The sequence below is a fragment of the Myotis myotis genome, unplaced genomic scaffold, assembly GCF_014108235.1.
Source record: "Myotis myotis isolate mMyoMyo1 unplaced genomic scaffold, mMyoMyo1.p scaffold_m19_p_18, whole genome shotgun sequence".
Classification (NCBI taxonomy): domain Eukaryota; kingdom Metazoa; phylum Chordata; class Mammalia; order Chiroptera; family Vespertilionidae; genus Myotis; species Myotis myotis.
The window spans coordinates 24,662,903-24,792,948 of record NW_023416322.1 but is presented as its reverse complement, the minus strand read 5'-3'; the positions used below and the strand labels follow the sequence as shown (position 1 = coordinate 24,792,948).

Sequence of the window (130,046 nt, the reverse complement as noted above, 5' to 3'; positions counted from 1 at the left end):
ATCCTGGAGTCTCCAGAAGTGCCTCGGCCTCACCTAGATTCTCCACGGGGAGGCTCGGGAGTCCTTCCTTGTCGTGGAGGCCACATGCCTGGAGAGCAATGTCATATTCAAGAGCAAGGCTCAGAAGACGTAGAATTAGAGAGAGCAAACATGGCACCAGGCCTTGTCCCAAATTACGGCAGTGCTTAAAGGTAATGGACTTCTCACAACACACAGACGGGAGAGAACAGAGCAAACACAGGGCGCCTTCTCTCTATTCCTCCCCAAACGCCCGCCCGCGGCATCTACTGAAGACGGGAGTGAGGGGTACTGCCTGTCCTTTTGCTTAAGGCAACTGAATCGCTCAGACATAAAAAAGATCTCAAAATTTTAACATTTGAGAGACAAGTTTAAAATAGTGTTACCTCAAAACCACAGCTGCGATGGAATTGCTGAATTGCTTATTTCTTTTCCTTCACCTCTATAATAAAAACTAGCTTTCAGGGTGAGACAAAGAAGAGAAACTCAAAAGAAAAAACAAATAAATGTGGTTTTTAAAAAATATTTTCTTTCACCCTAACCGGTTTGGCTTTGTGGATAGAGCGTTGGCCTGCGGACTGAGGGGTCCCGGGTTCGATTCCGGTCAAGGGCATGTACCTTGGTTGAGGGCACATCCCCAGTGGGGGGTGTACAGGAGGCAGCTGATCGATGTTTCTCTCTCATTGATGTTTCTAACTCTCTATCCCTCTCCCTTCCTCTCTAAAAAAATCAATAAAATATATTTAAAAAATATTTTCTTTTGTAAAAGTTTTCCAGAAAGTCATGGAGTAGTAGATCAGGGGCTTTCGGATAAACTAGGGAAAAAAAATTTCCAAATATTCTAAATCACTAATATGAAACCTACTATGATATTTAAAATCTAGAAAATGTAAAACAAAACAGAAGGTAAATTGACGTGGAATCCAGGTATAATAGCTGCATTACCAATCCTACAGAATAGAAGACATCTAAATATAAAACTAAACAGATTTGTGCTTATTAATTCACAGACAGAACGGGGCTAAAGACAAATAAGAAGGTGTATTAAGAGACTATATTCCACCTTACAGGTAAATCTTAATTTGAACATAAAAAGTAACAGTTGCATGAGCTGAGGATCCTGATCCAAACTCCTCTTAATAGTTCCTTGCTCCAGGGAGACATCCCATAATTTCCTTTTGAGAGAGGGAGAAAAAAAATTGCCTCTGGAAATAGCCACTATGTCTTCTCTTAAAAGAATTCTTTAGCCGAGACAGGTTTGGCTCAGTGGATAGAGTGTCGGCCTGCGGACTGAAGGGTCCCGGGTTCAATTCCGGTCAGGGGCGTGTACCTTGGTTGCTAGCACATCCCCAGTGGGAGATGTGCGGGAGGCAGCTGATCGATGTTTCTCTCTCATCGATGTTTCTAACTCTCTATCTCTCTCCCTTCCTCTCTGTAAGAAATCAATAAAATATATTTAAAAAAAAAAAAAAAAAAAAGAATTCTTTAACTGAACGGAAACTTCCTGCCTCATTACACAGAAGGTTATCAGATTCTCTAACCAACTTTTAAAGCTTCCCTATGGTTTGTGTGAGTGACTCACAACCAAGTGCTCTCTGGAAGGAGCAGGTGGAGCTCGAAGGGGCTTGCACCCAGGGGAATAGTCAAGGTCAGAGTCCGGACGGGAGCACGCTGACGAGGGTAAAACAGAACAGGGGTGGTCCCATTTCATACTTAAACATTTTTATAAAACCCCACATCTATGTTCTCAGCCTCAGTTGTCATGAATAGGTGTCCCTTTACAAATGCTAGAAGAAAATGCGGCTTTTTATAACGTGTCTGTTCAGTAGAAGGCATGGTTTTGGCTTCTTTTCTTGAGCAAGGCTTAGGATACAGATTTGGCACTTCTCACTTGACCTGAAAGGAAGCAGATTTTTAAAGATCCGTTTAATCAGTTTGCAATATAAAACACAAACGAAGGCAGTTTTTAAGATTTCTATTAAATTCATTGGGGTGACACTCGTTAATAAAACTGTATAGGTTTCCCGTGTACAATTCTGTAACACATCATCTGTTGTATTTGTTGACCCACAGTCAAGTCTCCCTCTGTCACCATATTTCTGACATTCAACCCACTTTTTATCCCAAACTTACGTGGTGTGGCCATTTTTGTGAAGATAGGAGTCACAATATCTTCCAATTGTTGTTTCTGCTCAAAAATCTCATCGATCGAAGCTTCCAATTGGGTTTCCAACCACTCACTTCTTATACGGCATGCAGTGAGGATGTTATTCTAGAGACAGACCCAGAAAATTTACTTATTTATTGAAAAATAAAACACTGTATCCCTCTATACCAGCACTGCCTACCAGAACGTTCTGTGATGATCTGTGTCTGCATTGCCCAGTACAGCCACATGTGTAACATCTATGGCCACTGAGTACTGAAAAAGTGGTGGCTACTTCGTGACTCGAGCCTGTGAGCTTAATCTTGCCTGTGCTTTGTTGGTTTCATAAGAGATCTTGTAAAGTGCTTTATAAACCACAAGTGAAATGTGTGACTTAATCACGTTCCCAGACTTGGAGACCTCTATGCTTTAGCAATCTCTCATTCTTTTCATCAGAAAGTCACAAGAAAGTTCTCAGAACATCCTGCAGAGAAATGCAGGGAACAAAACCAAAACACATTCCTGACACCGTGAGTATATCTTGTGTGTGTGTGTGTGCATCCAAAGCAGTACACTAATCCACATGCAGCACTCAGTATGCAGCCAATATGGCACGCTATCTTTATAGCTATGCATCTTTTATACCATTATGTAAACTGTGACACATTAATAAACGTATGTAGTGGGTATGTTCATATACACTAAAATACATGATGCAGATCTGGTTTGAAGCAAAGTAATGAGTATCGGTGGACCTCTCCAAACAATAGAAGATGCAGACAGACACCTCCAGGACTATTAATCCTGCTTCTGTGCCCCTCCTAATCCACCCGCCCCCCACCCACATCCAAGAGGCTTATACCTTTACTTTCCTTTTAAAATAGTTTTACCCCATATGTTGGCATCCCTAACAATATAGCTTGATATTGCTTGCTTTTGAGCTTTGTAAAAATCTATGTAGTCTTTGGTACATTTTTTTTCACTCAGTTCTAAGATTCATTCATGTTGTTGGGTGAGATATTTACTTAGTACATCTCTATGTCACTCTTTAATATGATTTCATTACTTTTTTTTTTTTTTTTCTCAAAAGCTTTATTATTTCGTTTGGTCCAATGCATGGGAGAAGGCTTCAGGGTGGTTAAAAGAATGGCCAGTGGTTTCGGGGAGAGGCTCAGGTAAAAGCCAGACACCAGGGGAGGCAGAGGGGCCCCTCAAGGGCCTCCGGGCTCCACAGGCTCCTAGTCATGCTGGAGGGTGAGCCTTTCCTAGAGCCACTGGCCCCGCCCAGCCTGGGAGCCGCAGCCTGTGGAGGGAGCCAGGTGTGGCCCATTTTCTTGATGAGCTTCACCTCCTCACCCGGAAGTAGCTCTGCAGGAAGTCTCGGAGCTGAGGGCCTGCACGGGTAGAACCAAGCATGAGGGCCTGGTCAGGTTCCTCCCCAAGACCAGGGTGGTCTCCATGGCGCCCTGAGTTCTGTCCACTCATCTGGGGAGGCCTCAGCACGTCCTGGGAGAGAGTGCGGCCACGACGCTGGGTTTGCAACTTTAAGAGACACTCAGAGCCCTCGAGCTTCATCTCCACCATCTCGCCCAGAGAGAGGTAGATGTGGGCGGCCTGCAGAGGCAGGGGGGCCAGGCAGTTGACCTCAGCCTCCACCTCAGGGGAATAATTCTGACGGATCTGGGAGCTCATGGTTGTTCGGCGATAAGGGGTTAAGGTAGAAAAGAAGCTGGTGTGTTGGCTGGTCCCGGAGGTGGTTCTGAAGGTGGTGACTGGATAAGACGCAGGAGGGTGGCCGGAGGCTGCGAAAAGGGGCATCCCTGGGTCTGTTCTGTCCAAACACTTTTGAAGCAAGAGACAGATCCGGGACTGCCAAGGGCACTGCCTTTCATTACTTTGTATTAGTTCATCTCTTATCAGTCATTAAGAAAGAAAGGAAAGAAGGGGAGGAGGGAAGGAAAATGGAAGAAGAGAGTAGTAAGGACCGCCACCTACCTCTGGAACTTTAGCATAAAATTAAAGCTATAAGGCAAAAACCTCAGACTTCAGAACAAGCAATGATCACAATGTAGTACCTTGTCTTCTTTGAAGAGTCTCCCTGGTCCCTTTTCTGATTCTGTAAGAGTGGCAGAGACCTTTGCGATGTATCTTTTCAGAGCCAGCCTTGCAGCTGAAAGAATAGGCAGTAAGATGTACACAAATAAGACAAGGACCAAAAAATGTGCTCAACTGTTTGTAATGGACTGTTACATACCCAGAGCTTGAAAGGGACCGTGTGGAGGAGATTTTTTTGTGTTTGTTTTTATTGAATTTCAAGAAAGATAACTCAACCCGCATAGCATTTGGGGCCTTCCAAAATTCACAGCTATCCCACATGCAAATTACATTTTCCCCATCCCCGCATCCAAAAGTCTCAACCCATTACAGCATCAATTAATGTCCTAATGTTCATTGAAAATATTATCAGCTCACAAGTCTCAAATCTCATCGTCAAATCATCTAAACCAGCGGTTCTCAACCTGTGGGTCGCGACCCCTTTGGGAGTCGAACGACCCTTTCACAGGGGTCGCCTAAGACCATCGGAAAACACATATATAATCACATGTGTTTTTGTGATTAATCACTATGCTTTAATTATGTTCAATTTGTAACAGTGAAATTGGGGGTCACCACAACATTAGGAACTGTATTAAAGGGTCGCGGCATTAGGAAGGTTGAGAACCACTGATCTAGACCTGGGTGAGACTTCGGTATGACCCTTCCTCCCTGGGGTAGAATTCCTCTCCATCTGGAGACCCATGAAACTAGAAAACAAGTTCTGTACTCCCCAAATACAGGGATGGGACAGGCACCGAGTAACAGTTGTAGACACTGCCATTCGAAACGGGAGAAAATAGAAGAAAAAAAGGAGTCACTTGTCCCTAGTAATTTCAAAATCCCACATGGCAAACTCTTATGCATCAAGGCCTGGGAATAACCCTCTGCAGAGCAAGGCTCCCCCCTCGGCCTGCAGCTCCAGCAGAGCCATCCTTCCCATGACCCATAGCACACTTTTGCAGCTGAATAGTTTCATCGGTCAGTTCCAGCGTGTAGACTTTGGGGGGTCTGGCAGCCTTTTTCCATTTTGTTCTTTCTTCGTCCCTTTGTCCAAACTGGCAGTGTGTCTGCTGGTATAACATCCACAGAAACCTTGAGTCTACCTGTATGTCAGAGTCACTCCATTAGACTAGAGCAGGGGTCCTCAAACTTTTTAAACAGGGGCCAGTTCACTGTCCCTCAGACCGTTGGAGGGCCGGACTATAGTTTTAAAAAAAACTATGAACAAATTCCTGTGCACACTGCACATATCTTATTTTGAAGTAAAAAAACAAAACGGGAACAAATACAATATTTGTATTTGCATGTGGCCCGCGGGCCGTAGTTTAAGGACCCCTGGACTAGAGGCTCGGCCACGGGTCCTCTTGGACAATCTCCTTTCTGGCCTGACTTCTGCTGAGAGGGCTGAGGGGGCCCGTAAGCCTGAGCTCTAAGCACCAGCAAAACACGGGGTGGCCACACCCCTGGCTTTCCCTCCAGAGGACACCTTCCTGACAGTGAATCTCCTCGTGTTAGCAGTTTTGCGATCCCTCTAGGCTGAGAAGTTCCCAAAACATCAAGTCCTGTGTTCCTTTCCATAGCAGGTTCTTTCCTCAATTTATCTTACCCCTCTCACATTTTACTGGGAGCAACAGAAAGAAACCAGGTCCTGTCTTCAACACTTGGCTTCGAAATCCCTTCAGCTAAATGTCCACATTCACTTCTAATTCAGCTAAGCTCTCTGCCATGCCAAATTCCCCACCCCTCACCCACTACTTAGTGGGCATAGGTTAAAAGGTGTAGGTACTTTTTTTGCTTAATTTGAAAGGAAGGATATTTCCGAGCGAAAAACAGAAGCAATTGTAGGTTGTGTAAAATGGCATAGCTACAGATATTTTTAAAGCAGATATAAAACAGCTATACTTGAGAAGGGTTGGAAGGGATATAGGTAAATTGTTTCCATGAAACTCCATTAATATGATTATAGTTTTAATTAATTAGCTAGCAAGACATTAGTAAAGTCTTCATTTTTCATAAAATTGAAGTAGCTTAAATAATTCTAGTATAAAGCAAGAAAAAGGATCCCCAGGTGACTGGCTAAGTAACACCTTTTAGTTCCAATGTGGTTATGATGTCACTGACTCTGTCCATGAATCACTGACTGATGATGTCACAATGATCAGCAGTGTTTATTTTCCCAAGTAGAAAGACTACCTTCCGTGTTCTTATTAACTAGTACTCAGGGCATCCCTGCTCTGTCTCTGACCAGAGTTTTGGCCATAGATTTTTTTTTTATCCCAATTGAGAAAGATGTCCATTCAAGAACTACCCCTGATGTTTCTTCTGTTGTGTGCCTGCTTATTGAAGGAAAATTCCTGCATTTGTGATGGGACTACCTGGGCTAAGGTTGGATGGGAGATATTTCCTGAAGAAATGCTTTATCTAAAAGTTGAACCTTCTCCATCTCACTGTCTACCTTACCCTATGGACAAACTATGGTGCAATTTTATTAATATGGATGTAATTGCGAGTCTTGTATATCTCATATGTATTTTAGGACAAGCTATCTCTCTAATCCTGCTTGCTTTATCTGTGCATTACCTGTGGATGAAGTGGAAGAGACACAAGAAAGAGGTAAGGTAGTGATGCAAATAGTAGTAGTCATAGGATATCAGAGTTTAAAAGAGATTACCAGCTTCTTTGAAGGAAAGTACGACATATTTTTCCTCTTTGCAATCTCCCACAGTCCCTGCCATTCACCCCCAGCATCTAGCACAGTGTCTGGCATATAGTAGGTGCTCAACAAATCAGTATTAAATTAGAAGGTCCTTAAAATAACCTAGTACAATCCCTCCCTTTCAAGTTACAAAATGCATCAAGAAAGTAATGAGCTACAATGAGTAGAATGAACAGGAAATGAAGTTACCTGTCTGGGCCCAGAGGTAAGTCATTTGATCCTTCTCAGCTGCCTCACCAATACAATGAAGGGTGTGAAATAAGATATCTGTTAGATTCCTTCCAGATCTATCTAAGAAGGCTAAGTATGTAAAAGTTGGCATGTATTTTTTAAATGGACTGTAAACTAATGTCTAAAGTTTGGATAACTTTCTGGGAAATGGCACTCTTTAACTAATTCCCCACTTTGCCAATGACTCCAGATTTTGAGGCAATCGTAAAAGCTCATTGACTTTTACAATAAACATATTGCTATAAAATGACCCTGATGTTATAGCATTATACTTTGAAGCTGTTTAGTAAAGGGAAATATTTTGCTAATATTCAAATAGCTTCTCCCAGCAGAATGCTCTAACCATAGAAAGCACTTTTTAAATGTTTGTTGATGATGATAATGATTATTATCATCTTTCACAGGGACATACACAAAAGAGCATTTCTTCTGCCCTCGGACCTGTTTTCTGTAATGACCTTTCTTTCATATAAATCAGTAAGATGTTTCAGTACAGCTATCCAGAAAATTTAATTTGAACTACAGCAAGAAAACAACCTATAATTTCATTCGCTTTTCCCCCTGTTAGCTGAAAAAACAAGCCTCCATAGACACAGTCAGTAATGAACCGGAAAGCCAGTCCATCAATGACATAGACAAACTACTCTTCAAACTGTTGGCCACGACATCCATGATGAGTGAGTACCTGGACCGGAAGGCCCAGCGTCCTTCGTCTAAGAAATTCAAGCACGGAAAGCTCAAGTACAAGAACCGCGGAGGAACCAGAGAACACCAAAAACATGTGAATGTGGTTCTGTCCAAAATGGAGACGACGCAAAGCGCCTAGAAGAGAACGCTTATAAGGTTCAAAATGGTTCTCTGTGAGCCTTTCTCATTTTTTTGCCACATTCTTTACTGAAATTTTGCAAAGAAGTCCAAGTTAAAGATATTTCTATTCAGCTGAAAAGGCATCCGTACTTTCTGAAGTACCGGGGAAAAGACGGCCCACAGTCACTACTGCAGATTTAAGTATTTTGTTCTTTTTAATGCATCACATTACAAATCATTAATCGATCTTTAAATTAGAATCTTTAGTGTTTTAATAAATCTCCAATTTAAATAATATTTGTGACTTTTCTTGCTTTCCTGAGCAAATGTTATGGCCACAAGAAAACTTAATTTCTCATCTCAGATGCCCTTTGCTAGAATAGTACGCAAGTATCAAGTAACAGATTAATTTTTTTAATATTATTTTTTCCATTTCTAGTATAATAAATGATGAATTGAGTATCAACACTCCTTTTAAATTTCTGAGTTTTGTTGCTCGGCTATCTCAATTTTTTAACAATATGGTTACCATACCTTCCAACAAATACTGGGAGACTGATCTGAGACTAGGACAGAAAGTTTGATTAAAAACATGAAAAATCCCAGAAATATATGCAAGATCTAAGGCTGGGTAGAGGGGACTTAAGAAGGGAGAATAGGGGGGACATCTGTAATATTGTCTACAATAACATTTAAAAAAACAATCCTTGGCCCTAGCTGATTTGGCTCAGTGGATTGAGTGTCGGCCTGGGGACTGAAGGGTCCCGGGTTCAATTCCAGTCAAGGGCACACGCCCAGGTTACAGGCTCAATCCTTAGTAGGGGGCGTGCAGGAGGCAGCCAATCAATGATTCTCTCTCATCACTGATGTTTCTAGCTCTCTCACCCTCTCCCTTCCTCTCTGGAATCAATAAAATATATATTTAGAAAAAAATAATTCTTGAAATAGAAATAGTCTTTACAAAGTAATAGAAAGCAATAGTGTCCATCTTAGGTTATTGTGGATTAAAAGTTAATTTATAGCCCAGCGGCATGGCTCAGTAGTTGAGCCTCGACCTGTGAATCAGGAGGTCACTGTTCAATTCCCAGTCAGAGCACATGCCTAGGTTGCGGACTCGATCCCCAGTGTGGTGCATGCAAAAAGCATCTGATCAATGTCTCTCTCTCATCATTAATGTTTTTATCTCTTTCTCCCTCTCCCTTCCTCTCTGAAATCAATAAAAATATCTTTTAAAGTTTATTTATGGTTCTACTTTCCAGACTCTCCTCCTTCTTTCCATGCTTTCTTAGCACAACCCTACCCACATTTCCACAGATGTTTGTTCCATGCCTTTAGAGTTCTGAAATATCAACTAATTCCCACTCAGAGAAAGCTGATAAATATTTTTTTTTAATGGAGGACTCTTGAACACTTAAAAAGTGTCCAAACCTTGAAAACCCAAAGAAATTTCTAACAGTGGAATTTTAGCAGTATGGAGAGGACTCTTTGGGGTAGGGAGTCCTCAACCCCTTAAACCTCTCCAGATGCCTCCTACTCTAACGACTAGAACAGGGAATGGAAGTGGCTTATACACTTGGAAGTCTGAATTAAACAAACATGAAATGTTGAATAGTTTGTGTTTCTGACATTCCAGAGCTACGTGTACTTGAAGTCACAATCCTTACAATTCTATCACTGGTCTGGAAACAGAATAAGAGTTGATAGTATTAGCACCTTTTTTTATCTTCATCACTAGGAAATGTTAGGTATCATTCCCCTGAGAATGTAAGGACCCAAACAAAACAGATGGATATTAGGGACAGGAAAACAATAAAACTCCGTACCCATCAGAAAAGTAACAGCAAAATCTGTCCCTGGATTGTGTTTCTTAAGTACTATGGGTCATTCTTCAAAAATGGGTGGAGTGTTGTTGTGTTTGTTTTTTGGGGGGTGGAGAGTGGGGGGTGTACAAGGTCACATAGGTTTCAAGTGGAGATACCTCTATGTAAACTCAAGCAATCTGAGGCAAGAGCCCATGTACTTATGCTTTTATTACTCTGCAGCTTACCTGTGCAAACTAGGACTTGCGTTCCAGTAAAGCAATCTTGTTACTGTCCTTCAAACAGGCCACTTTCACTCCCAGCTCTTAGAGTTAGCTCATGCCCGTTTCCTTCTATTGTATTTTCTAATCCCACCCATTTTTCAAGGCCCAGCTCAACTCCAACGTGCTCTGACTTCATGACCTCTGTCCACTTCAAAGCAGGTATGATGATCTGCTCTGCTGATTTTAACCCTTCATCATAGTCCCGCTGATCTTATTACTGATATGTACCTACCATTTATCACCCCCGCCCCAACAAATGTCCAGAGGGCAGGAACAACCAATTGTACCTACAATAATGCTCAGTGAGCATTTATTAAATGCTTGCTAAAAGCATGAGTGCAAATTACTACATAAAATGAATGCCGTGAACTTGATATTTACTAATTTTTTAACCGATGTTTGTATGCATGCAAATCTCTAAGCTACATTCTACAGGGCTGTGGAAATGACATATACAAAATATTAGTATGGCTTTTTGACCTTTGATGGAAGCACAGCATACATACAAATGAACCAGTCAGCTTACTGATACCAGGTGGGTGTCCTTACCTGCCCAGTCCAGGAATTCAACGCACTCGGTCTGGGAATACCGAGCAGCAACGTCTCGAGCTAGCTCTTGCCGGAAGTTCAGAGCTTCTATATCAACATCCAGTTCCACCACAAGCACTTTCAATATTTCCAGATGACCCCAGGCGGCAGCACAGTGTAAGGGTGTATAACCTGACAAACAGCATGAAGACAGGCCAAATGGACTACACTCTTCAAGATCGTCATTGCAGTAATATTATTGAGCAATTACTGTTTACAACTTACTATGTACCAAGGACTGTGATATTTATAATTATCTTATTTGATTGTTACACCCTATGAGGAAAATACAATATTAGCCCCATTTTGCAGATGAAAAAAGAGACACACAAAATGATTGGGTAACTTGCCCAAGTCACACAGCAATAGTGAAGTCTGTGTTCTTAACTGCTGTGCTGTACGGTATCAGCACATATACACACACGTACATTCTTATCTATGTGTGTATACATTATATGTGCAGAATATAAAGCAGGCACATCCTATTTATCCACCTTTAGGGAGTCATAAGTAATACTGGTGAGAGAAAAGGGAAAATACCTCTGGCTGTGTTGTCATTCAGATCCGCGCCATATTTTGCCAAAACTCTAATCACTTCACTCTGCCCAGCCATGCAAGCTGCATACAACAAATTTCTTCCAACAATGTCTTTTTCCAAGAGGAGCTGTATAGCCTGGTCATAGAGAGGGTTCTCTGGATCCTCAAAAATCTTCTGCAAACCTTCTACATCCCCTGTGAGAACAGGTTGTAAGAGAGGATTAAGAAAGCCTGTCTTTTCTTCCTCCTCCTCTTCCTCCTCTTCCTCCTCTTCCTTTTCTTCCTCCTCCTCCTCCTCTTCTTCTTCTCCTTCTTCAACTTCTTCTTGCTGTGAGAAAGGTTCTGATTTTTCTGAACTCTCTGAGTCTTGGGGTTCTTCTAGATCCATTAACTCCAAAAATACCTGAGACAAAAAAAAAAAAGAGTAATAAAAATCTACTCAGACAAATTGGTATTTATTGATTGATTGATTCAGTCAGTCCACTGACAATATAGATGGGATGAAAATTCTTAACTGGCTTAAAAGTAATTATAAAATATTTCATCCATTCAACTAACAAAGTTTATTGTGCACCTACCAGAAGTCAATACAGTCGATGCACTGCCTGAATACATTCTACAATGCTGAATATGTGCTATACATAGTAAATTCAATAGGAACAGTAGAGAGCAATGCGGGCTGGATTCATTGGGGAAAGATTGAAAGAGGATGTTAGAGTAACCCACTTGCCTAACCATGGGTCATCCTGGGGAGAAGTGAAAAATAGTTGCATCATTGGAGTCAGATTATTAAGACCTTAAAAAATTAGGCACTGATGTTTAGACAGAATTCAGTCTCTCAGTAATGGTTACTGAAAGCTTACCAACATCCTAAGTGCTGTGTAGGTATTATGTAAATTATGAAGAAGAATCAACTTTATTTCCTGCCCTAAACAACTTAGTTTTTTTAAGGGAAAAAGGCGACCTGTGCAAAATAAGTGTAATAAAAGGTGATAGATGATAAGTATCACATGAGAGGAAGTGCTATGGAAATTTACAAGGGACAGGATTAATTCCAGATGGAAGTCGTCACAGTGCTCACTCTGGCATAATACATATTAAATTGGGAATGATACAAAGAAGGGGGGCATGGTCCCTACAGATGTGTGAGAATGTTTGTAGCATCACTGTTCATAGAGCAAAAAGCCTGGGTGGGGGGAAAACAGTGCCCATTAACAGGAGCATAAACTGTGACATAGTTGCACAAGATAGTATATAGTAGTTAGAGTGATTAAATTACAGTGATACTCCATGGGTAGGCAGCTCTGACATGACTCCCAAAGCCCCTCACCCCACACCCTGGTATTCACACCTTTGTGTAATTCTCTCCTTGTGAAGAAGGCAGGATATAGTGATTTTATTCTAATGTGATGGGATGTCACTTCCATAATTCACTTACAACAGACAAGGGCATGTACTTTGGTTTCGGGTACATCCCCAGCAGGGGGTGTGCAGGAGGCAGCTGATCGATGTTTCTCTCTCATCAATGTTTCTAACTCTCTATCCCTCTCCCTTCCTCTCTGTAAAAAATCAATAAAAAAAAATTTTTTTTTTTAAAGAAAGAGAGACATGGGCAATCTCTAGCCAAGAGCCAGTAAGGAACCGAGGCCCTCAGTCTAACAGCCCAGAGGAACTTAAACTCACCAACAACCACTGAGTGAAGGTGGAAGTGGATCTGCCGCTGTGGAACCTTGAGGTAACTGTGGCCTCAGGCAACAGGCCACTGTGAAATGAGAACAGCTCTGCTCTGCCTTGCTGACTGAGTGTGGAGAACAGCCCATGGCTTTTCCTTTGAACTCTCGAGTGTGAACTCTTTTGAGGCTGCTAAGGCACTAAGAATAGGAAACCCATAGGTCATGGTCCTTGCCCCATGGGCCTTTACCGTCCAGTGGGGAAGACTCGGTAAATCAGCAATGACCGAGATATGGGACAGAATGGAGATTAGCAAAGCGTGTTTGAGAGTAGAGAATGGACATCTAAAGTAGACTCAGAGTTGGCAGGTCCGGGAAAGGCTTTCCAGAAGAGGTGACCCTTCAGGATTGAAGAGTAGGCGTCTTAAAAGGAGGAGAAAAGGACAACCGGGTCACAGGAGGAGCATAAACAAACAGCGAGGGGGCAGTCAAGGCAGCCTGAGGTCGTAGTTGGAGGAATAGAGCTCAAGGGTCTTTTAAACCAACTGGATTTTTTACAATGTAGTCCCTTGTCCCGGCTCAGGAAGGTCCCCAGGGCTAAGCAAAGGGGAGGCCTGAGGAAGAGGATAGGGAGCGGCAGCCCTGCCAAGAGTGGCAGAGGGGGCACCAGAGTTCGCCTTTCGGCCTGAACCCCGCAGGCACCTCCCGGATCCCCGAGGCGGGACCCGCTCCGCAAAGTTCCCTCCCCGCCCACCCCACCCGCCCCAGCTGCCCGGCTGGGAGCTACCCATTCCCCACACGCCCACCTGGGCCCTCGGCGCCCGGACCCAGCACTCTCGGCTCCCGGGATCCCCGGCTTCCGCGGTTACCATGGCGACGACTCACCCCGACGCTAACGCTGTACACACGGGTCAAAATGCCAGGTGCGAGGATATGCGGGAAAGACGCAGCGGGACGATTAAAATCTTAATGATTAACACCGCTGTGTTCGGAAGGTGGTGTGCGGTGGGGTTTTCTTTATTTCGTAAGTTTTCTGTAATACGGTCTATATTTGTTTTACAAAAACAAAAAAATAAAATTTAAAAGTAAGGTGTGCCCATTGGTAGCTTATCTTTGGCCTTTAAATGGAAGAATTTTCCAGAAATATGAAGATGCCATCTAAAAACGACGAAAGACAGTAATTATAATGGGCAGCTTAATTTTCTAGTCTATGGGAGATCTTTCACCTACGGCTATGGTCATGGCCACCAAGTGGCATTTCCTGAGACCTCCCAAGTGCCAACTATGGCAGGAGTGGAAGGAACCTGGAAACTTCCTCTCTCTTGATTCAGTTATTTAAGATCCAAAACAGAGGATTTTTAAAATGGGGGTGGGGTGGACAATGGGATGGGGTATCAAAAGAATGTGCCCTCTGGTCCCTCGCATGGATTCTAACTGCCTTCTGGGTTTTCCAGGCTTGCATTGTATATCCACTCTAGCTTGCTCACTTTTTTTTTTTTTTTTAACGTTTTAATCCCTTGTTCCACTGCCTTGCATGGTAATCCTGGCATCGTGACCTCATCTAGTATGGGCCATCACTCTCCATGCTTAGGAAGCCATTCTAGCGGCATGTTTGTACTATCTCCTGAGATCTTTGCCATGGTGCTTAGATCCCCTATCCCAGGAGAGTGCTTTCCAGTTAAGTCTCCCCTGTTCAACTTTGTATTCTGTCCCCTTGTTCCAGCACCTTCAGAAGTCAGTCCTGTGTGTACTCCGCCAGATGTCTCCATCCCATTGTTAAGGTTCCACTCTTTCCCAACTAGTACCCTGTCCTGGGCATAGCAGACTTGCCAATATTGAGAGTTTAATCTTCTTTGAGGCTCTGCTACTCTCATGATTAAGTCCTGGACCTGGTCCTCAGCTTACAGAAGAGGAGAGCCCCTGTATTTGTTACCTAGGAAACCCTTTGGCTTTCCTGCTTAGTGTTTGTTTGTTTTTTAATATATCGTTTATTGATTTTTTACAGAGAGGAGAGGGATAGTTAGAAACATCGATGAGAGAGAAACATCGATCAGCTGACTCCTGCACACCCCCTACTGGGGATGTGCCTGCAACCAAGGTACATGCCCTTGACCAGAATCAAACTCCAGACCCTTCAGTCCACAGGCCCATGCTCTACCCACTGAGCCAAACTAGTCTGGGCTGCTTAGCATTTAATAGCCAATTTATCAATCTATTTAATTAAACAGCATCACATGAGCTTAGCAACAGGCCACCCCTATTTCTTCTATATATCTCTTTGCCTGATACATTGCACCCACTAGAACAGTGGTTCTCAACCTTGGCTGCACATTAGAATCACCTGGGAATCTTTTTAAAATCCTGATTTCTGGGCCTCATCCTCCAGAAATTCTGTTTCTTTGTTATGGGGTGAGGCCACAACATTAGTAACAAAGAAACAGAATTTCCAGAGGATGAGGCCCAGAAATCAGGATTTTAAAAAGATTCCCTTGGGAACTGGAAGGAGGGGAGTTATGGGGGGGGGGGGGGGGGGGAAGAGGAACAAATGTAATAATCTGAACAATAAAGATTTAATTTAAAAAAAAAAAAGATTCCCAGGTGATTCTAATGTGCAGCCAAGGTTGAGAACCACTGCACTAGAATGTCTCCTCCCATCAGAATATATAGTTTGCTGAGGGCAGAGCACCAAGAAATCGGACCAAAATCACAAAGCTAGTCAGTCACAGAACTAGGATTTAAACCTATGGGTCTCTAGACCTAAAGGCCATGCATTCTCCACTACAAGCTAACTAGCAAAAGTTATTCTTTCTCTTTCAGAAGCAAGTGGACAAACCTTTGAATATCCCGTGTGAAGAACTGTTAAAGGAAAATCTGGTTAATTTGTGCTTAACTGTATATTTATTAGGAAACCACCAAGTGTTTCACTGATATTACTGAAATTGTATCCCCCCCTACCCTACCACTTATTTTTTTTTTTCTAAATATATAGTAAAACTCATGTGGCTATGTGCTGTGGAAAAATCAGGCAAATAGCAAATTTGAAAGTTCCCCCCACCTCCAGAAGTGTTCTGCTAGTGTCTGGTGGTTAATTAAGTGAAAGGGCAAGTTGACACGTAGCCTTAAAATCCTGGATAAAACTCTGGTATTTTGAAAGTTAAAATGTGGAAAATCTCCACGGTGGAGTCCACTTCTGATTTGGCTGTGCGTCCTCAGCAGTTTGCACATAGTATGGGCCTAATAGATATATGTCGACCCCATGTGAGCATGCGTCCATCTATGTGCCTACAGGAGACTCACCTGCTACAAATAAATCAAAATTCCTAGCTTTGTCTGATTAGGCTCGTCTTCCTATTGCCTTCAGCTGGGAAAACAAGGGAGCGATGTGGCAGCTTCAGCCAAAGACCTTTATGCATTTATGCATAAGGACACAGACTATAGGGTGGTGAAGGCCTGGGGCGAAGGGGTGAGGGGGAATGGGGGCGGGCTGAAAGGGGACTATGGGGGGGAAAGGGAGCCATATGTAATACCTTCAACAATAAAGATTTTTATTTTTATTTTTCTAAAGGAGGCTTCAGTATTCAAATACTGCCAGTTCGGCGGTGAACTCGCAAAGTAGTCATCTTTGGGATAGAAAGAACTGGATGCAAGGAGAGCGGCTACTTCCGGAGCCGCGCCGGAACCCCTTGGCAGAATAAGTGAGTTCCAGGGGGGAACTATTTAAGATGAGGACCGCTTCCTGCTGCTGAACGGAGCGAGGGACGGGGAGGAAGCAGCCCGAGGAGTGGCATCCTGCCGGCGCTAGCGGCTGCAGAGGCGGAGGCGGAGAGGAGGCGGCGGGCGGACCAGGCGGGGAAGGCTGCGGCAAAGGGACAGGAAAGTGTCCGAGCCGGTGAGTGAGCCGCCTGAGAGCAGGGACAGCGGAGAGCGCCCCGGGCTCGCTTTGCACATCTGTGCTTCCAAGTTGCCGAGTCTCCGCGTCGGGTAAGGGCCGAGCTTCGCCCGCCGCCTGTCACTCGGCGCCGAGAAGGGGCTGTTGGGGCGCTGGGGCTGGGCCTCGTGGGGCACCAGCCTGCACTCCAGCCGGCTGTCCGCCCCACCCCGGAGCCCGGGAGGCGCGGGGCTGTCCTGTCCCGCCTGGGGGTTGGGGCTTGTCTGCACAGCTTCCCCAGACAAGGGCTGGGACTAGGGAGAAGCGCCCCATTTACCCCTGGGGACCTAGCGAGATCGTGCCGAGTGGGCGGTGGACATGGTTTCGGGGACAGGGAAGGGCTGGTGAAGGGAATGTGAACCCGGAGCGTTCGTGTCTCTGTACCGTTAAAGCTGCCCGGCTGTCGGAGGCGGCGTTTTTGTTTTTAAAGGCAAAATGCCTCCCCTGCCGCTGTCGCTTCCAGACAGGTTCATTGCTTTCAGGTCCGTGGTTGAACCGACCGCTCCCTATTCGTCTGAGTTAGAGCCGCCGTGGGCACCCGGTGGGCGCGCTGAGGGTGCGCCTGGCGGTGAGGTCAGACGGGACGCCTCCGAGCGCCGTTCGAAGGGAGACGGACCTGGCGGTGGAGCCTGTTGAGCGCGCGTCCCCTCGCCTTCACTTCCAACCGATTCAGGTGAAGGATAGTCATCTGCAGCGGTTCTCAACCTGTGGGTCGCGACCCCTTTGGGGGTCGAACGACCCTTTCACAGGGGTCGCCTAAGACCATCGGAAAACACACATATAATTACATATTGTTTTTGTGATTAATCACTATGCTTTAATTCAATTTGTAACAATGAAATTGGGGGTCACCACAACATGAGGAACTGTATTAAAGGGTCGCGGCATTAGGAAGGTTGAGAACCACTGTAAGGTCCTGGGTAAAGGCTGTGCTTGTGCATCTGCAAAAGGTCTGTAATATAACCGGACGTGAAATGGTGTATCGCTGAGAAATAGTTTTTATTAAGTTGCTGCTTTTCTGTTGTCTTAGGTTCGGCTGTAGAGCGTGGTGAAGGGTACTTTTCATGGTGCATGGAAGGAAAGCCAATGCGCAGGTAGGCATTTAGGAAGAAAACCTTCGGTTTCACTGAAATCCAGCGCATGATCATTCAGGGCTTCATTTAAAAAAATTTTTTTTTTAAGTTTACAAATCTTTTTTAAAGTTCACAACGTTTTTTTTTAAGTTTACTAAAGTTTTTTGTTCTAAAAGAAATCAATAATATCAGAAATTAATAGCTTTTAAATAGAGAAATATATAGAAAAGTTTCTAAGGAGTACTATGAATTTTGTGTCGTCGTTAATATTGAAATGTTCCTTTGTATGGTAATTTTTGGGGATAATCATTAAGTGCACTATGATATATGGATGTATTACAGTCTTTAATCCCCTGTAGAGGGTTCTGTTGCCATATACGTATAATGATGATTTATAATACACTGTACTGAATGTCTAATGATTGTTTTAGTTATTTCATTGATATTTGGTAATACAATTGTTCTGTTAATTAAAATAGCCACGTTGCACGGAAGATTGAGGAGTATAAAAGGTATTGGACAGCCCCACTGGTGTGGGTCAGTGGTTGAGCCTCTACCCAGGAACCAAGAGATCACTGGTTCTGCCCCGGTGAGGGCCCATGCCCAGATTTCGGGTTAACCCACAGGGGCGCTCAGGAGGCAGCTGATCATGATTCTCTCTCATCATGGATGTTTCTATCACTCTCTCCATTCCTCTCTCTCTAAAAATTAATATCTTTTAAAAAAAGATATTGGACATAATAACTCGGTCCATAGAAAAGCAAAACAGTTTGTGGGGAAATGTAGACAATTATAGGTCCTCCCAACCCTAAAACTCAGTAATACTTTTTCTCAATCTGTTCTAACAAGTAGAACAAGAGCCCTTATTGAAACAATCAGCCCAGTTCAAGTTCATTTTTTAAACTCATTTTACATTAATTGAACTATACTTAATTATTTGCTATTTAACATCAAAGATAAACAATGTGGCAGATCCTTTTAAGAAAAGAAACATTTCATGATGGGGATATGGCTTATAACTTAAAACTGGGAGCCAAAACCGGTTTGGCTCAGTGGATAGAGCGTCGGCCTGCGGACTGAAAGGTCCCAGGTTCGATTCCGGTCAAGGGCACGTACCTGGGTTGCGGGCACATCCCCAGTAGGAGGTGTGCAGGAGGCGGCTGATCGATGTTTCTCTCTCATCGATGTTTCTGACTCTCTCCCTCCCTTCCTCTCTGTAAAAAATCAATAAAATATATTTTAAAAAAATAAAATAAAATAAAAAATAAAAAATAAACTGGGAGCAAAAATCAGAATATATCTTTTTCCAGATCTGTTATTGATTTTTTTATTGACCTTGAGCTGTTCACCTCTCTGTGCCTCAATTTACCTCTCTAATGTATCTGATCAGGATATTGGGAATAATGAATGCTTGAAATGGTTTGAAATCTCCAGATGAAAAGATGTTATGTATGTAACAAATGCCATTATGTTATTTATATCTTACTCTATAGTAGCAATAATACTTGACAGAAAGCACATGAAATTAACAACACATGTACTTCATCACTTCAACATGGTTATAAAACCACAAATTGCTTCTCATCCTCAGCTGCCATAAATTTTATATCTTATGTAATTGCTAAAATAAGAGCTTATTATTCTTTAAAAAGAGGCACAGCGTGGGAATGTTTTTATCAGTAATTTCTATATAAAATATTCATTTAATTACACCCATTTTTTCTGCATTATTACATAATACTGCCAGTTACTTAAAATCATTTTGGAGAATTCTGGTGCCATTTAGTTACAGCTCTTTCTTTATCACCATCACTTGGCTCAAGCCAAGTAGAGATGCCAATTAAAATATGGGTCTGGAGCAGAAGAGCAGTTTGGGTTGGCGATTAAAAAAAAAAAAAATTGTGTGTCAGTGCGCAGAAGGTTCTAGAAGTTGTAGATGTGAATGAGGGTAAAACAGAAAAGAAGGATGCCAAAGACAGAACTCTAGGGAGTACCAGTGCAATTTAAGGTGTGATCTAAGACAAAAAGCCTGTAAGGATTCTAAAATGGGCAAGAAGTTTTAGGTTCTTTGGGTCTTGTTTTATTTAATTGTATTTAGAGTTTCATCAGTTTTCACTCACAGTGAAGATCAAACAAGTTTCTCCTTGAGTTCAACTTCAAATGCACACACACAAAAAAATCCCATTCAGATCTTTAGAATTTCCTATTCCAGTCAGTCGAAAATGTTTGCTTAAAAGTAGTAGTATAAGATGTATTGCTTGATCTGGGTGCTCCTTGCTCAACACCTCTCCTTCCTTTCCTCCCTTTACTGTAGACATAAGAAAATTAAATATTATGCTTGCTATCTTAATCCTTGCATTTTGGGATAGCTGTGTAACAGAGTTATCAGTGAGATGTCAGCAAAGTTGCTGGGGGAACCCAGGAAGGTTTTTGCTTTCCTTACCTAAAGGGAGATCAGCTGGTTTTCATTGCCGTTTGCCCTGCCTCCTTCACCTTGCCTTGACTGCCTGGCTGAAGCACCCAAGCTGACCCTTATTTTGTCCAAGAAGCAGTGGTAAGATGTCTTGAGCTGAATCATTCATGACCTGTTTTCAGATTAAGGGTTAACAGCTTGGCATTCTGGTGTGGAATTAGGTATGGGATGTAGTGCCTAGCAGGTGCCCTTCTAATAACCAGAACTGGCACTTACAATAACAGATGGGTTTTCTATCTTAAGGATTTCTGTACTCGAACCTCTAGTTCTCTCTATTCTTAGTGTGTTTGGGACTTTAAATGAGGGTCAAACCAGCTGAATCTTTTTTCTAAGGTCAGGCTGTTAATTTCCAAATTAAAACAAAATGTTTGAAATATAAAAGGAGAGATGTTCATTTACCCCTGGCCAGTGTGGCTCTGTTGGTTGAGTATCATCTGTACACTGAAAGGTTGCCGGTTCAATTCCCAGTCAGGGAACATACCCGGGTTGTGGGCTTCGTCCCTGGTAGGGCGTGTGTAGGAAGCTTCTGGTGTTTCCCTTTAACATTGATGCCTCTCTCTCTGTCTCCCTCTCACACTCGCTGTCTTGATTTTGAGAGAGAGAGAAAGGTTCTTAGCTTAGGAACATAATTCCAAGCTAAGGAGAAATTCTGTAGGTCTTTGGACAAAGAGGTAAAATTGATTATAAATATTTTAGAATCAGAGACTGTTTTCTAAACTTTTTATTGTGCTTGATTTCAACTTATCTTACCCACTTACAGAAAATGACTCTTTCCTCAATGAGGAATATTACTTTGGGATTACAAGGTCTGAGGAATGTGTGACATGATAGCTCTGAAATCTGAAGTTGACTCACAAATTTTGGGTGGATAGAAATTTTATTTATTTAGGGAGGTACCAGAGTTGTAACATTCCTTTGGTAAACATGAAGAATATTTAAGGTGTTTGGTTTGTTTTTTGGTTTATGCTTCCGGTATACACATGATTTGATTCTTCTCCTCACTATGATTTTAGGATATATTAATATTCATGGGAATGACACAGCCATTTACCTAGCCTGCACTTCCTTGGCTTCTTAAATTCTTGTGACTTTCACCTTCACTCACTTCCACAATGCGTTTCTACTGTCACTCAGAAAAACTCTCTGAAATCATAAATGCTAATGACTTGTTTTCTGACCATAATCTCTTGAATGTTCATTCCATCTGTTCTTTGTCAAAATTAACATGCCATTGCCCCTTCTCTCTTCACACAGTTTCAACCATTTTCTAGCCATCATTCAACTCGTTTTGTCTGTGGTATTTCAGGCATACCTATTAATTAGGCATTTCTATTATGCCTAATTATATGCAGGCATTTCTTTTCTCTGATTTGGGCTGTTGATTACCACTAGATAAAACAGGCACGGGGAATTCATGAGTCTTTAATATCATTTGGGCCAACAGTGTTATCCAACAATATTTCTGAGTCTTCACTGATTCCCCATAGCAGCTCTTCCACGTCATTACCCATTCTTCTCATAATCCTGTCACCATTCTGCTCACAGCCAGAAGATGACCTGCCACCCTCCCACTCCCAGCTTCACAGAAAAATAGAGGTCTTTATGAACTTCCCTAATTGCTGACACCTTCTTACCCCAAAATAAATGTATCTGTTTCCACATTATCTCCCTCCCACACCTTTTCTCTGATCTCTTACATCTAAGTTCCATTCCTCTGGTTTTGGTTCCCTGCGCTCCCACTCTTCAAGGATCTCATTCCGTCATTTATTCTCCCCCTCTTGCTTGTATTTTTAAACTTCTCCCACCTTTGGGTTCTTAGTGTCAGTATATAATTATTTTCCAGTCTTTGACTTCTTTAAGCAGACATAGCACTGTATCTCTTCACAGAAAAGCTTCTTTCTAAAAATGGTTCATACTCGCTGTCTTTCTTTATATATATACAAGAGGCCCGGTGCACGAAATTCATGCGGGGGGGGGGGGGGTCCCCTCAGACCAGCCTGCACCCTCTCCAATCCGGGACCACTCGGAGAATGTCAGACATCCCTCTCACAATCCTGGACTACTGGCTCCTAATTGCTTGCCTGCCTGCCTGGTCACCCCTAACTACCCCACCCCCCACTGGCCTGATCACCCCTCACTGCCTCTGCGTGCCGGCCTGATTGCCCCTCACTGCCTCTGAGTGCTGGCCTGGTCACCCCTAACTGCCCCCCCTGCCGGCCTGGTCACTCCCAACTGCAACCCCCCTGCCGACCTGGTTGCCTCTAACTGCCTCCCCCAGCCCCCCGCCACCCTGGTCGCCTCTTACTGCCCCCCTCTGCCGGCCTGGCTGCCCCTAACTGCCCCCCCCCTTTGCCCGCCTGGTTGCCCCCAACTGCCCCCCCCCTCGCTGGCCTGGTTGTCCCCAACTGTGCTCCCTGCTGGCCTGGTCGCCCTTCATGCCCCCCCCCCCCCCCCCAGCGGCCTGGTCACCCCATGCAGCCTGCTTGTTCAGTCATTTGGTCATCCCTCACTAACCCCTCTGCTGGCCTGGTTATAGGCAGCCATCTTGTGAGGGTGTGTGGGTTAATATGCATATTACCTCTTTATTATATAGGATATACTTTATAAAAAATATATATAAATATATATTTTTTTATTGATTTCAGAGAGGAAGGGGAAGGGAGAGAGAGAGATAGAAACATCAATGATGAAAGAGACTCATTGATCGGCTGCTTCCTGCACACCCTCCACTGAGGATCCAGCCTGCATGCAACTAGGCATGTGCTCTTGACTGGAATCAAACCTGGGACTCTTCAGTCTGCAGGCCAATGCTCTGTCCACTGAGCCAAACCGGCTAGGGCCTCACTGTCTCTTTCTTCGCCTCCATTAACTGCTGCCATTGAATACCTCAGGTTTTACTGAAAGGTTAGGGATAGCGGAGGGGGCCATAAAGTTTTTTGGACATCATCATTTTCTCACTGGCTGTCTCCTTAGATCATAACCCACCACCATTTTATTTATTTATTTTTAAATATATTTTTATTGATTTCAGAGAGAAGGGAGAGGGAGAGAGAGATAGAAACATCAGTGATGAGAGAGAATCATTGATTGGTTGCCTCCTACATGGCCCCCACAGGGGATCGAGCCCACAACCCAGGCATATGCCCTTGACCGGAAGCAAACCCATGACCCTTCAGTCCTCAGGCCGATGCTCTGTCCACCGATCCAAGCCAGCCAGGGCCCACCACCATTTTAAAAGTCTCTCTTTCCTTTCCCTTTTCTTTCCCTTCCCTTCCCTCCCTTCCTCTTCCTCTTCCCCTTCCCTTCATTTCCCTTTCTCTTAAAATTCTTCCTTTCTCATCCCCCCCCCCGCAAAAACTTTCTCCCTTTAAAATTACTGTTACTTTATTCTACCAAACAGTTTATTTTGTCACAATCCTTATACTAGTACCTCTATAGCAGAGGTTAAAAAACAAATTCATAGATCTTTAGGTAGTTTACACAATGTATGGCACAGCTTCATGTAAGACAGTATGATGGTGAGCTAAAAGTCCTCCTAATGATATTCTATTTCCATTTCAAAACAAAACAAACCCAAAAATACTGCCAACCAAACAATTCTAATGGTCTTTATCATTCAGGGGGCCCTCATCTTGTCTTTTATAATTAAAAGGTCTAAATAAATGTATAGAGAAGAGAATATAAATTAGCAAATGTGGAAGCAAGAAGACCACTTATGAGATTATGATACTTTTAAAAGGTAAGGGTAGCCTGACTTAGGGTGGGGCTAGTTAGATGTGTAGAGAAATAGTTGGATTTTAGGTATTATATGGAGGTAGAATGATAGGATTTGCTGATGGCTTGGGTTTCAGGGTGGAAAGGAAAGGTTCCAAGATTTCTAGCCTGAGCCAATGTAAGAATAAAATTGCCTTTTATTGATCTGGGGAAGACTAGAGGAGAGACACCAGTGGAGGAAGAGAATCAAGGAATCAGTTTTAGATATATCATTGAGATAGATGAGCTTGAGTTATTCAGATAGGAGATAAAACTCCTTTAGCCATTCACACATGGGTGATGGGAACCATTAGATGTGTATAGAGAGCAGAGAGGACAGACTTTGGAGAATGACCACATTCAAGAGAATTCCTTCCAAGTTTGTTAACCACATAGTCTATAATAATATAGAAATTACCCATTATTTAAAGTCAGAGTCTAATAATAGCAGCAGGGTTTTTTTTTTGTTATGGCATACTTCAAAAAAATAGATATGTAGAAATTAGCTTTCATATTTTACTTAGGTGAGATAAAAAATTGTTGATCTGATTTCAACAGTATCATATTTATGTGCATAATTAAGGTTACAACAAACATGCTTTAACTTCTACATGCACTATCAGTATTACAACAGGAATTTTTGAGTTGGTCTTGTCTTTAATGGTGGGGTTTTTTAAAGCCTGATTCTACCACTGTTGCCCGTGTGGTTTATTCTTTCAGCATCTACTACATACAAGGCACCAGTATGCACGTGGCTAAAAGCCTTCTTGATTGTTTATGTGGGTGGTGAAATTATCTAACTGCTCAGCTTTATATTTCAGTCTTTCACTTGTCAAGCATATACAGTACTATTTCCGCCAGACGTCAGGAATTGTGCACAGTTTATACTCTAGCATACACAGTCACCTGTGGGCTGAGGCCAAGCGTGGAAAGATTGAATGTATAAGTGCTTTGGAAAAACAGGTTGCTGGTGGAAGAACCATGCTCTTGATTTTTAAGTTTGTGCCTTTATAATGTAAATGCATAGTTATTTACTACATTTCCTCACTTGTAAGACACACAGTTGATTTAATAACAACTTTTTAGAATTGTGAATATTGAATTAAAGGTATACAAAGCTTTTCTTACTAGCTGCCAATATAGCAAGTATTTATCCATATAATTGATACCTCAATATTCTTTAATATCACAAAGTTTTATTCTAAGTTCTCCTCTCATTCAAAGACTGAAGAATCCCTTGACTTATGTCTGGCCCTAAGCAATTATCCAAAGCATCCCAAGGACATACTTGTGCTTGTGATTTTTTCCCAGTTTTTTTTGTTGTTGTTTTTCACTTTTTTAGAACATTGTGATTGACTGTATAAACTGTAAACTCTAGACATCTTCAGGTAAAGGAAATACAGTACTACATATAAAGTTAGGTTTTGGACCCTGGCCTATTTTCCTTCTGACCTTTTCATGCAACATTGGCTATATTGGCGCCGAACCTTAGGGCAATTTAAAATATCTTCCAATGATAATCAGAAATAAACATTTATGTGTTTTAGAAAAATGACAACTATCAAGATTTTGGGCCAAACTGGTTTGGCTCAGTGGATAGAGCGTCGGCCTGCAGACTGGAGGGTCCCAGGTTCGATTCCGGTCGGGGGCATGTGCCTTGGTTGCAGGCACATCCCCGGGGGGGGGGCGGGGGGGGGGATGTGCAGGAGGCAGCTGGTCGGTGTTTCTCTCTCGTCGATGTTTCTAGCTCTCTATCCCTCTCCGCCCCTCTCTGTCAAAAATCAATAAAATATACTTAAAAAAAAAAAAAGATTTTGGTTAAACCAGATTAAGGAATTAAAGCCCATAGATCATAATTTAAAAATGTTTTTCATAATGTGTTATTAATTTAGTATAGGCAGTTGCAAAAGATATGGTCTAAACCAGTGGTTGGCAAACTGCGGCTCGCGAGTCACATGCGGCTCTATGGCCCCTTGAGTGTGGCTCTTCCACAAAATACCACGTGCGGGCGTGCACGTACAGTGCGATTGAAACTTCGTGGCCCATGCGCAGAAGTCAGTATTTTGTGGAAGAGCCACATGTGGGCCAAAGAGCCGCAGTTTGCCGACCACTGGCCTAAACAGTCTAATCTGACTACTGAGATGAAAAAAGAATTGTCCTTTATTTTATGGCAGTTCACAGTGAAAGTGCTCTGACTTGGAATTAGTACTATTCATTCCTTGAGAGACTTTAAAGAAGTTTTGAGTTCTAGAGTTCTTAGAACGGGAACTCTTTGGGGACTTGGTTCTGTCTTTTGGTTACCTATAGGTTTCCCTGTCTCTCGACTTAGGAATACTTTTATGACAGGAGTGAGCTTCTAATAATACTGCCATCTTCTCTTCCCTCTCCCCCTGCCATTCCTGTAGGTGCACCAACATTCGACCAGGAGAGACTGGAATGGATGTAACAAGCCGCTGCACCCTTGGAGACCCCAACAAACTGCCAGAAGGGGTTCCCCAACCTGCCCGTATGCCCTATATCTCAGACAAGCACCCTCGACAAACCTTGGAAGTGATTAACCTCCTGAGAAAGCACCGGGAGCTCTGCGATGTGGTGCTAGTTGTGGGCGCTAAGAAGATATATGCCCACCGAGTCATTTTGTCAGCCTGCAGTCCCTACTTCCGCGCTATGTTTACAGGAGAATTGGCAGAGAGCCGGCAGACAGAAGTAGTGATCCGGGACATAGATGAGAGGGCTATGGAGCTGCTGATTGACTTTGCATATACCTCCCAGATAACTGTGGAAGAGGGCAATGTTCAGACCCTACTGCCAGCTGCTTGTCTCCTCCAGCTGGCAGAAATACAGGAAGCCTGCTGCGAATTCTTAAAGAGACAATTAGATCCCTCTAACTGCCTTGGTATTCGGGCTTTTGCTGACACACATTCATGTCGTGAGTTGCTAAGGATAGCAGACAAGTTCACTCAACATAACTTTCAAGAGGTGAGTTGTACTTAGTGGTTTGAATGTATTCATAATGTCTTTGTCAGGAGAGTATATAGGCCAGGGGTGGGCAAACTTTTTGACTCGAGGGCCATAATGGGTTCTTAAACTGGACCGGAGGGCCGGAACAAAAGCATGGATGGAGTGTTTGTGTGAACTAATATAAATTCAAAGTAAACATCATTACATAAAAGGGTACGGTCTTTTTTTTTTTTTTAGTTTTATTCATTTCAAGCGGGCCGTAGTTTGCCCACGGCTGGTATAGGCTCACACTCTGCTAACTGACACATAGCAGCTTGGCTATTTACTGCCAATAATATTAAATAAGTAAGTTGTTATAAATTCTAAACTTGGTTTTTATTTTAGAGTCCAAGTTTGTGTTTCTCAGTAATAGTTAAAGTTTAGGACTTGATTGTGCCTAGTCATGTCATATTCATAAAAGGCTAATTTAAAAGTCAGAATACAGTTTATTAATTCATAAGGAGATGTGTGTCTGCTAGGATACCTGGTATTAGTCATTTACCTGAAGCATGGCCTTCCTGATTATATGGATTATTCAGTAGAATAAATTATAGGTCAGAGGTTATTTGGTGAGTAAACAAAAAAATTGAAATTAGATATTATCAAAAGAATTTTTCATTAAGCCTGTTATTTTTCATTCATTCATTCAATATTTGTAAAGCTACTATGTTTAAGCCACTGGGCTTAGACACAAAGGCTGCAGTAGTAAATGAGACCCCTGGAGTCTGTTTTCGTGTGTTTATAATCCAGCAGGGCAGATAGCCAGTGAATGTACAATTACACAACTAATTACAGCAGTCGGTGCTACAAAGAAGAAACCCTGGATGTTTTAACAGTGTGTTACAGAGATTTAACTTTGGTTCTAGAACAGCTCATGCAAAATCCTGAGACATGAAGAAGCATAACTAGTTTGAAGAATGGAAAGAAATCTAGTGAGACCCAGAGAGTAAAAGAGAGGATGTTACATAATGATTTTACAGAAAGAACAGAGCCAAATTGCACTGGAGTTAATAGACCATGTTAAGAAATTGAAATTTAACCATTAAAGTGTTTTGAGCAAAGGAAAGACATGGTTCATTTTGCACTTCAATATTACTCTTCTGTTCACCAGGATAACCTCCAGTGACTCAAAGACTTAAAAATACAAATGAAACCATGAAAATATTAGATGGCACGGATCGATTCCTTTCTAATTTAGAAGCAAAGAAGGCTTAATTGACTAACCCAGAAGGCATAGAAAAAAATATTGATAGATTTGACTGTATAAAATGAAAAAATGTCTGCATGGTAAAACAAAATAAGTCAAAGACAAACTGGGGGCATAGTAGCTTTACAAACTGGGGGCAAATATGTGCAAATCATATCACAGGCAATAATCTTAATATATCAAAAGCTCCTATTGGTCACTAACCAAGACCAGTAAAATGAGCAATAAAATAATAAATTCAGATTGCCCTTAAACATGTGAAAATCTGCTCAAGCTTGTTCATAATAACTGAAACATGAATTAATACTATACAAAGTACTATTTTTTTATCTACCAGATTACAAATATTCAGAAGTTGGATTGCAAATTCTATTGATAAGGCCATGGGGGAAATAGCTACATTGCTAGTGTGAGTATAAATTGATACATCTCCTTTGAAAAGAAATTTGGCAGTATCTATCAAAATTACAGTCTTATTGCACACACTCAGCAATCCCATTTCTAGAAATTTGTACTACAAATGTACTGGAGAGGGGAAATGTTTGAGGAAGTAAGATCCGTAATGGATTCCGATTTAGGTATATTCTGTTTGAGACACTTGTGACATATCTAAATAGAGATATTGAGTAGGCCTCTGTTTATATGAGTCTGTATCTTAGAAAAGAGATTAGGCCCTAGCTGGTTTGGTTCAGTGGATAGAGCATCGGCCTGCGGACTGAAAGGTCCCAGGTTCAGTTTCAGTCAAGGGCACATGCCCAGGTTGTGGGCTTGATCCCCAGTGGGGGGCGTGCAGGAGGCAGCCAATCAGTGATTCTCTCTCATCATTGATGTTTCTATCTCTCCCTTCCTCTCTGAAATAAATAAAAAGATTAGGATGCGATTGAAATTTAGGAGTCATCAACATAGTAATTAAGTCACAGTAATTAAACTATGGTTTAATTCTTTTTAGGCCAGATATAATCCAGAAGCCATAAAAGAAAAAATTGATAAAGTTGATTACATTAAACTTTTAAATAACGAAAGCACTATAAGCCGGGTAAAAAAAATCAATGCAAATGAAGTCACCTAATTAGGGGAAAGAAGAAAAAAGCCCTAAGATTTTTCCCATACAAAAGGATGGGTTAGCTGAACAGCAGCTGGCGGAGGAAACTGAAAATAGAGAGAAGAGGAAAGTTAGGAGTGTGGGATTGTTTCATGAAGGAGATTATATATATATATATATATATATATATATATATATATATATATTTTTTTTTTTTTTTTTTTTTATAAAAACTGACTCAAGAAGAAACTGAAGACCAGAAAAAACCTATATCAATGAAAGAAGTTCCCATAATAGTGTGGGACTTAAAATGCAGATATCCTGTAAACTTTTATTTGAGAAAGCGGATATTTTAAGGTATTATATATATATTATTGATTTCAGAAAGAGGAAGGAAGAAGGAGAGAGAGATAGAATCATCAATGAGAAGGAACCATTGATTGGGTGCCTCCTGCACACCCCCTACTGGGGATCAAGCTCTCAACCCTGGCATGTGCCCTGACCAGGAATCAAACCGTGACGACCTGGCTCATAGGTTGATGCTCAGCCAATGAGCCACACAGGCCAGGCAAGGCATTATTTTCTTAAGCTGATTGTTTGTTTCCAGGATAGATGTCAGTGCTAGATTTGCCATAATGGTAGACAGTATCTTTTTCTTATTGGTGAAAAAGGAGAAGTGACATTTTAACCATACTTTGTTTATCAAAAGTATTATTCTTACTCTTTGTCCTTAGTGCCAAACAAATATTTTCTCACACAGATTTTCATGTCTTCTTGCCATCTGATGTTTCCAGTAAGTGATATCATTTTTAATATCATTATTTAATATCATGGTGGTTCACTTATAAACTTTAAACTTGGTGATCATTGACACATAACATTTGGTTTATAATACTAAGTTGGGAAAAATTTTTACACTCTGTCAAGATCGATCCACAAAGAATGTTAAGGCACTCCACAAAGATATATGATACCTTACTTGTACTTAAGTAAAGAAATCGGAGTGAAAAGAAAAGAGGAAAGTAGGATACAGCCGTGGCTTAAGTTTTGCACACTGTGAAGGCCAGCACATTTAATTTGAAGCGAAGCCCCAAATTTGGCCCTGGCCTTTCTAGCCTCCAACATAGGGTTGCCAGATAAAATACAGGGTGTCCAGTTAAATTTAAATTTCAGATAAATAAATAACTTTTAGTGTAAGTATGTCCTCTATTTTTATTTGCTATATCTAACAGTCCTGCCACAGAGAGTACAATGCAGTCATTCTAAGCTACCTGGTTAAGCAACCTAGCTAAAATGTAAATGTTACCTATTTAATTTCCTGAACCACAGAAGGTCTCCCACTCAGGTGATTTGAAACTTTTTGCCATACAAATGAAATGTTCATTAGTATTTTCTACTATAAGTATAGCTGACTTTATGGTCTGAAACTTTTATTTTGAGATGCACATTTTTTTCTAATGTACTTGGGAAAAACATTCTTAATCCAATATTCAAATAGCAGTTGCTTATCTCATATTCTGCGAAATATTCTGACTTTTTGATGAGCATGAAGATAACCTTGTCCCAAGAGAATAAATATATCACCTGCATCAGAGGTCACATGGTGGGAATTGACCTCTTCACTAGATCCTTCCTGCATACATGGGCATCACACGTAGCACGTGTACTGTTGAGAGAACAAACCACATGGAGTGTAGCGGTTACCATTCCCTCCTGCATTGTACCCTGCCCCTTGTACTCTGCATAGTCATGGCAAGATCTATAAGCTTCTGGGATTTATGGATGGCATGCATGACAAGGTGATATCCTTGTTGTCATTTCCTCTCCATTCTGACAGTTAGTTCCCTAGCCCTGGGTAAAGATAAGTTATTGGTGTGTGTGTGTAGCAATATATGTAATGTATGCACACACATATCAGTGAGATAGATGTACTGGTATAGATAAATATAAGCGTGCATTGGTCTTCAGAGGTTTTCCTGGGTCTGATTCTCCTCATTATATCCATTCTTGCTTATAAAATTGCTGACACCTTTATTCTTTTTTATACTGGCCCCTTGGTGTTTCTACCCCAGACACTGTTCTGTCAGTACTAATCTTCCTCTGGAAGCTATTCTTGAATTTTTTATGCCTCTTATATTTCTGGAGTTATAATTTGGTATAATTTAGTTTACTTTGAATGTAAACTTTTATTTTGATACTTCTTTTTAGGAAAAAAAGATGTCATTTGTCTTAAATTATTTGAATCATAAATTATTATTTTCCCCAAGCTTTGTGTCCCCTGTACTCTCCTTTGTTTCCTTTTTTAAATTAATAAACATTTTTTTAGAGTAGTGTTAGGTTCCAGCAAAATTGAGCAGAAAGTAGAGTTCTACACACACACACACACACACACACAATCACACACAACATCCCCCACTATCAACATCAGAAGGGTACACAACTGATGAACCTACATTGACATGTTATTATCACCCCAAGTCCATAGTTTACATTAGGGTTCACTCTTGATGTTGTACATTTTGTGCGTTTTGACCAATGTGTAATGTTGTATCCGCCATTGTAGTATTGTACATGATAGATTCATTGTCTTAAACATAGCTCTGCCCATCTGTTTCTTTTAAACTTTTCTGCTCCACTGTTTCGAACCTCAGCTCTATTGTGGAATAGAACTTTTCTTCATAACCCTTAAGAAAAATATTGAGACAATAAATTAAGTATGATCACAGGTTTTTTCCTTTTATTCTTACCTCACTTTGAACAGGTGATGGAAAGTGAAGAGTTCATGTTGCTTCCAGCCAATCAGCTCATTGATATAATATCTAGTGATGAGCTAAACGTTCGCAGTGAAGAACAGGTGTTCAATGCAGTGATGGCCTGGGTCAAATACAGCATCCAAGAAAGACGTCCTCAGTTACCCCAGGTATAACGGAAATGCTTCTCTAAGTAACTGCTTTCATAATATGTATTTGACTTGCAAAAAAAGGAGCAGGCATCACTCCTGTCCCTTATATTAGACTGTAAGAAAGACCATCTGTTTCCAAATAATCAAGGAGATATGTGTTTATCATAAACTTTTTGCTCTTTGCTTCCTCTCTATTTTGCATCAACTCTAGGTTTGGGCTATAAAGCTGGTCAGAACCTAAATCAGTGGTTCTCAACCTTCCTAATGCCACAACCCTTTAATCCAGTTCCTCATGTTGTGGTGACCCCCAACCATGAAATTATTTTCATTGCTACTTCATAACTGTAATTTTGCTACTGTTATGAATCATAATGTAAATATCTGATATGCAGGATGTATTTTCAGGGGTTGCGACCCACAGGTCCTAAATGGTACAAAATGAACAGAAGAGAGCAAGGAAGACGACTGTCCTGCTTCCTTTCCCTATGGCTTGGAAATCCCATGCCATTTTCAAGAATAAAGGGACAATATGAGGCATAAGTGGTCACTAAATGAAATGTTTGATGTTCTTATTATGACTGTAGGCTTTAGCAGTTTAATAGGATATTCTTCTAGATTTTTAATTAGAGTCCAGTTAAACAAGCTGATTGTAGAAGAGCTTATAAATATATTGCTGAAAGCTTCAAGTAACATCTAAAGCAGTGGTTCTCAACCTTCCTAATACCACGGCCCTTTAATATAGTTGCTCATGTTGTGGTGACCCCCAATTTCATTGTTACAAATTGAACATAATTAAAGCATAGTGATTAATCATAAAAACAATATGTAATTATATGTGTTTTCTGATGGTCTTAGGTAACCCCTGTGAAAGGGTCGTTTGACCCCCAAAGGGGTCGCGACCCACAGGTTGAGAACTGCTGATCTAAAGTGATATTACTGTGCTTTGTTTTCTGATTATTCTAATTACTGAGTTGGTGGTTAGAATAAACTGAATTTAGTTTTAGTATTTATGTCTTCCTCTTCATTATATGTTAATTAGATCAATTGGTAAGTTGATTCAATTAGATCCCCAAACAATTGAAATACAATAGGGGAGCACTATTCTCTTATAAACCTGGCAGATGGGCACTCGAGCCTATAAGCATGTTCCTTTTCTCATAGGTGCTCCAGCATGTCCGCCTGCCTTTGCTCAGTCCCAAGTTCCTGGTGGGCACCGTGGGCTCTGATCCCCTCATCAAGAGCGATGAGGAATGCAGGTACGAATGGCTGTCGGGAAAATCAGCCGCCAAGAGTTACTGTTTTCTCCTAATTTTCGTATTTCTATTGCTGCCTAACTAGCGTGTTTCCTAGTGCTGAAAGCAGAGTACCTAACAGATTTTTATTCTTGGTTCGGGTCAAGAGGAAGAGATGAAGAGAGGACTGAACTTCCAGTATTTCGTCCCATTAGTTTTGTAATGTATTGTGTTTTTTGGTGTAGAAGTGCCAATAAAGATGTAGATTTCTAAGATTTTAATGCAAGCTTGTGTTAGAAGAGGTAAGTCTCTGCTAATATATTTCTTTTTGAGATATATAATGCTATTGGTTTTGCCAAAAAGTGTGTCCGGAGCACATTTTCATTCCATCATATATGCCCAATTAGGAACTAGGACTGGCCTTGTTTTCTGAGACTGTGGACGAAGTTAAAGGTCTACCACACTTTTGAAGTAGCTTTATAAACGCTTTTACAAAGCAAACAAAACACCTCCTTTATTGGGCTGTCTCTATAATGTATATGAAATGTAATAAATTTTCCCAGTTTGACAGATTTTACGATTTAGGTTCAAATCTGAAGCCATGTGGTGTTTTTAATCATTTTCTCATTTTAATCATTTTCATAAAAGAGCAAGTTAGTACTCAGAACTCCTTAACTTACACTGAAGAAACATGTTCTAAAATCAAGAAGCCCCTGGCTGGGCCAGTGGTAGTGGGTTATCAGAACTTAACTAAAATCAGAAATCCCTATAACGGGAAGGACATGAAGATGCATTTGCATTTCTTCTGTAATCTAAAGTCTGTCCCTTTAACAGATATTAGAGAGGCTTTAGATTTTTGTCTTTTAAATTTAAAAAACAGACAAGTGGCAGTTTTTCCCCTAGATATTTACAGTACCTGCAGGAAAACCATAGGCATTATGGATGCTGAAATCTGAAGAAATAATACAAAGGTGCCCCTTGTGCATAAAACAGAAGTCAGATTGTACTGATTCTGATGCAGAAAGTAAAGGTGAAGTCACTTGTCAAAGAAGCCCCTTCCTGATATCTTGACCTCAGCATTTACCAGCTCTGTGACCTTAGGCAAGTCACTTTAACCTCTTTCTGCTACGGTTTCTTCATCTATAAAGTTAGGATAGTAATAGTACCAATTTCATAGACTGTGGTGGGGATTAGTGAGCTAGTGTGCTGTACAGCAGCACATGACTGTAAATGCTGTTATTAATTGTGGGTTGGCTTGCTGAGTATCAGCTGTATGGTACTCTTTCTAGGAACCCCTGAAAACCTAATTAAAAACCAGCTATATCGCCCTAGCCGGTTTGGCTCAGTGGATAGAGCATCAGCCTCCGGACTCAAGGGTCCCGGGTTTGACTCCGGTCAAGGGCATGTACCTTGGTTGCGGGCACATCCCCAGTGAGGAGTGTGCAGGAGGCAGCTGATCGATGTTTCTCTCTCATCGATGTTTCTGACTCTCTGTCCCTCTCCCTTCCTCTCTGTAAAAAAAAAAAAAAATCAATAAAATATATTTAAAAAAACAAAAAAACAAAAAACCCAGCTATTAGGAGATCACTGTCTCTGTTTTTAAGGCCGAGAAAGCTAGAAAAGGCTCTTCATCATCATCGGGAGATTTTTTTGGTTTTTGTTTGTTTTATTTTTAAGATAAATAAACTCAGAGGAACTTAGCAAAGCCATATATAGGAAGTGCATTATTGGGTCATACCTGACGACTAGTCCAGCAGGAAAAAATTACTCTGTAACATAAAATAACTAGAGAAATTAAAATATAGTATAATTTAGGAAACATTTTAGAGTTGAGAGAGGACAGAGTAACAGATGGATATGCACTAGTCAGGTACTGTGTCATGCAGAGGACTCAAGTGAAATAAGTACATACAGAAGTAGTGTGCATTAGGATATTTTTTAGGTACAATTACTAGGTTCTTCTCATAAAATAACTTAATAGACAGAAAAAAACATTTCTTTATCCTCAGTAGAGTTGTTGAGAGTAAACCATTCAGACAGTACCAGATAGCAAATCAATATTAAATGATGGCACCATGCTTCTTTTTAGCAACAGTCTAATTTTTGACCTAGTTTTATTACCTTAATTCAGCAAACATTTTGTGCTACGGCTGATGTGCTACTTTGCCAGTATCCTGCAGAATCTAATAAAATTTATGAGAAAGCAATAACTAGGCTGGTAATCTAGTTGTAAAAGACCAGTCCAACACTGGTATTTTCCGTAAGTTATTATTGGCCCCAAGCATGTTGAGGTACATTTGCACTGAGATATGAAGGCAAAATGGAAATACTAATCAATCCATGACTCCGAGTGTGACTGGCATCATTGCTCTCACGTTTGTGACCCTTGTTAATATGGGCTGGCGTTCAGGGTTTGGTTTGATTTATGCTTGATCTCTTTGCCAACCTACCTATTCCTAAACTATGCTGGGATTTGACTAACAGTGTTATTTAGACACTTGAAATAAAGGCAGAATTTTCTCCACAGAGACTTGGTAGATGAGGCTAAAAACTATCTTCTATTGCCCCAAGAACGACCACTAATGCAAGGACCAAGGACAAGACCACGGAAGCCTATCCGCTGTGGAGAAGTACTTTTTGCAGGTTTGGATCTTAATTATGGTGACTAAAGTGAACATTTTAGAGAAACTGTCAAATGAGTAGTCCTTTGGACAGTTGTGATATCCACTGTCATAAGAAACACATATGCTGTCATGTAACTTCAGTCTTACCTGCTGACCCAACACTGGTATTCTCTAAAACAGTGCTCTGTTTGTATAAACCTAAAACCTCATTGCACAGGCAAAACCTTAGAGCGGTGGTTCTCAACCTTGGCTGCACATTAGAATCACCTGGGAATCTCTTTAAAATCCTGATTTCTGGGCCTCATCCTCCAGAAATTCTGTTTCTTTGTTATGGGGTGAGGCCACAACATTAGTAACAAAGAAACAGACTATCCATCTGTTACTCTGTCCTCTCTCAACTCTAAAAGTGTTTCCTAAATTATACTATATTTTAATTTCTCTGGTTATTTTATGTTACAGAGTGATTTTTTCCTGCTGGACTAGTCCTAAGGTATGACCCATAAGGCACTTCCTATATGTGGCTTTGCTAAGTTCCTCTGAGTTTATTTATCTTAAAAATAAATTTTCCAGAGGATGAGGCCCAGAAATCAGGATTTTAAAGATTCCCAGGTGATTCTAATGTGCAGCCAAGGTTGAGAACCACTGCCTTAGAGAGTCTCAAGAATAGTCTAACTTGGTAACTAGTAATGTGTTTTTAAGGCTAGTTTCGTGGTAAGGCTGTGTTAGATTTTTAAAATAGTGGATTAATTCCTCTTTGTTGTGTTGCTTTCATTACTGAAAATAAATGGAACTTTGTATTTGAGTCCAAAAAGAATAAAATTCTGAGGGGTTTTTTTCAGTTTAAGAATATATAAAAGCAAATTGGGAAAATTACCTAAAATCTATTTATAAATAAATAAAGCCACATTGCAGTGGATGTTTTGTTCAAATGAGTCATGTGCATTAATTTATATACCAGTGTGCAAGTTGTCTCATAATTACATGAAACTGTCAAAAAAACATTATCTTATATCAGTTATTTATACGCCTTCCTAGCTTTACTGGCTAGATGCAGCCCAAGACAACCTTACGCTGTATCGTTTTGCTCCTATTGTCTGCCTCTGAATCTGTTGATCTGAGGAAGACTAGGGAGAAATTATCACCCACCCGTCATAATTAATGGAAAATCAGGTTTCATTTAAATCAGTATATTTAACTAATACTAAATGACACTGTTTTGTGTATCCTAATTTGAATACTGTTCTAGGATGTATGCCAGGAGTTTCAATATCAGAGAAAACATCTTAAATTCCAGAATAAAATCTGGCTCCTACTGTGAGGGTTGTGAGCATTTGAGACAAATAGCCTGCTCATTAAACCTCTGACACAATTTTATAATGGAAGTCATAAACAGCTTTTTATTAGATTACATGGCTCCAAATCAAATTAATATTACTTCATCAACTGTGTTCCTTGATACTAAAGAAAAACACAGGCCTTTAGAAAACCAGTGTACTAAGGAAAATATTGCTGGAAAGGGATGCATAGTATTAGTTTAATACCCTGATTTATATGAAACCATAATAAAATAAAATGTGTGCACATTGAGATTTGAAATAAAGAAATGAATTTTCAAATCCAGCTAGAAGGTTAGAAACATTCCTATTTTAGTCTAGCTCTGGAAGTTATTGAAACCCCTTAGAAAACAGTTTTCAAATGTTTTGAGGTAAAGGTATCCTTAGACTTCACTTTTTAAGCTCTAGAATATAGCTCTTATTTGGATTGAAATAGAGATGGTTTGAAAGAATAACAAATGTATCCCAAATAAGCATGCTTTCAGGGAGCACTCAGAGATGCTTTATGGAACTCAGTTTGAACTTGTTATGAGCTTATGAAAAATGTAACTTCTTTAAAACATTTTTTGATCTAAAATGTTATGTTAAGTGCTGGCTAGTGTGGCTCAGTTAGTTGAGCATCATCCCTTGGACTGAAAGGTCACCGGTTTGGTTCCCACCGGGGCACATACCCAGGTTGTGGGTTTGGTCCCTGTAGGGGTATGTGCCAGAGACAACTGATGTTTCTTTCTCTTTCTCTTTCCCTCTCTCTCTTTTTGTCTCTTCCTCTCTAAAATCAATTTTAAAAAATATTATGTTGAATAATACAGAATTCAGTACAGATTACAGATTAAAAAGCAAAATATTTTGTCAATAAATCATAAGAATTTTTGCATTATTTTTAGTTACAAGAGGACCTAGTAAGAAATCATGAGAAGAGCCAAAATCCCTCCCCTAACAGAGTAAAAACAAAAAGAACAGGCTTATGAATTATGGTTCTTCTTTTGGCTCTTAATTACATTTATGTAGTGTGTTGTGCTTTAAAAAGCAGTTTTATGTATTTTGTTTCACTTTAAAGTTTTTTTTGTGTGTGTTTTTTTTTTAAATATATTTTATTTTTTACAGAGAGGAAGGGAGAGGGATAGAGAGTTAGAAACATCGATGAGAGAGAAACATTGATCAACTGCCTCTTGCACACCTCCTACTAGGGATGTACCTGCAACCAAGGTACATGTTCTTGACCGGAATCGAATCTGGGACCTTTCAGTCCGCAGGCCGATGCTCTATCCACTGAACCAAACCGGTTACGGCAAGTTTTTATTTCTTATTTTACAACTAGGTAGTTTACAGGATTTTTCAAAGATCACAGAGCTCAGTAAAGGCAATAGTCAAGCTTTCTAGCTAAATTCAGTCTTCTGTTTTGTCACAGTACCTCCCAATCCCATTTGAATTGGTATCCTTGCCTGTCTCTGTAAAATGGACCCTATACTAACTTATTTAGAAATGAAAGATTTTAGCAATCCTAGTGGACGAAGTAAAAGTCCAACATGATAAGTCCAAGCACTGGTCACAGTTTACAGGTTGGCAGTAAGTGGTACAGCCTGTGCTTTGGGACAGGCATTCTGACCATTTGCGTTACTTCCCCAGTTGGTGGTTGGTGCAGTGGAGATGCCATTTCCAGTGTAGAACGATATGACCCCCAGACCAATGAGTGGCGGATGGTAGCTTCAATGAGCAAAAGGCGATGTGGTGTTGGGGTCAGTGTCCTTGATGACCTGTTATATGCAGTAGGCGGCCATGATGGATCCTCGTATCTCAATAGTGTTGAAAGGTAAGTAAGGTCAATGTGAAATTTTCTTCTGTACAATTCATATAGTTTCATTTGGGATGTTCATTAGGACACAGATAGGACTTGCTGCTTTAATGCTGCATCTGTGGCACCGGTTGGCAGCCTAGACCACTTAGCATGCAAGTCCTTTATGATCTTACCAACACCTATTTTTCCAAGTCTGTCTTCCCTGGCACACCAGTGTTCCCTAAACGTGCTGCTGCAGACCCACTAAATTATTCGCTGGTCCTTAGACATGCGATCCTCTTTCCTACCTCTTCCTCTATGGTTATGCATGCTTTTCTTTATTTGGAAACAGTGCCTACTGAATAGTATTATTTATGCAACAAAAACATGCTTGCATATAAAGAATATATATGTGGATAGATATATACCTTTTTTTTTAAAAAAAAAGAGAGATACGCCCACTCATAGAATAAGACATTTAAAAAATATACTTTTATTGATTTTTTTACAGAGAAGGGAGAAGAGTGATAGTTAGAACTATCGATGAGAAACATCGATCAGCTGCCTCCTGCACGCCCCCTACTGGGGATCAAGCCTACAACCAAGGTACATGCCCTTGACCGGAATTGAACCTGGGACCTTTCAGTCCTCAGCCTGACGCTCTATCTACTGAGCCAAACCGGTCAGGGCTATACCTGTTTTAAAGTATTTTACTGACAAGTGTTGTAGGATATACACCAAAATGGGAAGAGGCCAGAAACCAAATGTAATTCAAAGGGAACTATAGCTCTCTATATATAACATCCTGAAAAAAAAAATATATTCATATGTTACTTCTTTAAGTAAAAATGAAATTTTTTAAGTGAAAATGAATTTTAAAAAAAATAAAAAACATAGCCCTGGCTGGTGTAGCACAGTTGACTGAAGCATCGTCCAGTACATCAGAAGGTGGCAGGTTCAATTTCGCGTTAGCACAGATACCAGAGTTGAGGGTTCGATCCCTGGTAGGGGTGGGTACAGAAGGCAGCCAGTCGATGTTTCTCACATCCATGTTTCTCTCTTTCCCTTCCTCTCTCTCAAAATTAATATTAAAAAACAACATAAATTAGACTTTTATATGCTTTAGTTATTAGTCATATTTAGGGGAAAGAACATATATATTATTATTTGTCAGTGAATATGTGAACATAGCCATACTTTCTTTGTGTAAGACAAACTCTGCTCTTGATGTTCTCGGCAGGTATGACCCCAAAACAAACCAGTGGAGCAGTGATGTGGCTCCTACAAGCACCTGCAGGACAAGTGTTGGCGTGGCAGTGCTTGGAGGATTTCTTTATGCTGTCGGTGGCCAGGATGGTGTGTCTTGCCTCAACATTGTTGAGAGGTGATTTTTTCCCCCCAATTTATTTTCAAGTTTTAAAAGGCATATGGAGAGTGGGAAGAGATTAACCAAGAACTTTGCATACTAGAGGCTCTGTGCATGAGGGTCCCTTGGCCTGGCCTGCAGCGATTGAGCCGAAACCAGCTCTCCGACATTCCCCAAGGGGTCCTGGGTTGTAAGAGGGCGCAGGCCAGGCTGAGGGACCCCACTGGTGCACGGATCAGGCCGGGGAGGGACCACGGGAGGGCTCCAGGGCGTGTCCAACCCAGCTCACCAAGTCCCAATTGGCTGGATCCCAGCAGCAAGCTAACCTACCAATCAGAGTGGTCAGTGCAGGTCATAGTGACTAGTCGAACAGTCAAGAGATCGGACACTTAGCATATTAGGCTTTTATTACATAGGATATGCCTAATTCATGGACTCAGTCAATAGTACAGTGAAGGCCTGGAGGGGGTAGAGTGGAGGGGGTCAATGTGGGGGAAGAAAGGGGATATCTATAATACTTTCATCAATACAGATACATTTTAAAAAATAAAAGGTATATAGAGGGCTCTTTAAAAGAAGCAATTTAGGACACTATGGGATCCACTATTTGGTACTTTTCCCATGGGCTTTAAGGAAAACGTTTTCAGTTGATCTTAAAGTCTAGGAAGATGAAAGGTATTATCTTGGTTTTTTTAAACTATGTGCTCCGCTGATGAGCCTAACATTAAAGTGTTGGGATCATTTTAAAATTGCCTTCTATATAGGATATCAAGCATACCACTTCTGAAATCTGCTGTCTTTTCCCAGTATACTGAATGTAAGACTGCCCGGACTTCTTTCAGAAAAATAATTAAAGCAATCATTCTTTGTCTAGCACATCTTATAAGGACTCCCAATATTTTGTATATGGAGTCTCCTTAATTCTTGTGTTACTAAGGGAAATCTGGGCAGATGCCAAGGTTTACTTTACACTTTTACAAATCCGTTAATTTTGGTGAAAATTAATGGATTCTGTTTTTAATACCCTGCCCCATCAGTTTTTTCTTGCTCTGTCTTAGCGATTAGATTTGGAGTCTCATGTGCTATGATTACTGGTAAGAACATAGCCATATTTCATCCTTATTTCTTAAAAAGAAATGCTCATGACTCCAGAATTTTTTGAAATGGCATTTGAGTTGGGTTACCTGCTTACGTTGAAGAGTTTAACTCCATCTTAAAATTGTAGGTAACTCTTAAAAGCTATGCTATCTGTCAATAAACTTATTTCTTCACTTTTAAAAATTCTGTGCAAGAGGATTCTGGGAAGATAACAGGAGTAATAGCATAATTTTTTAATCTCTCCAAATTCCCACATAAAAATAAACACAGCAACCGATAGCAAAGCTAAAAAACTATGGAAAAGTATGGAGCTTGGTTGCATGATAATGTGAATGTTTTCAACACTTAAAAATGGTTACAGTGGTAAATTTTATGTATATTTTACCACAATTAAAAAAACAAAACCCTGTGGACATTTAAAATAAATTAGGGGAAAGGGTCTCCCCATGAATTCCAAAACACAAATAAGCAAAGCAAACTACCAGTAGGCACAAGACCTGCATGATATTGTCTGTGCAGGAGAAAACGGAAAAGCAGTTGTTGAAGTCTGATAGCGCCAAGAACAGCCAATAGCCAATGCGTGTTTATTAGAAAGCGTGAGGGGGGAAATGTATGAACAGGTGGAGCTAAGAAGGGTTTTGCTTTTTCCCATTATAGAACAAATGCAAGGGACCTACAGCTAGATCTGAAGGACTTAGAAGGGGGTTTCTCAGCATCAAGCACGACTGACATTTTGGGCCAGATACTTTGTTGTGGGGGGCTTCTTTGTGCCCCCCACAAAACAGGATGGTTAATAGAACCGTTGGCCTCTACCTCGATGTCCAGTGTCTAGTCCTTCCTTTTGGCAGAATCTGATAGCGTGGCAAAGGACAGTGTCTTTGTCAGAGCACTAGCCGTGGCATCAGAAGTCAGAGTGCAAAATAGCTCATAACTGACACAGGCACTGGGTCTGAGAGCTTTTCCCCGTAAAACTAGTGAAGTGTGTTAGATTCGCACTGTGCATTTGACCATCGCATGTCCATGCCTCCAGCATCTCGGTCATTTCACACCTTATGAAAAAGATATCACTTACTGGAAACATGCATGTAGTCTGTGGTTTCTCTCACTGCAGGTATGATCCAAAGGAGAACAAATGGACCCGCGTGGCTTCCATGAGCACCCGAAGGCTAGGCGTGGCTGTGGCTGTGCTAGGCGGCTTCTTATATGCCGTAGGTGGCTCTGACGGGACATCCCCACTCAACACAGGTTGGTCCCTTCCAGAGTCAGTCTGCTTCTCCAAAAGCAACACGTTTTCCTTTGGAGAGTCTCCCTACAAAAAGTATAAATGTCGGGTGCCTGGTTGGTGTGGCTCAGTGGTTGAGTGTCAACCCACATGCCAAGGTTGTGGGTTCGGCCCCCAGGAGGGGCGTGTGCAAGGAGGCAGCCAATCGATGTTTCTCTCTCACTGATGTTTCTATCTCTCTATCCCTCTCCTTTCTTAAAAAAAAAAAAAAAATCAAAACATATTTTTTAAAAAGTATAAAAGTCAGGCATACCCTGTAATTTATTGGAAAAATTATTTTCCCTCTAGGGGAGGGCAACTCTTAGCTCCTCCTCAGCTCCCTGGGCAACCAGAGTCGTCTTGTATATTCTCAAAATATGTCTTTCTCCAAGCTGCTGGGAATTTATGATGAATAAAAGAACTATTTTCTTAATATGACTAGTTCCCTCCCCCCAACCATCTCTCCTTAGAAGACCAAAAAAACCCTCTATATCAGTGGTTCTCAACCTTCCTAATGCTGCGACCCTTTAATACAGTTCCTCATGTTGTGGTGACCCCCAATTTCATTGTTACAAATTGAACATAATTAAAGCATAGTGATTAATCACAAAAACAATATGTAATTATACATGTGTTTTCCGATGGTCTTAGGCGACCACTGTGAAAGGGTTGTTCAACCCTCAAAGGGGTCGCGACCCACAGGTTGAGAACCGCTGCTCTATATCAAAGTCAGAGTAAAAACTTATAGCTATAAACTGGTTTATGTGTTAGTCCTTTCTATTTCTAAACATGTGGCACTCAGATATATTCATTGTCAAATATCTTTTCAATGGCTTAAAATGTAGTAGGAATAGAGGCAAGAGAGTACAAGGTAGAGTTGTCTAAGACAATAAATTATTAGTACAAAATGATGCTTACAGATCATGTACTCTAATGCCCTCATTTAAAGATAAGAGAGTGAGGCCAAGAGTCACCCAGCCAATGAGTCCTACAGTCAGAACTACAACTAGGTACCTTGACTCCAACGCCCGCCCTTTCCACCACACCATACCTGGAAGACACCAGCCCCTGATGAGAGTGTAGCGCTGTTGTCCAATGGCATACAAGTCCTTCACAGAAGCAAAATCAGAGTACTTATTGAAAATGTATGTGTGTAATCACAGTTTCAGTGGCTGTGCAGGAAACTAGAGGGGAGAGGAAATGCTGGCTTTTCTGTTCCCTGCAGTGGAGCGCTACAGTCCTCAGGAGAACAGATGGCACACCATCGCCCCCATGGGGACCCGCAGGAAACACCTGGGCTGTGCAGTGTATCAGGACATGATCTATGCTGTGGGAGGCAGAGACGACACCACAGAGCTCAGCAGTGCGGAGAGATACAACCCCAGAACTAACCAGTGGTCTCCGGTGGTGGCTATGACATCCCGCCGTAGCGGAGTAAGTGCCAAGCTACTAAAAACTTTGAAAATCCAGAACCAAGAGAGGGCTGTGCAGGACTCTTGACGTGCAACACATAACACAGGACAGTGCGAAGATGCAGGTCAGGCAAAACAATCCCTGCACTTCTATACCGGGGAAAATTTTATTTTGATTGCTGTTGTCTCAAGTAGTTAGATATATCATTAGAGATTTATGATTTATTTTTTATGATTTAGTATAAGTTGCATCTGAAAGGCATCTTCCTGTCTTATCTACCACCATCTAACTTCACCCATATTCATCCGATATCTATTAAGGCTAAATATTTCTACCTAATATTTCTAAGGAATTCGCATGCCAGTATAAATGTTCTGACAGAAATACGTCTGGCCCCACCACTAGTCTCCACAAACTGGTTTACGTCTGTCGCATTTATAGTATAGGCCAGATTGGGCTGGCCTGTCATATTCTAGACCAGTGGTTCTCAACCTTCTGGCCCTTTAAATACAGGTCCTCATGTTGTGACCCAACCATAAAATTATTTTCGTTGCTACTTCATAACTGTAATGTTGCTACTGTTATGAATCGTAATGTAAATATATGATATGCAGGATGGTCTTAGGCGACCCCTGTGAAAGGGTCGTTTGACCGCCAAAGGGGTCGCGACCCACAGGTTGAGAACCGCTATTCTAGACCATGGATGACCAGTGACTACAGAGACTTCCTCGGTGGGTCTAGACTTCATCCATCCAGGACATCGGCTGGATGAAGAGTGAGATGTAACTCATAAACCAGACCCTGTCAGGAGTCCATCCATGTAGCACAACAGGTGGGAGAACCCAGCAGTGGCTGAAGGCTCCATGACCTGAGGATAAAAGTCAGTTGTGGTTTGCACGAATCGGGGAACACCACTGCATGGCTCAACAGGTCAAAGCATTCACGTAGCTGTGGCTCTTTATTACTGGTACCCAACAGTGTCTAGTTACAGTCCTGCTGTTTTCACTGCTACATTCTGTTGATTTTACTTGCACTTGTTTAGCAAATATTTACTGTGTGCTGGGAAAGCAAAATTGAGTATGATATGATTCCTCCCCTCAAAGGGCTTCCAGGTTAGTGAAAGAAAATGTTTGCAGCTAATGATAAAAGACCAATGTATAGTAGTGGCCTGTGCATTAGAGGAGAGCATGGGCAAATAGGCTTACTGCTTTGGGGGGCAGTGAAGAGACTCATCAGAGAAAGGCACATGTAAACTAGTTCATGAAAGAATAGATGTTCTAGAAGAAGGAAGGAAAACAGCAGCCGGGGAGCATGTGCAAAAGAATAGAGATGTGAAGTGTACGGCATTTTCTGGGACTAGAATCAATATAGTATTACTGCAGCATTGGTTTAAAGTTAACTTTCGTGGCAGTTTAGATAGTGGATTAGAACAGGCAAATACCAAAAAAATAGAGCAATTTGAAGGTTCTGGTTCACTCCCAGAGAATGCTTTTTCTAAAATTTAATATGTTTTGAACTCTGTTAATATCCTAATTGAATATAATTTTCTAGTTCCCGTAATTTAATAGATTTTTGTTTTTTCCTCTAACACAGACAAAAATCTATTAAATAATAAGTAAACCAAACAAACAAAACAAATCAAGCAAACCAGAAGGTAAGGCCATAAAGAATTATCTTAAAGAGATTTATCTAGAAACCATTCTGCATTTTCCCAGGGATCAGTTTCTTTAGCAGACACTGTGTTTCTGTCTACAGGTTGGCCTAGCGGTGGTGAATGGACAACTCATGGCTGTAGGAGGTTTTGATGGCACAACATACTTGAAGACTATTGAAGTTTTTGATCCTGATGCCAATACATGGAGGTAACTTTTCAGCTATGTTGTGAATCACTCACTGCTGCCTTGAATTACCTCTTGCAGTTTTTGAAGAGGGCTGAAGTTACCCATATTTGGTGGTTTATTTTGACTTAATTGCTTTAAAGTGGCTGGCATCTTACAAAACTCTTCTTGGTAACTGTCCAGATTTATACTTGAGAAGACAGAAACGGGGGTGGGGTGTCTCTCTAGGCCCATCGTTTAGCAGAGGAAAAGGAGGCACAGAGAAAGTAAATGACCGAGTTCCACTTAGAACCTTGACCTTTGTCTCTCAGTGCAGTTTTTCGGTGTCCAGTAAAAACAAACTGCAATTACTTTAAAAAAAAAATTTTAAACCAGTATTTTTTCCTTGAGCTTTTAAAATCTATTTAAAATTTACTAGACTTTAAAATAGAATAATATATTTTAAGTCACTTTTAGGAGGAGGCTATATTTTATTTAAGGTTTAATTTTACTTTGCTTTTAAATCTTTAATTGTCTAACAAATCCTAAGGACTTAAGTGGTTCTTATAAATTCACATAAATCAGGTGGCTCATGCATTTATTTTAAATACTCAAAACGCTTACAAATTTAGCAAAATTGTCTTAAACCTCTAAACTTAAAATCATGGGTTTAAATCTACTTAATCACATATTTTACATTTGATTCACAAATTAATCTGATATACTTTAAGTTCTTATGTTTAAGAAACACTGGCATATTAAAATATCAAATATAGTTAATTCTCAAATTTAACAAAAATATCAATACTGATAGTTTGACGTACTTCATACCAGCCTTTTAAGGAAAGTTTTACCTTCCACACAATTTGAGGCCTGTTTTTCAATAAATGTGAGCTTCTTTGCCTAAACAAATTCTAGGGTAGGCATCTCAGTGGTTGAGGTTGCACATCAACCACAGGTATCAGTCGACATGAGATCTGAGGCAGCAGACATCCTGAAAGGTTTTCTCATGGCTGTGAAAGGTCAGCTGAGGTCTGTTTTATAGCCACTACTCCAAAAGGGGCAGTCTCATAGCCCATCCTGTTGTTCTAAGTGTACATTTTCTAATTTTGTGCCTGTAGCTACCCACCCAGATTTTTCATGTTTATAAGATTCAACTAATGAATTTACTGAGTTCTTTGTCTAGTCTTCATCTCTAGAAAAGCCCGTTTTCACAGATATTTAGGTGACATTCTTTGAATTCTGCATCTCTTTCCTGGCTCTGTAAGGCTAAGCCCAACTAATGACATTGTAGCCCTTTTTGCTTCAACCTTGTTCATTAAGTAAAGATGCACCGAGTGTTGTAGACCCTGGGAATTCAAAAGTGAACAAAATAGAACTCCCTGCCCTCCAGGAGCTGACATGAGGGAGGGAGACATAGTGCCATTGCAGGGGGCGGGCATTGTGGGGAGGGGGCTGGAATGTCCATTGTAAAGGGTGGCTCAGGAAGTCCTCACTGCAAAGGTAACATCTAGCAAAGCCTAGTACAGGTAAGGGAGATATAATGGCAGATTTTCATGAATAGGGGTATATTTCCTTCCACATACAGCTTTCTAACTTTAGTGGGAATTTGAGTAAGACATTTACTTCTGCCTCTTAATCACTATGATCTTAATGTAAGGACTTGTTTCTCAATAACTAAGTAGAATTATCTGTTGAAAGATAACTAAATATAGTAGTTATAGATCCCCAACTTAACTCCTCTGCCAGCCATGAGAAAACTGGTGTTAATATTCTTTCCCATAGAAATCCTTGTTTACATGTCACAAACTAGATGCTGACTTTAATTACTTACGTCCAGTTTTGTTCCATGAAGGGTTTGTACGTACAAACGGCCCTAGCTGGTTTGGCTCAGTGGATTCAGTGTCGGCCTGCAGACTGAAGGGTCCCGGGTTCTGTTCTGGTCAGGGGCACATGCCTGGGTTGCGGGCTCCATCCCCAGTAGAGGGTGTGCAGGAGGCAGCTGATTGATGATGTTTCTCTCAATATTCCTCCCTCTCTAAAATCAGTAAAAACTAATTCATGAAGGTTAGGCAAAAGGAAACATGGGTGGGAAAATAATACAGCCAGGACAAAAATTAGACACAGTCTAGGTGTAAAGTCACGATGCAAAAAGTAGATATAAAAGCCCCATCTACTTTTATTCTTAAAACAGTCCCCTCTAAGTTGTAGCATTTCAGTCAGCATCTAAAATAATTCCACCACTTGCCAGTGCTCAATTCCAGCTCTTAATCTTTGGAAGCGAAGTTTGAAAGCTAAAAATATTGTGATCTAAAACAGAGACAATGGTGTTTTTTTCCAGTTAGAAATCAGATTTTCTTTCTTTACAGGTTATATGGCGGGATGAATTACCGTCGGCTGGGGGGTGGAGTAGGAGTTATTAAAATGACGCATTGTGAGTCCCACATATGGTGAACGTCTAGAAGACAGCTGTGTGTATGCTCTGCTGTATTCTGGAGCGCTTTGACTTTGTAGCTTTCTAAGCTCGGGAAAACACGAACAAATTTTATTCTTTGCCGGTGCCTCAACTATGGAAACACAAACAAAAAGTACTTCACCTGTAGGATGCCATCTTTGCACAATAATGTTCAGTTCTGTGCAGAATATTTATTTTTGATTTTAATTTATCATGGTTGTTTTTTTAGCTTTCCTCCCAACCAAAATAAAAAATTCCAAGCACTGAAATTTTAAGATACTAAGTTTGAAAATGTTAATAAGGGGAATAGGGCTATCTATGATCTAGCTGTTATTTCTAGGCACTCCATCCACGATTCCACTCCTTACAAGGACTACCAGTGACAAAGATCAGAATGCAAAGTGTCTAAGTTAGCTATCATTCTTGCACTAAGCACCAGAAGACTTGAAAATCTTTTTAAAAAGTATTAAATCAATAAAACCAGGACTCAAAGTTTTCATCAGTGGAACTTTGCATCTTGTTTCCTTCCGTATGACCTTGTTTTCTGCTACATTTCAAGTTTTTTCTACCCACTATTTTATAGTGTCTGCTAGATCTAGAGCCCTACTGTGTGCCTCTACAAAACAGTATGCGATTCTCACGTACTGTCTTGAGAATCATGTGCAACTCTGCATGTTTTTACTCTAAAACATTACCGACTGACTGAAGCAACTTTCCTTTTGATTTGCATATTGCTACCAAGGACCAGCAGGGAGAAATGTGCTCTCCCCAGCAGTGAATTGTTGTAAAACTTACATTTGATACTCAGGCTGCTGAAGCTGAGGCTTAACTGTAATCACAGCTGCCAAGGAATGAATTTTTCAGTTCACGTGATAGTACATGGGAAGGGGTGTAAAACCAGCTGAGGCATTTTATTAATATCTTGGTTCTTTTATACAGCTATATATTATTATCCTCCTCATTCTATAAAGTCACTGCTACTACTCTCACATTGCACTTTTTGAAGAAAAGTTAAAAAGTTTTAAGGAGAAAATGCTAAAAATTTCAGTGGTTGAAATATTTTGTCATTGTGTTCATAGACCTTCTGCAGGAAGGAATAACCTTCTCCCCGCAAAAAAATATTTGGCAACTTTTGTGTTTACATTTAAAAATCATTTGCACCTTTACAAGGAAAAGTATTTGGTAAACAATTGTTTACGTGTATCATTTATGCTTTTTTCTAGCATGTATAACTTTTTAAAATAAAGAGTACTTACCATAAAAAAAGTTTGGTTAATGTTTTTTAATCCTTGTGTCTTTACTATTTATATGTTGTTTCTATATCATTTATATTTCCTTTATATAAAGTTAATAAATCTGAAGAAAAAGGGATTGCTAGCTAGAATTATAAGTTGTATTTTATAAAGACATATAAAAGTTTAATATATATATATAACAATGTTTATATTAATATATTTAACTCTTATATAATTTAATTATAAATATTTAATATATTACCTAACCTATACACTTGTTTTCTAGTATAGGACTTAGAATCATAGAATTTGGAGCTAGAAGGACTCAACAATTCATCTATTCCAGACCCATTTGTTTCTTTGCTTTAAGAGTGAAAACCCAGAAATCCCTTCCGTAGAGTAAGCAGGCAATGATAAAACCAACTTTAGAAATCAGTTGCCCAAACTCCCACTCCATTTCTTTCTGTGCCCCATTGCCTCTGCAGGGCAACCTGAAACGGCCTGAAACTAAATACACTAACAAACCTTATTTAACTGGTTAATAACATTGAAAAAGTATAAAAAATACGAGATCCTTACAGTACTGCATCGTTAACAGCCAGTCTTCAAGGCAAAATCACCTATTTCCCAATACTAGAGTATTACCTATATTGGAAGAAAAGGAGAATGATAAGAACTAAATTCAAGAGGTGAGACTCTTTATACATAGGGAATTCCCCAATGGGAACGATTCATATGGCTGTGATTCAAGAACAGAGACCCAGGAACTACATTACTGGCCAGTGTTCATTGGAGCCAGGTTTATTACAACTTACTTGCATAGTGATTTCCTCAACACTATAACTGGGCCGTTGGGGTTTTTAACTCGCAGATTTGTCCACACTCAGCCTCCAGCATTTCATTAATTACAGCTCTGGTTTGCTTACCCCTGGCTCTGGTTCCCACGTAGTTTCTGCTCCAGTGAGCATGACTCCCTGTATTCACCTGTTTGTCTCTACAGTCTTGGGGGCAGCAATTCGCCCTGTGTCCTCCCCTCTCTTAGGGACCTAAAAAGAGTCATTGACTTTTCCATCTGTTCTTTTTACTTATTGCTCAGGATAGAGTGGCAACTTCCAACCTCCTTCCATATGAAACTAGAAACCAGAAGTAAAGAGTGTAGTTTTGAGTAATAAGTTATGAATCATCTCAATAGATACAGAAAAATAAATTTGACAAGATTCAACATCCATTCATAATAAAAACCCCTCAACAAATCAGAAATAGAAGTGGACGTCTTTAACCTGACAGGACACCTATGAAACACCTACAGCTAACATCATATTTAACAGTGAAATATGCTTTCCCATTACCATCAGAAACAAGACGTACTTTCTTACCATCTATTTCTTATACTGAAGAGTAGCCAAGGCAAGTTAGCACAGAAAAGGAAATATAAAACATCCAGATTGCAATTAAAAAATAAAACTGGCTTTATTCACAAATGACACCAATCTTGTATATAGAAAATCCTAAGGAATTCACTGAAAATACTAACGTAAACAACTCTAGTGAGACCATAGGATACAAGAGCAATATATAAAATCAATTGTATTTCTGTGCAATAGTAACAAACAGTCCAAAAATGAAATTAAGAAAACAATTCTAGTCTCAATAGCATAAAATACTTAGGAATAAATTTAACAAAGTGCAATATTTGTATACTGAAAACTATAAAACTTCGTTGAAGAAAATTTTGAAAGATTTAAATAAGTGGAAAAATATCCCACGTTCATAGATTGGAAGTCTTAATATAATTATGACAATACTCCCCGATTCAACACAATCACTATCAAAATCAAAGCTGTTTTACAGAAATTGACCAACAAATGCTAAAATTCTTATAAAAATGTGAAAGACCCAGAATAGCCAAAACAACCTTGAAAAAAGCTAGAAAAGTCATACTTCCTGATTTTAAAAAACACTACAAATCTACAGTAATCAAGTCAGTGTGGTATAGGCATGAGAACTGACATATTATAAATCAATGAATCCAGAAATAAACATTTATAGCCAACTGATTTTTAAGAAAGGTGACAGACAATTCAATGGGAAAATAATCTTTTCTATAAATGGTGCTGGGACAAATGGATATCCATATGTCAAATGAATTTGGATGCTTACCTCACACCACACATAAAAATTAACACAAGATGGATTACAAACCTAAAGTTAAGAGTTAAAATTATAAAAATCCATAGAAGAAAACATAAGAATAAACTTCAGGACTGATGATTTCTTAGATGACAGCAGAAGGACAATAAAAACATTGATAAACATCAATATTTAAAACTTTTTTGCATTTCAAAAATAAATGAGCTCATTCTGATATTTCCAATTAAAATTTAGTAGTATAGTTTCTACTTAGCTTACCTGATATTATAATTGTGTATCTTTTACACTGTAAAACTTGGTTCCTAACATTGTTATAATTATGTTTCATCTTAATAATTGGTAAAATACCAATATTAATAAAAATATAACTGAATGACATTTAATATTCCTTTGCTGCTCTTCTTTTCCTAGGATATAGACCACTAACGATGCACAAAATAGTAGTAAAGATAGTAAGAATAGTTCTTTGTGTGATTATAGCATGAACTTCATATATATTTAGGTTCATTTGTTTTCAATTTTAAGGATTGCTTTTTTTCCCCTTTTGGATCTGATTTTGTTTTATAGCTATATAAACCACTTATATGGTTCCAAACTATAAATGGAACATTCAAAGAAGCCTTAAGATACTAAGGCTTTCATTCCTGTCTCCTCTCCCCAATTTCTTCCTTTCTATTAGTAACCACTTTTATTAGTTTTTGACTTGTCCCTTCCATTGTTGCTTTCTTAACATAAGGAAATACACACACATATTCCTCCATTACTTCTATAAAGGAGAGCATACTATACACTAACTTCTCCATAGGGTCTGTACCATTTCTAACACCCCTTTAACTGTTTTCCTTCTTCCACTCTTGTCTCCCTACAATTTCTCCCTGTATTACAATAACTTATAAAATATAAAGTGGGTCATATTACTCTCCTGCTTCAGGGTCTTCCCATTGCATTTAGGATAAAATCCAATTTCTTCACAGTACCTATGAAAACTGAGATGATGGGAATCCTGCCTAACAGGTTTGGCTCAGTGGTTAAAGCATCGGCCTGCAGACGGAAGGGTCCCGGGTTCAATTCTGGTCAAGGGCACATGCCCAGGTTGCGGGCTCGACCCCCAGTAGGGGGCATGCAGGAGGCTGAAATCAATAAAAATACATATATTTTAGAAAGTCCTCAGGGCACAAACTCCTTCCAGGCCATGTTTCCTGGTCCTTAGGACCTGACCCTCATCCTTGTGACCTAAAAGAGCAGCTAGAGTACCAGTCATTACATGTGTGCCAATCAGCATAGTTGGAAGAAGAAAAGAGCAAGGGGTACATGCCTGCTGTGTTTTAAGGAAGATTCCTAGAAGCTCTACATAACGCTTCCACTTATATGGGTCAGAACTTAGAAACCTCTGAGAAAGGCTGGAAAATGTCATCCTGTTTCTGGGCAGCCATGTGCCCAGCCAAAAGTTGAGAGTCATAGCACCATGGAAGAAGTTTCTGCTGCAGTCTCTTCAGTTCCATCTCTTACTGTGCTTCAGGCACGCGATTCCCTTTGTTCCTCAAATTGAGCCCTTATCTGTTCCAAGGCCTTCACTCCTGCAGTGTCACCTGCCTAGCACACTTGTCCTTAGGTCTTCATGTGGCTAGTTCCTGCTCCTTACTCAGGACTCAGCTCCCCTGTCACTTACTCAGAGAGCCTTTCTTTGATAACTGTAAGTAAAGTAGGCCCATCCCACTCATCCTTTTTTCCATCTCACTGCCTTATTTACTTTATTGTGTTTATCTCTATATGAAATTATCTTCTGCCTTCCTCCATTAGAATATAATTTCCACAGTGCAGGGATCTTTTTTGTCTTCACTGCTATATTCCCATTACCCAATACTAAGTACACAGTAGGAGCTTAATATTGAATGAATGAATGTCTGACTCCAAAGCCCATGCTTTTTCTACTACCTCTCCTGTTCCTAACGTAAAACAATGCCACACTCCAGAAACTTGGTTTTTTTTTTAGACTAATAGCCTATTAAAGTTATTTTCTTCCAAACAAGATTTTTAAAAACATGGTTTCTAAAGTAAAACAAAACTTTTCTATACTCAGTAAAAAGAAGAGGTTTACATATAACCTCTAGGGCAAGTTTCTAAAGTTGGTAAATTTCATCTGCAAAATGGAAGAATTGATTAAATTTCATTCATTTTATCTACAGATATTTACCAAGCACTGTGCTAAAGCAAAATTGGGGACATGAAGAAAATCTCTGCCTTCCATATGTGTAATTTTTATGACTCTCTGTAATTGTTGGTTTGTAACCTTTGTGCTAGAGAAAAAAGCCCATGACTTCCCATTCCTGAAACATTAATTAAAAATCTGTCACCAAGACATTGCTTCATTTTAAAAGTGAATACATTTAATTCAACATTGCAATAAGAACTGAATAATATTAAAAGCAGAAGCATATTAGTGGCTTTAAAAAATCCATATTCATTTTTAGTTTCCTTTGCAGAGGATTTTTTGATTGCTAGTTCTCTACAGCAAAATTGTGCTAGGAAAATGTCTTTACAAGACAGAAATTCTCTCTTAATGCAAGTAAAATGTTTACAAGGGATTGAAAGTTTTAGAGACCCAAATCAGAAATACTGAAGATTAGAGCTATCTCATTTGAACCCTAAACGTTTGACATACTAAACATTACATATTTTTTAGAAAGATGGCCAACAAATAACAATTCAGCATTTTCTAGAGATTGGCACCCTTGATCATCATGACTATTACAGAAGCACCTGGCTGTGGTTCATCCCTTACCATCTTCTGTTCTAGATCCTTCTTGTCTCTTACTGGGTACCTCCAAAGGCACTGTGAGGAAACAAATGCAGAGAAGGATGCCCATTTCTGCTGCAGTCCCTTCTCAGCATAACAATTAGTCAAATAATCAATGAGAAAAAGGTATATATTCCATGACCTATGATCCCCACAAGGCCTCACTCAATTAGAAAAATTGCCTGTTCTGTCAAATATGACAACACTCCAATAAGGCATTTATGACACAGAATCTTTATTTTTCCATTAGTGTGTGCTGAAGCTACAGATGTTGATACATGAACAAATCTTGTGAAAAGAAAAAAAAGGGACAACATTTAAAATTAAAATAGAATTATGATAATAAAGTAGTTTGTATTTGATAAATATTCCAGGATTATTTTAAATTCCCTATCTGCAAGCTAAGATATGAATATGAAAACAAAGCATTGCTGCTCTAAGTCTAATAAATTCACAACTATGGTCAATGGTGCTTAGAAGTAATTAGACTAGGGTGCTTATTTATCCTGAGTTCCGTGCTTGGGCTAACTCTCTGCCTAAATAGTGAGGGGAGGAAGGGCATCTCTGAACCCCTTGAACTTATATACACATTGAGTATTTACATTTTCTAGAAGGAGGTGCATAGCTTCCTTCTTCTCAAGACACATATACATATATATACATATATATATATATATACACATATATATATGAATTCCAAAAGTATCTTATAAAAACAAAGTAAATGGCAGAAACCTGGCTAACAGATTACAATTAAGGTATGTTAAACTCCTAGCACAGTGACAAAGCCAGTATTCACTGAGTGTTTATGGTGGTTGTATATGAATATATTTTAAATATATTAACATTTGAATATACTTAAGGGCCTACTTTCAATTGGTTTTTCATACTTACTCTAATAAGGACTTCATGAACAGTAAAACAATGTCTTTATTACTTCCTTTATCTTATTTTATTGATTTTTTTACAAAGAGGAAGGGAGAGGATAGAGAGCCAGAAACATCGATGAGAGAGAAACATTGATCAGCTGCCTCCTGCACACCTCCTACTGGGGATGTGCCTGCAACCAAGGTACATGCCCTTGACCAAAATCAAACCTGGGACCTTTCAGTCCGCAGGCCAACACTCTATCCACTGAGCCAAACCGGTCAGGGCTGTCTTTATTACTTCTTTTCCAGCAGGAATAGAAAAGCCTAAAATATGAAAATGATTATCTTAGTTATATGTTTCTGGCTATAATTTCCTTATCTAACATAAAATCCTGTTATCTGATTATTACTTCAAAGTTTGACAAGAAACTATTTGGAAAGTTTCAAAGTTACTACAGAGTAATTCATATGATTTCCAAAATCTGTAGCACACAACACATAGTATCCTTCCATAATAAAGTTGAATCAAGCCCTGGCCAGGGTGGCTCAGTTGGTTGGGCATCATCCTGTACACTGAAAAATTGCTGGTTCAATTTCTAGTCAGGGCACATGCTCAATTCCCAGTAGGGGGCATGCAGGAGACAGTTCATATTTTGCTCTCACACTGATGTTTCTCTCTCTCCCTCTCCCTTCCTCTCTCTAAAAATGAATTTTTTTATAAAAAAGCTGAATCAAAAAGGCTAAACATTTTTATAAATCTTTTATAAAGCATAAAATAAAATGTCTCTATTGGCAGACATTAAGTTTATTTAGTCCATGTGGAAAACACAATCACCATACATTTTGAAAACTATGCAACAATAAGAAAAATTACTTAATTAGATTTGTTCAAACTAACCTTTATTTTTCCATTAGTGTGTGCTGAAGCTACAGATGTTGATACATGAACAAATCTTGTGGCTGATAAGTGAATTTTGAAATGCCTTTGGAAATGTGAACAAAGGCAGTCTATGAACAAGTCAACTTCCTGATGGGAAACTCTCCCAGAGGCTTTGTCGACACTGTCCTACAAAGCTTTTGCATCCTTCGGATGTATGGCATAAGAAATATCCAGACTTTGAGGGCTACATGGTACTATAGACCAAAGAAATTCAGTAGTAGCTACATAATGGTCCATTTTGCATGCAGTCTACATAGCCACCATCCAGAAAAGATTAAACGCATTGATTGCTAAGGGACTGAAATGACAGCCAAAAGATTTCTGAAACCAGGTTCCAATTAAGGCTGAATTAGTCTTTGCTTCATTTGCAAGGAATAAGGGTAGACTGGTGAAGTCTTCTGAAACAGTCTTCAGAACACTGTCTCCAAAGATACAGCAGAACCAACCAGTCCACAACACTTTACCATCTCTGTTCTCAGATGGCAATTGAGATTTTGACAGAATCTACAAAGAAAGAAAACAGGTTCATTAAGTTTAAAAGTACATTTACTCCTAAATTACATCACCTCAAAATTAATTAGTACGTTTAAAACTACAAAGACATTATATTACTTATGAAAAAACAAAGAACAGTGTCCCTAATCATTATTAGGTTTTATTAAGTTCACTGACCTTTTTCCTAATATTCTTTTTTTTTTTTTCAATTTGTAAGTTTTATTCCCACAAGGCAGCCAGGGGTGGGGGTGCAGAGCTGCGAGCCAGGCCGGCCGAGGGGCCTTCCTCCGGCAGAGGTGCACGCCGGGTTCTCGGGTCTGCCCCACCAGCAGGCTGGATTTTAGAAAGACTGTCATGAGTGCCGGGTGGAAAGCTCTGCGGGGCGCAGGCAGTGGGCTCAGATGTGGGGGTGCACACTTGTGGAGCTAAGGGTAGCAGGGCAGCTCCTTCTCTATGACCTGGGGCTCTTCCATGGGACCATACTGCTTCATCACACAACCATTCTTGTCAATGAGGAACTTGGTGAAGTTCCATTTGATGGCATTTCCCAGGATGCCCCTCCCCTTGGGCTGGGCTTTCATCCACTTCCACAGAGGGTGGGCATCATCTCCGTTCACACAGATCTTGCTATACATATCGAATTTGACATTATAGCCGGCAGCGAACTCTTTGATCTCGGCATTAGTCCCTGGCTCCTGCCTCCCGAACTGGTTGCAAGGGAAAGCCAGGATCCGTAAACCACACTCAGCATATCGGGCGTGCAGGTCGACAAGCTGAGTGTAGTTTACGTCTGTTTTGCCTCATTGCGAGGCCACGTTGATGACGATGCACACGAAGCCCCGGTACTTGTCCAGGTTAACCATGTGCCCGTTGATGTCCTTGGCTGAGAACTCGTGCATTGACTGAGCACAGCGCCAGTCGTCACGGGAGGCGCACATGGTGCTGGCCACGCCGGGCACGGCAAGAGCACCACACAGAAGCGCTGGCTTCAGCAAGCGGCACAGGCGGCTTCCTAATATTCTTATACACTAGAGACACGGTATATGGCAAGATCTTCGTACAACCAAAATGCAAAATAAAAGCTACCGATATGGTACAACTAAGTACAGCATCAGGGGGAAAAGATCTCAGCTTTAGAAGGAGCAGTAAAAGGTCACCAAATGCAATGTGCTTGAACTCTCTCTAAGCATGTCCTCAGGTGAGGATTTTACTAGGGCTTCATTTATTTAGGTAAATTTTAAATATGAAAAATTTTAACATTGAAAAGCAAAATGAGTCCAGCCGGTGTGGCTCAGGGGTTGAGCATTGACCTATGAACCAGGAGGTAATGGTTCGATTACCCCTCAGGGCACATACCCGGGTTGTGGGCTCGATCCCCAGTAGGGAGTATGCAGAAGGCAACCTATCAATGATTCTCTCTGATCATTGATGCTTCTATCTTCCTCTCCCTTCCTTTCTCTGAAATCAATAAAAATATATTTTTAAAATTTGGCTCAGTGGATAGAGCATCAGCCCACAGACTGAAGGGCCCCAGGTTCAATTCTGGTCAAGGGCATGTACCTCGGTTGCAGGTATCCCTGCCCTGGTCAGGGTACGTGTAGGAAGCAACCAATTGATGAGTCTCTCTCACATCGATGTTTCTCTCTGTCTCTCCCTCTTCCTTCCACTCTCTCTAAAAATCAATGAAAAAAATATCCGCGGGTGCGGATTAACAACAACAACAAAAATTTTAATAAAAAATAAAGAGAAGTTCCTGGATCTCAGAAAGTTTCATTACAGATTTATGCGGTGGTAGGCATCCTGTTGGCCCTTCCCATCTTCGTTCTAATTTTTGCCGGAAACTTGCATATATCTAGAGCTCCAAGAGCCATCTTAGACTATAAAGTCACCTTAAGGATGGAAGCCACACACCAACGATAAGAGAGAAGAGAGAAGGGGCCTATTATTAATAATATCATAAAGCATATATATACCAGCCTTGAATAGCTTACCTACGTACACCTCTGTAAGAGAGATAAACCTCTATCTCGTTTAATTTGCTATTATTTAAGCTTTCTGTCATATGCAGCTGAATCTAATCCTAGGCATCTTGAGATCCTTTCAAATACCATGACCTATACCATGGCTCAGCAAACTTTTTCTGTAAAGGACCAAATAGTAAATATTTTAGGGCTTGTGGGCCATAGCAAATACTCAGCTTTGCTATTGTAGCACAAAAGCAGCCATAGAAAATTCATAAACAAATGAAAGGGGCTCTGCTCCAATAAAACCTCATTTACAGAAATAAGCCGTGAGTCAGACTTGGCCATGCAGTCCATGGTTGGCTGACCCCTGATGTGTAACAAATAAACAAATTAGGTCTGTTCAACTGTTTCAGAATTTAACTTATCAATGACTAAGAAGAGTTACCCCAGAAACAGAAGTAGCAGGCATGAATAAAATAAATTCAGTTTCTGAATAAATCAAGTTAGTTATATTACTTTTATACACTGCACATAGGAAGGTAAAAGGTTACATTTCTGAGAGTAACTTGACCTGTATCACAAAATGTAAAAATAAGTTACTTTTTAAAAATATATATTTTTATTGATTTCAGAGAAGAGAGGAGAGGGAGAGAGAAACATCAATGATGAGAGGGAATCATTGATCGGCTGCCTCCTGCATGCCCCCACACTGGGGATTGAGCCCATAACCCAGGCATGTGCCCTGATAGGGAATGGAACCATGACTTCCTGGTTCATAGGTCAATGCTCAACCATCGTGCCACACAAGCTGGGCTAAGTTACATATTTTCTTTGTTAACATTCTACTTCTAGGAATTTAATCCCAGTAAAAATCATAAACCTGTAAAATTCCTAATGATATGAGTAATTATCTTCAACATTGATTATTAGGAAAAAAGCCATAATGCAAATAAATATGGGCAATATAATCCCAATTTTTAATAGACACAGATAGCTAAATGGATGTGTCTATGCTCATGAGGGATACTGATTTGTAGTTTTCTTTTGTTATAATGTCTTAGTCTGTTTTTGGTATTAGGGTAAGGCTGGCCTCCCAGAATGAGTTAGAAAGTATTCCCTCTGCTTCTATCCTCTGAAAGAGAATATAGATAATTGGTTTATTTTCTTCTTTAAGTGCTTGGTAGAATTCACCAGCGAACCTGTCTGGACCTGATGCTTTCTATTTTGGAAGGTTATTAATTATTTATCCAACTTCTTTAATAGACATAGGCCTATTCAGATTATCTACTGCCAAAAAGATGTATACCAAGATGCTGAACTGTGGTTTTTAACTTTCTTTGTACTTTATGTATTTTTTAAGTTTTCTAAAATAAACATGTTATACAGGGTGAGGCAAAAGTAGGTTTACAGTTGTTCATATGGAAAATACAATAATTAATAATAATACAAGAATAAATTCTGTTTCACTACTCACAACTATAAACCTACTCTGTATTGCCCCACCCTGAAGTAATAAGAAAAAGTATTTTTTAAGTTGGTCATTATCTACTTTAAATTTGGTCAAATAAGACATAAGAGGTTATAAATCACAAGCTTAAGAAATTCAAAAACTGCCGTAACTGGTTTGGCTCAATGGATAGAGCGTCGGTCTGGGGACTCAAGGGTCCCAGGCTCGATTCCGGTCAAGGGCATATACCTTGGTTGCAGGCACATACCCAATAGGGAGTGTGCAGGAGGCAGCTGAACGATGTTTCTCTCTCATCGATGTTTCTAACTCTCTATCCCTCTCCCTTCCTCTCTGTAAGAAATCAATAAAATATATTTTAAAAAAAAAATTCAAAAACTGTAACAATTAGCGCAATGTCCAAACCAAGACAATGCAGATTATTTTCCCTAGCAAGCAAGTATTGCCTATACTATACCTGGACGAGAAATGCATCAGGGTCCCTTTGTGTTGCTTTCATTCCTAGGAGAGTAGAGAAAATCATTTTGATGTTCAAGTCTTCTCCCACTTCCATAGCAAGTCCTTTTTGCTTTTCAGCAACAATAAATGCACTCAGAAATTTAGAGTACTCTTTGAGATTAGTGTAGGAGAACTCATACAGGGGAGTTAAACTGTACAAAGTCCATTGCTTATGTAGAAGGAATGCAACCTTTTGAGGATCAACATCTTCCTAAAAAAAAAAAAAAAAGATCACAGCAAATGAAGTTTAAGAATTAGGAAACCTTAGTAAATAAGAATTTAATCATAGTATTTAATATAAATCTATGGCTGGGTACCTGATCTTTGCACTCCAGCCAAACTGGAGTTTGTAGGACTCTGAAGATCTTTAAACAGGCCTTTGCTTTTGTTGTACCTGGCCTGTCCCTTTCCTTCAATCAGGTCTTTGCCTAAATGTCACTCAAAAGGCCACTGTACCTAAAGTAGCACCTGAACCCACTCCAACTTGTCACTTTCTAACTCCTAACATGCTTTATATTTATGACTATCTGATATTATATACTAGAGGCCCGGTGCACGATAATTTGTGCACTTGCGGGGCGGGGGAAGTCCCTCAGCCCAGCCTGCGCCCTCTCACAGAGCAGAAGCCCTCAGAGGAGTGGGCCTAAGCCAAAGTCTGGCCTCCCTCTGCAAGAGGTGACCCACAGGCCGATTGGGGGACGGCACTGGCCGGTGAGCGGCCAGCACCACCCCCCCAATTGCCCCTCGGCCACCGCCAGTCGCCGCTGCCTCCCCAATCACCGTCCCCTCCCTCTGCCCACTGGCACCTGCCTTGGCTGGCCTGGTGCCGCCCACTCTCCAGCCCCACCCCCTGCCTACCAGTTGTTCCGCCATTCAGTCGATTTGCTTATTAGGCTTTTATTATATAGAATTTGTGTGACTTTTACTGTCTATTTTTCCTACTAGAGAATGAGTTTGATGAAATCATGAATTTTGTCTATTTTATTCACTACTACTTTCTAGGACTTAGAGCAGTGCCATCTAGAACAGGTGTTCAATAAATATTAATGGATGAAAATTTATGTTTCACTTGTAGAAACTTCAAGTTATAGATTTTGAAAATAATTATTCTTAGAGCAACTAATTTTATTGGATTTAATTAAGTAATTTTTAAAAGTGCCTGGCACACTATGCCATTCTATGACACAATACCTAATTTGGTAGATTAAATAAAAAGATACCTGGGAGTATTTTTACCATGCTCTATTAGAACCACAGGTACCATCAAAAACAAAAGCAGCCCTAGCTGGTCTGGCTCAATGGATACAGCATCAGCCTGCAAACTGAAGGGTCCCAGGTTCGATTCCAGTTAAGGACACATGACCAGGTTGTGGGCCCGATCCCTAGTAGGGGGTATGCAGGACATAGCCGATCAATGATTCTCTCTCATCATTAATGTTTCTCTCTCTCCCTCTCCTTCCTCTCTGAAATCAATAAAAATATAATTTATTTTTAAAAAAACACTTCACCTACACTATATTGGCACTATGTCGTTACTGAGCAAGAGTCTTCACAGACACTCTATATTTCCTAGTTTTATCCTGAATTGAATTTTTCTATACAATTCATACTTCGTGAGATAGTCTCACCATTATCTTTTAGAAATTTCACTAGTTGTCTATTTACAAAAACATTTGTTCTGACAAAGTTACTCATGGAAATAGTTATAAACTTTTATATAAAAGTTATAATGTTTTTTTCTTATTACTAGGCAAAAGGTATGGCAAAATTTTTTGTATCATATACATAAGGGAGTACTAAATTGGACATTCCAAACTTTAATTAATACAGTTTCTGTTTAGTGGTTAGGAACTATCACTTTCATTACCAGCACTAGCAATTTTTCTTTAAGAAAGTTGTCACAAAGAAGCAAAACTTTTCTCATATCCCAAAAGATACTGTGCGCACAACAGTGTTAAGAAAACAAAGTTACCAGGAAGGTCTGAGTGACTGATAGCCAGGTTCCTAGCTAAGTGACTCAAAACCACACACCAAACTGCCTGGGGCTTTATTTCATGTTTCAGTAAAATTACAAATTACTAATGTTTTATACTGTCAGGGTCGTGTGCGAATGATCAAAACAGAGCATGATGCCACCAGATAAATCTGAGCCAATTTAAACACCAAAATAACTTGGTAATGAATTACAAAAATTTGAAAAACAGGAATTCATGAGTTCAAGTCTCCAATAAACAAATGGAGGAGAAAAGAAAAGGGCTTAAAATAGAATGCCAAAAGCTGATTGGTAAATATGGAGTAAGGGAGATTAGAAAGTCATTATTTTGCAACCATCATGATAAAGATGGGGTCAGGCAAAAATTATCAATGGATGTTAAGTCTAGGGGGAAATTTTGATAAGGAACATGATATTTGCATTATCTTAAAATATCTCCCCATAGATGCTTATTAGTTGCAGAGGGAACTAAAACAGTAATTACTGGGCAACACCTTGACAGGTGATCAAAATTAACATTACCTATGTGGTACCAGATGTCATTCTCCCAGGACACAAAGCACCTATATAGTATCCCAGCCAAGAATACACAACTTCAACCTCACCGAGAGGAAACAGCACACAAATACAAAATAAGGCATATTCTACTTTAAAAAGGGAAAGGAGAAAACTATACTCTTCAAAAATGTCTATGTCGTAAAAGACAAAGAAATATTGTGGCAGTGTTCTAGATCAAAGGGTTTAAAAGACATAACAAAGGAGGTACTTCCTGACAGTGTGAATAACTTCCTTTTTGCTGTTTCTCATTTATTTTATTACCTGAGGGATGGAGAAAATACTAAAAGTACTAGAAATTGTAACAAAAAATGAGATGTTCTGTTCACATCTATTCTCAATTATTGAGTAACACAAAAGCATACCTGCAACTGTGAACATTGGGGAATTTTCCTTTGAGGTGAAGGTGGGACAAATCAAGTCAGCTTCTTGACTGATTCTGACTGCTTTTGCAGAGGGGTGGCACCTATAAAGTGATCTTTAAGCCTTGAGGATGCACTTCGTCTGGGAGTCACTTCTGGGATATCATAAGAATCCATGGTCTACATAAAAAGAAATAAAACCAGAATTCTAAACACTAACAAGTTAATTCATGCTCACAGTTTCAATGCTTCCTCTGCTCACTATAAAGGAGTTCTTTCTCTCTTCCCCTCCCTGCTTCCCATTTTGACTTTTCAACCAAGTCCAGTATTTCTCAATGGAATATTCATAAAAATAGAATATCTGACAGATGACTCAGACACAGTATGTTCAAAACTAAATTCAACTCCTTCCCATCCTCCTTCTTCCAAAAGTTAGCAGGTCCATTTTATAATTCCTGTCAATATTCCAAGTTAACTTAAATTCATTTAAGTAGTCTCCCACTTTCATTCTTTAACATGCAGTCCTTAAGCACATTCTGTTGAGATTTTTCTTGAACAGTCTGTCATCTATTCCCAAAGCTACTTCCTTAGCCAGCTTCTATTACCACAACTAACCTTTTCTTCCATATCTAAGGGTAATAATCATCCTTCAGAAATGGCACTTTATTGTTAGATACCTGTGCAAAAACCTTTATAGTGATGAGTTCTACTCTTCTGCTCTGTACTTAAAAATCTTTCATAATTCAGTTGTCCTTATCCTCCTACTTCCCCTAAATGTACACATTTTTTTGTCTTCATGTTTTTGCCTATCAACTATATTCCCTATCTAAAGTGTCCTTTTTCCATTTCACCATTTTTGAGATCATGCTTGAATCCAATCTAATTTCAAGTAGTTAGAGTTTTTTTAACCTTCTTTCCCAAAACACCTGTTATACACTTCTGTCTATATCAGTGGCTCCCTCATTCCTGGGAGGGAGGGAATGGAAGCTGGGGATGGGTGTGCGTGTGTACAATGAGCTATCAGGGGTAAATATTTTTTAAAAGCCCCAAGGTCCTCCTGTGAGTTCCAAAGCAAGCTCCCCTCTGGCCAGCCCAACACTTGAGCCCAGGGTGCGGCGACCACGTGAGCAGTCGCGTGAGCAGCCTGCCCCCAACCAAGAAGCAGTAGCACCATGAGCAGCTTTCCCCCTTCCAAGGAACAGCAGCCTCATACAGCCTGTCCCCATCCGAGGTGCAGCAGTTGCATGAGCAACCTGCCCCCGCCAGCCAGAGGAGCCATCACTGTTGCAAGCAGCGCCCACCAGAGAAGCCACTGCCAACTGAGGAGTAGCCACTGCCACAACCGCCCAAGGACCAGCTGCCGCCTGAGGAGCAGCCCCCACACAACTCGACACCTAGATCCTTTGGTGAGAGAAAAAAAATGGGCAAAGAAACCCCCAAAGGAAAAAAAAGGAGGAATTGCCAGAAAAGGCGCTAAGTGAAACGGAGGCATGCAATATGTTAGAAAAAGAATTCAGAATAAGGCTCATACAGTTTATAAACCAGATGGATGAAAAAAATCAAAAACTTACGTTAAGAGTCAAGAAGAAATAAAGAGTGATATAGCTGCAATAAAAAACACTATGGAAAGTTTCAACAGTAGACTAGGAGAAGCAGAGGACCAAATTAGCGAATTAGAAGACAAGGAAGCAAAACACACCCAAACTGAACTGCAATTGGAGAAAAAAATTAAAAGACAGGAAGAGAGCTTAAGGAAGGCTTTGGAACAACATGAAACGAAGCAACATAAAAATAATAGGGGTGCCAGAACAACAGGAAGAGGAACAAGTGTTAGAAAACCTATTTGAAGAACTAATATCAGAAAACTTCCCTGATGTGGGGAAGAAAACAGTCACACAAGCACAAAGATTCCCAAACAAGATGAACCCAAAAAGGCCCACACCAAGACACATTGTAATTATGATGGCAAACGTTCAGGACAAAGAGAGAATCTTAAAGGCTGCAAGAGAGAGACAGAAAGTTACATACAAGGGATCTCCCATTAGATTATCAAATAATTTCTCAACAGAAACACATCAGGCCAGAAAGTAATGGAAGGAAGTTTACAAAGTGATGCAAAGCAAGGGACTGATTCTAAGAATACTCTATCCAGCAAGGTTATCATTCAAAATTGAAGGCGAAATAAGGAGCTTCACAGACAAAAAAAAGCTAAAGGAGTGTATCAACACCAAGCCAGCAATGCAAGAAATGCTAAAGGGACTGGTGTAAAAAGAAGAAATAAAAAGGGAAGAAGGAACACAGGCACAAAAAATAAAAATGGCTACAAACAAGTACCTTTCAATAACTTTAAACATAAATGGACTAAATGCTCCAATCAAAAGACATCAAGTGGCTGAATGGATAAAAAAACATGACCCACATATTTGCTGTCTACAAGAGACCCACCTCAGAATAAGAGACTCACACAGACTGAAAGTGAAGGGATGGAAAAATATCTTCCAGGCAAATGGAAATGAAAAAAAAGCTGGGGTCTGACAAAATAGACCTGAAAGTGTAGGCCATATCAAGAGATAAGGAAGGCCACTTCATAGTACTAAAGGGATCGATACAACAAAAAGATATAACCCTGATAAACATATATGCACCCAATGTAGGAGCACCCAAATACATAACTCTTGGAAGATATCAAGGGAGAGATCGACAACAATACAAACATAGTAGGGGACTTTAATTCACCACTGGCATCACTGGATAAATCCTCTAGACAAAAAATCAGCAAAGAAACAGCAATCCTAAATGACTCACTAGATCAGATGGACTTGGCATCTTCAGAACATTTCACCCCAAAGCCATGGAATATACGTTCTTCTCAAGTGCACATGGGACATTTTCAAAGATAGACCACATATTGGGTCACAGGCAAAGTCTCTCCAAACTCAAGAAGATTGAAATCCTATCAAGCATCTTCTCAGACCACAATGGCATAATATTAGAAGTAAACTACAATAAAAACAATAAAAAAATTCAAACACTTGAAAGCTGAATAGCATGCTATTAAACAATGATTGGATTACCAAAGAGATCAAAGAAGAAATTAAAAACATCCTGGAAATGAATGACAATGAAAACACAACAATCCAAAATCTATGGGACACAGTGAAAGCAGTCCTGAGAGGGAAGTTTATAGCTCTACAGGCCTACCTCAAAAAAACAAGAGAAAATGGTAATAAACCATCTAATTCTACAAGTTAAAGAGAGCAACAAGAAAAGCCCAGAGTGAGCAGAAGAAAGAAGATAATAAAGATCAGAGCAGAAATAAATGACATAGAGACAAAAAGAAAAAAAAATATAAAAGATCAATGAAACCAAGAGCTGGTTCTTTGAAAGGATAAACAGGACTGATGAACCTTGCCCTGACCGGTTTGGCTTAGTGGATAGAGAGTTGGCCTGCAGACTGAAGGGTCCCGCGTTCGATTCTGGTCAAGGGCATGTACCTTGGTTGAGGGCACATCCCCAGTAGGGGGTGTGCAGGAGGCAGCTAATCAATGTTTCTCTCTCATTGATGTTTCTAACTCTCTAACCCTCTCCCTTCCTCTCTGTAAAAAATCAATAAAATCCTATCTAATAAAAGAGAAACATGGTAATTGTCGTAGGACCGCTACCCTTCCCATTGGCTAATCAGCGAGATATGCAAATTAACTGCCAGCCAAGATGGCAGCCAGCAGCCAGGCAGCTTGAAACTAACATGAGGCTTGTTTGCTTCAGTGACGGAGGAAACCAACGTTCCCCGCCTGCTTTGCCGGCCTCTGAGCCTGCAGTTTAAGAAACATTGTAACAAATGTAGAAGCTAAACAAAACCCCAGAAACCTGCTTTCAGCGAGCCCGGGATCTCAGAGCTGGAGTTATACAGTGTTTCGATTATAGAACCAAAACAAACCAGATACCTTCTTTCAGCAGCAGAAGCCTGAGCTGGAGCCAGAGCTAAAGCTGGCCCAGAATTAAGAAAAGAAAAGAAAAAAAGGAGCAGTTGGGAGCTTCAGTCGGCCTGAAAACAGCCCTCAGCCTCTCACCCAGACTAGCCAGGCACCCCAGTGGGGACCCCCACCCTGAAGGGTGTGTGACCAGCTGCAAACAACCATCATCCCCTCACCCAGGCTGGCCAGGCACCCCAGTGGGGACCCCCACCCTGATCCAGGACACCCTTCAGGGAAAACCAGCCAGCCCCACCCATGCACCAGGCCTCTATCCTATATAGTAAAAGGGTAATATGCCTCCCAGCACCGGGATCAGTGTGACAGGGGGCAGCGCCCAAACCCCCTGATCGCCCTGCAGCTCTGTGTGTGACAGGGTGCGGCGCCCCAACCCCTCCACCCCACGGGCCCTGCTCTGTGTGTGACAGGGTAGAGCCATAACCTCCCCATTGGCCCTGCCCTGAGTGTGAGAATGGTGGCGCCCCAACCCCCTGATTGGCCCTGCTCTGTGCGTGACCGGGGGGTGGCGCCGCAACCTCCCCATCGACCCTGCCTTGAGTGTGACGGGGCAGTGCCCCAACCCCCCAATCAGCCCTGCTCTGAGCCCAACCAGGGGCTGCACCTAGGGATTGGGCCTGCCCTCTGCCACCCGGGAGCAGGCCTAAGCCAGCAGGTCGTTATCTCCTGAGGGGTCCCAGACTGCGAGAGGGCACAGGCTGGGCTGAGGGACCCCCCTCCCCCCCGAGTGCACAAATTTTTGTGCACCGGGCCTCTAGTATATTTAAAAAAAAAGACTGATGAACCTCTAGCCAGGCTCACCAAGAAGCAAAGAGAAACTGTAGTACATCTACACAATGGAATACTATGCTGCTGTAAAAAAGAAGGAATTCTTACCATTTGCAACAGCATGGATGGAACTGGAGAGCATTATGCTAAGTGAAATAAGCAGTCAAGCCGAAACCGGTTTGGCTAAGTGGAAAAAGCGTCGGCTTGAGGAATGAAGGGTCCCAGGTTTGATTCCTGTCAAGGGCATGTACCTGGGTTGCGGGCACATCCCCAGTGGGAGATGTGCAGGAGGCAGCTGATCGATGTTTCTCTCTCATCGATGTTTCTGACTATCTCTCTCCCTTCCTCTCTGTAAAAAAATCAATAAAATATATTCAAAAAAAAAAGAAAGAAGAAATAAGCCAGTCAATGAAAGAAAAATACCACATGATCTCATTCATTTGTGGATAATAAATACCATTATTAACTGATGAACAAAAATAGATACAGAGTCAGAGCAGCATCAAACAGACTGTCAAACTATAGCAGGAAAGCAGGGGAGAGTGCGGGGCGGGGGGGGGGGGGGAGTAAGAGATCAACCGAAGGACTTGTATGCATGCATATAAGCATAACCAATGGACACAAGACACTGGGGGGTAAGGGAGGCCGGGGGAAGGTCAGGGGGGCGTGTGGGGGGGGGGGAGGAGACATATTGTAATACTCTTTGTAATACTTTAAGCAATAAAACAAAATTTTTAAAAATAAAAAAAGCAAAGAGAGAGGATCCAAATAAACAAAGTCAGAAATGAAAGAGGCAAAATAACAACAGACCCCACAGAAATACAAAGGATTGTTAAACAATACTATGAACAACTCTATTCCAACAAACTAGACAACCTAGAGGAAATGGATATATTCCTAGAAAAATACAACCTTCCAAAATTCAATCAGGAAGAATCTAAAAATCTCAATAGGCCGATAACAATGGAGGAAACTAAAGCAGTCATCAAAAAGCTTCCAACAAACAAAAGCTCGGGGCTAGACAGCTTCAGAGGGGAGTTGTACCAAACATTCAAAGAAGAACTTCCTAAGACTAAACGTATCTTCCTAAGACTTCCAAAAAATTCAAGAGGAAGGCATACTTCCAAGTTCATTCTATGAAGCCAGCATTACCCTAATACCAAAACCAGATAAAGACAACAACACAATGAAAGAGAATTACAGACCAATATTCCTCATGAACATAGATGCCAAAATCCTCAACAAAATTCTAGCAAATCGGATCCAGCATTACATCAGAAAGATCAGACACCATGACCAAGTAGAATTTATGCTGGGAGGCAAGGATGGTACAATATCTGCAAACCAATAAACATGATACATCACATAAACAAATTGAGAGATAAAAACCACATAATCATATCAATTGATGCAGAAAAAGCATTTGACAAAATCCAGCACCCTTTTTTGATAAAAACCCTCAGCAAAGTGGGAATAGAGGGATCACACCTCAACTAATAAAAGCCTTATATGACAAACTTACAGCCAAAATCATATTCAATGGGCAAAAACTAAAACCATTTCACCTACAAACAGGAACAAGATAGGGATGCCCACTTTCACCACTCCTGTTTGACATAGTACTGGAAGTGCTAGACATGGAATAAAAGGTATCCAAGTTGGAAAAAAAGAGGTAAAATTGTCATTATTCACAGATGACATGATACTGTACATAGAAAACCCTAAAGACTCCATCAAAAAATTATTAGACTTACTAAATGAATTCAGCAAAGTAGCAGGATACAAAATTAACATCAAGAGATCTATGGCATTTTTATACACCAACTAGTGACCCGGTGCATGGATTCATACACATTGAAAGGAAATTAATTAGGTGGCCGGCAGGGTTGGATTGGGTGAGACAGGCCAGACACACCCTGGAGCCAACCTCCCGCCATCCCTCTGCAGAGTGAGCTGGGTCCCTCTGGCAGGTTGGGTCCCTTGGCTTGGCCTGCGGGGATTGGGCCGAAACCAGCTCTCCAACATACCCAGAGGGGTCCCGAAGTGTGAGAGGGCACTCTGGAAAGTCGCTGTCGTACTGGGTGTGAAACGCAAATCCAAGTGTACAGTAAACCAGATTTGGGGCCGACAGTACCCCAACAACATAACCCATGGCCGAAGGTGGAATTGTGCAGCCCCACAAGGAACTGGGCTCCCTTCTCTCTGATTTCATGGTGCATCACCCGAGAACCGCTACTGCCAAGTCACTGCAGCCTGGCAGCTCCTGCATTGAGCATCTGCCCCCTCGTGGTCAGTGCACATCATAGCAACCAGTCAGATGGGTGGAGGGACACTTAGCATATCAGCCTTTTATACATATAGATTATATATATAGATAGTGACTTTACAGAAAGAGAGATTTTAAAAAAATCCCATTTACCACTGCACCAAAAAAAAAAATCAAGATACCTAGGAATAAATTTAACTAAGGAGGTAAAAGACCTGTACTCAGAAAACTATAGGACACTGAAAAAAGAGATAGAGGAAGACATAAACAAATGGAAGAACATACCTTGTTCATGGATTGGTAGAATCAACATCATTAAAATGTCCATTACTACCCAAAGCAATCTATAGATTCAATGCACTGCCCATTAAAATACCAATGGCATATTTCACAGACTTAGAACAAACTCTCCAAAAATTCATCTGGAATAAAAAAAGACCTTGAATAGCTGCAGCAATCCTGAGAAAGAAGAACAAAGTAGGAGGGATCTCAATACCAGATATCAAGCTATATTACAAAGTCACTGTTCTCAAAACTGCCTGGTACTGGCACAAGAATAGATATATAGACCAATGGAATAGAACAGAAGACCCAGAAATCAACCCAAACCACTATGCTCAATTAATATTTGACAAAGGAGGCAAGAGCATACAATGGAGTCAAGAGAGCTCTTCAATAAATGGTGTTGGGAAAATTGGACACATACATACAAAAAAATGAAACTAGACCACCAACTTACACCATACACAAAAATAAACTCAAAATGGATAAAGGACTTACACGTAAGATGGGAAACCATAAAAATCTTAGCGGAATCCACAGGCAGCAAAATCTCAGATATATGCTGAAGCAGTATCATCACTGATACAGCTACTAGGGCAATGGAAACTAAAGAGAAAATAAACAAATAGGACTACATCAAAATAAAAAGCTTCTGCACAGCAAAACCATCAACAAAACAAGAAAGCCCACTGAATGAGAGAACATATTTGCCCATGTTATCTCTCTGATAAGGGTTTAATCTCCAACATTTACAGGGAACTCATACAACTTAACAAAAGGAATATAAACAACCCAAGCAAAAAATGGCAACGGACCTAAATAGATACTTTTTAAAAATATATATTTTTTATTGATTTTTTTACAGAGAGAAAGGGAGAGGGATAGAGAGTTAGAAACACCCATGAGAGAGAAACATGGATCAGCTGCCTCCTGCACACCCCCCACTGAGGATATGCCCGCAACCAAGGTACATGCCCTTGACCAAGATCGAACCGGGGACCCTTCAGTCTGCAGGCCGATGCTCTGTCCACTGAACCAAACCAGCCAGGGCCTAAATAGATACTTTTTGAAAGAGTTTGACATAAGGAAGGCCAAGAGACATATGAAAACATGCTCAAAGTCACTAATCACCCCAGAGATGCAAATCAAAACGACAATGAGGTACCATCTCACACCTGTCAGAATGGCTGTCATCAACAAATCAACAAATGACAAGTGCTGGAGAGGATGCAGAGAAAAAGAACCCTCGTGCACTGCTGGTGGGAATGCAGACTGGTGCAGCCACTGTGGAGAACAGTAAGGAATTTCCTCAAAAAACTAAAAATGGAACTCCCATTTGACCCAGTGATCCCACTTCTAGGAATATATCCCAAGAAACTAGAAACACCAATCAGAAAGGATATATGCACCCATTATGTTCATAGCAGCACAATTTACCATAGCTAAGATTTGGAAACAGCCTAAGTGCCCATCAGCAGATGAGTGGATTAAAAACTGTGGTACATCTACACAATGGAATACTACGCTGACGTAAAAAGGAAGGAACTCCTACCATTTGCAACAGCATGGATGGACCTGGAGAGCATTATGCTAAGTGAAATAAGTCAGTCAGAGAAAGATAAGTATCACATGCTCTCACTCATCTGTGGAATATAATGAACAACATACACACTGATGAACAAAAACAGATCCAGAGCCCTAGCCAGTTTGGCTCAGTGGATAGAGTGTCAGCCTAAGGACTGAAGGGTACCAGGATAGATTCTGGCCAGGGGCATATGCCCAGGTTGCGGGCTTGATCCCCAGTAGGGGGTGTGCAGGAGGCAGCCCATCAATGATTCTCTCTGATCATTGATGTTTCTTTCTCCCTCTCCCTCTCCCTTCCTCTCTGAAATTAGTAAAGATATATTTAAAAAAAAAAAAAAAAAAAAGATCCAGAGATAGAGAGCATCGATCAGACTGTCAAACCTCAGAGGGAAGGTAGGGGAGAGTGGGGGAAGGGGGAGAAATCAACCAAAGGACTTGTATGCATGCATATACCAGTAAGCCTAACCAATGGACACAGACACCAGGGGGTTGAGGACATGAGCGGGGGTGAGGGAGCAATGGGGGGATAGGGACACATATATAATGCCTTAATCAATAAAGAAAAAAAATTAAAATTAAAAAAATAATAATATTTGGGGGGAAAAAGCCTCAAGACCCTCTAGATGGGTCTAACAAAATCCTTAAAGATGGTCTATAAAATCTTTGGAAACTACTAATATACTCGCCCACAGGGATCTCTGGGATCACCTAGTCCAGTGGTCGGCAAACTGCGGCTCGCAAGCCACATGCGGCTCTTTGGCCCCTTGAGTGTGGCTCTTCCACAAAATACCGACTTCTGCGCACGAAGTTTCCATCGCACTGTACGTGCACGCCCGCACGTGGCATTTTGTGGAAGAGCCACACTCAAGGGGCCAAAGAGCTGCATGTGGCTCGCGAGCCACAGTTTGCCGACCACGGACCTAGTCCAGTGATGGCGAACCTTTTGAGCTCGGCGTGTCAGCATTTTGAAAAACCCTAACTTCACTCTGGTGCCGTGTCACATATAGAAATTTTTTGATATTTGCAACCATAGTAAAACAAAGACTTTTATTTTTGATATTTATTTTATATATTTAAATGCCATTTAACAAAGAAAAATCAACCAAAAAAATGAGTTCGCGTGTCACCTCTGACACGCGTGTCATAGGTTCGCCATCACTGAGTCTGTAACACTCATTCTGGTCCATCTTCATATACTTCCTTGTGCCCACATTTTGCCTCACGGAAAAAGCATCTCCCCGCCCACCTCCCCATGCGGCAGAACCCGGTAAAGATGGCTGGGAAGCTGCAAACACACAACATTGCCAACATCCATAACTGGATGGAGAACTTGCCTCCTCTCCTCCACACGCCCCCAGAGCCCGGAAAAGCCAAAAACACAGGGGAGGGGAGGTAGGAGGGAGTTCTGGGAACTCTCAAAACCAGTGCCACCCCACACTGCCCCACCATTACCAGGCCAGCCGGTCACATAGGGACTCCCACCATCAGGGCATTTTCGAGCAATCCCAGAGGGAAAGGAGAGCAGGTCAGAGAAAATAGGAACGTACCTACGGCACCACCTACAGGGCAAAAGGAAGTAAGCTACCTATCGGCCTGCAGAATTGCTCAGCAATTCACCTGTCGGTCATTAGCAAACCAACAAACAAGATCAGGTGAGGATGTGTAGAAAAGGGAAACCTCGCGCACAGATGGCGGAAATGCAGACTGAAGCAGCCGCTATGGAAACCAGTACGGAGGTTCTTCCAACAACTAAACACAGAACTACCAAACCACCTAGCGATCCCACGCCTGGGCGTTTTCCAAAGAAAACGAACTCTAATTCGAAAAGCTATCTGCACCCTACGATCACTGCAGCATTATTTACAATAGCCAAGATGTGGAAGCAACCTAGGTGAATGGATAAAGTGGTACATATATACAATGAAATGCTCCTCATAGGGAATAAATCTTGCCATTTGCAACAACATGGGTGGACCTAGGCAGTGATGGCGAACCGGTGACACGCGAACTCATTTTTTTGGTTGATTTTTCTTTGTTAAATGGCATTTAAATATATAAAATAAATATCAAAAATATAAGTCTTTATTTTACTATGGTTGCAAATATCAAAAAATTTCTATATGTGACACGGCACCAGAGTTAAGTTAGGGTTTTTTAAAATGCTGACACGGAGAGCTCAAAAGGTTCGCCATCACTGATAGAGGGTATTATGCTCAGTGAAATAAGTCAGAGGAAGACAAGTACCATATGATTTCACTTATGTGCGGAATCTCCTAAAAAAAAAACACACACAAAACACAGAAAGAAATCAAACTGATGATTGCCAGATGGGGGCTAGGGGATGGGTGATAAATTGGCACGCGGACAAAGGTTACTACAATTAGTGAGATGACCACATCGTAAAGTATGCAAATGTCAGATCACCGTAGTGTACACCTAAAACTAATATACGTAATATAATTTTGTATGTAAAATAAATAAAATTTAAAACCTAGGTAATACATGTTTACTAAGTATTTTCCTAACTTTTGAATTAGGTTAAAATTCGCTCGCTCTCCCGTCGAGTCCCCCTGCACCTGTAGCTCAGAACACACGCTCACAGCGTCGTTGCTTTTCTCCCGTGAAATCTGTGAAGGAAGGAACCCTGACTCTACCTTCTCCATCGCCACCGCCCCGAGGCCAACCGCCCCCAGGCCGGGGCTCGGCGGGTGCTGGGGACACAGTGCAGGCGAAAGACACCGAAACACACAAGACCGTAAGGATAACGACCACGCAACAGGGTGAAATGTCAAGTTCACTGCCAGGCCTGGACCCCCCACAAAGCATCTTACCAGTGAAGTGCCGCGATGACGCTGTCCCCCACGCCGGCGTCGCGAGTCATTCTTCAAAGCTGGGCCAGCACGTCGCCGAGACTGACATCCCCTGAGGTACAAAAGCCGCCCAAAGGGCGGCTAAGGGCGAGGCCGGCCTACTGGGGACACTTCCGCTCTCTTGGAAGCCGGGGGGAGCACTGCGACTTCACCCCGCGGGACAGCTCCGCGGACCCGGCCACCAGCTCTGCGACCCTCGCTCCTGCCGAGTCGGCCTCTGCCCGCGGAGGGGAAGGGCAAGGGACAGGGTGTCCCACCTGGCACGCTCCACCGGAGCCCCTCGGGTGCCAAGGCAAGGCCAGCCCAGCCGCCAAAAAGCCGCCGTTGAAAATCCGCAATTCACTTGCTAGCCGCCGCCGCCGCCTCGTTTAAAATCGTTTCCCGACTCACACTGCGGCCCGACGCCGGAAGCCTCCCGGGCGCCGATTCCAAGTCAGTGAAGCAACTACGGTCGCCATTTTTACTGAGGGCACGTTCGAGCAATCTAACCATTAGCCTCACGTTTGAAAGCGCGCGGCGACGGACAGCGGTTTCCCACCGGCGCGAAGCTTTCCTTCCAATTTCCGGCCGCACTAAGCATGGCGGCGGGGCCTCCGCTCTGATTGGTTGATCGACCTCACCGTAGTCTTGGGAGGTCGCGAGCGCTTTGAGGAGTGCTTGGCTCACCCTGCCGCTTACCGGGAGAATCGGACCCTCACAACCGTTTGGATTTGCCCTCTTCCTCATTTTGAATATCCGAGGTCGGCGCCAGAATTGGAACGCGAGGCTGGGTTCTCCCTGTTTCCCGGTTCTGCCTTTGGGGAAGCGCGGAAGGAAAGGAAGGGCGTGCGCTTGATGACCGGCCCCTTCAGTCTCTCCCTGGGCGTGGGGTTCCCTCTTGCGCTGGTATGAGGACGCGTCCTTGCACATCTGGCCGCAGGTGTGTTTGTTAGCAGAAGTGGAAACTGATGCATGGAGAAGGGGAGAAAAGTCTTTCTTCTACCCACTCCCCAAGGACCCCAAAGACCTTGTAAATCGATCCGGTGTCCAGACACGTGTACTTGAATGTTCAGCGGAGAAGGGCTTAAATACTGGAGCAGAAGGTGGAAACTCCTAGCATTCTAAGGGATTTGCGTGTATTTCCAAAAATGATCGTTGACCACCGTCCAGCACCGGCAGTGTGGGATCCGTGAACGTTTCGCCCTCCAGCGGCTTCAACATGTTCTCCCGTTGGTTACCTGGGCTAAATAGGGGTTTGGCCACACCCACCGGAAGGATCGCGCAGCTGGTCGGGCGGTCTCTATCCAGAAGTCTGCAGCTGAGCTCACGATGGAGCGTTCCAGGTGAAAGCAGTGAGGAGCTCGTGACCTCCGGACCGCACTTTCTCCTGTTCTCCATTCCCCGCTAGTCTTAACTGGATGGATGGTCAAAATGTAAAAGCAGATCATTCACCCTCTTCCTTTCTTATACTATAGTGTGTGTTTGCCTGGAGTTTAAAAAGACCAGAAAATGAGCCACATAGATAGGATTTCAGTTAATGCTACTAAATCTCAAAATTTTTAAGTGTACATGGTGACTGTTCCACTTTCACACTAAAGTTAGTCACTGCACCATCCAACTTCCGTGATTCCTAAGGTCCTATTGGGTATGGGAAGGATCTGTGCTGAGCTATTAAGAGTAGGGTAATTTTAGGTCAATGCAAATGCTTGGTGATGAAAAAATTTTGATTTCCTAACATAAGGCAAAAATTTAAGACAGTTATTTAGTTGGCTTTTGACACATTTACCTTTGACATTATAGATTTAATAGTGATTGAATCAAATTACGAACTTAGATTTACTTTATAAATTTTATCCATGGACATGAAATACCTAAGATGATGTGACTTGAAGTCTTTATTTTTAAGCAGTTTGGAAATAGATTTTTAATCCTGCTTTTTTTCTTTTTTCTTTAGAACTCAGTAGCTTTGTTGCCCGGACCAACACGTGTGGAGAGTTGCGTTCTTCGCACTTAGGCCAAGAAGTCACCTTGTGTGGATGGATTCAGTACCGAAGGTAAATTGACGCAGACGGTGTAAGAATGCATAGTGTTGTCAGAAGAGTAAAAGCTTTGCAACTCCTACAAGATTCTCAAAATTCGTTAAGTTTTCCATTTTGTTTTGAAAGGCCCAAATAGTGTTACTCTGAGTAAGTACCACTAGCATATGTTGAAGGGTATAATAAGGAAGTGTGATCCACCAATGAACAGAAATGCCCCTTGGCTTACAAGGGTTGAAGTCTCCTGACAAGAAAATTCTGAGATGTCCTAAATTAAATTACTGCAGGTCAGAGGGTGAAGGAAGAGATAAAGGGGTTAAATTGGTTAATAGCTATAGTGCAAAACCAACAAAAGACTGCTCACACTCCTTAGTGCAGTGGTCGGCAAACTCATTAGTCAACAGAGCCAAATATCAACAGTACAACGATTGAAATTTCTTTTGAGAGCCAAATTTTTTAAACTTAAACTATATAGGTAGGTACATTGTTATTAACTTAATTAGGTACTCCTAAGGCTTAGGAAGAGCCACACTCAAGGGGCCAAAGAGCCGCATGTGGCTCGGGAGCCGCAGTTTGCCGACCACGGCCTTAGTGTATGTTGGAATTATAATTAACATTCAGGTGGCTATTTCTGAGATTATATAAAAAGAGTGAATAGCCAGGCCTGTCAAACCCCAGCAGCCTCTGCTTCTTGTTCACACATGAGCTTTACAGATTCTGCTGCTGTGCCCTAGGCCATAGTAGCCCTGCTTCACCTTCACCGATTCCCTTTGTCTGTAGCTAATGTTCGTTCTTTCAGAACGGCTACAAGCATGTCAGATGTGAGGCCGGCGGGCCCCATGCCTCATTTATTTAAGGCGTCACACCTTTCTCCCTGTTTCAGGTATAAAAACACTTGCAAAATTCAGGGATAACAGACATGCTGGTTTTTTTCTATCTAACCATGCTGCGCCATGCCCCAAGACCAGTCTTTTTTTGTGTTGTGGTTTTTGTTTTTTGGGGGTGGTTTTTTTTTTTTGGTATCAATGGCCTAATAAACACTTTCTTTTAAAAAGACTTTCAGGCACAGAATTTAACTTTTTATTTTAAAACTCCCAAGGACTAGTAATTGGGAATAGGCCAGCTAGTAAGCTCCAAGAGCATGAACAAGCTTATTTTATTCTAAATTTAGGTAGAGAACATGATTCTTTAAGATTAGAGCCCTTTTGTTGTTGTATTCTAGAACATTTCTGAATAATACAGTAATTCACATTGAAGAGATCCAAATATATAGTGTGACCTCTCTAAAGAATATGTCCTAAATGGATGGACATTTGACCCATAAATTTGTTGATTTTATCTTCTCAAAATCAGAGGAGGTGCCCAGCCAGCATAGCTCACTGATTGAGCATCGACCTATGAACCAGAAGGTCATGGTTTGATTCCCAGTGAGGGCACATGCCCTGGTTGCAGGCTCGATCCCGTGGGGCATGCAGGAAGCAGCAGATCAATGATTCTCTCTTATCCTTGATGTTTCTATCTCTCCCTCTCCCTTCCTCTCTGAAATCAATATATATATATATTTTTAAAAATCAGAGGAGGTTTTCTGAACCTCTTGTTGGTAGTAAAGACAATATGAAAAATGTAGATTGAATGCTAAAAATGTTGGGGTTTGGGGAACCTTTTGATGGTTTACAGAGATATTAAATTAGTAGTTGGACCTCCTCTAGAAAATTTTACATTGTATCTTTTTTTTAGGAAAAGGCTTTATATTGTTGTACTTCAAAAATGTCCAATCAGATGTTTTTAATATCCTAAAATATTCTCTTGGATTTTAATATGTGGAAAGTTTTCAAATTTAATAAAATTTTCTTGTAAAGACCTAAGTCAGTGATGGCAAACCTTTTGAGCTCAGCGTGTCAGCATTTTGAAAAACCCTAACTCAACTCTGGTGCTGTGTTACATATAGAAATTTTTTGATATTTGCAACCATAGTAAAACAAAGATTTATATTTTTGATATTTATTTTATATATTTAAATGCCATTTAACAAAGAAAAATCAACCAAGAAAATGAGTTCGCGTGTCACCTTTGACATGCGTGTCATAGGTTCGCCATCACTGATCTAAGCCAATGAAAGTTAAAACATTTTTTTAATCTTTTCATTAATAAGCCATCTGGATAACATTAGTAAGCTGAATATCTATATATATAAAAGCCTAAGTGACCGAATGACCAGTCACTATAATGCGCACTAACCACCAGGGGGCAGACACGCCACACAGGAGCTGCTGCCTGGTGGTCAGTGAGCTCCCACAGCCAACCTCCGTGGCCAGCCAACCTCCTGCGGTCCCTCCCCCTGGCCAGCCAGCCCCAATCGGCCCTAATCACCACTCAGGCCGAGGGACCCCACCTGTGCATGAATTTGTGCACCAGGCCTCTAGTATAGCCAATAAAAATTGAAAACAAAAAGAAGTTTTTTGGGTTTTTTTCATTAATAAGCTACATAGAGCCCTGGCTCGATTGGTTGGAGTGTCATCCCATATACCAAAAGGTTTCGTGTCAATTCCTGGTCGAGGCACATACTGAGGTTTCAGGTTTGATCCCTAGTCAGGGTGTATTCCAGAGGCAACTCATCAGTGTTTCTCTCTCAATGTTTTTTTTTTCTCTCTCTCCTCCTTCCTTTCTCTAGGTGAGGATTAAAAAAAAAAAAAGCTACATAGAAAGTTTCATGACTATCTATATATATAAAAGGCTAAGTGTCTGTCCATCCTACCAGTAGCTATGATGTGCACTGGCCATTTAAAAATGAACAGCACCACAGACCTGGCGCCGACAAACCAACACTCAGCTTCCCCCAAATGGGACACGGGCTCCACCACCACCCTGGAGCAACACCAAATCACAGCCAACGCTGCCAAGACCCCATGGCGCAAAATGCAACCCACAGCCCAGCCCAGCCCAGAAACGGTCACTGTGGGCTCGGGGTAATAACATCACGTAGCAACGCCCAGCTTCCTCTCCCTAGTGACTAGCATCCTTGGAGTTTCTTCAGCCCAGGAACCCAACTTGCTTTATAGCCAGGTGCAAACATTTTATAGTTTAACCAAATGTTTGTGAAGCTTTTTCCCTTGCCTCATCTCATTTGATCCTCACAGAAGTCCTGGAGTAGGTAGATAGGAGACTCGGTAGAATCCTATTTTTTTTTCATTAGCAAGATGCGAATATCGATATTAAAATATCAAAATATTTCTTGTAATTAATTTCCTTTCAATGTGCATTATTTATTATAATAAATGTGAGAAATTATATGGATCTTTTCTTTGTTTAGTTTGCTTTGCCTGCTTAAATTTTGGGCTCAGAGATTTTATCCTAACGTGTTCATTTTCTTCATTAATCAGGCAAAACATCTTCCTGGTGTTAAGAGATTTCCAGGGGCTTGTTCAAGTTCTCATTCCTCAGGATGAGGTAATGGAAGGTTTCCTACTGTTACTGAAAACCTCTTTGATGCTGTGGTCAGGGTAACTAAATACGTTTGAGGTTGAAATTCAAAAGTTAATAAAAAGTTAAAAAAATACAAACAACATTGAGACAAATGACAAACGGGGAAAATGTTCATCACAAACATACACCTATATAAATATAAATGAGACATTTGTTGATGAGCACATCAAATACAGGGGCTAATTTTGCTAATATCTAAAAGGTTACTACAGATCAAATTAAAAACAAAAACAGTGACTCAGCAGAAATATGAACCTAGGACATGAACATAAAATTTACAGAAAAGAAAAAGAAAATATAAATGGCTTTTAGATGTATGAAATATGCCCGACCTCACTCATAGGTAGAGAGATAACTACACACAATTGTTATTTTTAACACACGGATTGACAACACACTGCTTGGGAAAACAAGTGTTCCTACATTCATGGAGGGAGTCCAAATGGCACTAGTTCCACAGAGGGCAATTTGGCAACATCAAAACTAGAAGTGCATCTATCCTTTCAACCATACCTTCCACTTCTAGTCAGTTATCTTAGAAGCATCTTACACCTAGACTTACACAAATGCAAATTGACATAAATATAAGGTTTTTCATTGCGGGATTATTTTTAATAGAAACAAAACAATTGGGAAAAACCTAGTTGTTCCCCCAATAAGAGAGTGACATAAAAAATGCACATCCTGAGAGCCATAGAAAAAAGGTTACAGTAGCTCTTTATGAACTAATAATGGAAAAAGAAAGGTATGTTGATAGAGGAAACAAAACAGGAGTGCTATCATCTGTATTTAAAAGGAGGTGTGCATGTGTGTATTTCATGATGTGTCCCTGGAAGGATCTGTGAGTGTCTGGGAAGAGAAACTAAAGGGCAAAGATAGGAGGGAGACTTCACTGTACATCTGTTAGTTTTCTTTGAAGTTTGAGCCTTGTAAAGGTACTACTTGCTAAAAACAATTACTATTAAAATTAGATGAAATAAAGCTCTCTCATCATAGTTGTTGGGCAACATTGGTCTCTATTGTAATGCTTGTATGCCTAAGAAAAAATTTATTTACTCAGCTTTTAGTGTTTGAAATAAGAGCAATGAATTATCTCAGGATCTAGAAATGAGCATAGCTGACCTTTGGACTCCATTATTGCTGTGGGACTTAACTGGCCCGAAGACTAACTCTGGAAACAGTTGCCTTTCAAGTATGTATGTGGGATTTGTTTGCATTAATCGTTTCTTTCCTTATTTCCCTTTAAGGAAAACATTGTTCCACTCTTAGTTAAGAGTTTGACTTGCTGTATTAACTGGAGTCAAAATTGTGAGGCAGTTTACCAAGTTCTTTAATAAAGTCATTAAGGGCAGCCCCAGTATTTACAGCAATTAAGCTCTGAGTACTATCATTTTTTCTAAACCATAGACTAGAGTTAGCACAGATTCCTTTAAATTCATGTGTTTCTTGGAACTGTTTTCCCCTCTTTTTCTGTAGTCCGCTGCTTCCGTGAAGAAGATTTTATGTGACGCCCCCATGGAATCTGTGGTGCAAGTGTCTGGGACAGTGGTTTCCCGGCCTCCAGGACAAGAGAACCCAGTTAGTAGTTTTGACACTGTATCTGTGTAAATTTCACCGTATACACTTGCACTGTCTGTCTACACATTCAGGCAACAGAGGCTGAGCACCTATTGGACATCAGGCACTAAAGCTCTGTAAGTTCTATGAATGAACCTGCAGATTTCAAAATCTTCACTATAAACACACACACTGATATAAATATGCATGTTATTTATTAATGATCATATCAGCCACAGGTATGCATAAGAATGTCAAAATCATGTATAGACGCCGAAACCGGTTTGGCTCAGTGGATAGAGCATCAGCCTGCGGACTGAAGGGTCCCAGGTTCGATTCCGGTCAAGGGCATGTACCTGGGTTGCGGGCACATCCCCAGTGGGAGATGTGCAGGAGGCGGCTGATCGATGTTTCTCTCTCATCGATGTTTCTAACTTTCTATCTCTCTCCCTTCCTCTCTGTGAAAAATCAGTAAAATATATTTTTAAAAAAAAAAAAAAAGCATGTATAGACATTTAGACTACACACTAAGCACCTGTGTACTTTACATACATAAGTAAATCATGTATTTTACAAATGTTCACTGTGTACATATCCTGATGAGTAAATTTTTAAATAGGTCTCTTCTCTTTCTTTAAGAAAATGCCAACAGGTGACATTGAAATCAAGGTTAAAACGGCTGAACTTCTGAATCCGTGCAAGAAGCTGCCCTTTGAAATTAAGGACTTTATGAAGGTGCCATCCTCTGTTATTAATAAAACTAGTAGCCCTGCGCACGAATCCGTGTGCCAGTAGGTTGCTGCTGCCCTCCAGTAGCTCTCCACCTGCTGCCCCATCCTCCTGTAATTCCCCTCCCCCCTCCCCCCTCATAGCTTGCTGCCCTGCCCCCTCCTGTAGCTCTCCGCAGCCCGCTTCTACCTCTCTGGCCCACCCTCCTGCTGATCTGTGATCTGGTTGTGAAGCACTTGGTCATTACACCTCAGGGTATAATGGCTAATTAGCATATTCCTCTCTTATTATATAGGATGGAGTATCTAGAGAATGTTGATGACCAATAAAATGTTTTCAAGTTTTTTTAAGAAAAACTTTAACTTCTGTGGCATTAAGCATGTTGTTATAGGTGTATCATGGATTGTTAGTTCCACAATTTCTTGATGAACCCTTCTTAAATAGGGACAATTCATTAAGCTGTTGGAGTTCCTAAACACATGGACTGCTTATCAGACAGCTTGAAACATGATTCTGTCTTTAAGACTTGGGTTATTATTGCCCTGGCCAGTGTGGTTCAGTGGGTAGTGTCCACTGGGGCACCAAAGGGTCTCTGGTTTGATTCCCGATCAAGGGTACATACCTGGGTTGCAGGTCCAATACTTGGCCCCAGTTGGGGCATGTGCAGGAGGCAACCAATTGATGTGTCTGACATCGATGTTTTTCTCTCTCTCTCTTCTCTTACTTCGGGTGTTATTGTGTTCATGTCTTTTTGCTGCTTGTTTACATTTTGAAAGGAAATTTATGTCTAGTTTGGACATGGCCAAATAGCATAGGAGATCTTGCATCTATTAAGTTTAAACCTCTAACAGTGAAAAAGGGTTGGCTTGATTTCCCAAGCATATAAATATTACTGTAATTCAGGATGTTCTTTACCAGTTTGAGGGGTAGATGAAGCTAGACAGCACTGGGTATGCACCCCCAGATAAATCTCAGCTATGTCACAATTATCTATAGTTGCAGAGCTGCATAGTCTGAGTGTGTAAATGGATCAATACAGGGATTTTTAAATTAATTGCAAGGCCTCTTAGTCTTCCATTTTAAGTTCCCAATACTTAATCTTTTAATTAGAAAAGGCAGTGTAATTACAGAGTTGGCCTTGGGGGGAGGTGGGGAGAAATACCCAGTTAATCTTTCAGAAAGATAAGTGACAGTTCTTCTGTTTCTAGTATCAAGGAAATAAGCTACACCAAGAAAAGGGCTTTAAAAGCCCTTTTTTTAAATAAAAAGTTGCCAGCACAGAGATTTACAGCCTGGAAAGTAAGCAAAAGTCCCTCTGCTGTTCTTTGCATTTCTTACATTCTCAGTCCCATTCAGGTGATAAAGTTGTAGTTGTTTTTTACTCTAGTGTATATTATAAAAAGATCTTTGAAGACTTAATTACAAGTTTAACTGAATGGATAAATGTTTAGTATGATAGGCAAATTTCAGTCAGTGAAGGGTCACATTAATAATCCTTTATAATAAAAGCCTAATATGCAAGCCGACCCAACAGTGGAATGACCGGAGAAACAACTGGTCGCTATGATGAGCACTGACCACCAGGGGGCAGATTCTCAATGCAGGAGATGCCCCCAACCCGCAGGCCCCAGGCCGGCCAAGGGAGGTGTCAGCGGGGGCTCCCTGATCGCCCTGCCAGTCGCCCACAGATCGGCCCTGATCACTAACCCAGGCCTAGGGACCTGTGCACGAATTTCATGCACCAGGCCTCTAGTCATGAATAAAAAATGTAAGCTCTGTGCCAGTAACAAACTTAGAAGTGGTAGGAATCAAGGGTGGCGGTGTATATCCAAATGGTGGGAGCTAAAGATAAAGCTTTTGAAATTTCACACTCTGTATCTAAAGTTAATATCTTGTTAATATTTGAAAAAATATTTAAACATAAAAATCTTTTAATTTGTTTAGAAAACAGAGGCTCTTCGTTTGCAGTATCGCTACTTAGACTTGCGCAGTTTCCAAATGCAGTATAACCTGCGGCTGAGGTCCCAGATGGTCATGAAAATGCGGGAATATCTCTGTAATCTACATGGTAAGGGAGATTGCCTGCATGTTCTTGGAGCTTTTTAGCATCTCTTCTGTTCTGTTCAGCAGTTTTACTGTATCCTCGCCTTAGCATCATTGGGTCTGATGTTGCCAGAGGTCTGGAATTCACTTAATGTGTAAAGCAGTTTTTGAAGTTTAATTTCCAGGTGTTTTGTCCTAAAGCATAATTTAGTAATTTAGAGCATAATTTCGCTCCCTACTGGGTCACAGATGCAGCCTTTTAAAGGTGATAGTGCATGTTACCTTAAGTATTTCCCATCACTACTGAAGGTCAGACAGCCCTTTGGTTGTTACACCTGTAAGTTTTTTAAATTCTTTGTCATGCTTAAGTAGCATTTGTTGTGAGCTCAGAAATGTCATGGGAATTAAATTTGACTCTTTAATTAGTCCTGGGATCTTTTCCTACTATATTTATGTATTTTATGTTATTTTTGCTATGCTAGCAGAATATTTAAAAAAACAAAACAGTTCATAGACAAGTACGAATTATTTCATTACAAAAGTATCAACTTTATGAACAGAATAGGATTTCATGAAAATGTTCAGCTTTCTTCTTGGGTTTTTAGAAACCAGCATCAGTGGGCTTGGTAACTTTTTCAGTCAAAATTCCTAATTAAGGGTAGCCTCAGATTATTGTACTATACCATAAACATCATATTTGACAAATTCTATCTATTAAATTCAAATGTCTCTCTCTTTTTAGGGTTTGTGGATGTAGAAACACCAACATTGTTTAAAAGGACTCCAGGAGTACGTATAAACCTACTGTAATGTCCTATTAGTTAGGAAACTGGACCACTTTGCATTTATATTCACTTGGTTTTACTCCTTTTAATGCCTCAAGATAATCACATTATCCAGATTTTCTTAAGAGCTGAGAAAATTGCCAGTGAAGCAGAGGTGTTAACCGGCAAAGCCCTGTGTCCCACCTGCTCACATTACATTTTCTCTTTGGGGATGTGAGTGGATCCTGTTGCCAAGGCCCCACGCTGCACCCCGACCCCCAACCCGTGTGTATCCCTCCCTCAACTGAGGTGGACACTTAAAGACCCTGAGCCTGCCTTCTCACCTGCAGCAGGGCCTCAGGACCTGGGAGTTGGGGTATCGCCATCCCTGCTCCATGGTCTAGGAGAGAAAACAGGACTTAGGGCTGAGCAGAAGTCACGCCTACTGCTTTGGGTACAGCAGCTCGTTGAACCAGGTCTGAGCACGCATCGTAGCCCTGTGTTCTCTAGGTCTCAATGATATTCACTTAAAAGGGGTTCATAAGCTACAATTTCCAGGACCCAACACACTCCCCCAATCCTAGGATTTGCATTGGGTTTCCCGGGCATTTTTATTCAGGATGAACCTTTTCACATGGAAAATGCTAAAAGAAGCTTAGGAACAAGTAAAATAGCATCTTCTAGCCATTCAGTTCATAGTGATGTTGAAGAGTTGAGTGCAAAAGCAGGGTGGGAGAAGGTAAAGAGGGGATAAATGGTGATGAAAGGAGACTTGACTTGTGAACACACAGTGCAATATACAAACGATGTATTATAGAGAATTATACACCTGAAACCTATATAATTTTTATTGACCAATGTCACCCCAATAAATTTAATTTTTTTAAAAGAGTTGAGTGCAACAGCTGTGAGGTAGATGAACTAATCTGGGAATATTAGAAATAGGCCAGGACAAGGCCACTCATACTTCTTCAGAATCCTTCGGACTGTTCTCACGCTTTTATTCTAAATGTAAAACTAAGGGGGGGTAAAAAGAAATGGGATTTTGATTGGTCATTTTAATGTGGGTTTCGTTGAAGTCTTCCTTTAGGTCAGTGATGGCGAACCTATGACATGCATGTCAGAGGTGACACACAAACTCATTTGTATTCTATTTGAGTTTTCTTGGAGTTTTATAGATGCAGATCAATAATGAATTGGTTCCCTAAATATAAATCCCTTCTTCATTAAGAACTGACATTTCTAAACCTTGATGTTCAATCTATTTATACAATATCTGGACTTATAAAACTGTAGTTTAATTTTAAAAAGCAGGTAGGAAGTATGTGAATAGGAATTGAGAATTCATTTCAACAAGCATACATTTAATACCTACTATATCCGAACATTTAAAGCCTACTGTGCGCAAGCCTTTAGGGGACTAAAAGGTGAACAAGAAATGATTTCTGTCATTTGAGGACTTTGCTCATTGCATCATTTAGTTCATTGATGAGCTGAAGTGTCAGCTTCCACCAGTTCTTGGGTTTGTTTTTTTTAATAATGTCTCCTGTCTCTCCCTCCCCATTCCTCTCTCGTTAAAAGGGTGCAAAAGAGTTTGTGATACCGTCCAGGGAACCTGGAAAGTTCTATTCTCTCCCTCAGAGTCCACAACAGTTTAAGCAGCTTCTGATGGTTGGTGGTTTAGACAGGTGAGCTTTCCTTATGCTAGTAGTTGTCAGGAAAGGAAAAGTGGGACAGGAAAGGGAAAAGGAAAAAAAGTTGCCTGCATTCTTTTTTTTTTTTTTTAATATATTTTTTTTATTTCAGAGAGGAAGGGAGAGGGAGAGAGAGATAGAAACATCAATAATGAGAGAGGCCCTAGCCGTTTTGGCTCAGTGGATAGAGTGTCAGCGAGGAATGAAGGGTCCCGGGTTCGATTCTGGTCAATGGCACGTACCTCAGTTGCAGACTCAATCTCTGGTCTGGAAGCGTGCAGGAGGCAACCAACCAATGTTCCTCTCTCTCTCTGTCTCACCTCCTCATTTCCACTATCTCTAAAAAAAAAAAAAAAAAAAAAAAAAAATCAATGGGAAAATATCCTCTGGTGAGATTAACAAAAAAATTAAAAAAATAATGAGAATCATTGATAGGCTGCCTTCTGCACGCCCCCTACTGGGCATCGAGCCTGCAATCTGGGCGTTTACCCTTGACCAGAATCAAACCCCGGGGACCCTTAAATCCACAGGCCAACACTCTATCTACTGAGCCAAACCAGCTAGGGCTACCTGAACTCTTAAAAGAAGGTTAGAAAATGTATGAGCATTTGGGAAATATATGCAAAACACTCTAAAAATATGTAGTCATTCTTTAGTAAAGATTTATTGGGTGGCCACTATGTGCAGAGCTATAAGCTAGTAAAAGTGGCAGGGGATTCAAAACAGAATAGCTTTTGCTCTCAAGGAATTAATGAATCTAGTTAGAATAGGATAATAAATAAAACCAACTGAGATAAACAAAAAAGGAGTGCATTGAGAGTTGCAGGGTAGATATTAAGAGGTTTGAAATTATATTGTTTGGGAAGTATAAAAACTTTGTGAGCTGGGTCTCCTGGGACAGAGTTCATATCAGCAGATTGAGCTGAAAGTTGAATGGCATAGCACAGGAAAGCTCAGGTGTATCCATGGAGCAACAAGAAGTTCAATTTGGCCAAGGCACAAGAGTCTGTGTGAAGAAGCATGAACCGCCTTGCATGCCAGTCTCATATGTAAATATCCAAAGGTGCCATTGTATATTCCTAAAGCAATATATAGAATAGTTCAATTCTGGGTCAGCTGTGTATGTACCTGATTAGATGAGGACAGTGGTCGGCAAACTGCAGCTCATGAGCCACATGTGGCCCTTGGCCCCTTGAGTGTGGCTCTTCCACAAAATACCAACTTCTGCGCATGGGCCACAAAGTTTCCATCGCACTATATGTGCGTGCCCGCACATGGTATTTTGTGGAAGAGCCACACTCGAGGGGCCAAAGAGCCACATGTGGCTCGCGAGCCGCAGTTTGCTGACCACAGGATTAGGGCATCATAATGAATTTTTAAATTTCTTATATGCCCTTTAGGTACTATAATTAATTTATCTCATAGCCTACACGGCCATGAATTTGGGGGGAAATGTGTGTATGTCTTATTAGAATCATGACTCAATTCGTGCTATTTTTCTATTGTAGATATTTTCAGGTTGCCAGATGTTATCGAGATGAAGGCTCAAGGCCAGACAGACAGCCTGAGTTTACGCAGGTACAAAGCTATATTCACTTGTCTCTTACTCATGCAGCCTCACTACAGCCCAGTGTCTCCAGACCAGGACAGTAGTCAGATAGACTTCTCATTACATTTTATCCATCAGATATTTAGTGAAACTGGCCTACAGTGGAGGCATTCATTATTTAACTTTTGACATATTTCATGTGTCCTTTTTATAAGGATTTTGGCCACCAACTAAGGGATGCCAAAGATCCCATAGCATTTTCATAGTCATGATAAAGTTCTTAAAACACCTCTTGTACATTAAGGACTAACAGTTCTGTATGTTGATATTTACTCTGCCTACTCTAGGCACTCATCAGAGCTGCTATGATTTGGTTTCTGTTTGGTAGCATATGAATCTGTGATGAAGCACAAAAATCGTAAGTTTTGAAGGTGGACAGCCTGGGATCAAGTGTAGCTTTACTACTTACTAGCTGTACATACACGGGCAAGTGACTTAGCTGCATGAGGCATGGGTAGTCATAGGAACTAAACAAGGGGATGATGTATGTAAGCATTCGCACAGTACCTGACATAAAACAGATGTACAGCCCTGCTAGTGTAGCTCAGTGGTTGAGTGTCAACCTATGAACCAGGACATCACAGTTCAATTCCTGGTCAGGGCACATGCCTGGGTTGCGGACTCTATCCCCAGTAGGGGGCGTGCAGGAGGCAGCGAATTGATTCTCTCATCATTGATGTTTCTATCTCTTTCTCCCTCCTTCTCTGAAATTTTAAAAAAAATTTAAACACAGATGTACAATAATATTAATTCCCTCCTTGTATTAAGTACTTATGTCCAGAATCCTGTGGTAACTTAAAACCAGAGAAATATATGAATATGTACATAGTGATATTATGGCTGTTCAAGTTAGTTTCCATGTGTTCTTTGGTTTCAGATTGACATAGAGATGTCTTTTGTAGACCAGACCGGGATCCGGAGTCTAATTGAGGGTTTGCTCCAGTATTCCTGGCCCAGTGACAAAGGGCCTGTAGGGGTGCCTTTTCCTTCTATGACTTTTGCCGAGGCTTTGGCCAGCTATGGAACTGATAAACCCGACACTCGCTTTGGGATGAAGGTACTTTTGACGCTTCAGTTTCCCAGGTCTCTGCCCCCAAATACTCCTGCAGTCTTTTGAACCACTCTGAAATTTACAACCAGTTGCACACACTGTTGTATCATATTTTCTGTTGTTGCCTTAGCTTGTTACCTTTGTTGTTTTGGAGCTACAGCAAGAGGATAATAGTCTGTTAGCATCGCAATACCTTTTTCTATCTACTATGTTCCAAAACCAATTTTCAGACAGCAAGATTCTTGCTAAAAAGTTTATATTATTGATAAATTATCAATTATATGGACACAAATGATAACTTGAAAGGAAAAATAAAAAACCCTGTTCTTTCCTCTTCAATTTTTCTTAAGCCAACTAAAATGGCACTTGGAAGGCCATTAAGAGATATTTATCCCTTTTCTGTAGTATTTAAAGAGCTCAAACCTATGGAAAATTTTTTCAAATTATTAAGGTCAATACATATTTAACTATAAGGGTCAGGGGAGGATGTACGTGGCGCAGTTTCCGTTGGCAAGCCTCTCATTATTTGCTCTTAGAGAGCAACATCCCTTTGTCTGTGTGATGCTGGTGACATTACCGCATCTGTTCTCAGTTCAGATGCCTCAGAAATTGAGTCCTGCCTCGTCTACAAATAGGCAGTGCTCAGTTCTTAGATTGAAAAACATTTGCTACACAAAGTCCTAACTGCCTACTCACAGCTGATCCCAAAAAACAAAAATTTAAATATTCCAAAACAAACGCTCCTTGTTTCTTGTTTTGGAATATGGAATAGTAGTTCTTAAGTCAGGCTGCTTCAGTTGTGCTTCTGCCACTCCTAGCTGTGTCATCTTGGGCAAGTTTTTGCCTTCTCTGTGCTTTGGTTTTTGCATTTATTAAATGGGGATAACAAGAGTGCCTCCCTTATACTTTTGTTTTACGGATGAGAGGAATTAATACTATTGAAGAGTACATTAGCACAGGCCATAGTGCCCAGCCCATCCATGACAATCACTCTATATGAATGCACTTTGTAGATGTTAACAGCTCTCTTTTCTTTAAAAACGTGTTTGTAAATGTTTTAGTTACCCTTTTTTTAACCTACTTTCCAGATTGTAGACATCAGTGATGTGTTCAGAAACACAGAGGTTGGATTTCTTCAAGATGCACTTAGTAAACCCCAAGGAACCGTCAAAGCCATACGCATCCCTGAAGGAGCAGTAAGTGAGGCACAATTCTGTGTGTTCTCTAGAACCTGTTTTATGGGGAGTAAATATGTTCGACATGGGCATGTCTAAACTTTAGAAAGGATAGTCCTCTTTAAATGGGAATATAATCTATTCAAATAAACTTAAAAATTGTTTTTTAAAAAAATGAATACTTACATATTTTTATGTAAAGTCTAAAAATGTCCCTAAAACTATGGAGAACAATAAAACCTGATAAATATGACTTTATACTCAAGATCTAGAGCTTTTTTATTTTTTTCCCCTTTTAAACATTGCTGTAAAGTACACCTGCTTCATTTGGGGTCGTTTCCACTAGTGATGAGCATAACATCGTATTCATATTCTGTCTCCAGCCTCGGTTTGTCCAGAGGCTCTCAGCTTAACCCAGCATAACCCTTGCATGTTGGGTCTTGAATAAGATTACTATTTTGAAGGACTACTCACTTGGATATATAAGAATATTAAGTATATTCAACCTGGGGATAAGAATTTAGTCTCTTAATTACTTCATATGTCCAGTGGAAAGTAATGTGGTGTCCATACTCTAGTCCAGACAGAATGAATGTACTCAGGTGAGCTCTGTACAACATATATTGTTGTCATTATTTACCCCAATTTGAGGATGTCCATTCTTCCCCAAGTAGCTGATCAGACCTGCTGGGTCATGAACCCTGACTCCTCCTTTGTGTATCTCCCATACCTACTTAAGTGGCCCATGAATATTAGTTATGATGACATTGTCTTACTTAGAAAGACATTGAGATAATTTACAAAAAGTAAGATATAAAGAATTTTAAGAGATCTGAAATAATTAAATTATGAATCTTCGTATTGACCTGAAAGTTATATTTTCTTTCACAATTCAGAATGTAAAAATTAATTTGGAACATTTATCCTGCATATTACATGGAATACATGCACAGCTATTCCCAGTGAGACTTGCATACAGTGTTTGGAAAAAAATAAGCCCTATAACAAGCTTTAAGTTTTCGTTATTTGGCAGCAGAAATTAAATTTGTATTTAATCCTACTCTTGTGATGGAAAGACACAAAATATATTTGTATTCCCTTTGCTATCATAAACATGTTTATGAAGCTAAGTGTCATACTGTTGAGTTTACTTTGATTTTCTTTCATCAGAAATACTTAAAAAGGAAAGACATTGAATCCATTAGGAAATTTGCTGCTGACCATTTTGATCAGGTAAGGATTAATTAGAGCAGGTTTTTTCCTGTCTTTTAGGGATTCAACATTTTTAACTAATAATTGCTTGAGCTCTTTCACCAACGTTAGTTTTGAGGATCTTGTTATTTCAGATCATTCTTCTACTTTTCCTTTTTATTTTTAAACTTAACCTTACCTCTGGGTATAATTCTAAGACTTAAACTTAGTTGAACTCACCGTTAATCAGAATGGAAGTTCAACCATAGCTTTTTAAAATAAACAACAGTACTTTAATCTGGTTAGGAAAATAAATAGAGCCCCATGTGTCCAAGATGTAAATGAAAGTGTGGCGGGCGTGAAGGAATGCCTGAATTAATTGTTCCTCCTGTACCCTTTTTAAAAATTCTGAATACAACTTTGATAGACACCTGTCTTCTGGGCTTGGTTAATGGTAGAACTAAAACGGGAGGAGCAGGAGTGGAAATGGGCATTCTTAACTCCCACAAGAAGTGGAAACTGCCTCAGCCATTTTGGAATCAATGACTTTAAAAATAGTCATGTTTTTTTGAGTCATTAAAATCAGTGATACTTTGAAGAAAGGATCTAAAATATAAGACTTTATGCTCCATTCACTTGCAACCTGCCAAAAATTTGCAGAAATCTCATCTACTGACATCCCTCCTGACCCTTCATTCTCTTTGTTTTTCGTTATGAGATTGCTTTTTAAATTCCTTTAGTATCATTTTGAAGGGGTTCAGGAGGGAATAGAGATAATCTCATGTAAGTTTTCTTCTATTGGGAACAAGAAATCTTTATAAGAAAACCCCACTTTTTTGAAAAATGTTAATCTTTTTCTTTATCACAGGAAGTCTTACCTGTGTTCCTGAAAGCCAATAGGAACTGGAATTCTCCGGTTGCTAAGCTTGTGATGGAGGAGCAAGGACTGGGCCTGATCAGACGAATGGAGAACCAGGAGGAGGACGTGGTCCTGCTAACGGCTGGAGAGCACAAGAGAGCAGTAAGAGAAGTTACCTCCACGCTCAGTGCTGCTGGGGTTGAATGGAACCCTCTTCTCCTGTGCAATTAGTACACATTTGAAATTGACTGTTGATTGCATTAAATGGAGCTGCTCTGCATGAGTTTTTATATGAGTAAATATCTTCTTTTTTTTTTTTAATCCTCACCCAAGGATATTTTTTCATTGATTATTAAATATCAATGTGAGAGAAACACATCAATTGGTTGCCTCCTGCATGCACCCCCACCAGGAGCGGGGGGAGGAGCCTGCAACTGAGGCACATGCCCTTGACCAAAACCGAACCTGGGACCCTTCAGTCTGCAGGCCATCGCTCTATCCACTGAGCCAAACTGGCTAGGGCATATGAGTAAATGTCTTTCAGCACTTTATAATGCACTGTATAAAAACTAGTTTCTTCCCAGCCACTAGCCTCCATGGGTACTGCTCACAGACTGGCTGTGGTTCTGATTAGGAAAGCCACTTAGGTAGAAGGCTACTGGAACTCGATGTATAACTATGAGAAAATATTTTCATTTTCAAAGTTTTGCAAATTAAGAAAATTTGATAGTCACTAACTTTTATACATAATGCATTCCTGAAAATGTGGAGGACAGGTCAGACTGCTGGAGGGCTACTGGCTGGCAGACACTTGACCCTACTTGATCGTGGCAGGATCCTCTTCCTTGGAGCAGCCGCTGGCAGTTGGTGAGGGCTGCCAGGCACTGGCCAACTCACTGTTCTTCAGCAGAAACACAGCAGACTGGATGTAGCTGAATAGGCCGTCGTAAAATATGCAGAAGTGGTATAGAAGTCAAACAAATACTGGAACTATACTGTAAAGGTCAAGAAGTACCGCTACTGTTACTATTGTAAAGAGAACTGAGGCTAAGAAGTTAAAAATTTGCACACACATAGCTGGGATGTGGAGGAGCCAGATTTTTTCCCTAACCCTCACAGTCTGGTTCCCAAAGGTGTACTCTGAAGTTAACCTCTAATCCACCCTGCCTTTCTCCTAGCAGCAAGCATCGTTGAACATTAAGTACATGCCAGGCACTCCACACATCCTCATCACACCCTTCAGGGCAGTAAGGAAATCATGGGAGTAGGTGCCCATGATCTTGCACCGTACACGTCTTACCTCACTGTGTTGTCACCACAGCCTTCTGGAATAGATACTTTTATCTCCATTTCACTGTGGCAAAGGATGCAGAGATGTTAGTAGCAAACAGATCAGACTCACTGTGCTCTCCACTCCCCAATCTCTGAGGATGACAGTCCTTCTCGAACCATTGAGTGTGTCTTCTATTACTTGGCTATTCCTTTCTCAGAGAATGGCCTGGCTTTAGAATCCACATCGGTCATTGCTGACGACTCTCCCAGTAGTTACCTCAATGTTCCTATCTTCTGTTTGCAGTGCTCCTTGCTGGGAAAATTACGGCTGGAATGTGCTGACCTTCTAGAAGCAAGAGGAGTGCTGCTCCGTGACCCAGCTCTGTTCTCTTTCCTTTGGGTGGTGGATTTCCCACTCTTCCTTCCCAAGGAGGAAAAGCCCGGGGAGCTGGAGTCAGCCCACCACCCATTCACGGCTCCCCATCCCAGTGACATCCACCTTCTCCACACTGAGCCCGAAAAGGTACCACATCTGTGCTTGTAAATCAAAGGAACTGTGGGAAAAAACAGCAAAGACCTTCAGATTTCAGTCTGACCCAGTTCTGGAAGCCCCAGAAGAAACTGTCGGTTTGAGTCAGTAGTTAACATTCTCTAATGTCGAGACTCTGCATCTTGTAGGTCCGTAGCCAGCACTATGACTTGGTTTTAAACGGCAGTGAAGTAGGAGGCGGTTCTATCCGAATTCATGATGCACAGCTCCAACGCTACATCCTGGAAACGTTACTGAAGGTAACATGTTCTAACCTGGCCTTGTGTCTGTTAAAATTTGTAATGAATGGAGGATTCACTAGATACAGGATAGTAGCAGCTTCTCTCTCTACCTTCAGTGTAAGTCCTTGAAAAGTAGGTAATAGCTGTTTGGCAGTGCTTACTATATGCCAGGCACTGCTTAAGTACTTCATAGGCACTGACACGTTTAATTCTCAGATGAATACCCAAGTCCAGTGGTCTGTTCTTGGTCACCAAATTCAATGGCCCGTTCTTTGCCCTTAAACTCTCCTACCTCCCAGCAGCATTTGACACTGTTGCTTCCTAATATCCCCCCTAGTCCCTTGACAGGACAATTCCCTGCTTTCATCCTACCCTTTGGAGCCATATCCTTGGTCTCACTGTTTGCATTATCAGTATAATAGCTGCATTTACTGAGCACCAGGCATTTCTCTGCATGTTTTAGTATCTGTCACTTGTCACATCACCTTGCTCTACTCTAAACCTCTTGAGGTCTTTAACTCACCTTTGTTTTCCCTTTCACACCTAAACGCACTGTGGCGCTTAGTGGACCCTCAGTATGTATTTAAATGGAATTATCTTTTGAATTTCAGGAAGATGTGAAATTGCTCTCCCACCTGCTCCAGGCTTTAGATTACGGGGCGCCCCCTCATGGAGGAATTGCCTTAGGTAAACAGTCTGCCCTTTTTACAAGCCCAATTTCATTCACTGCACTGAAATTTGGGCTCAGCTTAAGGAGGGTGGTGGATGGAGGAAAAAGGAGGTAGGGATTGAGCCCAAGGGTTCTACAGAATTTATGTTTCGTTTTTATTTACCGTTATAAAGCTAAAACTTAACTGATCATTTGCATTTGAAAGATTAATAGAATGGAACTCTATGGTCTTAGCTCAAATGCCTGGGGGCTCAGACACCTTGGTAGGAGCCTGGAAGCCCTGCTGCCTAGCCCCAGCTTGTGTGAGTAGGAATGTGCAAGGGCCCTTCTGATGGGCGAGATGCTCACCTTGTTTCTTTTATCAAGGAAGAGTGTGAAAAATTCCAGAAAGTTCACTAGATTGTGGACCCTCAACCACAGGGACCGCCTGTGTTCTTAGAGACTCCTACACAGCACCGATTTTGTTTAGCCTTTAGTAAGCCCTTGCTAAAGGTATTACCTGCTGTCACTATTCATCCAGTCGATGTGACTGAGTATTTTTCAGTCCTGAGCATTTTCTAAAGTGAGATAAAAGTAACCTCAAAGGTTCCCTAAAAAGGCAGGGAACTATGCCTGGGTGCAGCTTGGTAAAGATTCTTATTTAAACGTTCTCTGTAACCTTTGTAGAAAAACGAAGCCACTCCCACCCGCAGGTTACGTTCTCATCTGTTAACTGTTTTGCTCACAGGGTTAGACAGACTGGTATGCCTCGTCACTGGAGCGCCAAGCATCAGAGACGTCATAGCCTTCCCAAAGTCCTTCCGGGGGCAGGACCTCATGAGCGATGCCCCAGATTTTATCCCTCCTGAGGACCTGAAGCCCTATCATATTCAGGTCTCCTGGCCAACAGATGCAGAAACAGAAAAGAACTCATTGAATCCTCCGCACCATCCAGAAAGCTGAGCTTTTGGGTTTCATCCTCTGCTCCCTCTAGAGTTCTGCCAAAGATCTGACACGTCTTTAGGTGGAAGGACTCCAGCCAGCATTCTTTACCACAATGAAGAAACAGTACTCAATCTGGACCTGATAACATGCATATTTAGGATTTTTGTGTGGGACTTTTTTGAAGTTTCTTTTCACTTGGAGAGGTGTGAAAGATGGCTCTTTGTTAGAATAATGTAATGGCTAAGCATCTTCTGATCATGTTTTCCCATACCCAGAGAGTAGGTTGTTCACTTGGGACAGAAGTAATCAGATCATGTGTGAATTGTGAGAAAATATTTGACCCTTTAGACTGGTGAGTTGTTGGTGGAGTCCGTTTAACCAGCTTCGTCAAGAAAATTCTGTAAATTAAGCTGGACAATCATCATAATATAGTGAAAAGCAACATGATAAATGCCAAATATCACTGAAATGAAACTCACAAAATCCCAGTCATTGTTTCACTTTGAGCAAGTTACATAGGCCTTGCTTAATCTCCCTCCTGCTGTGTGAAATGCAAACAGAATTCGTCTGGCTGCCTCATAGGGCTCTTCTCGCCAGAATCAGAGATCAGAGATCACGTACGCGGAAGATAATGTGAGTGAAAATGCTTTGGAAAATTATAATGCATGACACAAATGTATGACTGTCCACCCATCTGTAAACAGAAACAGGTACAGCTGTGGATTTTATAATTTAAGATTAAACAAAACTGATTACCTGTAGTAAAAGAAAAACAGTGTTTATTCATCAGTATTGATTATACTTGTATTTTTTTAAGTAATCCCTGAATACCTTTTCCTCAATTGTAGTAAAAACATTTACCTTAGACCAACCTCAAATGTGTAAGAGTGAAAAAAAAAATGTGTAAGAGTGAACACTGAGGCTCACTGTGATTTTCTTATATTGTGTGATTGGGGTCAAAGGGGGACACATGTAATATTTTCAATAATAAAGATTTAGTTTTTTTAAAAGCTTACGATTAATCATTATAAAAATGGGAACAAAGGAGGCCTGAATAAAATTGTTCTTTTTGACATTATCCTCACTTTTGCCTTGGCATTCTTTTGATTTATAACGTATGAACACAAATTATCAGCCTATATCCCTGTCTGTTTTTCTCAAGTGTTCTAAGCAATGCGATACTATGACCTATTCCAGGTCTCATTTCGGCTGCTCAGTGAGCTGGGAAGAACATATATGCTCTTCCCAACTGCAGAAAGCTGTTCCCCTGAAGTTTGTCCTTAACCCAGTCTCTCCTCATCTGTGGGCCCTGCGGCCAGAAAATCCTTGTTGGCAGGGCTCTCATGGTAAGAGAGGATGTCCAACTCTGCCTGCCCTTTCTCAGTGGAGAGAATTTCTTGAGATGCCCTTTACTGGGTAGGAAAATGCAATTTTACATCTACTTATCCCACATGCATGTTATCTAATTTTTAATATAATAAAGTCACTAGTCACTGTTTAGAGCTGCATTCTAACCAAAATATTGTCTCTATCTATGCTGGAGTTTCAGAAAACACCCCAAATCTGAGGATGTTTTCTGGGCTACAAATACCAAAAGCCCCAGGTCCCCAGACGTCAAAAAGTCCTGTATTGGCATCTCAGAGACCTAGTCACTGGGGCATCACTCAGCTTTTCTTTAGTTCTGCCTCTCAGAAGAAAAAAAATGCTTATCTGAAATTCAAAGAAATGTCACTACTTTAGATCTTAATCATTGAAGTGACATTTTAAACATTTTCTCAGAAATTAAGGAAATATTAAGTTTGGAAACAACACAACCAGGACTTTGCAAACCAAACTAATTGTAAATTGGAAGCCAAATTTATTTCAAATCCAATCCCCAACCTCCTACGCAATTTAGATTTATTCTATGTTGCAAATTTTAAAAACAAGGTAAACAACTGTTGGGGAAGGTCAGATGATGCCACTCCTGCTCAAAACCCTTCGATAGGTGGTTTCCTATCTCAGAGGAAAGCCAGTCTTTATATGCGCACCAAAGCCCTGAGAGCCTCTTACTACCTGACCACACTCTGCGCCACTCACTGGCATCCTTGCTTTTCCTGTTCCAGGCATGAGCCCAGCGCAGGCCTTTGCCCTAGCTGCCCCGAGCAACTCTCCTCCAGATGTTATTTGCTTTGTTCACTCCCTAATCCTGTCTGCTAAAGTGCTCCTCAGTGAAGATTTCCTGGACAACCATACTCAAAAGGATGAGCCCGTTCCCCACCAGCACCCTCTGCCCCTTTCCCTGTCGCATTAATCACATTTTAGTTTGCCACACTAGAATGTAAGCTCCAAGAGGGCAGATTTTATTTTCATGTTGTCTCTGCAATTACCTATTCCCAGCACCTAAAACACTGCTTGGTTAGATATTCAGTAAACCTGTCGGATCAAATTATTAAATGAGTAACTAATACATGCGGACCTCTGGGCTGAGCTGAGGGGGCATGAAAATGAGTAAATCATGGTTTTCCTAGAGCAGGTGTTCCCAACGTGGGGCACACATCCCACAGGGGGGCAAATCTGACGATTAAGGAGGGCAATTTGAGAATGAGTTAACAGTGAATTTTTTCATTTCTTAATGTCAAGGGCCTCATATACAATATATAAATATTTATCATGACATACTTATGCATTTCAGTTATGTTTTGAAACTTCGCTATTTTTTCCTATCACTTCATATTTTTTTCAACAATTTTAGTGATTTTTTTCCTCAGTACTTCAACTGGCCTTTCGTTTTTTTTCTTTCATGGATGCCATGTTCTTTGGAAGCTTGTTTAGACCAAGTTAATGGCCTTTTAGGCTTCCTCCAAGTGAACAGATCACTTTTTGAATATGGATTATATGGGGGGGCCGGGAGGGGGCAGATCAGGATTTAAGAGACGCTTAGGTGGGGAATGGCCAAAAATAAGGTTGGGAACCAGTCCTAGAGGTTTTAGTAAAGGATAAACAGATCATATTGATACGATTCAGTCAACTGTGAGGCCATGGAGAGAAGGACCAGCCTTACCAACCCTCAAATGCTGGCAGCTTGTTGCTATGCTGGCTTCTTAGCCTTGACCTTTCAATGCCTGGGGTAAACCTGAGTCTCAGCTTTCTCATCTGTACAGCACAGTACACCACTTCCTCTAGCTTTTTGTCTGGAATAAACATAATTTACCATTTAAGCCCCGAGATGTTAAGGAGCTTGAGAATTCCTTTAATAAGATTTCCTGAAAAGCTGTGATAAGTTTTTAAGAACAAAGCATTGGTTTTGAATTATGGAACCCAGCCTTTCAGCCTGAATTTAACTACATGAGACGTTTTTTTTTGTGTGTGTGTGGGGGGGGGGGGGGCAGCGTATGCAGTGAAACATACTCAAATTCCCCCATGGTTGGCTGTGATGGGGTTGAGGTCAGGGTCAATGTGATCTTTTCCTCAAATTACAAGATATCCATTAGGAAATGGGTGTAACTTTTTCAGGGGCCCAAATCAATGATATTGGAAGTATGAAACTGGGAACCAGGGATTTATACTAGTTACCAGTGCTGTAATAGCACCTCCCCATGATGTGACAGGTTAGTTACAGGTTTCTGGAATGAGGGCACACGATAGTCCAACTTCCCACTGGTGTTCACCAAAGGTCACATTTTTTAAACCAACCTAGTCCCACTTTTGGATACAGGGTTTGTCTCCCCAACTTTCCCTTCGAGTACACCACTGGGACTTTCAAACCAAGACTAGTCTTTCCTGCCTATAGTCTTTCTAGTGGGGTTTTGGCCCTTTCCCACACCGGGAGATCCTTCAGTGCCTTCTGTTCACTACAAATATGTTGCTGTATATTGACTGTTACCCTTGTGGCCTGTTAACTTGATTCTCTATCTGTAAAAATGAAGACAATTCCTAATCTGCTGTCATCAAAAGGATGAAAACAGAATATAGTAATCGTTCAAGTTATTTTTCTCATATACTTGAGACTCAATGCTTCATTAAGCATTCTGTGGGCAATCTTAATCAGCATACAGTTAATTGTTCAAAAAAGCCGTTTCTTTCATCACCCAAGCTTATTGACTAATGGCTGTAGTTCATATACTTCAAATTCACTGCTTCAATTAACCAACCACTCTGTGGCAATCTTCCCCCAGCCAGTGGACCTAACTGCAGCCACCCAGGCCATGGACCTTCTTCATGCTGGATTTTGCTTTAGCTCAGACTTATTCCCCATTTCAAGATCAGGGTATTTTATCAGCCTTTTGGCACTCAAGTCACTAAAACTTCTCAAAGACTTCACCTGATCACTCTTCATTCAATTAATATAACCACCTACTGATAAAAGCTTGGGAAATACTGCAATACAACAGACCAAATTCCTCTCATGGAATAACATCTTATTAGGTGAAAACATGCACAAGTGCATAATTTAAGAGGTAGTGCTGGTGTGGACGGTCCATTTTCAGGATGTCTCAGGGCCATGTGGCAGGACATTTGAGTAGGGACCAGGAACGGAAATGAATATTTAAATTTTCCTGCAGAACAAGCATTAAGTCTAAAGCAGCAGTTCTCAACCTGTAGGTCGCAACCCCTTTGGGGGTCAAATGACCCTTTTACAGGGGTCACCTAAGACCATTGGAAAACATATAATTACATATTGTTTTTGTGATTTATCACTATGCTTTAATTATGTTCCAATTTGTAACAATGAAATCGGGGGTCCCCACAACATGAGGAACTGTATTAAAGGGTCACGGCATTAGGAAGGTTGAGAACCACTGGTCCAAAGGAACTTCAAAGTAGGGGTCTAAATGCAGCTAGCGCTAACAACTTGAAATATTTCCTCATACCCTGAAGTGTTAGAACTCGCCTATTCGGAGAAAATGTGAAATCACAGCTCAAAAGCGAGCTGGACTTTGATTGGCAGGTATTGACTAGGATTTTCAAAGCTGCAAGAAGCCAGTTAATGGTTTCTTAGAGAAATTCACTGGCAACCCATTGGATAACTAATATTCTCACTTGACCTAATGTATGCCTCCAACATTGTATTTGCAAAATTAATTATCTTCTAAAGATAAAGGACATTGCTATAACCACAGTGCCAACCTCAAAATTTTTCAACATCCCCCCTTGTTCTTTCTAGGCTCTTTCCTGTTGGGGGATTCATCCCAGAGACAGCCAGTCAGGGGGACTCACATCTATTTTAGCCAGAGACCAAGCACCAAGGTGTTTACAGCCAGTGGAGGTTTCTAGCTTCAGCACTCTCTACATTAAGATCACCTGCTTTTCTTTGCAATTTTATCTGTGTAAGCTCATGTTTCAATGGCTCGCTTGCCCATTTTGGGCAATAAGGGGAACACTGAAGAAGGTCTATAGTTTATTTCTCAGCATAAACTGCACTTTCAAAGACGAAGACATCCTATGAATCTATGAAGTACACATGAAAAGGTGAGTTGGCAGTATGCTGCCATGGGGTCTTACTCACAAAAATGTCCTATTTTCCTTCATCCCATTAAGATGAAATAAGCAGACTTGATCAGATGGTTTATAAAAATTTATTAAAATTCAAAGTTGATCTTCTATCCCATGAGTATCCATCCAGCTGCCTGCAATAAAATAGCCACTTTTAGTCAATTTCCATACTTCAATTCTAATGGTATTTGAAGTACAGTATACAGAATATCAGATCTTCTTTCATCATCAAGTAATCAGTGAGAGAGTTCAAGTTAGGTTGAGATCATCATGTATTCTGGGATAAAACCACAGCACTGATATTTACAAGACTTACCTCTCAAAGGTCAGCCAGTTGCCATGACCGCTATCATAAATGCCTGAAAGCAAAGAATGCACATTAATCATGGTAAAAAGAACTTGTGTGATGTTTGTCAGTAACGTAACCTCAGAATAAAAATGGAACGGTTTTATGAGTGATATCATCCTATTTCATTTGGCAGAATCACTACATCACTGGTTACATTCTAACTTATCATATATAACAAGTATCATATATTACCTGGAAATCTCCAGGGTTTCAGGTCTGCCTGTTTAAAGATTGAAAAAAAAGGACATTTATTAGAAATATACCCTACCAACATTTTTAACTTCTGGAAAAATAACATTTAGGGCAGTGAGCACCTTCTGTATAGCTCAATGGTGAATGTTCCACCACGAATGAACCCTAAGGTAAACCATGGACTTTGGGTGGCAATTATGTATGTGTACTTGTGTTAAGTCCGTAAGTTTAACAAAAAGCTAATTCTGGTGGCTGGATGTTGATCATGAGGTGTGCAATTACAAGGTATATGGGAACTGTACTTCAGTTCTGCTGTGAATCTCAGTACAAAATTAAATTTAATGAATTAAAATATGACAGCTAAATAATTCAGGTATCATCTACAGATTTATATGCCATAAAAATTTGTTCACCAAGTGTTATTAACCTGCACTTCTCCAAATGTGTTATTCATCCTCCATTACTGCATAGAATGTTTGGTGTAGCACGTTCCCAGAATGTTTTGTGGGAACATGGCCAATTCCCTTTTTGAGGTTATGATTGTTGTAGCCAGATACATCAGATAGGAGCGAAAGACAATATTGCTCATCACTATTAGTCTGCTGAACTATGTTATCATCATTGTATCGGCTTTAAACCACTAAAAATAGAAAGAAACCAAAATGGAAACTACCATACATACCTCTGCTAAAACTCTTTATTCCTGGACTTGAAGCCAACCCAACTTCTCACACCTGCAGAAGTATTTTCAAATTTAGTAACAGGCAATAATAGGAAAATTTATAAAATGTTCCAGGTACTGTTTCAGTTATAAAATAAAATCTTCATTCTTTTTCAGAGAGATTCCCATCTGTTTTTTTTTTTAAATCATCACTAACAGCACCTTTCTTAGTAACTAGTTGAGATTAATAAAATGCATACCTTTATTTTAAATGTCTCCAAAACCTGCATCTGAAAAAAAGTATTTATTTAGACTATATTTCCCAAATCAATGTCTTTGCACACCAGAAAACACTGTCAGCAATCACTAAGACAAGCGTATTTTAGCAATATAAATCTGTACCAGAACCCAAAATCTGTTCTCATGTCTTACCCCAAGCATGCCATCCATGGATAAAAATGTGTATCCAACAGCTAGAAGGGAAATAGAACATTTTTATTAATTTTAAATATCATTAAATTCTTTGCTTATTGTTATATGTCACAGGGTTCTTCAGTGTTAGATTTGTCTACATGCTAATTTCAGGTCAGACATTTGATCAACATCATTACAAAAACCCCGTTCAAAGCATGCGCAACATGCACTCAACTAATCAAACACACAACATAAGCATTAGGAGCTTGGTAGTTATGCAGTGCATTTTACCACATTCTCAGTTTTGAGTCAATTAGAATGTTTTTTACAATTAATACTTACAAGAAGAAAATCAAGCCAGTCCAGACATGTCAACAGTCTAAGTCCACCTAAGAAAAAAAAGAGTGGTTTTCCAACAGCCGAAGATGAATTTTCTCCTTACCAATCTAAAAAATGCCTGAAATCAGATAGAGCTAATTAAGACCTTCACATTCAGTCAGTATTTGCTTATCATCACACAGGCTTTTACGCATCCAGACATCTTAGGAATGGTGACAGGACAGGGACCGGCTATTTAATGCGTTCACACCTTTCAAGCACTTCCTGATGAGTGCTTCCTGTGCATTAGAAGGAAACCCTCAGAAGCCACTGGTGGCATTGTCGTCCTTGTCCAGTTACCAATGTGAAGTTATAATTATAATTTTACTTACCATTCCAACTTCCAGTTAGTCCTTTTTAGTGTCTACACAAAAGGAAAAGCAAATTAGTAGTGGCACTTTGCTTATGCTATAACCAGCAAACGTTTTATAGCAGATACATCAGACAAGTGGTACATCTCTTCAGAATTCAATCTGCTGAACTATGCAAGCATCACAGTATCCGTTTCTTTAGGTGTCCCCCAACATTAAATATTAGTGCAGGCGTTCACGTTTGAAAACGGGAGGAAAGCCCTGAGGATCAGCACCAATTTGGCAATGTGTGATCCCTTACAAAAGTCATGGGTAAATAAAGATCGATATATAAAAACGTTCTCACCTGTCCGCCCATGGCAAGAGAGTGATGCTTGCACCTTAAGACCTGAGAAGGAAGAGTTTCAGGTCAACTTTGGTGCAATCTTTATTTTCTCTAAATCACCGTTTTGTGTGCCTCAGTTAGGATAATGGTGGTAATACTTCTCGTCATTCTCACAGTCGAGAGTAGCAAATAAAATGTCATCATTGTAGCACATGGGGTGTACCTTTAACCTAACTTTCCTGCCTGAAAAAGCTCTCGGTTCACTTACCCCAGCAGCGGTTCTCATTCCTTTGGCACAGAACTAGAAAACAGACAAAGAAATCCCAATGAAGCATACTACACAGCCACGTTAAACATTCATGTCACGAATACTGAAGCCTCAGAATAGGATTTGTCAGAAATTCTTTCTGTCCACTACTCTTAAACCATCACAGGCTTAACAAAAAAAGACCACATCTAGGCAAATTTCATCCTTCCCACCGTATTTACCCGGTTCTTACCTGTCCATCAGATGCCACGTTGCACTCGTGCCGAGCATCATTCCTAGGGAAAATATTAGTTTTTGTTCATTTTGTTCTAAATTATGCAAGTGGTTTACATCACCCACAATTTCAGTGCACTAGACATATTATAACGAGAGCACTATACAGTTAAATTTAAGAACCACTGACGGCAATAATGCTGCAATGCGGAATGCAGCCCTTCAGAGAACCACGTGGGCTACCCCAACACCCGCCTCCCTGGAGGAAGTGGCTCAGGCCGAGGTTATTTACGGTGACTCGGCATGCGCCGCCATCAGAGCTGTTGGCATTCATCAACAGTCTCAGATGTCCCTACCAACATAAGCTTCATCAGAGGCAGGGCACGCGAGCCGAGGTATTTCCACAGTTGAGCCCTACAACCGAGTGTTGAGTTTACGTCGTGCCCGCACCCAACACGCAATCCTCTACAATCCTCATCCTGTGGTTCCTGCAAAGCCTTGCAACTAGCCCATAAAAATCAGCGCGTTTAGGGCGACTTTAGTTGCCATGACCTGGAGGCCTTGAGCCAAGAACCTACTTAGCATGCGCGAAGAACATAGACACGTACCAGTTGGTGACTTCCATCCTCGAAAGACCGAGATGGCGTCCAGGCGCCTGTATATAAGGATTTCGTCCCATGACGTCATGACGCACTTTCCCCGCCTGCGTCGGCTCTAGCTCCTCCCCCACTCCTCCCTTAGTCTCCTCCTCCAGCCACACCTTCGTCCCGGCCTCTCTGCCCGCCCTTGGCCCCACCCCCTCGACTTGTGGGCGGGGTCACGATGGCCAGCGTGACGCTAAGCTCCCACCCTCCTAACCGACTGAGGAGGAAGACAGGAGCGGGGAGGGGGCGCGGGGACGGAAAGCGCTGGGGGAGGGGGAAAGGGGACGGTGGAAGGGTGAGTGATTTCCTTCCGGCTCGTCGCCCGCGCCAGGGGAGGGGGCGGGGGTTTTCACTTCCGGGACGGTGTTCCGGCCCATTCCTGCCCATTTCCACCCCCGGAGGTAGGTGCTGCTCCTTGACTGGGCCGGGGCCCGCACGCCCGTCCCGCTGCCCTGCCCTGGGGCCGCCCCGCCCGATCTCTCCCGCCTGCCTGCTCCTGGGGCGCTCAGCCACTTCCCTCCACTCCCACCCTAAGGCACCCGAGACCTGCCACCCCCTTGGCCCCGGGCCGGGCTGGGCTGCCGGACCCGCCCCCTCGCCGAGTCCCTCCCTCAGGACCCCGGGATGGGCGGCCCCCTCCCCCACCCGCCACACCCAGACACACACACCCACCTCTGAGCAGCTCCCCGCCCGCCCACACCTACCGCCTGGACCGGGTCCCGGGGCGCCGCCCCCTTCCCGCTCTGTAACCCGCACCTGATGGCCCGCTCCCAGGCCGCGCGCCCGGCTCCCCCCGCTGCCCCTGCTCTCCGGTGACATTGCGCGGCTCAGTCAGTGCCCCGCTCCCCGCGCTTCCCCACCCCGACGGAAGCCACTCAAGGACCGGAGTGGCCCACCGGACGGCGTCCCCGATTCTCCTCTTACAGCTCCCACTCCTCCAGCGCCGACGGTAGTGCAAGACCTTGCTGCAGGGGCCTCCTCCACTGGGGCATTGCCGGGAAGAGCAAACAAAAAGGCGCTGGTGTAGGCTCCAAAACACACACATCTGAATTCAGGATGGCATCGACAGAGGCTCTTATTGGATTAAAAGTTGTCAAACAAACAAAAACGCTTTGGAAAAAGGTCAGATTGGCTACAGTTGGTTCTTGAAAACAGTGTATGCACTTCCCTGTTTAACTGACCGGTGTGTTGTGAATGCCGGGCAGTCCTGTGAGCTTGTCAGATAAATTCCTGAAGTTTCAGGTCTTCGGTAACTATGTAATGTCCTAACTTTACAGATAAATGGAAACACATTGGGCTCCACTTAGTGTCTTCCCAGTGGGGTTTATATAAAACTACTCCCAGCCATGGAAAGCTGTTGGATGCGATTATAGGCTTAGTGTTTTTAAAACCTTTTAATGTAAAAATACTGGCCATACTTGGTAAATGCTCTATTTTTTTTTTTTTTTACCAGCTTTGGGGAACTAAATGTCAGAATCAAAGTACCATCCCCACCCTGAAATTTCCAACTTTGAAATTAGATTATTTAGATAGAGGCAGGTATACCTCCCTTTTCCTAATTCTGAGAGTGAACGTCAAGTCGCCTCATCTCAGTTGAGTCCTGTGGCACCTTTCCTAACCTAGACTTTGCCTCGAGTCCTAAACCTCAACCCTTTTTGTGGGGGCTCCGGTGCATCCTTAAAAATAATGGCTTGCATTCCTGTGGGATAGTAGTGACTTTGTAAAATAATAAACTCACTCAAGTAGTAAAACGTTAAGAAGAGGCATATCTAATCGACCTATCTGTGCATAATCACATTTATTCAAAAACTTATTTCCTCCAAGGAAAAGTTGTCATAGGATTTTATATTCAGTGCAAATACCTTATGATTAATGCTTAAAAAAAAAAAAGAACTCACAACTGCTTTCCCCCTCTCTGTTCTGTTGAACTCTGTTTTGATGTTGCATAGCTTATTAGTAAGGAAAGTATGGGTATAGCTTGAATTTTTAGAAATCTAACAATCACTTTTGTGTGTGTGTGTTTTTAATATATTTGTATTGATTTCAGAGAGGGAGAGGGAGTGGGAGATAGAAATATCAATCATGAGAGAGAATCATTGATCGGCTGACTCCTGCACGTCCCCTATTGGGGATCAAGCCCACAACCCCACATGTGCCCTTGACCAGAATCAAACCCGGGACCCTTCAGTCCTCAGGCCTATGCTCTATCCACTGAGCCAAACCTGCTAGGGCTAACAATCACTTTTTTGGGTTTAATGGTGTCTTGCTGTGAAACCTAGACTGAAAAAGCCTGTTGGTTTTTCTATTCCAGATCTAAACATAAGGCAGGTGTCTCTTTTTACTGGGAGATTTTGAAATTTTGCCAAATGATGTTTTTAAACACATTTGAACTGGAAAGCATGAGGGGCATACAATTCTAATTGTTCATGAGAATCTGGTTTCCTCTTTCGCAGGGTTGAATGCCTGCCTACACCCTCAGGCCCCACCATGGAGAAGGGTGGTAACATACAACTGGAGATCCCTGACTTCAGCAACTCTGTCCTGAGCCATCTAAACCAGCTGCGAATGCAGGGCCGGCTCTGCGATATCGTGGTCAACGTGCAAGGACAAGCTTTTCGGGCTCACAAAGTGGTACTGGCCGCCAGCTCTCCCTATTTCCGGGATCACATGTCCTTGAATGAGATGAGTACTGTCTCCATTTCTGTCATCAAGAACCCCACTGTTTTTGAACAGCTCCTTTCTTTCTGTTACACAGGGCGGATATGCCTGCAGCTGGCAGATATCATCAGCTACCTGACAGCTGCCAGTTTTCTGCAAATGCAGCATATTATAGACAAATGCACACAGATCCTAGAGGGCATTCATTTCAAAATTAATGTGGCCGAGGTCGAAGCAGAATTAAGTCAAACGAGGACAAAGCATCCAGAGAGACCTCCGGAGTCTCACAGGGTTACACCAACTCTAAACCGCTCCCTTAGCCCACGGCAAAATGCCCCAAAGGGAAGTCGGCGAGGTCAGGTTAGTGCTGTGCTGGACATCAGGGAGCTCAGTCCTCCCGAGGAGTCCACCAGCCCTCAGATCATTGAACAGAGTTCTGATGTAGAGAGCCGGGAGCCTATTCTTCGGATCAACCGAGCAGGACAGTGGTACGTAGAGACAGGAGTAGCAGACCGAGGGGCACGGAGTGATGATGACGTGAGGGTTCTTGGGGCAGTACACATCAAAACGGAAAATCTAGAGGAGTGGCTGGGGCCTGAGAATCAGCCCTCTGGAGAAGATGGGAGCAGTGCCGAGGAGGTCACAGCCATGGTGATTGACACCACGGGCCATGGTTCCATGGCACAGGAAAATTACACTTTAGGATCTTCAGGAGCCAAGGTGACTCGGCCAACAAGCAGTGAGATTGACAGGTAAGTTTTGTTTTGTTCGCCCATCTAACAGCTGTTGTACAGACATAACTAAAGCGAGCCCCCTGTGTGGTACAGAGAGCATCTTCCTTCCTTGATGCTCTTAGCCGAAATAAGTTTATGTTGGGGAAACTGGAGGTGTGCCAAAAGACTTGCATTCTTATTTTTTTAAAGCAGGAAGCTCCTTGCCGTGGCCAGTGTGGCTCAGTTGGTTGAGCGTCATCCCATGCACCAAAGGTCACTGGTTTGATTCCTGTCAGGGCACGTGCCTGGCTTACAGGCTCAATCCCCAGTAGGTGGTGTGCAGGAGGTAGCCAATTGATGTTTCTCTTTCATTGATGTTTCTCTCCCTCTCCCTTCCTCTCTCTCTAAACATCAATAAAAATATTTTTAAAAAATAAAAATAAAGCAGGAAGTTCCTAGTCCTGAAGAATTCAGTGTTAGGAGAACTATGGTAAAATTAGACACTTCCATGAATCAGAATAGCATCTGCAGCCACACTATATCAGTAATTAGCGAGGCTTTCTTGGAATTCCAGGTAGAGGGCTCGTCATCAGCTGGGAACCTGGCAGGTTTGCCCTTCTTCCTTATGTTATCACCCAGGTAGGTGGTCTCAGGGGAGTTTTACTTGCCTTTGTAGTGCTGTTTACTTTTCTTTGCTTCCCACCTATCAAGTTAGAAGGGGTATAGTACCAGCAATAATTGTTCTTTTTAAATTAGTGTAATCACAATACAGTTATTCCAAAGAAAAGCTTTGGACATGGTTTTTATTCCTTTCTTCACTTGTCATTTGATGTCTTCCTTTTGTCTTTCATTGGTGACTGCTATCACGGGTCCAAGAGTCTGTTTTTTCACCAGTGCTAGTAGGTCCCATGGCTCCCATTTCTCTTTCTAATGGTAATTAGAGCATTTCTTTTTGGTGGAGATAGCAATCGTTTTAATTTAAGTAAATTTAAAGATAGTTTCAGTTGAAAGTATTGTCCTGGTTGGTGTGGCTCTATTCTATTGGTTGGGCATCTTCCCATGCACTGAGAGGTTGCAAGTTCAGTTCCTTGTCAGAGCATATGCTTGGGTTGTGGGCTTGATCCTCTGTAGAGGGCGTATAGGAGACAGCCCATAGATGGTTCTCTCTCATCCATCTTTCTCTCTCCCTCTCTCTCTTCCTCCCTTTCTCTAAAAATCAATAAAAAAAACACATTTTTTTAAAAAGAAGAAAGTATTGCCCTGACTGGTTTGGCTCAGTGGATAGAGCATCGGCCTGCAGACTGAAGGGTCCCAGGTTCGATTGCAGTCAAGGGCATGTACCTTGGTTGCTGGCACATCCCAGTGGGACGTGTGCAGGAGGCAGCTGATCGACGTTTCTCTCTCATGGATGTTTCTAACTCTCTATCCCTCTCCCTGCCTCTCTATAAAAAATAAATAAAATATATTTTAAAAATAAATAAATAAAAAAGAAAGAAAATATTATCAACTTAGATTGATCATATATGTTCTTTTTCCCCTTTTAAAAATAAATTAAAATTGACTGCATGGACAATGAAAATTTAAAAAGTTATAACGGTTGGTTGATACCTGGTCTTGAGAGACATATGTGTTACAGATTTCTAAAGTATATATTGTATCCAGTTCAGGTAGTCTTGATTTGGCTATTTTCCTTCTTGTGTTCTTAATAGTTAAAATATTCTTGAACACAATACATATTGCCACCCCCCCCCATGTTAGTACTGTATCAGAAGTAATAGCTTAATGCAAAGACTGAATCTCCATGATCTACTATATCAAAAGTCTGAAATATATAACAAGTTATGTTAGGGCCTAAAGGAAGGAACAACCAAAAACCTAATCGTTACATAGAAGAAAAAATTATAAACCCAATTTTAATTTATTCTTTTATGGTTCCCAATACTTACATAAGGATAGAACTTATATTTAGCTTTAGCTTCCCCAGGTCATATGGCCTATCTCATATGTAATTCTGTATTTCTTAAATTTACTACGGCAAACCTTTCTTAAAAAGAAAACAAAAAACCTTTCTTGTCTTATTTCAAATCAGATCCTATTATTGACTCCCTGAATGTCTTAGTCATCTGTTGTTCAGTTTGTTCCCCTTCTCTCAGCCATGGGATAAAGAGGATAAACATCACCATTTTTTAAGTTCCTTGACACTGCTCTTCTGTTAGTCCCCTTTTGCTCCTCTTCCGACAGATTTAGCCCCTCCGGCAGTGTTGTCCCCTTGACGGAGAGACACAGAGCCCGAAGTGAGTCTCCTGGGAGAATGGATGAGCCTAAGCAGCCCAGCTCCCAGGTATGTAGTTGTGATGGCTGAAGCAATTGCCACTGTGTGTGAATCCTACAGGAAAGATGTAGGAGAGGGAACAGGGACCCTGTTAAAGAAATATTCTCCTTGATTACTTTTTTCTTTATTCCTGTTTGCAAGCATGCAGGAAATGCACTTTTGGTGTTCGCAGAGTTTGGGAAATAGAAAAGATGAGATTGCGGAACTCTTTTCTGAACCAGTCTTTAGTCCTGAGAGTAGAAATAAAAAAGTAACCCCTGAAAAGTACATGCAGGAAATGCAGGACCTGAGATGGAGAGCCTGATTCTGTACATGTGTGGTGGGTATAACACTACATAATTACTACTTTATGTAATAGAAAATATTTGTACACAGCTGCTTTTGCATTTTTATATGCTTACATCTTTTCATTTATTTCCTTCCTGAATCTTTTGTTAGACTAAAATGTTTTAGAGAAGATAGGAATTATGTCTTCTATTTTCTTTGCAATTCTCCTTAGCAAGTAGCATAAGTAGTTGGTTGATATTATTGTTTGTTTATTTTTCCTCACAGGTCTCTATCATGAAGATTTATTTGTAAAAGGACAGTAGAACTCACCAAGTAGAACTTAATACGTTGTAAACACTTTTGTCCTTTGAAAGAAAACACTGGTGGACTAAGATTGCATAGCTAATTTTTTTAGCTTCTGCATCATACTGGTAGTATCTTGTTTAGTTTTTACTTAAACATTGGACATTTAGTGTGTATATATTATAATAACAGCAGCAGGACATTGTTAGAAACTACATTTACTTGCATGTTACCATGCCAGTTTTTCGGTACCAGAAAAGGAATTGTAACTATTATAAGAATTTTTTTTAGTTTTAATAAGGTTTTAGAGAAAATATTAGGAGCTTGGAGGGAAAGCTTATTCTTAGTATTAGGGCCCTTTTTCTCTCATCTTTGAAAAGAACGTGATGACTATGTGAAGGTAACTAGGATGCAAATAAATACGAGACAGACCTTATAACTTAATGGGGGCATAAGGCAGACTAACACATACACAAAACAGATATAGGTGAGACTATATAGACCTCATTAACAGTGTTGTGGGAATAGAGTGCTTAAAAGGCAGTTACTGGAATCAATAACCACTTAAAGAAAGTGGAGAATTTAAGTGCAATATTTAATGAAGTGGTTAGAAAGAGGTAACATACTGCATATGTAGATATAATAGGGATAATAATTGGAATTCTACAAGGATGTTTACCCGACTAAAGCAGAAGGTGCAGACTATAAAGAAATAGAAAATAAATAATATTGTTTGGAGATGATATTAAGAGATGAGGTAAGCCTTAAACCGGTTTGGCTCAGTGGATAGAGCATCGGCCTGCAGACTCAAGGGTCCCAGGTTCGATTCCGGTCAAGGGCATGTACTTTGGTTGCGGGCACATTCCCAGTGGGAGATGTGTAGGAGGCAGCTGATCGATGTTTCTCTCGCATCAATGTTTCTAACTCTATCTCTCTCCTTTCCTCTATTTAAAAAAAAAAAGAGATGAGTTAAGCTCTAACTGGTTTGGCTCAGTGGATAGAGTGTCGGCCTGCGGACTGAAAGGTCCCAGGTTCGATTCCGGTCAAGGGCATGTACCTTGGTTTCGGGCACATCCCCAGTAGGGGGTGTGCAGGAGGCAGCTGATCGATGTTTCTCTCGCATCGATGTTTCTAACTCTATGCCTCTCCCTCTCTGTAAAAAAATCAATAAAATATATTTTTTAAAAAAAGAGAGAGATGAGTTAATATGACATGTGTGAGAGTTTAGATGATGCAGGTAAATGAACATTTCCATCGAAGTACCCACCTGATTATCTAGATATAATTATAGATTAGAATTCAAGAGGATGGTATGAGTGGGCCCAGATTCTTCTGTTGCTGTACAATAGATCATTTACTGGGGGTTCCATAAAAAGCGTGCAGTTTGTCAGCCAGAAGTAACTTGACTTTCTTGTTCTGTTATGGTAATGGAATATAGTGTCCTCATTTTTTTTTTAATTGTTATGTTAACTTTACTTGTGGGTAGTAATTTCCTGTTTGGATCTCGAAAATCAGCGTAAAGCTTAGTAACAGAGGTAAAAGTAGATTTGATTTATTTTACTATTCACAGTGTATGTTCTTTTGTGCTTATTTTCCTCACCTGGCACAGGTAGAAGAATCAGCAATGATGGGAGTAAGTGGCTATGTGGAGTATCTTCGAGAGCAAGAAGTATCTGAGCGGTGGTTCCGGTACAACCCCCGTCTCACCTGCATCTACTGTGCCAAATCTTTCAACCAGAAGGGGAGCCTGGACCGGCACATGCGCCTGCACATGGGGATCACACCGTTCGTCTGTCGTATGTGTGGCAAGAAGTACACCCGCAAAGATCAGCTGGAGTATCACATCCGCAAGCACACAGGCAACAAACCCTTTCACTGCCATGTTTGTGGCAAAAGTTTCCCCTTCCAGGCCATCTTGAATCAGCACTTTCGCAAAAACCACCCTGGCTGTATCCCCCTGGAGGGGCCTCATAGCATCTCCCCTGAAACAACTGTCACATCTCGAGGACAAGTCGAGGAAGAGTCACCTTCACAAGAAGATACAGTTGCTCCTGGGGAAATTGCCCAGGGCTCTGTGTCCACCACTGGGCCAGATTGAAACATCGAGGGGGAGGGGGCAGACCCTCTTCCCCATTGGACCGTAAGCAGCCAGCATCAGGGCCATGGGCTGGTACTTCGATTCACAAAATGCCACATCACTAGATCAGAAGATGCTCCCAAGATGTTGCCAAACTAGAGGATCAGCAACATACACAGAAGCACTAGAGGCTTTTCCCCCTCTCCTTCCCACCTCACACTTTGGAAATTATCAAGCAAATCAACTTTCTAATTCAGGGATCAACAGCCTTGGTTTGTTAACTTTATAAGAAAAAAATTTTTTTAACAAAACAGTGATAGATGCTCATTTATCTACCAGTCACATTTGAACATTGTCCTTTGGTCCATGTTATCCTGGTGGCTGTCACTCACCCAGATCTAAAAAACCCAGCAGGAGCCTTGGTCATCGGAACCAGCCAACCATATGAGGAATTTCCTTTCTTCCTTTCTGCCAGAATGTGCAGCTTCAAATTTCAAGGGAAAAAAAAGAATCCTGGTGCTTCTTATTGTTTTGAAAGGTTAGACTTATCTTTGCCCTGACTAGGCATCTGCTGCGTGGTCATGTTTCCGGTAACAGCCATGGTGGAGGCAGCATCCGCTGAAGCACTTTAGGCAGCTGAAAGTGAAATGACAGCAGTGTTTGCAATAGGTACCACTAAGCTTGGGGGCTGGAGTGCTGGGTTGAGGTGAGGGGAGCAGAGAGAAGTTTTGGGTTTACAAACGTGGAACAGTACAGCGCCTACTGCAACTTACTGCTTGGTATTTGTAAACCACCGTGCTTGTATATCTTTGGATATTAGGAAATGGCTCTAGTCCGGATGAATTAACGTGTTAGGCTGACTACCAAAGTTTCCTCCACTTTCTTTGGCTCCTAGTTTCACATAACAGCAATAGTATACATCAGAAATGTCCCTTTCCAGTGAAATGAGCCTGGATTGTATTTTTAAATCCACAGGTCTCCCTATTTGATAACTTTTATATGAAGTTTTAAACACATTTTTTCTGCAGCATTCTGATTGAAGAAATTCAACACTATGATTCTTATTGCAGCCACAATTCCATTTCCTCTTATATAAGTAATAGTTTATATTTTCAGTCCAATAGAAGAACCTCACTAAATCCATGTCTCATGTCTGCAAACCTAGTAATTCATAAACCAACCATCAGCAAATTGCTGGTGACTCCAAGAGCTTTGCTTTTTAATATAGTACAGGGCATTTACCAGAAAACATCAGGCACAATCATGATGCAATAAATTGATCAAGGCATCAATTTTGATCAGGTTTGATTACTTGATCATTCCTAAGATTTTTTAAAACTTCAGGAGACCTTTTTGGTAATTCTGAGATTCTTACTCCAGCACCGAGAGTCAAGAGGAATTTACCAAGTGTGTAGAGCTTTAGATGCCCGATTTTGTATGCAGAGAATGAGGGTGGATTTTTAAGGGATGCAGGCAAGTAGATGCTTACAAGTTACAGTGCAAATAGAAAGGAGAAAAATCTCTAGCTTCTCTTAATGATCATTAAAATGTTAAGATTAGTATTTCAATGCATAGTGGTTTAAGAAATTGTCTTGGTGCAGAGGCATAGATAATTGTTAAAGGGATTTGGAAGAGGGCCTGGTCATGCCTGCACTGGTGAGCCATTTGTGAGTGTTAGTTAGTAGTGCGCTCCCTTCCTGAGAATGCTTTGTGATATGTGGAAAGGGGGACAGGAAAGGTGGCATTTCTTTGATGATAGGATGTTAAATGCAAAGGGTAATTCTTAAGCAATCTAAGAATTGTACATACACATACAGCTGCACTGTATCACTAGAGAATGGTTATTTTTTCTCTTTAGAAAAACAGAAATGTGTCTTTTAATAGGAATGTAATAATGCTATCATATGTTAAGAGCCTACCCTTAAACGTTGTTTTGGAGTGTATTTTATCTTTATAAGACATTGACCAGGACACCATGATAGGGTAAAAACTCTTGCCTAGGTCCATCTTAAGGACCGACTAGGCTCTGTGACCTACAAAAAGTAGAGTTGAAATGAGGCTAAAATCTATAGGGATACATTTCAACTGGTAATCAAGGCTTTCAATGGACAGATCTTGCCATAACTAAATAGGTGAAAAGTACAGAATATGCTGCTTTAGCTGGAGCTTTTAAGCCTACCAAAAAAATATTAAGTCAATCCTATGTTTGAGAAGTAGTATGCTGGAAAGTTATTGCTTTGCTAGTTTTCTTAGATTTTATGTGAGAAAATAGAGCTTTTTAAACTATTACCAAATTGTAAAGGTGAAGTGCAGTAATTTCTGTAAAGAGAAACTTTGCAGCATTTGTCAGTACTCTATCCGGAGTTGGCAGCAAACACTTTGAATGCAGTAGAGACTGTCCAATAGACATGGAAATACTATGAGTGCTTGGTGGGTTCCTCACCTTTTCACTCATTTCTAATAGCTTTTGCTGTGTTAATACTGTGAATAGTGCCTCCAGGTCGTCTAGGACCTCGTCAGCACAGTTGTCTTTGCTGGTTCTCTCCTTTTCACTGGTCTAGACTAGAGCCAAGAGGTTCGTGAAATTCAAGTTTCCGAAAGCAATTTTCCCATTTTAACTAGGAGAGATATTGTTATTCTGAATACTTATCCATATTCTTCTCCAGGTTCACTGTGACATTGCCCTAGTTCTTAGCTAACATCATGGGGGAGCATAGGAGTTAGTAGTGTTCTGTCTACATCAATGAATTGCTGTATTGTTGTGTGCACAGAGGATACCTCTCTTAACAGTGTACTAAATGACTTTAGCTAATGCTGAAAATTATTACCAAATCTTCACCTTGTGAAGGGAACTGCATTGGCAATGATAGCTGAATCATCAAGTACTTTAATGCCGAGAAATAGCAAACACTGGGTCTGTTTTCATTGAATGGCTCTTCATAGCAAAAGAGCTACCCAATATTCTCAGCAAACTAAGAGAGATAGCAATAGATTCATCTTCTTTCATTCTAAGGGGTACCTTTTATTCTTTCTGAACTCTGATACCAGTATAAAATGCAGCATTGGCATGTGCAGTAACACTGTACTGAGGCAGAAAGGCTCTTTCTAATGACCTGTTCTCTCTTTACTCAGAACCATATTTACCTCTGAACTGAGTTGAGTTTTATTTTATGTAACTTGCAAACTACCCCAGAGCCATTTCATTGTACCAGAGGGTTAAATCTAATTTTGAATATGTAAAATAACTTACTAAAGGATAAAGATCGAGAACGAAGGGAGATGGCAGTTAAGGGAAGTTTTCTTGCTATTTTGTTTTTTTGGTGGTTTTGTTTTTTTGTGGGTTTTTTGTTTGTTTGTTTTTGGGTGTTTTTTTTCTTATGTTTCCAGTTCCCTCTACATCTGTGAAATGGGGTTTTCCAAAGATGGTTTAACATATAGAATTAAACCATTTTCCTCTGAACTTCATAATTGAAATTTGACCTTGGCTGGAAAGTGGTCTAACCAAAGAAATAGTGAACTTCATCCTTAATAACTGAATAGTCTTTTATCAAGAAGTAACTTTTAAAAAGTGTTAGCTGTTACTTGACACTGATTTTGTTTCCTTTAACTGGTAAAAACTACATTTTGTTTGACTAGAAGATCTAATTTAAAGAAATGATAGCAATGGCTAATGGAAAGAAATTAAACAAAGACAAAAGTCTTCTGAATCATAGTGGAAAGGCATTTAGTCAGAAAGGAGTTTGAATCCTGAAAGTTCTTTTCCTCTCAGAAACAATAGACATGGTTTTTTTCTCTTCCTCACATGTCCTCCTTATCTGTGTACTTATTTGTTTAAGGAACAACAGATAAGTCTTCACTGAACTTAATCTTTGAAAGCAGGGCTCTTAGGCCTCGTGGGAAAGTGCAAAATATTGAAGTATTTTGGTTCCTGCGATTTAGAAGGGAAAACAAGCAATTAAGTCAGATTAATCCCTAAATTTCAGAGGCTGTCCCTTTGTAAAGTATGTCCCTAGGACTATGAATTAGATCTGTGTTCAACAAACTGCAGCCCCCTGGTCAAAAGTGATAGTGGACTAGCCTCTTCATTTAAGTGTTGTTTATGGCTACTTTCTTCTACAATTCAAAGTTGAGACCAGATGGCCTGCAAAGCCTGAAAATACAGTATTTACTGTCTGACACCTGACAGAAGTTTACCAGCTCCAAATTAAATTTGAACGCATCACCCCCCAAATTTGTCAGTCCTGCCATTTTGCTATTACAAATTCATAAGTCTAAAAGGGTTTTAATTCGTATTGCTATATATGCATGTTTCCCAAAAGAGTTTGCCATCTTTTCCTAGTTGCTTTTCTCACAACCCTCCTTGTGCTCCTTAATGATCCCCATTGCTTTAAGAGCATTTAGAATAGTCCTTAGGATTTGACCTTGCCTTAAAGGTGCAGGTAGATTAAAGTTTAGGATGGTTGTTATAGATATAGCCAAGTAATTTTTAAAAACAATCCCCATGCATAATAATGTAAGGTTAAATGAATACCATGTTTACATAAAATACGGTAAAAAATTGTTTTATAAGTAAGCTTTGCCATTCCTCTGAGTTAACTTGAACTGCCTTGCATAATGATAGCAAGGGTGAATTTATTCCCACTAGTATTAAAATTGTATTTCTGTTAGGAATAAGTGGTTTGATTCTTATCCAAAGTACTGTTTTTCTAGATTAGAAACCTCTAACTTTTCCTGTATTATAAATCTTCATTCTAATTTCCTCAAGTAAACTTACTTTGTTCCTTGTGGAGTACTGAAAAGCCAAATCTTCCTTTTCCCTTTTTAATGAATGTCTTAAAGCATAGTGAAACATCTGAAGATTGCTGATTCTTCCTAGACCTATCTTCCAATTTCTATTACTGTATGTAATTCTTCTGAATATATATTGGGCCATTATATATTTGTTTTGTGAATGTTCATTCTTCCAGTAGCTTATTTATGCTAGACGTGAAAAAATTGGAAATTTTAAAGAAATAATAATAGAATTCTTTGCAAAAGGAGAATATAGTTGTTCCCCATTTGAAAACAATACATGGTCCTCTGCATTAGATGCACTTGTCTGAATAAAGGGTTGTAGGCCAAGCAGGTGCAATCCAGTGAGTTTACCTCTCACCTTGTGGTTGTAGCTCCATAACACATGTGAAGTTCAGATGAGTGACCCAGCCACCTGTAGGGCACTTCTTCACCAGGCATTTTATTCTTAGAGTTGCCTTTCTCTAACTCCGAGATTAGTAAGTTCTACATAATACACCCTCTTAGTAATAAGTAGTCTTCATCGATAATATTTGCCTACATTTGTTCTGCCTTGTCTTAGAGCACTTATAGTAATAGTGGGTTCTTGGCATTTTGAACTATTGCTCTTCTGACTACTTTGAAACTCTGATTAATCTGGGGTTTTGGACTTGTGAAAGAAATTGGATTCAGATATATAAGCTCAGTGAATCATCTGCATCCATCCCTCCTTGAGGTCTGTAGTAGATGTCATTTAAATATAAATCTGTTTAATATGAGAAACAGTGGAGTTTGCCAAGTATTATGACTTCTTTGATAATTATCAGTTTTACGTTTTGCCTTCTTTGTTTTCTAGTCTCTTTCTCTGTTTTCAATCTTCTTATTCTTTTTTTTTTTAATATATTTTATTGATTTTTTACAGAGAGGAAGGGAGAGAGATAGAGAGAGTTAGAAACATCGATGAGAGAGAAACATCGATCAGCCGCCTCCTGCACATCTCCTATTGGGGATGTGCCCGCAACCCAGGTACATGCCCTTGACCGGAATCGAACCTGGGACCTTTCAGTTCGCAGGCCGACGCTCTATCCACTGAGCCAAACCGGTTTCGGCCAATCTTCTTATTCTTAAGTGGTGCTTTTCCCAGGGCCAGTCTTTTCGTTTTGCAGTAAGTGGGTTTTCTGCTCAGAACAAGCCAAAGTTGGATCTTTTGAGTACTTTGAAACACGTGACTTAGTTACATTCCAAAGGGTATAATTATTGTTGGGAACAATGATGTCAAACTTAGAAAATCTCTATACAGACTGTCCAGTTTTGTTTTATAAGCAGACTATCTTTTCCCTCAACTGTGAGGAACAATGATTTAGAAGGCAACTATTACTTGAAATACATACTGTTTTCACAGAGGGTACATATATAAATAAATTCCTTATCATACATCTTTCCCATTATTTATATAACAAATATCTCTCATCTTAACACAGTTAAGAATGGCCCACCAGCTCAAATAGTGGAAGATTTAAACAACAAAGCTAAATCATAAAGGCAGAGCAGTTATGTTAAAAAGAGAAAATACTTTTCTAATGCTTGCTTCTTTCATGTCTACTCAGTCCTATTGAAGTGACTAGAATTCACTATCCAGTTAAGAGAGATATATGTGCAGCATCTCATGTGGCAACAGCACAATTTAACAGTACTAATTACTAATTACTGTGAATCTTAGAATCTGAATCCGTAATACCAAAAGTCACAGTATCTTGTAGGGAAATTTTTTCTATTTTGTGAAATCACTTATCTTAAGTGGTAAGTAGCATACAGGCAAATCTGTGCCATTAAGTAAATATTAAGTACTTTTTGGTACTAGACGATGTGCTTGGAATTTGTATAACAAAATTGATTTTAGACGTAGTTTAGATGTGGCTTCCTATAGTACTTGAGAGTCCTAAACTTGGTTGGAGTGTGTATGTGTTGTTTTTTAAAAGCCTGCACTTTTTACTGCATAGATAAAGGATCAAAAAGCAGGGGACAGAATTAACTGTACTAAGAAAATAACCCTATGAAGTAATAATAAGAACTAAAAGTAGCTGACTTTTTTGAATGCTTACTATGTGCCAGGCACAGTTCTGTGCTTCTTATTGATTAACTCTTCTAATCCTGTGACAATCCTGTTAGGGTAGATACTGTTATTATTTTCACTTTAGGAAGGAAGAAACTGAGACACAGAGGTTGACCCTGGTAGTCTCATACGAGAGTTGACACTCTTAACAGATTATATTGCCTTTAATAGGTTTAATTATACCACACTGTATAGATGAGGAAACTGATGAGCCCAAGGGTCACACCATGGATAAATTACACAGCCAATATTTACCAATCTGATCCCAAAGTCCAAACTATCTTTACTGTATCTTGTTGATTGTTTAATGATAAAGGTTGGGATGAACTGGAATATGTAATAGCCAGTAACAGTACTACTTATAGTGAACTGTTAATTCAAGAATATGTGGTTGGAAGATCTCTTCAAAAGATAATGCAGTTGATCTCTGAGCAGATGTTGAATGGTGAAAATTTTCTAGAGATATCGCCCACCGATTTCAAGAGTCACACATTCAGTAGGTCTAGTGGCGAATGTGTGAATGAGTTACTACCAAGGCAGAAAATGAAAGCTAGCATTCCAGATATCTGTTGCTATGTGACAGACTACCCAAACCTTCAGTGACTTAAAATAACTACTATTGTATATCTCTCGTGATGTTGTGGATCAGAAATTCAGGACAGGTTCATCTAGGCAATTCTCTTGCTTCCTGTGGTGTGACGAGTCAGGTCACTTGATAGTATTCAGCAAGTGGTTGGACTGGTCTGGAGTGTCCAAGAAACCTCACCCACATGCCTGCCACCTTCGCAGGATGGTTCACCAAGCCTCCTCTCCCTCGCTGGTGTCCCAGCAACTCTCTATGTGGTCTCTCCATCAGGGTAGTCAGACTTATTCAGAATGGCAGCTCAGGCTTCCAAGAGGCTGGGTAGGAGGTGGCATCCTGTTAAAGGCCAGGGTCACCACCATACAGTATTGGTCAAAGAAGTCACTGGTCAGCCCAGATTCATGGGGACAGGAAATACCTTCCCACTTGATAGAAGGTTTGTCAAGGATTGGGGCCTGTCCTTAATGAATGCTGTTATAGGTAGCATTCATTTTTTTTATTGGTGTTGACTCTTCTCTGTTCATTCATTTAGGTCCATTTTTTGTGCCATAGACACCATTTATTATGTCTGGCATTGGCCGGTAAAGGAGCTAGAAGGAGAATGAGACACATACCTGCAACAGATTTCATTATTTACCTGCCTCTGAGTTTCATTTATCTTACAGCAAAATGTCCATTTTTTTCTTTTGTTCCAACTTGTGAGCCTTTGCCCGGTTCTTTGTTTTGTGAAGCCACAGAAACTGTACATGCTGAGACAAATACTCCTGAGGGAGTAAAGAGCTTACTGTTACAAATACTCCTGAGGGAGTAAAGAGCTTACTGTTACAGAACTTGAGATATCAGCTGTATTTCACAAATAGGTGAAAACTCCTGTGGCATGGGAAATTTATATGGCTAATAAACCTCTTTCAACAGGAGTTTTTGTTGAGTGGCTAGAAAGATCATATTCTTGAAATAATTGGAAGTTTTGCCTATGTATCCCAGGCCCATCGTCACTGCCACCCACCGGCACTGGCTCAGTTTTGTCCTAGGAGATGAGTAGGTTCGTCCCACTTTTATTACCTTTCATATAGGAAAATCCATGGCCCAATTTTACATTTTGTTAATCTTTTAAAGTTACCAGTTGCTGCCAACCTCTCTTAACTGAAATAACAGCTCATTGAAGTTTTGTCAGATTTAGGATGCTTTAACTCCTGCTGGCTACTAATAACTAGACACTAACTGCCATCACAAGAAATAAAGGGGGAGAATAAATTCTGCAACAAAATGATCATTCTCAAGTCCATACACTTTCTAAGAGAAGAAAGGTTTGGGATTATCCATCTATTCCTTGTGCAGTGGATGCCTGAAGAGTTAGCTATGAGGGGTTCTAGTTGGTCACCCCAATTATCATACAGTAAAGAGCTCTCTGTCAGGCCTCAGGAATTGCAAATACAAGAGTAAAAGGAACACCCAGGGCTGAAGACTTAGTTTAAGGCTCTACAGAATGCTGGGAAGGGAAAGAGGAGACTTTGGATAGGCTGGGATGGAATGCTTGGAGGCATATAGGCATCAAGATTAATTCGATTATATCATGCAAAGATTGGGGCAGATTTTAATGGAGGAAAATAAAGGAGCCTTAACTTTTTTTTGATCCACATTTCCACTCAAAGTCTGCTCTTTGTGACAGAGAAAGCTTTTGAAGATTTCCAGTGAATGAAAACTCATGGTAATCTATGGAGGTGTCTCTCGGTCTGGATTTCCTAGCTCTCCGGGCCCCTCTCTAGGCTCTCGGTGACTCTTAAATTTGAAATCATCTGATGGTTAGATGAAACTCAGTACTGTGGTTTTGAGTTGCAAAAGAGAACAGAGAAGAAAGGGAATTTGTAGATTGACAAAATATTTGTTCTTTTTTTTCAGCATCACAAGTTTAGACCAAATCAAGCCAATCACAACAACCTGAGTGAGTAGAAATTCCTTTAGGGTTTAGATTTCTGCTGGTAGCTGCATCTTAAAGTAGATATTTATGTCAAGAGAAGGTGATCTATTGTGTTTCCCATAAGGTAACAGAATCCTAACTCTAGTGGTTCTTTAAGAACCATTGAGAAAAGAGAATTACAACACAGGAACAGAGCTTAAGATGTGTTTCCTCTGAAAGCCATGATGCTGAAACAGAGGACGCTAAGTGTGACTGAAATCACCTCTAGAATGGCTGTCAGCAAGACAGTAGAGATTTTAGAATTTTTATGGTATTCGTAATATTTTTACAAAAATGATTTTAAATCATGTAACTTGAAGTTTTAAAAAAATGAGCCTGTTTTCTTTTTGGAAAACTGGCCCAATAAAAATAACACTAATATAATTCACTTGTATATGCATGTGCATTGAACACAGAGTGGTATACTAAAGAGAGTTCATACAAATAACTTGTGGGAAGTTTGGCTATTTTCTTAATATCTTTTTTCATAAATGTATGTTTATAAGTATTTACTCGTCCACTATGACCTTGGTAGCATTAGAAGCATTTTGTTAGTTGTATCATTGATTCTAAAAATCTCATTCTTGGCACAGTAGGCTATGAGAGCTTTTTGTTGCTTTTTTAGTATTTTGGCTAAGAAATGATTTCTCGCACTTTCTATTTATAAAGATGTTATAACACATTGCACCCACTTAGCGCAGCTATTCTTCAGAGATAAAGTTGTAGGTGCTAAAGTGAAATGTATGTTTAAAAGCCTGGCAAAGGAGGGACCTCAGAGTAACCGATTTGGCTTGCATCTGCCTGAGAAGAGCTGGGGTACAGTATGAAACTGAGACTGAAAGCAGCTGTTAGGATAAGCGTGCTGCTGCTGCATGTTGCAATATTGTTGTGAGTGGCCAGCTCCGTGTATGTGACTTCATGTGTGTATGTGAGAAAAAGGTGTCTGATGAAGGCAGATGAGTCAGTGTACACTACCTCCCATTAAAGACTGAGCATATTCCAAGGTTGCCCTGCAACCCCTTCAGCAGGAGGCTGGATTCCTCAGCCAGTGCCCCCCCATTCTCTCTTGTACTCACTTCAGCTCCTCTACCTCTGAGCACTTGGCTGAAGAAAGAGTGTAGCTTTCTGTAGCAAGCAAACGAAAGCCAAACCCAAGATACAGAGGCTGCCAGATCCAGTTCTCCTTGTCAAGTTAGATGTTAATGTTTGTTTTGGTGCCCAGATCAAAGTGTCAGAACACTTGGGGTTAGTGCTTTTATCCACTGGCTTCTATTTGGCAAGAGTAGTCAGTGGAAGTGGAGCCTTTCTGTTGTTCTCAAAGATGCACCCCACTCCTTTTAATGATGTGAAAAATGTATTTGAATCCTGCGTTGTTGTTGTTTTCAGTTGCCATTTGCGGTCCATTTTGGGGGGGACTGGAATAAAAACCATATGTTCCTGGTAACAAGCCTTCTGCCAATATCTTGACATGGAGGTGAGGATGACATGGATTTCTGGGTGGCCTGTTTTGCTTTTTTGTCACTTCAAAGAGTGATGTTCCTGTTTTTAATGCTGATACTGTTAATAGTCAGGCGCCTCGCTTGAATGTTGTGGGTGTCAGAAAATGTAGTTTTAGTAGTAAAATGCCACTAGGCAGGCCACCTAATCTGGAAATTCAGCTGTAGCACTCAACTGACTGGCTGTTTGGGGCACTGGCACACTGAGCCACATCAGGTCACCTCCCCTTGGAACATCTGTTACAGCTGGGGAAGGACCACTGGCCCTTTAATAGGTACCCTGGAATGCTTCCGCCTTTTCTTTCTAATGCACTGGCTAGTCCTAATGTCTGATGAGGAGTGAAGATGAGACAGAGTGATCCACTTTCATATTTTGAGAGGTTGGCTTCTTTGTTTCAGGTATAAGCTAATAAATATTCATTTATCCAGTAACTGGGTAGGACAAGTGATGATACCAACAGTGTGAAATTCCAAATAATGAGACAAGCATTACTCATAGGTGACAACTGATGCAGAGTAACCTCTGCCTGAGTACAGTATGAATCCTGTAGATGAGGCAGTAAAATCAATGTGAATCTATTCACCACAGCTTTTTTTTTGTATAACTGTAAAATAATTGTCAGTGTATAAGCCAGGCTGATATCCTGGACTCAGGAATTAACTCCTGCTTAGGAAAATTCTCACCTCTGGCTTGTCTTTTGTTTGTGCCCAGATTCTGTCCTAGGCCAGTCCCCAGCTGTTTTGCTATACCACATGCTTAAGGTACAGTCTTACCTAAAGTCAATAATTTACTGTTGATGGTGCAGCCAGTACAGCTAAAGTGATTTACTTAAAAACAGAACAAACACAACAGTGAGAAACACCTAGATCTTTCCTTTGAGGCATGTTAAATCTGTGAATTGGGAGGAAGCATGGAGTCTTCCCTTTCTTCCCTGTGACTTGGGTGAACACACTGGCCTTACTGCTTTCTAGTTCAGAGCCAGTTGACCTTGGCCCATAGACCTCCCTCATCAGATACCTTTATTGGCTCTGAGTTTAAGCTTATGGTGGGTGGGCCAAGACTCAGGTATTACAATAGATTGTCCATTTGTCCTCAGAGTCATTCTGGAGAGAGATGTTGCCATCCATTCCATTTCCTCTCTATACCAGATACAAAGGCTGCATAAGTAAACAAAGCATATTTTCAAAGTCTGGTTTCTAGAACCCACTTTACATAGGTGGTTTGAGTGGAGGTTTCTCAGTTCTGCTACGAAAATAGAACCCTTGACCTTATTAAAAGAGCCAAGCCACGCCACCCAGGGGGACCTCTCTTTGTAAAGTAACTGAGAAGCATTGTTAAATCAGTGGAGAGGAAAGGCTCCTTTCTGGGGTGATGCATTCAGTTGTCTCTTAGCTGTCTTCTATGTGGGATTTTTATGTAAAGTGACTTTCATTTTTCCTTCTTTGTGAATGAAATGCACTAGCTAAGGCTTAAATGTTTCTGAATTTTATAAGAAATGTGAAATAGTCATTTTAGCATCTTTGTTCCAGGATGTCAAAGACCTAATCCAGTAATTCCCAAATGAGGTTTCATATATTTCCTTCTTTCCACCCCAGGTAGTAAAGGATACCTGCCATGGCAACCTCACACATGGTAATGGAAGGGGAGAACTGTTTGATTTCCCATAAAAAGTGAGAGCCACTGTTCTAACTAAGGAACTACCCAGTGATTTCTAATTCATGAAAGAAATTTGTGTTTCAGAGCAGGTTCAGACATAGCGGACTCTCCTGAGAGAATTCTGGGCACCATAGAAATTCGTTCATATATTGCCCACAAATAACTGATCATTTAAATTTCAAGTAGCTGGTATGTTTGAGAAGAAATAGTGGGTCAAAAAGGAAAGACTGGTTTGTGCAGAGGACTGAATTAGCATTAGGCTATGAAATTTCATTACAGTAACATTAAGGCCTGGCTATTTGCTTAGCATGCAAATGCTGCAATGTCACTTAGAGAAAATGCCTCCTATGCCTTAGAAAACGTGTGAAGGCTTCCTGATACTGGGTGGAATTGGAAAGCGGCAGCTTTGACCTTGTATGCATCGGGAGAGTGGCCCACAGGTTCTCCTACTGAAGAGCATTGTGGAGTACTGTGAAATGTTGTTGGACTTTATGCAAATCACGCCGCACTGGATTTTAAGATTGGGAGTGGGGAGAGTGGAAAAGGATGGGGAAGTGATGGTAAATGTATATGTATGTGTGTATATATATATATATATATATATATATATATATATATGTGTGTGTGTGTGTGTGTGTGTGTGTGTGTGTGTGTATATATATATATATATATATATATATATATATATATATATATATATATAAATATAAACTTGTACTAAATTTTAAGCAAGAAACGGAACATTCCCTATCAGGACTGTGAAGTTCTGTCAGGTTCTTCTGCCCTCCTGGGTCAGCTTGCTGATTCCTTTGAAACCTCTAAGAAGTCCTTTTGGAAGCAGCTAACCAGAGGCTAATCTGACCACAGTTTCATCACCTGCCCTATCCCTCCTCTCAACAAAAGAAAGACATTCCCAAACTCTAGGCAGAAGCAATGTGTTCTGTCCCAGCCACTCACTTTTCATCTGCTGTGGTCTGTGTTCACAGGTTGAGCCCGTTGCATTTTTTTTGTGATCTCATGGCAGACCTTAAAGAGAACTGCCAGTTCAGTCAGGAACCAAGAGCTCCTCCTTTCAGAAATCTGAAAATCAGAACTCTCAGTTTGGGGCAGTTCAGCATATGTGAGGAAAGGGGAAAGTACATTGGAAGAGAAGGAGAGAAGACTGAGGGTTCAGACAGAAGAGTCATGTAGCCAAAACTCGATTTCTGTCAGATGGACGTGGTCGAAAGAAATCTGTTCTCTATGGTGCTTATCCGGTGGGTGACACTGTCCCACCCACTGTCCCTGGCATTGTGCCTTCCCACTGGTCACTGTGAAAAGCAGATCACACTGGACTCAGAGGCCAGACTCCAGGACAATTCCCCCTCATTTTGAGCCCACCACTTCTGCGTACAGTTAATAATGTAGCACTTAGTTCTCTTTGGAAAACTCTTGGGATTGTCCCCCAAGAAATAGTAAAGCGTTTAAAGGAAAATAGTCAGTGGTAGCTATCAAATAAGGAGATTACAGGGAAGTGTCACTTCCTCTCGGCTGATACTGATTGATAGCAAGCACCTACAATGCCCCCTCCACCTGAGTTTTTAAAGGCTACCATAATATTTGTAAGCAACGAACTTATCTAACATTTTTTCACAACTTGTTAATCAAGGATTCATATGAAAACAGACAATCAGTTTCTAAAATGCTGTTATCCCTGAAAGGGAATGAGGTAGTTTTTAACTATAAGAACCTACCAGTCTGTTTTTTCCCTTTGAAAAAACTAACCCTTGCAGTTTGTGTCTTTCATCTGCAGCGATTACTCCAGGTCGCTTAAAGATGCCTCAGACAAGTCAGTGAGCCAGGCTAGCGCCCTTGCACCTCATAGGGTGCTGGGCTGGTTTGCGCATCTTATTTCCTTAGAGAGTATTGATCTTTATTATGACCTTAATTATAAATACCTATATATAGGAATAGGATTTCCTCTCACCCCACCCTCTTTTAATCATTATCACTTAAGCGTAAACCACCCCCACACACACACCCCTTTTACTGAAAAAATGCACTTTAATTCCTAAGGAGAGTGGCTGTTTCCAGCCCTAAAGCCAGATTACTTCAGGAGGAGAGTAGAGGAGGGAGAACTCTTTTGCCAGACCCTGTGAAATTAACCAAATTCCTTAATGTAAACACACAAATAATAACATCCATTTTTAAGCCGCCCCCACCCCCAGCCAAAGGGAAAATGAAACAACCAAAATGAAAAAGTTCAAAATGCCTACTCTGATTTTAAAAGTTTCACTGGGGAACCCAACATTAAGTTATTTTCTCAGCTACCAAACTATCAGAAACTTCTGGGTTGTTTTGTGGGAGGCTGAGATT

At 40.8% G+C, this 130,046-nt stretch overlaps 6 protein-coding genes, 1 long non-coding RNA gene, 10 other non-coding genes and 1 pseudogene across 33 annotated transcripts; 4 read left to right on the top strand and 14 right to left on the bottom strand.

The window, feature by feature from the left end:
• Window positions 1-1,882: 1,882 nt before the first annotated feature.
• Window positions 1,883-11,611, bottom strand: ANKRD45 (ankyrin repeat domain 45). Its single transcript, XM_036344644.1, has 6 exons — window positions 11,543-11,611; window positions 11,227-11,497; window positions 10,648-10,818; window positions 4,240-4,334; window positions 2,152-2,290; window positions 1,883-1,914 (listed from the first exon to the last, which is right to left on the bottom strand). Exons 1-6 carry the CDS (start codon window positions 11,609-11,611, stop codon window positions 1,883-1,885), a joined length of 777 nt encoding a protein of 258 aa, XP_036200537.1.
• TEX50 (testis expressed 50) lies at window positions 6,539-8,159 on the top strand. The gene is made up of 2 exons (XM_036344645.1): window positions 6,539-6,874; window positions 7,777-8,159. The coding sequence occupies exons 1-2, from the start codon at window positions 6,551-6,553 to the stop codon at window positions 8,032-8,034; spliced, it is 582 nt and encodes a 193-aa protein (XP_036200538.1). The 5' UTR covers window positions 6,539-6,550; the 3' UTR covers window positions 8,035-8,159.
• A 5,037-nt stretch (window positions 11,612-16,648) lies between the features above and the next one.
• KLHL20 (kelch like family member 20) lies at window positions 16,649-49,925 on the top strand. 12 transcript variants are annotated; one of them, XR_004973275.1, is made up of 16 exons: window positions 16,658-16,874; window positions 17,304-17,494; window positions 17,852-17,915; window positions 25,668-25,750; window positions 26,526-27,099; window positions 30,130-30,162; window positions 32,131-32,289; window positions 33,433-33,527; window positions 36,031-36,146; window positions 39,088-39,271; window positions 40,476-40,619; window positions 42,811-42,944; window positions 44,186-44,394; window positions 45,967-46,027; window positions 46,129-46,235; window positions 48,560-48,595. XR_004973275.1 is itself a non-coding variant. In XM_036343289.1 (15 exons), exons 3-15 carry the CDS (start codon window positions 17,886-17,888, stop codon window positions 48,642-48,644), a joined length of 1,953 nt encoding a protein of 650 aa, XP_036199182.1. In that variant the 5' UTR covers window positions 16,653-16,782; window positions 17,304-17,494; window positions 17,852-17,885; the 3' UTR covers window positions 48,645-49,925. The 12 variants fall into 12 exon arrangements, 10 of the variants coding, with proteins under 10 accessions (XP_036199183.1, XP_036199182.1, XP_036199186.1 ...); XM_036343289.1 differs by lacking the exon at window positions 45,967-46,027 and having other exon boundaries at window positions 16,653-16,782; window positions 48,560-49,925; XM_036343287.1 differs by lacking the exon at window positions 45,967-46,027 and having other exon boundaries at window positions 48,560-49,925.
• A 5,049-nt stretch (window positions 49,926-54,974) lies between these two features.
• CENPL (centromere protein L) lies at window positions 54,975-76,068 on the bottom strand. The gene is given in 5 exon segments (XM_036343578.1): window positions 54,975-55,061; window positions 56,596-57,141; window positions 61,019-61,270; window positions 63,973-64,149; window positions 75,690-76,068. Coding segments are annotated over 4 exon segments (1,044 nt in total). The 5' UTR covers window positions 64,147-64,149; window positions 75,690-76,068; the 3' UTR covers window positions 54,975-54,989.
• On the bottom strand, window positions 57,513-58,156 carry LOC118673104 (annotated as a pseudogene).
• Window positions 76,069-76,382: 314 nt separating the features above from the next.
• DARS2 (aspartyl-tRNA synthetase 2, mitochondrial) lies at window positions 76,383-98,545 on the top strand. 6 transcript variants are annotated; one of them, XM_036343573.1, is made up of 17 exons: window positions 76,388-77,050; window positions 77,662-77,761; window positions 81,124-81,190; window positions 82,703-82,804; window positions 83,423-83,518; window positions 85,457-85,580; window positions 86,298-86,344; window positions 87,901-88,007; window positions 89,522-89,591; window positions 90,500-90,679; window positions 91,762-91,869; window positions 93,019-93,081; window positions 93,908-94,060; window positions 95,475-95,693; window positions 95,849-95,959; window positions 96,553-96,628; window positions 97,339-98,545. In XM_036343573.1, the coding sequence occupies exons 1-17, from the start codon at window positions 76,927-76,929 to the stop codon at window positions 97,551-97,553; spliced, it is 1,962 nt and encodes a 653-aa protein (XP_036199466.1). In that variant the 5' UTR covers window positions 76,388-76,926; the 3' UTR covers window positions 97,554-98,545. The 6 variants fall into 6 exon arrangements, 5 of the variants coding, with proteins under 5 accessions (XP_036199467.1, XP_036199466.1, XP_036199468.1 ...); XM_036343576.1 differs by having other exon boundaries at window positions 77,013-77,140; XM_036343574.1 differs by lacking the exon at window positions 93,019-93,081 and having other exon boundaries at window positions 76,383-77,050.
• Window positions 98,546-103,074: 4,529 nt separating this feature from the next.
• On the bottom strand, window positions 103,075-105,016 carry LOC118673028. Its single transcript, XR_004973280.1, has 7 exons — window positions 104,969-105,016; window positions 104,645-104,685; window positions 104,473-104,502; window positions 104,234-104,285; window positions 103,552-103,579; window positions 103,327-103,369; window positions 103,075-103,144 (listed from the first exon to the last, which is right to left on the bottom strand). It is a non-coding gene; the product is annotated as an uncharacterized LOC118673028 (long non-coding RNA).
• On the bottom strand, window positions 103,214-103,290 carry LOC118673806. Its single transcript, XR_004973481.1, has one exon. It is a non-coding gene; the product is annotated as a small nucleolar RNA SNORD81 (small nucleolar RNA).
• On the bottom strand, window positions 103,434-103,511 carry LOC118673811. Its single transcript, XR_004973486.1, has one exon. It is a non-coding gene; the product is annotated as a small nucleolar RNA SNORD47 (small nucleolar RNA).
• Window positions 104,102-104,181, bottom strand: LOC118673815. Its single transcript, XR_004973489.1, has one exon. It is a non-coding gene; the product is annotated as a small nucleolar RNA snR60/Z15/Z230/Z193/J17 (small nucleolar RNA).
• Window positions 104,349-104,433, bottom strand: LOC118673807. Its single transcript, XR_004973482.1, has one exon. It is a non-coding gene; the product is annotated as a small nucleolar RNA SNORD79 (small nucleolar RNA).
• On the bottom strand, window positions 104,761-104,825 carry LOC118673838. The gene has a single exon (XR_004973504.1). It is a non-coding gene; the product is annotated as a small nucleolar RNA SNORD78 (small nucleolar RNA).
• Window positions 105,017-105,087: 71 nt separating the features above from the next.
• Window positions 105,088-105,148, bottom strand: LOC118673814. Its single transcript, XR_004973488.1, has one exon. It is a non-coding gene; the product is annotated as a small nucleolar RNA SNORD44 (small nucleolar RNA).
• A 289-nt stretch (window positions 105,149-105,437) lies between these two features.
• On the bottom strand, window positions 105,438-105,505 carry LOC118673836. Its single transcript, XR_004973502.1, has one exon. It is a non-coding gene; the product is annotated as a small nucleolar RNA SNORD77 (small nucleolar RNA).
• Window positions 105,506-105,769: 264 nt separating this feature from the next.
• On the bottom strand, window positions 105,770-105,851 carry LOC118673805. The gene has a single exon (XR_004973480.1). It is a non-coding gene; the product is annotated as a small nucleolar RNA SNORD24 (small nucleolar RNA).
• Window positions 105,852-106,015: 164 nt separating this feature from the next.
• On the bottom strand, window positions 106,016-106,077 carry LOC118673841. The gene has a single exon (XR_004973507.1). It is a non-coding gene; the product is annotated as a small nucleolar RNA SNORD75 (small nucleolar RNA).
• Window positions 106,078-106,426: 349 nt separating this feature from the next.
• LOC118673813 lies at window positions 106,427-106,506 on the bottom strand. The gene has a single exon (XR_004973487.1). It is a non-coding gene; the product is annotated as a small nucleolar RNA SNORD74 (small nucleolar RNA).
• A 1,243-nt stretch (window positions 106,507-107,749) lies between these two features.
• ZBTB37 (zinc finger and BTB domain containing 37) lies at window positions 107,750-120,800 on the top strand. Its single transcript, XM_036343399.1, has 4 exons — window positions 107,750-107,887; window positions 109,219-110,175; window positions 112,378-112,477; window positions 114,648-120,800. Exons 2-4 carry the CDS (start codon window positions 109,253-109,255, stop codon window positions 115,134-115,136), a joined length of 1,512 nt encoding a protein of 503 aa, XP_036199292.1. The 5' UTR covers window positions 107,750-107,887; window positions 109,219-109,252; the 3' UTR covers window positions 115,137-120,800.
• Window positions 120,801-130,046: the final 9,246 nt, after the last annotated feature.

Excerpts from the sequence above, each read along its gene's own strand:
- KLHL20 (XM_036343290.1), top strand. The coding sequence starts at position 17,886 with ATGGTGCATGGAAGGAAAGCCAATGCGCAG. Across the intron at positions 27,100-30,129 it reads CTCAACATAACTTTCAAGAG|ATTTTCATGTCTTCTTGCCA; the intron begins GTGAGTTGTACT and ends TTTCTCACACAG. Across the intron at positions 30,163-32,130 it reads CTTGCCATCTGATGTTTCCA|GTGATGGAAAGTGAAGAGTT; the intron begins GTAAGTGATATC and ends CACTTTGAACAG.
- ANKRD45 (XM_036344644.1), bottom strand. The coding sequence starts at position 11,611 with ATGGATCTAGAAGAACCCCAAGACTCAGAGAGTTCAGAAAAATCAGAA. Across the intron at positions 4,335-10,647 it reads TGAATTCCTGGACTGGGCAG|CTGCAAGGCTGGCTCTGAAA; the intron begins GTAAGGACACCC and ends CTATTCTTTCAG. Across the intron at positions 2,291-4,239 it reads GACTCTTCAAAGAAGACAAG|AATAACATCCTCACTGCATG; the intron begins GTACTACATTGT and ends GTCTGTCTCTAG.
- DARS2 (XM_036343573.1), top strand. The coding sequence starts at position 76,927 with ATGTTCTCCCGTTGGTTACCTGGGCTAAATAGGGGTTTGGCCACACCC. Across the intron at positions 86,345-87,900 it reads TGTTTAAAAGGACTCCAGGA|GGTGCAAAAGAGTTTGTGAT; the intron begins GTACGTATAAAC and ends TCTCGTTAAAAG. Across the intron at positions 96,629-97,338 it reads TCATGGAGGAATTGCCTTAG|GGTTAGACAGACTGGTATGC; the intron begins GTAAACAGTCTG and ends TTTTGCTCACAG.
- ZBTB37 (XM_036343399.1), top strand. The coding sequence starts at position 109,253 with ATGGAGAAGGGTGGTAACATACAACTGGAGATCCCTGACTTCAGCAAC. Across the intron at positions 110,176-112,377 it reads ACAAGCAGTGAGATTGACAG|ATTTAGCCCCTCCGGCAGTG; the intron begins GTAAGTTTTGTT and ends CTCTTCCGACAG. Across the intron at positions 112,478-114,647 it reads CTAAGCAGCCCAGCTCCCAG|GTAGAAGAATCAGCAATGAT; the intron begins GTATGTAGTTGT and ends CACCTGGCACAG.
- TEX50 (XM_036344645.1), top strand. The coding sequence starts at position 6,551 with ATGTCCATTCAAGAACTACCCCTGATGTTTCTTCTGTTGTGTGCCTGC. Across the intron at positions 6,875-7,776 it reads GGAAGAGACACAAGAAAGAG|CTGAAAAAACAAGCCTCCAT; the intron begins GTAAGGTAGTGA and ends TCCCCCTGTTAG.